This window comes from Triticum urartu, chromosome 3A (genome assembly GCF_056163025.1).
Source record: "Triticum urartu cultivar PI428250 chromosome 3A, HENAU_Tu73, whole genome shotgun sequence".
NCBI lineage: Eukaryota > Viridiplantae > Streptophyta > Magnoliopsida > Poales > Poaceae > Triticum > Triticum urartu.
In genome coordinates, this window is record NC_141875.1 from 314,928,164 (window position 1) to 315,072,342 (window position 144,179).

Consider the following 144,179-nt stretch of genomic DNA (forward strand, 5'->3'; position numbering starts at 1 on the left):
CACGCGAACAGAACGTTCCTTCACAACTCCCTTTGTATGGAACAAATTATGCCTCTGATTTTGCTCAGCTTGTGTAACCTGCACACTCAAAACACGTTGAGCAACTAAACATTCATACCTGTCAGCATCTTCAGGAGCCATGTATTGCGTCTCATGATCAGAATCGTCTCCACCGTGTTCGTCACGTGTAATAAGAGCCAAAGTCTCCTCATCATAGTCACTAGCGGACTCATACCCACCATCCTCAGTAACAATCATCACACGCTTAGATGGGCATTCTCTCGCACAATGACCTCCACCCTTGCAACGTCGACAAATAATATCATGTGTTTGCCCTGTTGATGCCATGGATGAAGAAGAGCTCTTTGCAGGCCCAGAAGGTGTGCTCTTGGCAGATAGTGGTGATTGTGCCTGCTTTATTGTATCACGGTTGGAGGTGGCAGCCGACGGAGGCGCCGGTGTAGTAGAACGTGTGGAAGTAGATGATGCATGTGGTGTCCATGAAGAAGGTCGACCTGCAGAAAAGTTAGTCCGCGCCAATGCCTGTCGATGCTGCACTTCACGTTCAGCTTTACAAGCAAGATGGAATAAACGAGTGATATTAGTATACTCCTTATACTCTAGAATCGTCTGAATCTCTCTATTTAATCCACCCATAAAACGTGCAAGCATAGCTTCATTCTCCTCAACAATACCACATCTAATCATGCCAGTTTGTAATTCCTGATAATATTCTTCTACAGAATTTTTTCCCTGTCTTAAGCGCTGCAATTTTTGAAGTAATTCACGTTGATAATATGGTGGAACCCAACGAGTACGCATAGCAGTTTTCAAAGCAGCCCAAGTAGCAGGAATGGGATATAATCTACAATGCTCAGACCACCAAACACATGCAAAACTAGTGAATGCACAAACAGCAGCAGGAACACGTCTCTCCTCGGGATATTGTAAACATGTAAATCGTTGTTCAGTTTCTAACTCCCAAGTAAGATATATATCAGGAACATATCTACCCTCAAATGGTGGAATATTCAATTTTAGTTTAGGGAGATGGTCATGATCTCGTACCTGAGGGTGAGCCCTACCATTGCCATTATTTGCATGTGGACGACCTGATGGTTGCTGTGCTGGTGGTGGCACGTAGTTCTGATTTTGATCAACCTCATCCTCGTAATCGCCAGCAAAATCATCCTCCTCCGCATCAGCAGCAGGAGCCACAGAAGTAGCAACAGCAGCACCAACAGTTTGGCCAGGTGCAAGAGGGAGACGGCTCGCTCGGCGGAGGGCTGTTTCACGATGTGTAGGTAGTCGTCGTTGTTGTTGTTGTAGAGGTGCGTTAGGTGCAGCCGGTGGTGGTGGTGGAAGACGCGCGAGCAATTCATTAAACCTGTGATCGAGGTTTGTTTCGAACGTCTTCTCCATGTCATCTATCTTCTCCATGGCCTCTTCAAATCTGTTTAGCACATCCTGCACCTGTCCATTCATCATTTGCTGAAATTTATCATGCAACTCCTGATTCGTCATGTTCTCCCAGTCAGTCTCGTCGGCTTGTGATCCTGCCATGGTTAGCAACAATAGAAAACACACAAGAATATGATCCTACAGAATACTAACAAGAGGTGGTGGTGGCGGGTGTCACAAATCCGTCAAGCAAATCTCAAATTCTTACCAGTTCTTACCCAGCAGCAGGCGGTGATCGGCAACCGTTGTAGTCAAAACTCTCAAAAGCTTGGATAGAGCGATTGCCAGGGAGAGTCAAACGCACGACGTAGAGGTATGTGGAGCTGGGAAGGCTTATAGTATGGTAGCAAAAAGGGTGATAGAGGCAAAGGTGTCCCGATGTTTCGATGAGATGGTGGCTATCGTTTTCTGTGGGAGTCGACCTTGACGATCCGACTACGATCGTGCGAGACGTCGCGCCTTAGCAATCGCTAAACCAACTTCCGAGGGGTTATTGATCACGCCGGAGCACGATCAACCTGACCACAAGGGCCTGTTTCCTGCGAGCAAACGAAGAACAAGCAAGAAACTGAGATTGCAATCTGGATATTGCGAATATAAGATGAAAACTTTATTGATCAAGGTGGGGTTCTGTGACGTCTTGGTCTGGTCGTTGGACACAAACGAAGTACGTGAAGTTGCAGCTATGGCGAACTTTTAATCTAAACAAAACCCAAAGTCTAAACGACGCCCTAAGGGCTGTATATATGGAGGAAGAGAGGGGAATTTCGTGGCCCTTGAGGGTGGGGTCCGAAACCAACCCTAACTCTTGTTTCCCCACACATACAGACTCTAAAAATAGCCTATACTTAAGTATTTCGAAATTACATGGGCCTGGCCCATTAATAAGGTGACGCAGCACCTAGAATAGCCTATGGACGAATATTATGAAGTGGCATCTTGTATATTTCGTCCATGGCTTCATGCACTCCTTATGGCGGCTTCAAAGTCCTGAAATCATCACTTGTAACTCCGTTCTTGATCCCCTTGCGCATGCCATCAACTTCATGCGTGTTCTTGCTCCAATGTTCATCCTTCTCCAAGCTAGGCCCTTCATTTGAAAGCAAAACAAATGTATCCAATTTAGGCAGCATCATAATCTCATGAACATTAGAATCATTACCAAGAAACGAAAGTACCTGGTAATTTAATTGGCGTGCGCGAGCTCTAGTAATTGGTCCAGTATATGTAATAGTAGGGGCTGTGGGTGTAACAATGGTATTGATGTCCTCATCATCCTACCCTTCTTGAAATGAAGTCGTCCTCGACGAAAGCTCATCTTCCTCACCCAGATAAGGCTTCAAATCTACAATATTAAAAGTGGGACTAACCCCAAAATCTGCAGGTAGCTCAAGTTTATATGCATTATCATTTATTTTCTCTAAAACCTTAAAAGGACCATCAGCACGTGGCATTAGCTTTGATTTGCGCAGATTAGGAAATCTATCTTTACGCAAATGTAACCAAACAAGATCTCCAGGTGCAAACACAACATGTTTTCTACCCTTATCTCCAGCAAGTTTATATTTAGCATTCATACGCTCAATGTTTTCCTTAGTTAACTCATGCATTTTTAAAATCAATTCAGAACGTTCTTTAGCATCAAAATTAACCTTCTCCGAAGATGGAAGAGGCAACAAATCAATAGGTGCACGAGGTAGGAAACCATACACAATTTCAAAAGGGCACATCTTCGTAGTAGAATGCAATGAACGATTATAAGCAAATTCAATATGAGGCAAGCATTCTTCCCACATTTTCTTGTTATTCTTCAAAATAGCCCTAAGCATAGTAGACAATGTTCTATTGACTACTTCAGTTTGTCCATCAGTTTGGGGGTGACAAGTAGTACTAAAAAGCAGCTTAGTCCCCAACTTAGCCCATAAACATCTCCAAAAGTGGCTAAGAAATTTAGTATCACGATCTGAAACAATAGTATTTGGCACACCATGTAAGCGAATAATTTCACGAAAGAACAAATCAGCAACATTAACAGCATCATCGCTGTTATGACATGGTATAAAGTGTGCCATTTTCGAGAACCTATCCACGACAACAAATATGCTATCCCTCCCCTTCTTTGTTCGAGGTAAACCTAAAACAAAGTCCATAGATATATCCTCCCAAGGAACACTAGGTACAGGCAAAGGCATATATAAACCATGAGGATTGAGTCGTGACTTAGCTCTTTGACATGTAGTGCAGCGAGCAACAAAACGCTCAACATCCCGTCTCATCTTTGGCCAAAAGAAATGTGTAGCAAGTATATCCTCCGTCTTCTTGACGCCAAAGTGTCCCATTAATCCTCCTCCATGCGCCTCCTGCAACAACAAAAGACGAACGGAGCTAGCTGGAATGCATAGCTTGTTAGCACGAAACACAAATCCATCGTTAAGAACGAACTTGTTCCAAGTTCTCCCTTCCTTACAATTCTGCAATACATCTTTAAATTCAGCATCATTAACATATTGATCCTTGATGGTCTCCAAACCAAATATTTTAAAGTCAAGTTGTGAAAGCATAGTATAACGACGAGACAAGGCATCAGCAATAACATTTTCTTTACCCTTCTTGTGTTTAATCACATAAGGGAAAGTCTCAATGAATTCAACCCATTTAGCATGTCGACGGTTCAGTTTTGCTTGACTTTTAATGTGTTTCAAAGATTCATGATCAGAATGTATAACAAATTCCTTGGGCCATAAATAATGTTGCCATGTTTCTAAGGTCCGAACAAGAGCATATAATTCTTTATCATAAGTAGAATAGTTCAGACTAGGCCCACTCAATTTTTCAGAAAAGTATGCAACAGGTTTCCCATCTTGTAATAACACACCTCCTAATCCAATTCCACTAGCATCACATTCAAGCTCAAAAGTCTTATTGAAATTAGGAAGTTGGAGTAAAGGAGCATGTGTCAACTTACCTTTCAATACCGTGAAGGCTTCTTCCTGTGCGGTACCCCAAACAAAAGGTACATCCTTCTTTGTAAGCTCGTTGAGAGGTGCAGCAATGGTGCTGAAATCTCTCACAAAACGCCTATAGAAACCAGCGAGGCCAAGGAAACTCCTCACTTGTGTGACCGTTTTGGGCTGCGGCCAACTCTCAATAGCTTCAATCTTGGCTTTATCAACTTCAATTCCCTGTGGAGTAACAACATAGCCAAGAAAAGATACTCGGTCGGTGCAAAAGGTGCACTTTCCAAGGTTACCAAACAAACGTGCATCACGTAGAGCAATAAAAACAGCACGTAAATGTTCCAAATGTTCCTCCAAAGATTTGCTATAAATCAATATGTCGTCAAAGTAAACTACCACAAATCGTCCAATGAAAGCACGTAAAACTTCGTTCATTAACCTCATGAAAGTACTAGGTGCATTAGTTAACCCAAAAGGCATGACTAACCACTCATATAATCCAAACTTAGTTTTAAATGCTGTTTTCCATTCATCTCCCAATTTCATACGAATTTGATGGTAACCACTATGCAAATCAACTTTGGAGAATATTGTAGAGCCACTCAATTCATCAAGCATATCATCTAGCCTAGGAATAGGATGACGATAACGAATAGTAATATTATTAATGCCTCTACAATCAACGCACATACGCGACGTACCATCCTTTTTCGGCACTAAAATGATAGGAACAGCACAAGGACTAAGGGATTCGCGTATATAACCTTTGTCGAGCAGTTCTTGTACTTGACGCATAATCTCCTTCGTGTCCTCTGGATTGGTACGGTATGGTGCCCGGTTGGGTAATGATGCACCGGGAATTAAGTCAATTTGATGCTCAATCCCGCGAATAGGTGGTAATCCCGGTGGCACGTCTTGTGGAAAGACGTCGGCGAACTCCTGCAAAATGTTAGTGACAGCAGGAGGCAAAGAGGAAGGCATGTCCTCGAATGAAAATAATGCCTCTTTGCACACAAAAGCATAGCAAACAGATTTGCTAAAATCTAGATCATCAATATCAGATTTGGTGGCAAGTAAACATGCACTTTTCAATTTAATTTCAGAAGCAACACTAGATTGTTTATTATTATTAGGCTGCATTTGTTGCTCAAATTCTTTTGCCACAATCTGATTTTCACTCTTAGTTTTCTCCTGTTTTGCTTTATTAGCTCTATTAATATCATCTTTCAAAATGGAATCAGGAGTCATAGGAAGCAAAGTAATATTTTTATCCTTATGAACAAGAGTATACTGATTGTTTCTACCATGGTGAATAGAATTTTTATCAAATTGCCATGGTCTACCAAGTAATAAGGAACATGCTTGCATCGGTACCACATCACAATCAACATAATCAGCATATGTAGAGATACTAAAATGCACACGAATAGTACGTGTTACCTTAACCTTGCCGCTGTTGTTGAACCATTGGATGTAGTAAGGATGTGGATGTGGTCTGGTGGTGAGAGATAGCTTCTCCACCATCTCGATGCTAGCCAAGTTGTTGCAACTCCCTCCATCTATGATCACGCGAACAGAACGTTCCTTCACAACTCCCTTTGTATGGAACAAATTATGCCTCTAATTTTGCTCAGCTTGTGTAACCTGCACACTCAAAACACGTTGAGCAACTAAACATTCATACCTGTCAGCATCTTCAGGAGCCATGTATTGCGTCTCATGATCAGAATCGTCTCCACCGTGTTCGTCACGTGTAATAAGAGCCAAAGTCTCCTCATCATAGTCACTAGCGGACTCATACCCACCATCCTCAGTAACAATCATCACACGCTTAGATGGGCATTCTCTCGCATAATGACCTCCACCCTTGCAACGTCGACAAATAATATCATGTGTTTGCCCTGTTGATGCCATGGATGAAGAAGAGCTCTTTGCAGGCTCAGAAGGTGTGCTCTTGGCAGATAGTGGTGATTGTGCCTGCTTTATTGTATCACGGTTGGAGGTGGCAGCCGACGGAGGCGCCGGTGTAGTAGAACGTGTGGAAGTAGATGATGCACGTGGTGTCCATGAAGAAGGTCGACCTGCAGAAAAGTTAGTCCGCGCCAATGCCTGTCGATCCTGCACTTCACGTTCAGCTTTACAAGCAAGATGGAATAAACGAGTGATATTAGTATACTCCTTATACTCTAGAATCGTCTGAATCTCTCTATTTAATCCACCCATAAAACGTGCAAGCATAGCTTCATTCTCCTCAACAATACCACATCTAATCATGCCAGTTTGTAATTCCTGATAATATTCTTCTACAGAATTTTTTCCCTGTCTTAAGCGCTGCAATTTTTGAAGTAATTCACGTTGATAATATGGTGGAACCCAACGAGTACGCATAGCAGTTTTCAAAGCAGCCCAAGTAGCAGGAATGGGATATAATCTACAATGCTCAGACCACCAAACACATGCAAAACTAGTGAATGCACAAACAGCAGCAGGAACACGTCTCTCCTCGGGATATTGTAAACATGTAAATCGTTGTTCAGTTTCTAACTCCCAAGTAAGGTATATATCAGGAACATATCTACCCTCAAATGGTGGAATATTCAATTTTAGTTTAGGGAGATGGTCATGATCTCGTACCTGAGGGTGAGCCCTACCATTGCCATTATTTGCATGTGGACGACCTGATGGTTGCTGTGCTGGTGGTGGGACGTAGTTCTGATTTTGATCAACCTCATCCTCGTAATCGCTAGCAAAATCATCCTCCTCCGCATCAGCAGCAGGAGCCACAGAAGTAGCAACAGGAGCACCAACAGTTTTGCCAGGTGCAAGAGGGAGACGGCTCGCTCGGCGGAGGGCTGTTTCACGATGTGTAGGTAGTCGTCGTTGTTGTTGTTGTAGAGGTGCGTTAGGTGCAGCCGGTGGTGGTGGTGGAAGACGCGCGAGCAATTCATTAAACCTGTTATCGAGCTTTGTTTCGAACGTCTTCTCCATGTCATCTAGCTTCTCCATGGCCTCTTCAAATCTGTTTAGCACATCCTGCACCTGTCCATTCATCATTTGCTGAAATTTATCATGCAACTCCTGATTCCTCATGTTCTCCCAGTCAGTCTCGTCGGCTTGTGATCCTGCCATGGTTAGCAACAATAGAAAACACACAAGAATATGATCCTACAGAATACTAACAAGAGGTGGTGGTGGCGGGTGTCACAAATCCGTCAAGCAAATCTCAAATTCTTACCAGTTCTTACCCAGCAGCAGGCGGTGATCGGCAACCGTTGTAGTCAAAACTCTCAAAAGCTTGGATAGAGCGATTGCCAGGGAGAGTCAAACGCACGACGTAGAGGTATGTGGAGCTGGGAAGGCATATAGTATGGTAGCAAAAAGGGTCAGCAATAATCAATTCAGAGATGCAAAGTTGAATAAACGCTCAACGACGGTACTGTGCTGGTCCTAGGCTAGACCGTGCTAGAGACGCGAGCCTAGAACACTAACAAAATCACGGCGCTGCACGTAAATCAGGGAAAAGCACACTCTAGAACTTTTTTTTTTGCTTTTTTTTTTGCGCTCCTCTTTTTTTTTTTTGCGAAAAATTACTATAATGGCGAGTGTCTCAAAACTCTTCCCTCGTCAAACTAATAGGATGGGCACGAAATTTTTTTTTTCACTTTTTTTTTTCGGAAATCAGGGCAGCGACGACGAAAAAGTGCGACAAAAAATCACTATGATGGCACGTGGCTCAAAAGACTCAGAAAAGCCTAAAAATAGGATAGGGAAAAAATATTTTTGCCCGTGAAAATTTTGGCCTAAAAACTGCCCGGGGGTCTCCAGACTCTTTTTTTTTTCCGACACCTACGCAGGCAAGGAAACACGAATCGGAATTGAGATTGATCTCAAGAACAAACCTAATATGAGAAGAACTCGGATTGGTGGTGGTATATGGATATGGATTCAGAGCGGTGGCGGATAAGCAAAAGTGGTAGATGGGCGATGATAATGGTGCAGCGGCGGCGTGACAACTTGTGACCAGAACTCGAAACTCTAAAAGACTAGACTCTAAGACCAGCAACTTGACACGACGATGCAACCGCAAATTCAACAAAGCAAAAACCCTAAAAAGATTATGCAAAGGCTCAGATTGGTTCGGATATGATGAACTAACCCTAATTTTTTTTGTGTGTGGCTTTTTCGTGGACTGTAGGTATGAAGAACAGACTCGATCTAATCTACGAAAAACTGTAAAATCTCACCGAGCAACCTGGAAATCTGATACCACTTGATAGAGGCAAAGGTGTCCCGATGTTTCGATGAGATGGTGGCTATCGTTTTCTGTGGGAGTCGACCTTGACGATCCGACTACGATCGTGCGAGACGTCGCGCCTTAGCAATCGCTAAACCAACTTCCGAGGGGTTATTGACCACGCCGGAGCACGATCAACCTGACCACGAGGGCCTGTTTCCTGCGAGCAAACGAAGAACAAGCAAGAAACTGAGATTGCAATCTGGATATTGCGAATATAAGATGAAAGCTTTATTGATCAAGGTGGGGTTCTGTGACGTCTTGGTCTGGTCGTTGGACACAAACGAAGTACGCGAAGTTGCAGCTATGGCGAACTTTTAATCTAAACAAAACCCAAAGTCTAAACGACGCCCTAAGGGCTGTATATATGGAGGAAGAGAGGGGAATTTCGTGGCCCTTGAGGGTGGGGTCCGAAACCAACCCTAACTCTTGTTTCCCCACACATACGGACTCTAAAAATAGCCTATACTTAAGTATTTCGAAATTACATGGGCCTGGCCCATTAATAAGGTGACGCAGCACCTAGAATAGCCTATGGACGAATATTATGAAGTGGCATCTTGTATATTTCGTCCATGGCTTCATGCACTCCTTATGGCGGCTTCAAAGTCCTGAAATCATCACTTGTAACTCCGTTCTTGATCCCCTTGCGCATGCCATCAACTTCATGCGTATTCTTGCTCCAATGTTCATCCTTCTCCAAGCTAGGCCCTTCATTTGAAAGCAAAACAAATGTATCCAATTTAGGCAGCATCATAATCTCATGAACATTAGAATCATTACCAAGAAACGAAAGTACCTGGTAATTTAATTGGCGTGCGCGAGCTCTAGTAATTGGTCCAGTATATGTAATAGTAGGGGCTGTGGGTGTAACAATGGTATTGATGTCCTCATCAAAGGGTCAGCAATAATCAATTCAGAGATGCAAAGTTGAATAAACGCTCAACGACGGTACTGTGCTGGTCCTAGGCTAGACCGTGTTAGAGACGCGAGCCTAGAACACTAACAAAATCACGGCGCTGCACGTAAATAAGGGAAAAGCACACTCTGGAACTTTTTTTTTTCGCTTTTTTTTTGCGCTCCTCTTTTTTTTTTGCGCTCCTCTTTTTTTTTTTATGAAAAATCACTATAATGGCGAGTGTCTCAAAACTCTTCCCTCGTCAAACTGATAGGATGGGCACGAAATTTTTTTTTTCCACTTTTTTTTTCGGAAATCAGGGCAGCGACGACGAAAAAGTGCGACAAAAAATCACTATGATGGCACGTGGCTCAAAAGACTCAGAAAAGCCTAAAAATAGGATAGGGAAAAAATATTTTTGCCCGTGAAAATTTTGGCCTAAAAACTGCCCGGGGGTCTCCAGACTCTTTTTTTTTCCGAGACCTACGCAGGCACGGAAACACGAATCGGAATTGAGATTGATCTCAAGAACAAACCTAATATGAGAAGAACTCGGATTGGTGGTGGATATATGGTGGTGGTATATGGCAGCGGTGGTGGTATATGGTAGCGGTGGTGGTATATGGATAGAGATTGATGGTGGTATATGGATACGGATTGGTGGTGGTATATGGATATGGATTCAGAGCAGTGGTGGATAAGCAAAAGTGGTAGATGGGCGATGTTAATGGTGCGGCGGCGGCGTGACAACTTGTGACCAGAACTCGAAACTCTAAAAGACTAGACTCTAAGACCAGCAACTTGACACGACGATGCAACCGCAAATTCAACAAAGCAAAAACCCTAAAAAGATTATGCAAAGGCTCAGATTGGTTCGGATATGATGAACTAACCCTAATTTTTTTTTGTGTGGCTTTTTCGTGGACTGTAGGTATGAAGAACAGACTCGATCTAATCTACGAAAAACTGTAAAATCTCACCGAGCAACCTGGAAATCTGATACCACTTGATAGAGGCAAAGGTGTCCCGATGTTTCAATGAGATGGTGGCTATCGTTTTCTGTGGGAGTCGACCTTGACGATCCGACTACGATCGTGCGAGACGTCGCGCCTTAGCAATCGCTAAACCAACTTCCGAGGGGTTATTGACCACGCCGGAGCACGATCAACCTGACCACGAGGGCCTGTTTCCTGCGAGCAAACGAAGAACAAGCAAGAAACTGAGATTGCAATCTGGATATTGCGAATATAAGATGAAAGCTTTATTGATCAAGGTGGGGTTCTGTGACGTCTTGGTCTGGTCGTTGGACACAAACGAAGTACGCGAAGTTGCAGCTATGGCGAACTTTTAATCTAAACAAAACCCAAAGTCTAAACGACGCCCTAAGGGCTGTATATATGGAGGAAGAGAGGGGAATTTCGTGGCCCTTGAGGGTGGGGTCCGAAACCAACCCTAACTCTTGTTTCCCCACACATACGGACTCTAAAAATAGCCTATACTTAAGTATTTCGAAATTACATGGGCCTGGCCCATTAATAAGGTGACGCAGCACCTAGAATAGCCTATGGACGAATATTATGAAGTGGCATCTTGTATATTTCGTCCATGGCTTCATGCACTCCTTATGGCGGCTTCAAAGTCCTGAAATCATCACTTGTAACTCCGTTCTTGATCCCCTTGCGCATGCCATCAACTTCATGCGTGTTCTTGCTCCAATGTTCATCCTTCTCCAAGCTAGGCCCTTCATTTGAAAGCAAAACAAATGTATCCAATTTAGGCAGCATCATAATCTCATGAACATTAGAATCATTACCAAGAAACGAAAGTACCTGGTAATTTAATTGGCGTGCGCGAGCTCTAGTAATTGGTCCAGTATATGTAATAGTAGGGGCTGTGGGTGTAACAATGGTATTGATGTCCTCATCAAAGGGTCAGCAATAATCAATTCAGAGATGCAAAGTTGAATAAACGCTCAACGACGGTACTGTGCTGGTCCTAGGCTAGACCGTGTTAGAGACGCGAGCCTAGAACACTAACAAAATCACGGCGCTGCACGTAAATAAGGGAAAAGCACACTCTGGAACTTTTTTTTTTCGCTTTTTTTTTGCGCTCCTCTTTTTTTTTTGCGCTCCTCTTTTTTTTTTGCGCTCCTCTTTTTTTTTTTACGAAAAATCACTATAATGGCGAGTGTCTCAAAACTCTTCCCTCGTCAAACTGATAGGATGGACACGAAATTTTTTTTTCCACTTTTTTTTTTCGGAAATCAGGGCAGCGACGACGAAAAAGTGCGACAAAAAATCACTATGATGGCACGTGGCTCAAAAGACTCAGAAAAGCCTAAAAATAGGATAGGGAAAAAAATATTTTTGCCCGTGAAAATTTTGGCCTAAAAACTGCCCGGGGGTCTCCAGACTCTTTTTTTTTCCGAGACCTACGCAGGCACGGAAACACGAATCGGAATTGAGATTGATCTCAAGAACAAACCTAATATGAGAAGAACTCGGATTGGTGGTGGATATATGGTGGTGGTATATGGCAGCGGTGGTGGTATATGGTAGCGGTGGTGGTATATGGATAGAGATTGATGGTGGTATATGGATACGGATTGGTGGTGGTATATGGATATGGATTCAGAGCAGTGGCGGATAAGCAAAAGTGGTAGATGGGCGATGATAATGGTGCGGCGGCGGCGTGACAACTTGTGACCAGAACTCGAAACTCTAAAAGACTAGACTCTAAGACCAGCAACTTGACACGACGATGCAACCGCAAATTCAACAAAGCAAAAACCCTAAAAAGATTATGCAAAGGCTCAGATTGGTTCGGATATGATGAACTAACCCTAATTTTTTTTTGTGTGGCTTTTTCGTGGACTGTAGGTATGAAGAACAGACTCAATCTAATCTACGAAAAACTGTAAAATCTCATCGAGCAACCTGGAAATCTGATACCACTTGATAGAGGCAAAGGTGTCCCGATGTTTCGATGAGATGGTGGCTATCGTTTTCTGTGGGAGTCGACCTTGACGATCCGACTACGAACGTGCGAGACGTCGCGCCTTAGCAATCGCTAAACCAACTTCCGAGGGGTTATTGACCACGCCGGAGCACGATCAACCTGACCACGAGGGCCTGTTTCCTGCGAGCAAACGAAGAACAAGCAAGAAATTGAGATTGCAATCTGGATATTGCGAATATAAGATGAAAGCTTTATTGATCAAGGTGGGGTTCTGTGACGTCTTGGTCTGGTCGTTGGACACAAACGAAGTACGCGAAGTTGCAGCTATGGCGAACTTTTAATCTAAACAAAACCCAAAGTCTAAACGACGCCCTAAGGGCTGTATATATGGAGGAAGAGAGGGGAATTTCGTGGCCCTTGAGGGTGGGGTCCGAAACCAACCCTAACTCTTGTTTCCCCACACATACGGACTCTAAAAATAGCCTATACTTAAGTATTTCGAAATTACATGGGCCTGGCCCATTAATAAGGTGACGCAGCACCTAGAATAGCCTATGGACGAATATTATGAAGTGGCATCTTGTATATTTCGTCCATGGCTTCATGCACTCCTTATGGCGGCTTCAAAGTCCTGAAATCATCACTTGTAACTCCGTTCTTGATCCCCTTGCGCATGCCATCAACTTCATGCGTGTTCTTGCTCCAATGTTCATCCTTCTCCAAGCTAGGCCCTTCATTTGAAAGCAAAACAAATGTATCCAATTTAGGCAGCATCATAATCTCATGAACATTAGAATCATTACCAAGAAACGAAAGTACCTGGTAATTTAATTGGCGTGCGCGAGCTCTAGTAATTGGTCCAGTATATGTAACAGTAGGGGCTGTGGGTGTAACAATGGTATTGATGTCCTCATCAACCATTGGATGTAGTAAGGATGTGGATGTGGTCTTGTGGTGAGAGATAGCTTCTCCACCATCTCCATGCTAGCTAAGTTATTGCAGCTCCCTCCATCTATGATGACGCGAACAGAACGTTCCTTCACAACTCTCTTTGTATGGAACAAATTATGCCTCTGATTTTGCTCAGCTTGTGTAACCTGCACACTCAAAACACGTTGAGCAACTAAACATTCATACCTGTCAGCATCTTCAGCAGCCATGTATTGCGTCTCATGATCAGAATCCTCTCCTCCGTGTTCTTCATGTGTAATAAGAGCCAAAGTCTCCTCATCATAGTCACTAGCGGACTCATACCCGCCATCCTCAGTAAAAATCATCACACGCTGAGATTGACATTCTCTTGCAAAATGTCCTCTTCCCTTACAACGACGACAAATAATATCACTTGTGTGCCCTGTTGATGCCATGGAAGAAGAAGAGCTCTGCGCAGGTCCGGCAGGTGTGCTCTTTGCAGATAGTGGTGGTTGTGCCTGCTTTCTTGTATCACGGCTGGAGGTGGCACCTGATGGAGGTGCTGGTGGAGTGGAAGTAGAGGATGCACGTGGTGTCCATGATGAAGATCGACCTGCAGAAAAGTTAGTTCGCGCCAATGCCTGTCGATCCTGCATTTTACGTTCAGCTTTACAAGCAAGATGGAATAAACGAGTGATATTAGTATACTCCTTATACTCTAGAATGGTCTAAATCTCTCTATTTAATCCACCCATAAAACGTGCAAGCATAGCTTCATTCTCCTCGACAATACCACATCTAATCATGCCAGTTTGTAATTCCTGATAATATTCTTCTACATAATTTTTTCCTTGTCTTAAACGCTGCAATTTTTGAAGTAATTCACGTTGATAATATGGTGGAACCCAACGAGTATGCATAGCAGTTTTCAAAGCAGCCCAAGTAGCTGGAATAGGATATAATCTACAATGTTCAGACCACCAAACACATGCAAAGCTAGTGAAAGCACAAACAGCAGCAGGAACACGTCTCTCCTCAGGATATTGTAAACATGTAAATCGTTGTTCAGTTTCTAACTCCCAAGTAAGATATATATCAGGAACATATCTACCCTCAAATGTTGAAATATTCAATTTTAGTTTAGGAAGATGGTCATGTACCTCAGGTGGTGGTGCAGCCCTACCGTTGCGATGATATGCATGAGGACGACCTGGTGGTGGTGGTGCTAGTGGTTGCACGTAGTTCTTATTTTGGTCAACCTCATCCTCGTAATGGACCTCCACCTCTGCAGTAGCAGCAGGAGCGACAGAAGCACCAACAGTAGGTACAACAGCACCAGAAGTTTGACCAGGCTCTATGGGAACGCGTTGTGCTCGTCCCACTTGATTTGGAAGACGATGATGTTGTTGTTGTAGAGGTGCGACAGGTGCAGCGGGTGATGGAAGACGCGCGAGAAATTCATTAAACTTGTGATCGAGCTTTGTTTCGAACGCCTTCTCAATGCCATATATCTTCTCCATGGCCTCTTCAAATCTATTTAGCACATCTCCACCTGTCCACTCATCATTTGCTGAAACTTATCATGTAACTCTTTGTTTGTCATGTTCTCCCAGTCAGTCTCATCGGCTTGTGATCCTGCCATGGTTAGCAGCAATAGAAACACACAAGAATATGATCCTACAGACTACTAGTAAGTGGTGGACAATCAAAAATCCTTCAAGCAAATCTCAAATTCTCACCAGTTCTTACCCAGCAGCAGGCGGTGATCGGCAACCGTCGTTGTCAAAACTCTCAAAGCTTGGATACAGCGATTACCAGGGAGAGTCAAACGCACGACGTAGATGTATGTGGAGCTAGGAAGGCTTATAATATGGTAGCAAAAAGGGTCCGCAATAATCAATTCAGAGATGCAAAGTTGAATAAACGCTCAACGACGGTACTGTGCTGGTCCTAGGCTAGACCGTGCTAGAGACGCGAGCCTAGAACACCAACAAAATCACGGCGCTGCACGTAAACAAGGGAGGAGCACGCTCTGATTTTTTTTCTTTTTTTCACTTTTTTCCTCTTTTTTTTGCTCTGCAACAAATTTTTTTCCGAAAAAGTCTACAAATGGTCTAAAAACTGCCTAGCCAGATTTTTTTTTTGAGTTTGGAACTATTTTTATTTTGCGGGTAGCACGGAGTCTCAGGAGTCCTATTCTGTCACGACTTGAAGTATCGCGTGATCCGGAAATCGAAAACAATGCAACAATTACTGGACTCGGACTAGGACTGGTGGCGGAGATGAATCTGGTGGAATCTCGGACTGGTGGCGGCGATGAATCTGGTGAAAATCGGACTGGTGGCGGATATATGTTGCAGGTGGACTCGGATTGGCGTGATGGCGGCAGATATGTGGTGGCGTATATGGACTCAGATTGGTGGTGAATATGTGGTGGTGAATATGGCAGCGACGATGAAGTTGGTGTGGTGGTGGTATATGGCAGCAGCGATGATGATGATGATGCAGTGGTGATATATGGCAGCGGCGACGTGACAACCTATGAACAGAGCTCGAAACTCTAAAGGACTAGACGCTAAGACCAGCAACTTGACATGACGATGCAACCGCAAATTCAACAAAGCAAATATAGAAAAGATTATGCAAAGGCTCAGATTGGTTCGGATAGGATGAACTAACCCTAATTTTTTTTTGGCTTTTTCGTGGACTATAGGTACGAAGAACAGACTCGATCTAAACTACGAAAAACTGTAAAATCTCACCGAGCAACCTGGAAATCTGATACCACTTGATAGAGGCGAAGGTGTCCCGATGTTTCGATGAGATGGTGGCTATCATTTTTGTGGGAGTCGGCCTTGACGATCCGACTACGTACGTGCGAGACGTCGTGCCTTAGCAATCGCTAAACCAACTTCCGACGGGTTATTGACCACGCGCGGAGCACGATCAACCTGACCATGAGGGTCTGTTTCCTGCGAGCAAACGAAGAACAAGCAAGAAACTGAGATTGCAATCTGGATATTGCGAATATAAGATGAAAGCTTTATTGATCAAGGTGGGGTTCTGTGACGTCTTGGTCTGGTCGTTGGACACGAACGAAGTACGCGAAGTTGTAGCTATGGCGAACTTTTAATCTAAATAAAACCCAAAGTCTAAACGACGCCCTAAGGGCTGTATATATGGAGGAAGATGGGGGGGGGATTTCGTGGCCCTTGGAGGAGGGGTCCGAAACCAACCCTAACTCTTGTTTCCCCACACATACGGACTCTAAAAATAGCCTATACTTAAAGTATTTCGAAAATACATGGGCCTGGCCCAATAATAAGGTGACGCAGCACCTAAAATAGCCTCTGGGCGAAATTTATGAAGTGGCATCTTGTATATTTCGTCCAAGGCTTCATGCACTCCTTATGGTGACTTCAAAGTCTTGAAATCATCACTTGTAACTGCGTTCTTGATTCCCTTGCGCATGCCATCATCTCCATGCTTGATCTTGCTCCAAGGTTCATCTTTCTTGTCCAAGCTAGGCCCTTCATTTGTAAGCAAAACAAATGTGTCCAATTTAGGCAGCATCATATTCTCATGAACATTAGAATAGTTACCAAGAAACGGAAGTACCTGATAATTCAATTGGCGTGCGCGAGCTCTAGTAATTGGTCTAGTATGTATAGTAGCAGGGGCTGTGGGTGTAACAATGGTATTGATATCCTCATCAACACACATGCTGGCCTCAACTTTGAAGACGATCCCACTAACATGGCCATTTGCGGTGTGGGGGTTGGACATGGTCAGCAAGCTCACACCTTTGCCAGGAGGCTACAAATTCTTGTAGGTGGCCATCGACAAGTTTACCAAGTGGATTGAGGCTAAACCGGTGACAAACGCGGAGGCCAACATGGCGGTCAAATTCATCTCTCGCCTCATACACCGCTTCTACATCTCGCACAACATCATCACTGATAACGGGTCCAACTTCACCGCTTTGGTGTTCAAAGATTTTAGTGACCAACGGCGGATCCACATAGACTATGTGTGGGTGGCATACCCTTAGTCCAACAGATAGGTCGAAGAAGCTAACGAGCTGATTATGCAAGGCCTGAAGCCATGGATCATCACACCACTCGTTCGGGCAAATGGTAACTGGGTGGAAGAGCTCCCCTTCGTCCTTTGGAGCTTGCACACAACCCCAAACAAGTCCATCGGCTATACGCCCTTCTTCATGGTCTACGGGGCGGAGGTGCTTGTCACAGCCCCAGATTTGGCCTTGCTTGTGGATTAGTCTTGGTTGTCGCCTCATGTTTAAATTCTGCTTAAGCTTGAAATGGGGATTGATCAAACCCTAGCACCAGAAAGAATCCAAATAGGTTCAAATAAAATATTTTTCAAATAACCCAAAATGACCTTTGAAAATGTTCACGATTTCTGACAAGGTGAAAAACTCTGCCAAAAATGATGAGCATATTTCCTGGCCATTTATGGATTTTTGAATTAACCCATATTGTATTTGAATTGGGGCTTAGAAATGCTATATATAGTTTAAACAGCTCCAATAATTCTAAAACTTTTGCTGGGGCTCTGGAATTATTCAGTTAACATCCAGAAATATTTTCAGAATTTACAAAAATGGTTTAGTATTTTTACTAAATCAAAACAAAAGAGAAAAAACTAGAAAACAATGAATAAAAGAGAAAACTGAAAAGAGAGAGTAGGAGCTTACCTGGCAGCCCACTAGAGAGGCCCAACCCACCAGACCCCTCTGCCAGTCATCCTCCACCTCCTGCCAGTGGGCAGGAGGGCGCGTGCTCACCGCGCGCTGGCACACGCGCGATCACCTCCTGCTTCTGCCGACGCATGAGAGGCTTCTGAAGCCGCCACACACCCATCCTCGACCCCCTCGCCCATCGCTCATCCTCGTCCCCTCCTCTAGCCCCCTCTCTCTTGCAGCTAAGCGCCACCCGAGCGTAGCCGTCGCCGCCGCTTGCTGCCCGCGCGCCCACCGCCGTCGTTCTGCCTCGCTGTCATGTCCAGAACCTCCGCCATCCTCCGCCACATCTCCACGTCGAGTCCCACGAGCTCGGACGGCCTGTGAAGTCGCCATCATCCCCGTCTTCAACCTCGGCACCCGCTGGACACCGCTCGTCTATTCGCGCACGAGAGGTCGTCCCCGTGCCCGCCGAACGGCTCTCCGACCTCCCTGTGAGCTCCCGCGTTGAACCCCTCTTCTCCCTCTATCGTTCTCGCTCGCTAGTCTCGCTCCCAACCATGGCCGTGAGCTCATCGCCAGCATCCATGTCGTCGCCGTCGTTGTAGAGGACAAACCTCGCGTCCGAGCCCGCGTACATGCTCCCCGCGTTGCTACGAACCTAAAACGCACCCCAGCTAGCTCCCTTTCATGCTGCATCACCGTGCCCGCACAAGCCCGACCTGCCGCCGCCGCAAACCTCGTTGCCGGTGCTGCTCCCGGCCACCCCAGCCTCCGCCACCGCCACCGTTGGATGCGCCACTCCACCCTCTTCCCGTAGCTGCTCCCTGCGCGCCAAAAGAGCCCCTGTAGGTGGATCCCGACGCGCTCCGCTGCGTCCAGCCACGCCGGCAGCTAAATGCTGACAGGTTGACCGCTTTGACCCCTCTCTCTCACGGACATGCGGGCCCCGCCCGGCTAACTAAGTTAGTTAGGGCTAATCCTATTTAGGTTAGTTAGGTTAGCCGCTGACAAGTGGGCCCTGCCCCCTGTTAATTAGCTAAGTGTTAAATTAACTTAATTTTAAACCCACAGCCACTGACCTGTTGGTCCAAGGACTAATTAGCCTAGATTAACTTTTAGTTAGTGCTAATTAACCCTGTTAGTTGACTAAGTCACTGACCAGTGGATCCCACCGGTCAGGTTTGACCTGGACCGGGTTTGTTGACCTGCTAAGGTCAGCATGACATAGTGCTGACGTAGTAAATATTTTTTGGGATTTAAAATAAATCAGAAATGATTTATTTAATTCAAAAAATATCCAAAACTTCTAAAAACCATATAAAATCAACCGTAACTCCAAATGAAACAAATTATATATGAAACATTATCAGAAAAATCTGAGGAATCTGTTTATGCCATGATCATGCATGTTTGAACAAGTTAACCTCACTAAATAGGACAAATGATGATTAGGGCAATTTATGAAATAACATTTGGAGTTGGAATTAGATCTTGTTTGAGTTCCACTTCAATTAACTTGGCTAGATATTGCATTAGGTGAATTCAGTGCCTTAACATGACATGTCATTCATGTGAATGTGCATTGCATTGATTGTGTTCCTTCTTTGTTAGTCGGTGGTTCTTCCCCCTCAATAAACGTATGTTCCGACGATGAGTTCGATGACACTGATGAAGAGCCATACTATCTTCATAAGTGCCAGGCAAGCAAAACCCCCTTGTTCATTCCGATACAATCCCACTCTCTCGCTCCTGCTCTCTTTTACCGCATTAGGACAACAATGATTCAACTGTTACATGCTGCGGTAGTTGAACCCTTTTCCTCTGCATGACCTGTCATTGCCATAGTAAATAGATGAAACCCACTAGCATGAGTAGGAGTTGTTTGAGCCCTGATGTGCCTAATCAGTCATGCTTGTTTGTCATGCCTGCTATTGCTTAGAGTTGTGTCAGGTCTGATTCATCGGCGATGAATTGGAAAGTTGTGAACATGTCCTACTGTTGAGAGCTATGATGAGGACATCAATACCATTGTTACACCCACAGCCCCTACTGTTACATATACTGGACCAATTACTAGAGCTCGCGCACGCCAATTAAATTACCAGGTACTTTCGTTTCTTGGTAATGATTCTAATGTTCATGAGATTATGATGCTGCCTAAATTGGATACATTTGTTTTGCTTACAAATGAAGGTCCTAGCTTGGAGAAGGATGAACATTGGAGCAAGAACACGAATGGAGTTGATGGCATGCGCAAGGGGATCAAGAACGGAGTTACAAGTGATGATTTCAGGACTTTGAAGCCGCCATAAGGAGTGCATGAAGCCTTGGACGAAATATACAAGATGCCACTTCATAATATTCGTCCATAGGCTATTCCAGGTGCTGCGTCACCTTATTAATGGGCCAGGCCCATGTAATTTCGAAATACTTAAGTATAGGCTATTTTTAGAGTCCGTATGTGTGGGGAAACAAGAGTTAGGGTTGGTTTCGGACCCCACCCTCAAGGGCCACGAAATTCCCCTCTCTTCCTCCATATATACAGCCCTTAGGGCGTCGTTTAGACTTGGGTTTTGTTTAGATTAAAAGTTCGCCATAGCTGCAACTTCGCGTACTTCGTTTGTGTCCAACGACCAGACCAAGACGTCACAGAACCCCACCTTGATCAATAAAGCTTTCATCTTATATTCGCAATATCCAGATTGCAATCTCAGTTTCTTGCTTGTTCTTCGTTTGCTCGCAGGAAACAGGCCCTCGTGGTCAGGTTGATCGTGCTCCGGCGTGGTCAATAACCCCTCGGAAGTTGGTTTAGCGATTGCTAAGGCGCGACGTCTCGCACGTTCGTAGTCGGATCGTCAAGGTCGATTCCCACAGAAAACGATAGCCACCATCTCATCGAAACATCGGGACACCTTTGCCTCTATCAAGTGGTATCAGATTTCCAGGTTGCTCGGTGAGATTTTACAGTTTTTCGTAGATTAGATCGAGTCTGTTCTTCATACCTACAGTCCACGAAAAAGCCACAAAAAAAAAATTAGGGTTAGTTCATCATATCCGAACCAATCTGAGCCTTTGCATAATCTTTTTAGGGTTTTTGCTTTGTTGAATTTGCGGTTGCATCGTCGTGTCAAGTTGCTGGTCTTAGAGTCTAGTCTTTTAGAGTTTCGAGTTCTGGTCATAAGTTGTCACGCCGCCGCCGCACCATCATCATCGCCCATCTACCACTTTTGCTTATCCGCCACCGCTCTGAATCCTTATCCATATACCACATACCACCATCGCTACCATATACCACCACCGCTGCCATATACCACAACCATATATCCACCACCAATCCGAGTTCTTCTCATATTAGGTTTGTTCTTGAGATCAATCTCAATTCCGATTCGTGTTTCCTTGCCTGCGTAGGTCAAAAAAAAAAAAAAGAGTCTGGAGACCCCCGGGCAGTTTTTAGGCCAAAATTTTCTCGGGCAAAAATTTTTTTTCCCTATCCTATTTTTAGGCTTTTCTGAGTCTTTTGAGCCACGTGCCATCATAGTGATTTTTTGTCGCACTTTTTCGTCGTCGCTGCCCTGATTTCCGAAAAAAAAAGTGGGAAAATTTTTTCGTGCCCATCCTATCAGTTTGACGTGGGAAGAGTTTTGAGACACTCGCCATTATAGTAATTTTTCGCAAAAAAAAAAAAAAAGAGGAGCGCAAAAAAAAAAAAGAGGAGCGCAAAAAAAAAAAAAAAGAGGAGCGCAAAAAAAAAAAAGCGAAAAAAAAAAGTTCCAGAGTGTGCTTTTCCCTTATTTACGTGCAGCGCCGTGATTTTGTTAGTGTTCTAGGCTCGCGTCTCTAGCACGGTCTAGCCTAGGACCAGCACAGTACCGTCGTTGAGCGTTTATTCAACTTTGCATCTCTGAATTGATTATTGCTGACCCTTTTTGCTACCATACTATAAGCCTTCCCAGCTCCACATACCTCTACGTCGTGCGTTTGACTCTCCCTGGCAATCGCTCTATCCAAGCTTTTGAGAGTTTTGACTACAACGGTTGCCGATCACCGCCTGCTGCTGGGTAAGAACTGGTAAGAATTTGAGATTTGCTTGACGGATTTGTGACACCCGCCACCACCACCTCTTGTTAGTATTCTGTAGGATCATATTCTTGTGTGTTTTCTATTGTTGCTAACCATGGCAGGATCACAAGCCGACGAGACTGACTGGGAGAACATGACGAATCAGGAGTTGCATGATAAATTTCAGCAAATGATGAATGGACAGGTGCAGGATGTGCTAAACAGATTTGAAGAGGCCATGGAGAAGATAGATGACATGGAGAAGACGTTCGAAACAAAGCTCGATAACAGGTTTAATGAATTGCTCGCGCGTCTTCCACCACCACCACCGGCTGCACCTAACGCACCTCTACAACAACAACAACGACGACTACCTACACATCGTGAAACAGCCCTCCGCCGAGCGAGCCGTCTCCCTCTTGCACCTGGCCAAACTGTTGGTGCTCCTGTTGCTACTTCTGTGGCTCCTGCTGCTGATGCGGAGGAGGATGATTTTGCTAGCGATTACGAGGATGAGGTTGATCAAAATCAGAACTACGTGCCACCACCAGCACAGCAACCATCAGGTCGTCCACATGCAAATAATGGCAATGGTAGGGCTCACCCTCAGGTACGAGATCATGACCATCTCCCTAAACTAAAATTGAATATTCCACCATTTGAGGGTAGATATGTTCCTGATATATACCTTACTTGGGAGTTAGAAACTGAACAACGATTTACATGTTTACAATATCCCGAGGAGAGACGTGTTCCTGCTGCTGTTTGTGCATTCACTAGTTTTGCATGTGTTTGGTGGTCTGAGCATTGTAGATTATATCCCATTCCTGCTACTTGGGCTGCTTTGAAAACTGCTATGCGTACTCGTTGGGTTCCACCATATTATCAACGTGAATTACTTCAAAAATTGCAGCGCTTAAGACAGGGAAAAAATTCTGTAGAAGAATATTATCAGGAATTACAAACTGGCATGATTAGATGTGGTATTGTTGAGGAGAATGAAGCTATGCTTGCACGTTTTATGGGTGGATTAAATAGAGAGATTCAGACGATTCTAGAGTATAAGGAGTATACTAATATCACTCGATTATTCCATCTTGCTTGTAAAGCTGAACGTGAAGTGCAGGATCGATAGGCATTGGCACGGACTAACTTTTCTGCAGGTCGACCTTCTTCATGGACACCACGTGCATCATCTACTTCCACACGTTCTGCTTCACCGGCGCCTCCGTCGGCTGCCACCTCCAACCGTGATACAATAAAGCAGGCACAATCACCACTATCTGCCAAGAGCACACCTTCTGGGCCTGCAAAGAGCTCTTCTTCATCCATGGCATCAACAGGGCAGACACATGATATTATTTGTCGACGTTGCAAGGGTGGAGGTCATTATGCGAGAGAATGCCCATCTAAGCGTGTGATGATTGTTACTGAGGATGGTGGGTATGAGTCCGCTAGTGACTATGATGAGGAGACTTTGGCTCTTATTACACGTGACGAACACGGTGGAGACGATTCTGATCATGAGACGCAATACATGGCTCCTGAAGATGCTGACAGGTATGAATGTTTAGTTGCTCAACGTGTTTTGAGTGTGCAGGTTACACAAGCTGAGCAAAATCAGAGGCATAATTTGTTCCATACAAAGGGAGTTGTGAAGGAACGTTCTGTTCGCGTGATCATAGATGGAGGGAGTTGCAACAACTTGGCTAGCATCGAGATGGTGGAGAAGCTATCTCTCACCACAAGACCACATCCACATCCTTACTACATCCAATGGTTCAACAACAGCGGCAAGGTTAAGGTAACACGTACTGTTCGTGTGCATTTTAGTATCTCTACATATGCTGATTATGTTGATTGTGATGTGGTACCTATGCAAGCATGTTCCTTATTACTTGGTAGACCATGGCAATTTGATAAAAATTCTATTCACCATGGTAGAAACAATCAGTATACTCTTGTTCATAAGGATAAAAATATTACTTTGCTTCCTATGACTCCTGATTCCATTTTGAAAGATGATATTAATAGAGCTAATAAAGCAAAACAGGAGAAAACTAAGAGTGAAAATCAGATTGTGGCAAAAGAATTTGAGCAACAAATGCAGCCTAATAATAATAAACAATCTAGTGTTGCTTCTGAAATTAAATTGAAAAGTGCATGTTTACTTGCCACCAAATCTGATATTGATGATCTAGATTTTAGCAAATCTGTTTGCTATGCTTTTGTGTGCAAAGAGGCATTATTTTCATTCGAGGACGCGCCTTCCTCTTTGCCTCCTGCTGTCACTAACATTTTGCAGGAGTTCGCCGATGTCTTTCCACAAGACGTGCCACCGGGATTACCACCTATTCGCGGGATTGAGCATCAAATTGACTTAATTCCCGGTGCATCATTACCCAACCGTGCACCATACCGTACCAATCCAGAGGAGACGAAGGAGATTATGCGTCAAGTACAAGAACTGCTCGACAAAGGTTATATACGCGAATCCCTTAGTCCTTGTGCTGTTCCTATCATTTTAGTGCCGAAAAAGGATGGTACGTCGCGTATGTGCGTTGATTGTAGAGGCATTAATAATATTACTATTCGTTATCGTCATCCTATTCCTAGGCTAGATGATATGCTTGATGAATTGAGTGGCTCTACAATATTCTCCAAAGTTGATTTGCGTAGTGGTTACCATCAAATTCGTATGAAATTGGGAGATGAATGGAAAACAGCATTTAAAACTAAGTTTGGATTATATGAGTGGTTAGTCATGCCTTTTGGGTTAACTAATGCACCTAGTACTTTCATGAGGTTAATGAACGAAGTTTTACGTGCCTTCATTGGACGATTTGTGGTAGTTTACTTTGATGACATATTGATTTATAGCAAATCTTTGGAGGACCATTTGGAACATTTACGTGCTGTTTTTATTGCTCTACGTGATGCACGTTTGTTTGGTAACCTTGGAAAGTGCACCTTTTGCACCGACCGAGTATCTTTTCTTGGCTATGTTGTTACTCCACAGGGAATTGAAGTTGATAAAGCCAAGATTGAAGCTATTGAGAGTTGGCCGCAGCCCAAAACGGTCACACAAGTGAGGAGTTTCCTTGGCCTCGCTGGTTTCTATAGGCGTTTTGTGAGAGATTTCAGCACCATTGCTGCACCTCTCAACGAGCTTACAAAGAAGGATGTACCTTTTGTTTGGGGTACCGCACAGGAAGAAGCCTTCACGGTATTGAAAGATAAGTTAACACATGCTCCTTTACTCCAACTTCCTAATTTCAATAAGACTTTTGAGCTTGAATGTGATGCTAGTGGAATTGGATTAGGAGGTGTGTTATTACAAGATGGAAAACCTGTTGCATACTTTTCTGAAAAATTGAGTGGGCCTAGTCTGAACTATTCTACTTATGATAAAGAATTATATGCTCTTGTTCGGACCTTAGAAACATGGCAACATTATTTATGGCCCAAGGAATTTGTTATACATTCTGATCATGAATCTTTGAAACACATTAAAAGTCAAGCAAAACTGAACCGTAGACATGCTAAATGGGTTGAATTCATTGAGACTTTCCCTTATGTCATTAAACACAAGAAGGGTAAAGAAAATGTTATTGCTGATGCCTTGTCTCGTCGTTATACTATGCTTTCACAACTTGACTTTAAAATATTTGGTTTGGAGACCATCAAGGATCAATATGTTAATGATGCTGAATTTAAAGATGTATTGCAGAATTGTAAGGAAGGGAGAACTTGGAACAAGTTCGTTCTTAACGATGGATTTGTGTTTCGTGCTAACAAGCTATGCATTCCAGCTAGCTCCGTTCGTCTTTTGTTGTTGCAGGAGGCGCATGGAGGAGGATTAATGGGACACTTTGGCGTCAAGAAGACGGAGGATATACTTGCTACACATTTCTTTTGGCCAAAGATGAGACGGGATGTTGAGCGTTTTGTTGCTCGCTGCACTACATGTCAAAGAGCTAAGTCACGACTCAATCCTCATGGTTTATATATGCCTTTGCCTGTACCTAGTGTTCCTTGGGAGGATATATCTATGGACTTTGTTTTAGGTTTACCTCGAACAAAGAAGGGGAGGGATAGCATATTTGTTGTCGTGGATAGGTTCTCGAAAATGGCACACTTTATACCATGTCATAAAAGCGATGATGCTGTTAATGTTGCTGATTTGTTCTTTCGTGAAATTATTCGCTTACATGGTGTGCCAAATACTATTGTTTCAGATCGTGATACTAAATTTCTTAGCCACTTTTGGAGATGTTTATGGGCTAAGTTGGGGACTAAGCTGCTTTTTAGTACTACTTGTCACCCCCAAACTGATGGACAAACTGAAGTAGTCAATAGAACATTGTCTACTATGCTTAGGGCTGTTTTGAAGAATAACAAGAAAATGTGGGAAGAATGCTTGCCTCATATTGAATTTGCTTATAATCGTTCATTGCATTCTACTACTAAGATGTGCCCTTTTGAAATTGTGTATGGTTTCCTACCTCGTGCACCTATTGATTTGTTGCCTCTTCCATCTTCGGAGAAGGTTAATTTTGATGCTAAAGAACGTTCTGAATTGATTTTAAAAATGCATGAGTTAACTAAGGAAAACATTGAGCGTATGAATGCTAAATATAAACTTGCTGGAGATAAGGGTAGAAAACATGTTGTGTTTGCACCTGGCGATCTTGTTTGGTTACATTTGCGTAAAGATAGATTTCCTAATCTGCGCAAATCAAAGCTAATGCCACGTGCTGATGGTCCTTTTAAGGTTTTAGAGAAAATAAATGATAATGCATATAAACTTGAGCTACCTGCAGATTTTGGGGTTAGTCCCACTTTTAACATTGCAGATTTGAAGCCTTATTTGGGTGAGGAAGATGAGCTTCCGTCGAGGACGACTTCATTTCAAGAAGGGGAGGATGATGAGGACATCAATACCATTGTTACACCCACAGCCCCTACTGTTACATATACTGGACCAATTACTAGAGCTCGCGCACGCCAATTAAATTACCAGGTACTTTCGTTTCTTGGTAATGATTCTAATGTTCATGAGATTATGATGCTGCCTAAATTGGATACATTTGTTTTGCTTACAAATGAAGGTCCTAGCTTGGAGAAGGATGAACATTGGAGCAAGAACACGAATGGAGTTGATGGCATGCGCAAGGGGATCAAGAACGGAGTTACAAGTGATGATTTCAGGACTTTGAAGCCGCCATAAGGAGTGCATGAAGCCTTGGACGAAATATACAAGATGCCACTTCATAATATTCGTCCATAGGCTATTCCAGGTGCTGCGTCACCTTATTAATGGGCCAGGCCCATGTAATTTCGAAATACTTAAGTATAGGCTATTTTTAGAGTCCGTATGTGTGGGGAAACAAGAGTTAGGGTTGGTTTCGGACCCCACCCTCAAGGGCCACGAAATTCCCCTCTCTTCCTCCATATATACAGCCCTTAGGGCGTCGTTTAGACTTGGGTTTTGTTTAGATTAAAAGTTCGCCATAGCTGCAACTTCGCGTACTTCGTTTGTGTCCAACGACCAGACCAAGACGTCACAGAACCCCACCTTGATCAATAAAGCTTTCATCTTATATTCGCAATATCCAGATTGCAATCTCAGTTTCTTGCTTGTTCTTCGTTTGCTCGCAGGAAACAGGCCCTCGTGGTCAGGTTGATCGTGCTCCGGCGTGGTCAATAACCCCTCGGAAGTTGGTTTAGCGATTGCTAAGGCGCGACGTCTCGCACGTTCGTAGTCGGATCGTCAAGGTCGATTCCCACAGAAAACGATAGCCACCATCTCATCGAAACATCGGGACACCTTTGCCTCTATCAAGCTAAGTGTATGGACACGATTCGGTAAAGGTAGCGGTGAGAGGCCATGTAGGAGTACATGGTGGGTTGTCTCATTGAAACCGTCCTCAGGAACCGAGTTCTGTGTATGTGATCCATGAACAATTACTACCACACATTGGGCTCCGGGCACTCCAAGCTCTCTCGACTTATTAATCAACCTGATCTCTATCCAGGAGTTGCAACTAGTTTCTGGTGTTTGCAGGTAGTGTTAGTAGTCTACCAAGTGGCACGCGGTATAGGTGGTCTTGGGACAGACTAGGCACCGTGGCCGGGTATACCAAGTGTCGCCCGTTTGGTGGGCTTGGAACCTTGTACACATCGTTTGGGGCCGTGAGCGACACCCCGGCCGGATCTCCTTGCGGATGGAACCCGAATAGGCGATAAACCTGGACTAGAGACTTGGGTGGTTAGTTAGGTCGTGGCCGACTCCCTCTCCAGGCTTCCGCTTGAAGGTTGCCGAGATACACGACATGTACATGGTGGTAAGAGGCGAGAGCGTGTGTGAAGAACTACACCCCTGCAGGGTAAACATCATCTATTCGAATAGCCATGTCCGTGGTAAAGGACTTCTGGGTTGCCTGTACAGTTCATAGATAACTTGAAGTGGATACTCTAAAACTCGCAAGATAAGCGTGAGTGCTATGGATGGCCTTCTCGTAGGGAGACGGGAGCAGATCCATAGTGGTGTGTTGTTATGGTGAATATGTGGACTCGCGTGCGCCACCTCAAAAGAGTTACTTGCAGTCATAACTCAGGATAGCCACCGAGTCAAAGCTGGCTTGCTGCAGTTAAACTCCACCACCCCCCTTTGTTGATACCGATGCATATGTAGCTAGTTCTGATGTAATTCTTGCTGGGTACATTTGTACTCAAGTTTGCTTAATTTATGTTTTTGTAGAGAGACTTCAGTCTCGCTAGTAGTTCTGTGTGGACTTCAACGTTTAGCTTGTTACCTCAGCTACGATCTTGTGCCCTCGGCAGGGTCTTGTAGATAGTCAGACTTCTCAGCCTTTTTCTTTTAGTTGTCTGTACTCAGACAAGTTAAGCTTCCGCTTGTACTTGTTGCTTGTATGCTCTGTATGTTGGGTCATGAGACCCATGTTTGTAATACTTGGCTCCTCGGAGCCTAATGATAAATACTTTGAGTTGTAGAGTTTTGTTGTGATGCCATGTTGTGTTTACACATATCGGGCATATTGTGTGTATGATTGAAATGCTTGGTATGTGTGGGATCCGACAACCTAGTTTTTTATCCTTGGTAGCCTCTCTTATGGGGAAATGTAGTCTAGTGCTTCCACTAAGCCATGGTAGTCTGCTACAGCTCGGTTTACTGGAGTCCTGCTAGCCCAGTTACTAGTGCTCTGGAACACTTAGACTGTCCGGCATGTGATCCACTTTGTTCCTGTGTCTGTCCCTTCGGGGAAATGTCATGCGGTGTCTTCCGAAGTCTTGCTAGCCTGCTACAGCCCGAGTTCCTGGAGTCATGTTTGCCTAGTTGCTACAACCCGGCTTCACACGCTGATGACCGACACGTTCGGTGCTGGTTCATGTATGCCTGTCCCCATAAGTTAGCGCCACGTTGGGTTCACGACTAGTCATGTCGGCCCGGGTTCTCTATCATATGGATACTAGCGACACTATCATATACGTGAGCCAAAAGGCGCAAACGGTCTCGGGCCAGGTAAGGTGGCACCCGTGGGAATACCGTGCGTGAGGCCACAAAGTGATAGGATGTGTTACATGCTAGATCGGTGTGACTTAGAATCGGGGTCCTGACAACTTTGATATTAGAGCCTGACTGCCTGTAGGATTACCAAGCCAAGCTGGTCGAAGTTGAGTCTAGAAATGCTTTAGTTATATAAGGGAATTGATTGTGGATGGGAACGTAAGGCTCTTTTTACTTCTTTACCTTATGGCCTTCTGATCCGAGTCATCCTATCTTTTCTACGGGGTTAAAGAACTAGGCTTTCTCTTCTTTCTATCAGGATCACGTGTTACTAATCCGTTGACTTATAGGATTGTCGGTGTCAAGACCCAGTTCAGTTCCTACTACTTCTGTGTGTTGACAGTTGATCTCAGAACCTTGATATTGTGATGTTAAGTGGTTATGCCACCATTTTACAGGATGTCTCAAATCTTTTTGAGCATTTACAGCCGTTATGCTGTCCAAGTCATCCCAGGTTTCTAAATAGTCTGGTGCATTTGCAAATCCCTTCTTTCCCTTCCTGATGTCCCTTTGGCCAGTTCAACCACACTAATCGGTGAGTTGAGGTACTTTATTGCCTCGACATATATGTTGGAGCCATTATTATGACCCTAGGCATCTTAGAGAACCACCCATAATCTATCCATGCTTTATATTCCCAGTGTGATGAGTCTGGCCACCATTCTTGAGAGCATCCCCTGATGCTACTTAGTAGTAGGTATTCTACTCCTGGATTTCTGAACCTGAGATTCACCCTACTTCATGTTGATAGTGTTGCTAGTTCCTTTAGGATATTAGTAACCTTTGCGATATTCCTCGAGGTCCGTGGTATTTCCTTCTTCCAAATATCATGAACTGCTTATGGCAGAAGTTCTCTGAACCAAAAGATCACAACAAATGTGCTCTTGATGAGTTCTCCATTCTTATTGTGACTCTGCCAAATCTACCTTCTGCATGGTTTATCCGGAAGAAATATGTTGAACTTTGTTCGACATGCTAATCTATGCATCCACAACTCACAAAATCATATGTTCCTTGAGTTGTCCCTCTTTAGTTGTTTTCTAACCTCCGTCTATCATTTGATAGTCAAGAGTATGCGTGCATTCTTTCATCGATGCCTATTATTCTTGTGGTCCATCAAGCCATTCTATTCCAGAATGACTAGGAGAAACAAACTCCATTACCTCATCCATCTCTGGGATTGGGTCAAAGTAGTTGTATTCCACAGGTCAAAATGCCAATCCAGCTTTTGTTCTGTTCTACCTTGGAGTGCTACCCTCTTTTTGTCGGGAATATCATGAGAATTGCACGACCTCTTATGAATTCTTGACGCGGTGATACTTCTCGCCATCATTATTCATTCCTTGGTTCCGTGTTGTTGTAACCGGAATGCCGACAAGTGAACTGTGAGGTGTGAAATCAATACTCCTAGCAACCTCGTTGGGTGGTAGTTAATGGACAATACTCTCACTCTTAGTGTGCTGGTTATTGAATCATCATCCTAAGATTGATCGTGCTACCTAGTCCTTATTTCTGGTGCACTCTTCGATCAACGAGTTAGGATTGTGTCAATCCCTCACTCTTTTGATCATATCATCTTTCCCTAAAAAGCAAGATTGTTCTCGAGCTTAAGAACCTATCGGTGGTTCGTGATTCTCCGAATATCTTCTTGGAAGTATTACCAGGTTGTTCCCTGACCGCTATGTTGAGTTCGTGATCATGTTGGTTTTCTCTAAACCGGCCATTCTCCAAGAATCTGTGTTGGGTACCCCTAAGCTAGTTGGTCAAGCTAAACAACAACTTGGAGATTTGGAAGATAAAAGCTTTGCCTAACTTACTTCATTTCAAGGGGATATCTCTGTGTGTGTGTGTGTGTGTGTTGAAGAAAGATGATATCTTCATCGATTGGTCCTCGTGATCAGTTGTTGGACCTATTGTCTTGTCCAAACTTTGATTTGAGTGTGGGCTATTCCCAAATCAAATTAGAACCAACGAAGTTCGTAATGTTGTCTTACTCGTGGTTGTTTCCTCGAGCATACACCATTATATCTTTTGGGTCTGACCAATGCTATCACCTAGTTCACATAATTGTGGAATACCATTTATATGGAAACCTGGATGAATTGTTGTTGGGCCCATCGACAACGTCTTTATCTCCTCCATGATTCATGTTGAACATTAAGCTAGCGTTGGAGACTTTTGAAAGCATTTCTCCATGCTAGCTCATGAAGCATATGTTTGGATGAAAGAAGTGACTTCCTCTAATTCATGTGCATTCGATGCAAGTTGACGCCGTGAATTCGGGAAAGTTTATTTTTGCCTCCTTTGGAATCATCCCAAGTTAGTCATGCACGTGCGAACTGCTTTATGGTTTGATAGGTTGGCTGCCTCCACTCCAGCCACTGATTAATTTGTTCGAGGAAAAGGAGTTGCTGTGCGAATACAAGTTCATGCACAAGATTCCAATATCCTCGATGATGGTTCTCCACCTAGACCTGGTAGTGTTTTGTTGTAAGACTACTATGTGGTCATGCTTGTCTTAGACAGCGTGTTCACAGGTATGTAGCAGAACCAGTCCATGTTTTGGAGCTTGCTATCGTAGTTCATTTCCCGAGAATCTCGCAACTTCATCTCGTCGGTTTTTGTTGCAAACTTTCTTTTCCAGAAATGACGTCTGAAATATCCCGTTACCAACCAGATCTGAATCTCAGGCAGATATGATGGTTGGAACATTCCCAACATTTGCATTTTGTTCCCAGCTTGCACCCGTCTTTGTGTCATTTTACTATGGGATGCCTTCTTAGTAATTCTTATTCAGAATCATCTTCAAAAGTGGTCCTACCATGGGTCTGATCCATTTCCGATGATAAGCCAAAATCATCCATTGTGTTGTCTTCAACAAGGTAGTCCACATCATCCATTCTAGTATGAGTATGCCATTTCTTTGAACTCTTTGAAACGATCAATTGTGATTTTCCTTAGGCTGGTATAGAGAGTTTCAATGATCTTTGTATCAAAAGTAATTATTTTTGCCACTTAGGGGAATAGTTCTGTCAGTCACCTTCCGTAAGGTGCCCCATTGTGGTATTAAGGGCAATATATCTCCTCGCTACTCTGAAACTAGTGCACCATCCTATTTAAGCATGGGATTGTTTCCTACCAATTTTAACCTTTGTCATATGTTTCTCATCCATCATCTCTGATGTGTGTTTTGTGTCTCAGCTCAAGAGATGTTTCAACGTCTCATTTCGTGAGTTGATCTTGAGTGCTCGATCTTCGAGGAGATCGATTCCTGTAGAGCTTTTATTTGTCGTCATCATGTTGGATGAAGATCTCGAAAGCAAAGACGTCACGATCAATATGAAGCAATGAATCAACATCTTCGAGAAGGGTGGTGGGATCGAGAAGATTGTGATAGTTTTGTGATCCCCTTCCCTCTTACCTCACGTATTGAATCTCGAGACGAGATTCTTGTTTAGTGGGGGTGAGCTGTCACAGCCCCAGCTTTGGCCTTGCTTGTGGACTAGTCTTGGTTGTCGCATCATGTTTAAATTCCGCTTAAGCTTGAAATGGGGATTGATCAAGCCCTAGCACCAGAAAGAATCCAAATAGGTTCAAATAAAATCTTTTTCAAAGAACCCAAAATGACCTTTGAAAATGTTCATGATTTCTGATAAGGTGAAAAACTCTGCCAAAAATGATGAGCATATTTCCTGGCCATTTATGGATTTTTGAATTAACCCATATTGTATTTGAATTCGGGCTTTGAAATGCTATATAGAGTTTCAACAGCTCCAATAATTCTGAAACTTTTGCTGGGGCTCTGGAATTATTCAGTTAGCATCCAGAAATATTTTCAGAATTTACTAAAATGGTTTAGTATTTTTACTAAATCAAAGCAGAAGAGAAAAAAATATAGAAAACAATGAATAAAAGAGAAAACTGAAAAGAGAGAGTAGGAGCTTACCTGGCAGCCCACCAGAGAGGCCCAACCCACCAGGCCCCTATGCCAGTAATCCTCCACCTCCTGCCAGTGGGCAGGAGGGCGCGTGCTCGCCGTGCGCTAGCACACGCGCGGCCACCTCCTGCTTCTGCCGACGCATGAGAGCTTCGGAAGCCGCCACACACCCATCCTCGACCCCCTTTCCCGTCGCTCGTCCTCGTCCCCTCCTCTAGCCCCCTCTCTCTTGCAGCTAAGCGCCACCCGAGCGTAGCCGCCGTCGCCGCTCGCCGCCCGCGCGCCCACCACCGTCGTTCTGCCTCGCCGTCATGTCCAGAACCTCCACCAGCCTCCGCCACATCTCCACGTCGAGTCCCACGAGCTCAGACGGCCTGTGAAGTCGCCATCATCCCTGTCTTCAACCTCGGCACCCGCCGGACGCGCTCATCGATTCACGTGCGAGAGGTCGTCCCCGTGCCCGCTGAACCGCTCTCCGACCTCCCTGTGAGCTCCCGCGTCGAACCCCTCTTCTCCCTCTCTCATTCCCGCTCGCTAGCCTCACTCCCAACCATGGCCGTGAGCTCATCGCTGGCGTCCATGTCGTCGCCATCATTGCAGAGGACAAACCTCGCGTCCGAGCCCGCGTACATGCTCCCCGCATTGCTACGAACCTAAAACGCACCCCAGCCAGCTCCCTTTCGTGCTGCAGCGCCGCGCCCGCGCGAGCCCGACCTGCTACCGCCGCAAACCTCATCGCTGGCGCTGCTCCCGGCCACCCCAGCCTCCGCCACCACCACCGTAGGATGCGCCACTCCACCCTCTTCTCGTAGCTGCCCCCTGCGCGCCAAAAGAGCCCCTGTAGGTGGATCCCGACACGCTCCGCCGCGTCCGGCCACGCCGGCGGCTAAACGCCGGTAGGTTGACCGCTTTGACCGACGGGGTTTGACCCCATCTGACTAGGGGTTTGACCCCTCTCTCTCACTGACATGCGGGCCCCGCCCGACTAACTAAGTTAGTTAGGGCTGATCCTATTTAGGTTAGGTAGGTTAGCCGCTGACAAGTGGGCCCTGCCCCCTGTTAATTAGCTAAGTGTTAAATTAACTTAATTTTAAACCTACAGCCACCGACCTTTGGGTCTAGGGACTAATTAGCCTAGATTAACTTTTAGTTAGTGCTAATTAACCCTATTAGTTGACTGAGTCATTGACCAGTGGACCCCACTGGTCAGGTTTGACCTGGACCAGGTCTGTTGACCTGCTGAGGTCAGCATGACATAGTGCTGACGCAGTAAATATTTCTCTGGGATTTAAAATAAATCAGAAATGATTTATTTAATTCAAAAAATATCCAAAACTTCTAAAAATCATATAAAATCAACCGTAACTCCAAATGAAACAAATTATATATGAAAATTTATCAGAAAAATCTGAAGAATCTGTTTATGCCATGATCATGCATGTTTGAACAAGATAACCTCACTGAATAGGACAAATGATGATTAGGGCAATTTATGAAATAACATTTGGAGTTGGAATTTGATCTTGTTTGAGTTCCACTTCAATTAACTTGGCTAGATATTGCATCAGGTTAATTCAGTACCTTAACATGACATGTCATTCATGTGAATGTGCATTGCATTGATTGTGTTCCTTATTTGTTAGTCGGTGGTTGTTCCCCCTCAGTAGACGTATGTTCCGACGATGAGTTCGATGACACCGATGAAGAGCTACACTATCTTCAGAAGTGCCAGGCAAGCAGAACCCCCTTGTTCATTTCGATACAATCCCACTCTCTCGCTCCCGCTCTCTTTTACTGCATTAGGACAACAACGATTCAACTGTTACATGCTGCAGTAGTTGAACCCTTTTCCTCTGCATGACCTGTCATTGCCACAGTAAATAGATGAAACCCACTAGCATGAGTAGGAGTTGTTTGAGCCCTGATGTGCCTACTCAGTCATGCTTGTTGGTCATGCCTGCTATTTCTTAGAGTTGTGTCAGGTCTGATTCATCGGCGATGAATTGGAAAGTTGTGAACATGTCCTACTGTTGAGAGCTAAGTGTATGGACACGATTCGGTAAAGGTAGCGGTGAGAGGCCATGTAGGAGTACATGGTGGGTTGTCTCATTGAAATCGTCCTCAGGAACCGAGTTCTGTGTTGGTGATCCATTAACAGTTACTACCACACATTGGGCTCCGGGCACTCCAAGCTCTCTCGACTTATTAATCAACCTGATCTTTGTCTAGGAGTTCCAACTAGTTTCTGGTGTTTGTAGGTATTGTTAGTAGTCTACCAAGTGGCACCTGGTACAGGTGGGCTTGGGACAGACTAGGCACTGTGGCCGGGTATACCAAGCGTCGCCCGTTTGGTGGGCTTGGAACCCTGTACACATTGTTTGGGGCCGTGAGCGACACCACGGCCGGATCTCCGTATGGATGGAACCCGAATAGGCGATAAATCTGGACTAGAGACTTGTGTGGTTAGTTAGGTCGTGGCCGAATCCCTCGCCAGGCTTCCGCTTGAAGGTTGCCGAGATACACGACGTGTACATGGTGGTAAGAGGCAAGAGCATGTGTGAAGAAGTACACCCCTGCAGGGTTAACATCATCTATTCGAATAGCCGTGTCCACGGTAAAGGACTTCTGGGTTGCCTGTACAGTTCATAGATAACTTGAAGTGGATACTCTAAAACTCGCAAGATAAGCGTGAGTGCTATGGATGGCCTTATCGTAGGGAGACGAGAGCGGATCCATAGTGGTGTGTTGTTATGGTGAATATGTGGACTCGTGTGCTCCACCTCAAAAGAGTTACTTGCAGTCGTAGTTCAGGATAGCCACGATTCAAAGTTGGCTTGCTGCAGTTAAACTCCATCACCCCCCTTTGTTGATACCGATGCATATGTAGCTAGTTCTGATGTAAGTCTTGCTGGGTACATTTGTACTCACGTTTGCTTAATTTATGTTTTTGCAGAGAGACTTCACTCTCGCTAGTAGTTCCGCATGGACTTTGATGTTTAGCTTGTTACCTCAGCTACGATCTTGTGCCCTCGGCAGGGTCTTGTAGATAGTCAGGCTTCTTAGCCTTTTTCTTTTATAGTTGTCTGTACTCACACAAGTTAAGCTTCCGCTTGTGCTTGTTCCTTGTATGCTCTGTATGTTGGGTCATGAGACCCATGTTTGTAATACTTGGCTCCTCGGAGCCTAATGATAAATACTTTGAGTTGTAGAGTTTTGTTGTGATGCCATGTTGTATTTACACATATCGGGAATATTGTGTGTATGATTGAAATGCTTGGTATGTGTGGGATCCGACAACCTAGTTGTTTATCCTTGGTAGCCTCTCTTATGGGGAAATGTAGTCTAGTGCTTCCACTGAGCCATGGTAGTCTGCTACAGCCCGGTTTACCGGAGTCCTGCTAGCCCAATTACTACTGCTCCGGAACACTTAGACTGGCCGGCATGTGATGCACTTCGTTCATGTGTCTGTCCCTTCAGGGAAATGTCACGCGGTGTCTTCCGGAGTCTTGCTAGCCTGCTACAGCCCGGGTTCCCAAAGTCCCGTTAGCCCAGTTGCTACAGCCCGGCTTCACACGCTGATGAGCGACACGTTCGATGCTGGTTCATGTACGCCTGTCCCCGTAAGTTAGCGCCACTTTGGGTTCATGACTTGTCATGTCGGCCCGGGTTCTCTGTTATATGGATACTAGCGACACTATCATATACGTGAGCCAAAAGGCGCAAACGGTCCTGGGCCAGGTAAGGTGGCACCCGTGGGAATACCGTGCGTGAGGCCACAAAGTGATATGATGTGTTACATGCTAGATCGGTGTGACTTAGAATCGGGGTCCTGACAGTGCTCCTCCCATCAGATATTGATTACAACTCGCCATGAGTTTGAGCGAACGGTGAGGAGGTCGCTGAAGAAAACATGAAAGATGACGTCCCCATAGAGGAAGAAGCATACCTCCTCGCCATCAAACGCGCCGGCATGTACCCACAGAAGCCGCATCAGTATTAAGGCCGACGCATCCGGGCATGCAAGTTCAACGTTGGTGACCTCGTCCTACGCCTCAAGAAGAAACCTAGAAAGAACAAGATGTCCTCCCCATGGTAAGGCCCTTTCGTTGTTCATGTGGTCCTCAACAATGGAGCCTACTACATTCGCAACAAGAAAATAGGTTGGATCACATCACGACCCTGGAGTGCCAAGCATCTTCGCATCTTTTATGCATAGATATATAAGTATGACGTACTTTTCTGCATAAACTATTTTGCAAAATCTGCATTTTCATGTACTTTTAGCTCAAATAATATTAGTTTAGAAAATAAGGAGGTCGCGATGGACTTCTACACTTTTTCACATCCCTTCTAGTTTGCTAAATGTAACATGACACACAGCTATTCAGCAACAACACACTTTATTTAAACCCCCTGCAGCTCCACCCGAAGGTCGCATTGTACATTTCTGTTTCTTGATCCAGAACCTTGGGGTTGTTTCTTCTACCGACCTCCCATAGCCTAGTGCTCTGGGGCTACATCGAAGCCATTTTGTTAGTAGTCCTTGCTACAAGGAGAGCAACCGTCGAGGATGCCGGATGAGTGAATCAGGCATTCTTGTCACGCCGAGCCCCACGAAATATGCCTATGGCATCTACATGCACCAAAGGAGATATCTGCTCCTAACCCAGACAGAGGCACTTCACCGCCTCTACGGCATAAGAATACCACATATGCCTCATTTTTCAAGCAAACAGAAGCACGTAAAAGGGGTTGTATTAATAAGTACCGCAAAGAAAGTTGCGATTTTCTTTGTTTTCATGCTACATGATTCATGCCTCACGATGACTACAATCAGCAGCAGATGTCGCAGCCGACTCCACATATGCATAAAAGCTCTGCGCCGGCCTGACTTGCAGCTCTGTGGTAACCAAGTCACGGATGGACCAGTCCGTGCGGCATGCGTGCAGCCTCATCAGCACGTATTGAGCACCTGTTGTAGTCACGGCCTCCTGGAGATCCACCAAGCATTGGGTTGCTTCTGGCATGTGCGCAATGCGTTGAGCAAGGTCAATGGCCTCTACCTCTCCCAGCCACAAGACCCAGGCGACCTGCACCAACGCCTCAGATATCTTGTCTAGCGTTGAAGCCACAGTACCAGGGCATGCAGAGCTCGGCGGACAAATCAAATCTGGTAGCACGGCTGCACGAAGAATAGAAATCACACAACGCGGTCACGGAAAGTGCAAAAGGCCAAGCCACAAAGCGGAAAAAGGGCTTATCACTCGGGGCAGCCTCCAACTGCCTCTAGCATGAATGTTGCCCTTGGAGATCTCTTGCAGCACGCATTCCGGCCTCCGCCAACAAGGCCTCCCCTGCAGCCCTCCATATGGACCTGGGAATCCGCAACGCAACCTTTGGTGGCCCCAGCCGTCATCGCATGTCGGCCTCCGCCTCCTGGCTCTCCCTCAATTGAGCCCGGAGACCCTTGGCGATGCCCTGGTTGTCAGTTAGCAGGCCATTATCTGCATTCAACAGCTCCTGGCAGGAGCGGGCCTCCGCACCCTTGACTTATGCCACCTCCTGAGCACGCTTCAAGGCCGTGTAATCGGACTCCACTTGGGCCTGCAGCCGGTAAAGCTGCTCGAAGGCTACAATCTCGCGAAATAACAAAGAGGTCGGCAAAGAATCCTTGTGCAAATAACTAGCTACAACTAGAAAAACTTACATAAGACCTCCACCAGCGACCTCTGTGAACGAGCAATCCGCTCTTCCTCCATCGTGATCTGCTGCGTAAAGTTACACGCGGAAATTACGCTCTGCCGCACGGGTGGCCGAGGCCTGGAGAGATGATACAGGAGCCTCAAGCACATTACGACCCATAATTTTCTTAAGACACGGGGGCTACTGGGTAACACCTAAGATCCTTTTACCTTGATGCGGGTGATACGTCCATTTTGCATCATGTTTTCTTACTATTATTTATAATGTTTTTATCCATAATAATGCCTTTTGGAGTAATTCTAATGCCTTTTCTCTCATAATTTGCAAGGAACACACCAAGAGGGAGAATTCCGGCAGCTGGAAATCTGGACCTGGAAAAGCTACGTTAGGCCACCTATTCTGCACAACTCCAAATGAGCTGAAACGGCACAGAGATTTTTTATGGATTATTTAAGAAATACTGGAGCCAATAAACACCAGAGGGGGCCACTAGGTGGGCACAACCCACCTTGGCGCGCCAGGCCCCCTAGGCGCGCCCTGGTGGGTTTTGGCCTCCTCGGTCCACCTCCGGTGCCCACCTTCTGGTATATAAGTCATTTAGACCTAGAAAAAAATAAGGGGAGGACTTTCGGGATGAAGCACCGCTGCCTCGAGGCGGAACTTGGGTAGGAGCACTTTTGCCCTCCGACAGAGCGATTCCGCCGGGGGAATTCCCACCCGGAAGTGGAAATCATTGTCATCATCATCACCAACAACTCTCTCATCTTGGGGAGGGCAATCTCCATCAACATCTTCAACAGCGCCATCTCATCTGAAACCCTAGTTCATCTCTTGTGTTCAATCTTGTTACCGGAACTATAGATTGGTGCTTGTGGGTGACTAGTAGTGTTGATTACATCTTGTAGTTGATTACTATATGGTTTATTTGGTGGAATATTATATGTTCAGATCCATTATGCTAATTAATACTCCTCTGATCATGAACATGTTTTTCATTTGTGAGTAGTTACCTTTGTTCTTGAGGTCACGGGAGAAATCATGTTGCAAGTAATCATGTGAACTTGATATGTGTTTGATATTTTGATAGTATGTATGTTGTTATTCCCTTAGTGGTGTCATGCGAACGTCGATGCATTGTGGAGTAGCAATTAGATGGTGGGCTGCGAGAGTGACATAAGCTTAAACCCCAGTTTATGCGGTATTTCATAAGGGACCGGTTGGATCCAAAAGTTTAATGCTATGGTTAGAATTTATTCTTAATACTTTTCTCGTAGTTGCGGATGCTTGTGGGAGGGTTAATCATAAGTAGGAGGTTTGTTCAAGTAAGAACAACACCTAAGCACTAGTCCACCCACATATCAAATTATCAAAGTAGCGAACACAAATCAAACCAACATGATGAAAGTGACTAGATGAAATTCCCGTGTACCCTCAAGAACGCTTTTCTTATCATAAGAGACCATTTTGGCCTGTCCTTTGCATCAAAAGTATTGGGCTACCTTGCTGCACTTTCGTTACTATTATTGTTACTTGCTCATTACAAATTATCTTGCTATCAAACTACTCCGCTACTTACAATTTCAGTACTTGCAGACAATACCTTACCGGAAACTACTTGTCATTTCCTTCTGCTCCTCGTTGGGTTTGACACTCTTACTTATCGAAAATAGCTACAATTGATCCCCTATACTTGTGGGTCATCAAGGCTATTTTCTGGCGCCATTGCCGGGGAGTGAGCGCCTTTGGTAAGGAAACATTTGTATAGTGTGCTGAAATTTATTGTCACTTGTTACTATGGAAAACAATCCATTGAGGGTTTTGTTCGGGGTATCTTCACCTCGTCTGGAACCACAATTAGCAACCCCTCAACCTACCGCACCTACTGAAAATATTGAATATGCAATTCCTTCGGGTATGATAGAACAACTGCTAGCTAATCCATATGTAGGAGATGGAACCGAACATCCTGATATGCACTTGATATATGTGGAACAAATTTGTGGATTGTTTAAGCTTGCAGGTTTACCCAGGGATGAAGTGATGAAAAAGGTTTTCCCTTTATCATTGAAGGGAAAAGTATTGGCATGGTATAGGCTATGTGATGATATTGGATCATGGAATTGAAATCATTAGAAATTGGAGTTCCACCAAAAACTTTATCCTATGCATCTACTTCATCGTGATCGGAATTATATATATAATTTTTTGCCTCGTGAAGGAGAAAGTATCGCTCTAGCTTGGGGGAGGCTTAAGTCCATGTTATATTCATGCTCCAATCATGAGCTGTCAAGAGAAATTATTATCCAGAATTTTTATGCTTGGCTTTCTCATAATGATCAAACCATGCTTGATACTGACACGTCTCCATCATATCTATAATTTTTGATTGTTCCATGCCAATATTCTACAACTTTTACATACTTCTGGCAACTTTTTATACTATTTTTGGGACTAACATATTGATCCAGTGCCCAGTGCCAGTTCCTGTTTGTTGCATGTTTTTTGTTTCGCAGAAAATCCATATCAAACGGAGTCCAAACGGGATAAAACTTACGGAGATTTTTTTAGAATATATGTGAATTTTGAGAAGTGGAATCAACGCGAGACGATGCCCGAGGGGCCCACGAGGGTGAGGGGCGTGCCCCAGGGGGTAGGGCGCGCCCTGGGCCCTCGTGGCCACTCCGTAAGGCGGTTGGTGCCCTTCTTTCCCCGCAAGAAAGTCAATATCTGGATAAAAAGCATGTCAAAATTTCATCTCAATCGGAGTTACGGATCTCCGGGAATTTAAGAAACGGTGAAAGGGCAGAATCGGGGAGCGTAGAAACAGAAGGAAACAGAGAGAGAGATCCAATCTCGGAGGGGATCCCGCCCCTCCGCTGCCATGGAAGCCAAGGACCAGAGGGGAAACCCTTCTCCCATCTGATGAGGACATCAATACCATTGTTACACCCACAGCCCCTACTGTTACATATACTGGACCAATTACTAGACCTCGCGCACGCCAATTAAATTACCAGGTACTTTCGTTTCTTGGTAATGATTCTAATGTTCATGAGATTATGATGCTGCCTAAATTGGATACATTTGTTTTGCTTACAAATGAAGGTCCTAGCTTGGAGAAGGATGAACATTGGAGCAAGAACACGAATGGAGTTGATGGCATGCGCAAGGGGATCAAGAACGGAGTTACAAGTGATGATTTCAGGACTTTGAAGCCGCCATAAGGAGTGCATGAAGCCTTGGACGAAATATACAAGATGCCACTTCATAATATTCGTCCATAGGCTATTCCAGGTGCTGCGTCACCTTATTAATGGGCCAGGCCCATGTAATTTCGAAATACTTAAGTATAGGCTATTTTTAGAGTCCGTATGTGTGGGGAAACAAGAGTTAGGGTTGGTTTCGGACCCCACCCTCAAGGGCCACGAAATTCCCCTCTCTTCCTCCATATATACAGCCCTTAGGGCGTCGTTTAGACTTGGGTTTTGTTTAGATTAAAAGTTTGCCATAGCTGCAACTTCGCGTACTTTGTTTGTGTCCAACGACCAGACCAAGACGTCACAGAACCCCACCTTGATCAATAAAGCTTTCATCTTATATTCGCAATATCCAGATTGCAATCTCAGCTTCTTGCTTGTTCTTCGTTTGCTCGCAGGAAACAGGCCCTCGTGGTCAGGTTGATCGTGCTCCGGCGTGGTCAATAACCCCTCGGAAGTTGGTTTAGCGATTGCTAAGGCGCGACGTCTCGCACGTTCGTAGTCGGATCGTCAAGGTCGACTCCCACAGAAAACGATAGCCACCATCTCATCGAAACATCGGGACACCTTTGCCTCTATCAAGTGGTATCAGATTTCCAGGTTGCTCGGTGAGATTTTACAGTTTTTCGTAGATTAGATTGAGTCTGTTCTTCATACCTACAGTCCACGAAAAAGCCACAAAAAAAAATTAGGGTTAGTTCATCATATCCGAACCAATCTGAGCCTTTGCATAATCTTTTTAGGGTTTTTGCTTTGTTGAATTTGCGGTTGCATCGTCGTGTCAAGTTGCTGGTCTTAGAGTCTAGTCTTTTAGAGTTTCGAGTTCTGGTCATAAGTTGTCACGCCGCCGCCGCACCATCATCATCGCCCATCTACCACTTTTGCTTATCCGCCACCGCTTTGAATCCATATCCATATACCACCACCAATCCGTATCCATATACCACCACCAATCTGTATTCATATACCACCACCGCTATCATATACCACCACCGCTGCCATATACCACAACCATATATCCACCACCAATCCGAGTTCTTCTCATATTAGGTTTGTTCTTGAGATCAATCTCAATTCCGATCCGTGTTTCCTTGCCTGCGTAGGTCTCGGAAAAAAAAAAGTCTGGAGACCCCCGGGCAGTTTTTAGGCCAAAATTTTCTCGGGGAAATTTTTTTTTCCCTATCCTATTTTTAGGCTTTTCTGAGTCTTTTGAGCCACGTGCCATCATAGTGATTTTTTGTCGCACTTTTTCGTCGTCGCTGCCCTGATTTCCGAAAAAAAAAGTGGAAAAAAAAATTTTTCGTGCCCATACTATCAGTTTGACGAGGGAAGAGTTTTGAGACACTCGCCGTTATAGTAATTTTCCGCAAAAAAAAAGGAGCGCAAAAAAAAAAAAGAGGAGCGCAAAAAAAAAAGAGGAGCGCAAAAAAAAAGGAGCGCAAAAAAAAAGAGCGAAAAAAAAAAGTTCCAGAGTGTGCTTTTCCCTTATTTACGTGCAGCGCCGTGATTTTGTTAGTGTTCTAGGCTCGCGTCTCTAGCACGGTCTAGCCTAGGACCAGCACAGTACCGTCGTTGAGCGTTTATTCAACTTTGCATCTCTGAATTGATTATTGCTGACCCTTTTTGCTACCATACTATAAGCCTTCCCAGCTCCACATACCTCTACGTCGTGCGTTTGAATCTCCCTGGCAATCGCTCTATCCAAGCTTTTGAGAGTTTTGACTACAACGGTTGCCGATCACCGCCTGCTGCTGGGTAAGAACTGGTAAGAATTTGAGATTTGCTTGACGGATTTGTGACACCCGCCACCACCACCTCTTGTTAGTATTCTGTAGGATCATATTCTTGTGTGTTTTCTATTGTTGCTAACCATGGCAGGATCACAAGCCGACGAGACTGACTGGGAGAACATGACGAATCAGGAGTTGCATGATAAATTTCAGCAAATGATGAATGGACAGGTGCAGGATGTGCTAAACAGATTTGAAGAGGCCATGGAGAAGATAGATGACATGGAGAAGACGTTCGAAACAAAGCTCGATGACAGGTTTAATGAATTGCTCGCGCGTCTTCCACCACCACCACCGGCTGCACCTAACGCACCTCTACAACAACAACAACGACGACTACCTACACATCGTGAAACAGCCCTCCGCCGAGCGAGCCGTCTCCCTCTTGCACCTGGCCAAACTGTTGGTGCTGCTGTTGCTACTTCTGTGGCTCCTGCTGCTGATGCGGAGGAGGGTGATTTTGCTGGCGATTACGAGGATGAGGTTGATCAAAATCAGAACTACGTGCCACCACCAGCACAGCAACCATCAGGTCGTCCACATGCAAATAATGGCAATGGTAGGGCTCACGCTCAGGTACGAGATCATGACCATCTCCCTAAACTAAAATTGAATATTCCACCATTTGAGGGTAGATATGTTCCTGATATATATCTTACTTGGGAGTTAGAAACTGAACAACGATTTACATGTTTACAATATCCCGAGGAGAGACGTGTTCCTGCTGCTGTTTGTGCATTCACTAGTTTTGCATGTGTTTGGTGGTCTGAGCATTGTAGATTATATCCCATTCCTGCTACTTGGGCTGCTTTGAAAACTGCTATGCGTACTCGTTGGGTTCGACCATATTATCAACGTGAATTACTTCAAAAATTGCAGCGCTTAAGACAGGGAAAAAATTATGTAGAAGAATATTATCAGGAATTACAAACTGGCATGATTAGATGTGGTATTGTTGAGGAGAATGAAGCTATGCTTGCACGTTTTATGGGTGGATTAAATAGAGAGATTCAGACGATTCTAGAGTATAAGGAGTATACTAATATCACTCGTTTATTCCATCTTGCTTGTAAAGCTGAACGTGAAGTGCAGGATCGACAGGCATTGGCGCGGACTAACTTTTCTGCAGGTCGACCTTCTTCATGGACACCACGTGCATCATCTACTTCCACACGTTCTGCTTCACCGGCGCCTCCGTCGGCTGCCACCTCCAACCGTGATACAATAAAGCAGGCACAATCACCACTATCTGCCAAGAGCACACCTTCTGGGCCTGCAAAGAGCTCTTCTTCATCCATGGCATCAACAGGGCAGACACATGATATTATTTGTCGACGTTGCAAGGGTGGAGGTCATTATGCGAGAGAATGCCCATCTAAGCGTGTGATGATTGTTACTGAGGATGGTGGGTATGAGTCCGCTAGTGACTATGATGAGGAGACTTTGGCTCTTATTACACGTGACGAACACGGTGGAGACGATTCTGATCATGAGACGCAATACATGGCTCCTGAAGATGCTGACAGGTATGAATGTTTAGTTGCTCAACGTGTTTTGAGTGTGCAGGTTACACAAGCTGAGCAAAATCAGAGGCATAATTTGTTCCATACAAAGGGAGTTGTGAAGGAACGTTCTGTTCGCGTGATCATAGATGGAGGGAGTTGCAACAACTTGGCTAGCATCGAGATGGTGGAGAAGCTATCTCTCACCACAAGACCACATCCACATCCTTACTACATCCAATGGTTCAACAACAGCGGCAAGGTTAAGGTAACACGTACTGTTCGTGTGCATTTTAGTATCTCTACATATGCTGATTATGTTGATTGTGATGTGGTACCTATGCAAGCATGTTCCTTATTACTTGGTAGACCATGGCAATTTGATAAAAATTCTATTCACCATGGTAGAAACAATCAGTATACTCTTGTTCATAAGGATAAAAATATTACTTTGCTTCCTATGACTCCTGATTCCATTTTGAAAGATGATATTAATAGAGCTAATAAAGCAAAACAGGAGAAAACTAAGAGTGAAAATCAGATTGTGGCAAAAGAATTTGAGCAACAAATGCAGCCTAATAATAATAAACAATCTAGTGTTGCTTCTGAAATTAAATTGAAAAGTGCATGTTTACTTGCCACCAAATCTGATATTGATGATCTAGATTTTAGCAAATCTGTTTGCTATGCTTTTGTGTGCAAAGAGGCATTATTTTCATTCGAGGACGCGCCTTCCTCTTTGCCTCCTGCTGTCACTAACATTTTGCAGGAGTTCGCCGACGTCTTTCCACAAGACGTGCCACCGGGATTACCACCTATTCGCGGGATTGAGCATCAAATTGACTTAATTCCCGGTGCATCATTACCCAACCGTGCACCATACCGTACCAATCCAGAGGAGACGAAGGAGATTATGCGTCAAGTACAAGAACTGCTCGACAAAGGTTATATACGCGAATCCCTTAGTCCTTGTGCTGTTCCTATCATTTTAGTGCCGAAAAAGGATGGTACGTCGCGTATGTGCGTTGATTGTAGAGGCATTAATAATATTACTATTCGTTATCGTCATCCTATTCCTAGGCTAGATGATATGCTTGATGAATTGAGTGGCTCTACAATATTCTCCAAAGTTGATTTGCGTAGTGGTTACCATCAAATTCGTATGAAATTGGGAGATGAATGGAAAACAGCATTTAAAACTAAGTTTGGATTATATGAGTGGTTAGTCATGCCTTTTGGGTTAACTAATGCACCTAGTACTTTCATGAGGTTAATGAACGAAGTTTTACGTGCCTTCATTGGACGATTTGTGGTAGTTTACTTTGATGACATATTGATTTATAGCAAATCTTTGGAGGACCATTTGGAACATTTACGTGCTGTTTTTATTGCTCTACGTGATGCACGTTTGTTTGGTAACCTTGGAAAGTGCACCTTTTGCACCGACCGAGTATCTTTTCTTGGCTATGTTGTTACTCCACAGGGAATTGAAGTTGATAAAGCCAAGATTGAAGCTATTGAGAGTTGGCCGCAGCCCAAAACGGTCACACAAGTGAGGAGTTTCCTTGGCCTCGCTGGTTTCTATAGGCGTTTTGTGAGAGATTTCAGCACCATTGCTGCACCTCTCAACGAGCTTACAAAGAAGGATGTACCTTTTGTTTGGGGTACCGCACAGGAAGAAGCCTTCACGGTATTGAAAGATAAGTTAACACATGCTCCTTTACTCCAACTTCCTAATTTCAATAAGACTTTTGAGCTTGAATGTGATGCTAGTGGAATTGGATTAGGAGGTGTGTTATTACAAGATGGAAAACCTGTTGCATACTTTTCTGAAAAATTGAGTGGGCCTAGTCTGAACTATTCTACTTATGATAAAGAATTATATGCTCTTGTTCGGACCTTAGAAACATGGCAACATTATTTATGGCCCAAGGAATTTGTTATACATTCTGATCATGAATCTTTGAAACACATTAAAAGTCAAGCAAAACTGAACCGTAGACATGCTAAATGGGTTGAATTCATTGAGACTTTCCCTTATGTCATTAAACACAAGAAGGGTAAAGAAAATGTTATTGCTGATGCCTTGTCTCGTCGTTATACTATGCTTTCACAACTTGACTTTAAAATATTTGGTTTGGAGACCATCAAGGATCAATATGTTAATGATGCTGAATTTAAAGATGTATTGCAGAATTGTAAGGAAGGGAGAACTTGGAACAAGTTCGTTCTTAACGATGGATTTGTGTTTCGTGCTAACAAGCTATGCATTCCAGCTAGCTCCGTTCGTCTTTTGTTATTGCAGGAGGCGCATGGAGGAGGATTAATGGGACACTTTGGCGTCAAGAAGACGGAGGATATACTTGCTACACATTTCTTTTGGCCAAAGATGAGACGGGATGTTGAGCGTTTTGTTGCTCGCTGCACTACCTGTCAAAGAGCTAAGTCACGACTCAATCCTCATGGTTTATATATGCCTTTGCCTGTACCTAGTGTTCCTTGGGAGGATATATCTATGGACTTTGTTTTAGGTTTACCTCGAACAAAGAAGGGGAGGGATAGCATATTTGTTGTCGTGGATAGGTTCTCGAAAATGGCACACTTTATACCATGTCATAAAAGTGATGATGCTGTTAATGTTGCTGATTTGTTCTTTCGTGAAATTATTCGCTTACATGGTGTGCCAAATACTATTGTTTCAGATCGTGATACTAAATTTCTTAGCCACTTTTGGAGATGTTTATGGGCTAAGTTGGGGACTAAGCTACTTTTTAGTACTACTTGTCACCCCCAAACTGATGGACAAACTGAAGTAGTCAATAGAACATTGTCTACTATGCTTAGGGCTGTTTTGAAGAATAACAAGAAAATGTGGGAAGAATGCTTGCCTCATATTGAATTTGCTTATAATCGTTCATTGCATTCTACTACTAAGATGTGCCCTTTTGAAATTGTGTATGGTTTCCTACCTCGTGCACCTATTGATTTGTTGCCTCTTCCATCTTCGGAGAAGGTTAATTTTGATGCTAAAGAACGTTCTGAATTGATTTTAAAAATGCATGAGTTAACTAAGGAAAACATTGAGCGTATGAATGCTAAATATAAACTTGCTGGAGATAAGGGTAGAAAACATGTTGTGTTTGCACCTGGAGATCTTGTTTGGTTACATTTGCGTAAAGATAGATTTCCTAATCTGCGCAAATCAAAGCTAATGCCACGTGCTGATGGTCCTTTTAAGGTTTTAGAGAAAATAAATGATAATGCATATAAACTTGAGCTACCTGCAGATTTTGGGGTTAGTCCCACTTTTAACATTGCAGATTTGAAGCCTTATTTGGGTGAGGAAGATGAGCTTCCGTCGAGGACGACTTCATTTCAAGAAGGGGAGGATGATGAGGACATCAATACCATTGTTACACCCACAGCCCCTACTGTTACATATACTGGACCAATTACTAGAGCTCGCGCATGCCAATTAAATTACCAGGTACTTTCGTTTCTTGGTAATGATTCTAATGTTCATGAGATTATGATGCTGCCTAAATTGGATACATTTGTTTTGCTTACAAATGAAGGTCCTAGCTTGGAGAAGGATGAACATTGGAGCAAGAACACGAATGGAGTTGATGGCATGCGCAAGGGGATCAAGAACGGAGTTACAAGTGATGATTTCAGGACTTTGAAGCCGCCATAAGGAGTGCATGAAGCCTTGGACGAAATATACAAGATGCCACTTCATAATATTCGTCCATAGGCTATTCTAGGTGCTGCGTCACCTTATTAATGGGCCAGGCCCATGTAATTTCGAAATACTTAAGTATAGGCTATTTTTAGAGTCCGTATGTGTGGGGAAACAAGAGTTAGGGTTGGTTTCGGACCCCACCCTCAAGGGCCACGAAATTCCCCTCTCTTCCTCCATATATACAGCCCTTAGGGCGTCGTTTAGACTTGGGTTTTGTTTAGATTAAAAGTTTGCCATAGCTGCAACTTCGCGTACTTTGTTTGTGTCCAACGACCAGACCAAGACGTCACAGAACCCCACCTTGATCAATAAAGCTTTCATCTTATATTCGCAATATCCAGATTGCAATCTCAGCTTCTTGCTTGTTCTTCGTTTGCTCGCAGGAAACAGGCCCTCGTGGTCAGGTTGATCGTGCTCCGGCGTGGTCAATAACCCCTCGGAAGTTGGTTTAGCGATTGCTAAGGCGCGACGTCTCGCACGTTCGTAGTCGGATCGTCAAGGTCGACTCCCACAGAAAACGATAGCCACCATCTCATCGAAACATCGGGACACCTTTGCCTCTATCACCATCTAGGGGGAAGGTCAAGGAAGAAGAAGAAGAAGGGGGGCTCTCTCCCCTCTCTCCCGGTGGCGCCGGAACGCCGCCGGGGCCATCACCGCGACAACGATCTACACCAACAACTTCACCGCCGTCATTACCAACTCTTCCCCCCTCTATGCAGCGGTGTAACCCCTCTTTTACCCGCTATAATATCTACTTAAACATTGTTCTCAACGCTATATATTATTTCCCAATGATGTATGGCTATCCTACGATGTTTGAGTAGATCCATTTTGTCCTATGGGTTCATTGATGACCGTGATTGGTTTGAGTTGCATGTTTTATTATTGGTGCTGTCCTATGGTGATCTCCATGTCGCGCAAGCGTGAGGGATCCCCGCCGTAGGGTTTGCAATATGTTCATGATTTGCTTATGGTGGGTGGCGTGAGTGACAGAAGAACAGACCCGAGTAAGTAGGTTGTTTGCGTATGGGAGTAAAGAGGACTTGATGCCTTATAATGCTATGGTTGGGTTTTACCTTAATGATCTTTAGTAGTTGCGGATGCTTGCTAGAGTTCCAATCATAAGTTCATATGATCCAAGAAGATAAAGTATGTTAGCTTATGCCTCTCCCTCAAATAAAATTGCAATAATGATTACCGATCTAGTTATCGATTGCCTAGGGACAAGTAAGTTTCTTGTGTGACAAAAAGCTCTCTACTAAAACTAACTTAGCTGTGTCTTCATCTAAACAACCCCTACTTTTTATTTACGCGCTCTTTATTATCTTGCAAACTTATCCAACAACACCTACAAAGTACTTCTAGTTTCATACTTGTTCTAGGTAAAGCGAACGTTAAGCGTGCGTAGAGTTGTATCGGTGGTCGATAGAACTTGAGGGAATATTTCTTCTACCTTTAGCTCCTCGTTGGGTTCGACACTCTTACTTATCGAAAGAGGCTACAATTGATCTCCTATACTTGTGGGTTATCAAGACCTTTTTCTGGCGCCGTTGCCGGGGAGCAATAGCGTGGGGTGAATATTCTCGTGTGTGCTTGTTTGCTTTATCACTAAGTGGATTTTATTTGTTGTTCTAAGTTTTTCTCTATCTTTAGTTATGGATATGGAACACGAAATACCAAAAAAATTAGGTTTACTTGCTACTCATGGAGATGGGGAACCTCCTAAAACCCTCGATGCTCGTCATGTGAAAGATATTATGCTCTACTTTAATAATCCTGAGAAAACCCCATTCAATTATATAATGGGAGACACGTTGGATCAACGTGAATACTTTAGGGATTATCGCTTGACTCAAAATGGGAAACTATTATGGGATCAAATTTATATGTTGCATTGGTATGCTCGGCAACTATGCTTGAGATATGATTATACTTGTTGCTCTAGGATGAAGGCTCCACACCTCCCCCTTTCATGCAAATTTAATGATAATGAAACCTTAGCTTCTTATGCTAATGGTATATATGATTATTATGATGTGGAACGAATAGAAGAATTTGTTGCTTTTAAGGGTGCTTGTGAAATTGAATCTTTGTTTAAAGAGTTTGAAGATTTTGATGATTCAGTTTATAGACCCGAAAATTTAGCTATCCTTAAATATTGCTATGAGAATTATAAATACAATTATTATATTGATGAATTTATTGAGAAAGTCTCCGTTGTCCGAGAAGAGACTAATATTTTGCAGGAGTCTATGGAAGAAGAAATTGATGAAACTGTGAGCTCATTGGATGAAAAAGATGATGAGGAGAGCGAAGAACAAAAGGAGGAAGATGGGATTAGCTACCCATGCCCACCTTCTAATGAGAGTAACTCTCCAAGTCATACATTATTTAATGTCCCTTCGTTCTTACCGAAGGATGAATGCCATGATAATTGCTATGATCCCGTTGATTCGTTTGAAATATCCCTTTTTGATGAACTTGATGCTTGCTATTCTTGTGGCCAAGATGCCAATATGAATTATGCTGATGGATATGAACTTGCTATTGTTCCTTATGTTAAACATGAAATTGTTGCTATTGCACCCACACATGATAGTCCTATTATCTTTTTGAATTCTCCAAACTACACTATATTGGAGAAGTTTGGACTTATTAAGGATTATATTGATGGGTGGCCTTTTACCGTTGCACATGCTAATTTTGATGAATATAATATGCATGTGCTTGCTGCTCCTACTTGCAATTATTATGAGAGAGGAACTACATCTCCGCCTCTCTATGTTTCCAACACGATAAAAGTGCAAGAAACTTCTTATGCTATGCACTGGCCTTTACTTGATGTGCATGAATTGTTCTTGTATGACATGCCGATGCATAGGGAGAGAGTTAGACTTCGTCATTGATTGATATATGTTGCTTTGTGCTCACTACTAAATGCCAAATCATTGCTAATTCAAATTGGCTTTGATATACCTTGGGATCCGGGTGGATTCATTACCTGAGCACCTTATGCCTAGCTTAATGGCTTTAAAGAAAGCGCTGCCAGGGAGACAAACCGGAAGTTTTAGAGAGTCATTTATTTCTGTTGAGTGCTTTTATAGAGTTTAAAAACAAAAAAAATAAAGAGGGGAACCCAAAACTTTTCAAAAAGGAAAGTGAAAGTGAGAGAGACAAGCATTGTTAAAGTGAGGGAGCTCCTTGAACTTTATTCATGCTCATGGAAACTTTGTGAATCTTGATTACATAAACCTTTCAATAAAAATAATTACCCCCTTGTACAATTCCATTGTATTATAAAAATAATGTGCTAAGATTTTCCTTTAGGATGTCTACATTGCTTGTTGGTTTGTGCGGTGCAAAACAGAAACTTGGGCTGTAGTGCACGATTTTACATTTTTACTGGAACGTCAAACGGTTCTGAAACTTTTTCACTGTCTTTCTATACAAATTGTTTATTTTTCCTATTTTTTTCAGAATTCTTGATAGAGGCAAAGGTGTCCCGATGTTTCGATGAGATGGTGACTATCGTTTTCTGTGGGAGTCGACCTTGACGATCCGACTACGAACGTGCGAGACGTCGCGCCTTAGCAATCGCTAAACCAACTTCCGAGGGTTATTGACCACGCCGGAGCATGATCAACCTGACCACGAGGGTCTGTTTCCTGCAAGCAAACGAAGAACAAGCAATAAACTAAGATTGCAATCTGGATATTGCGAATATAAGATGAAAGCTTTATTGATCAAGGTGGGGTTCTGTGACGCCTTGGTCTGGTCGTTGAACACAAACGAAGTACGCGAAGTTGCAGCTATGGCGAACTTTTAATCTAAACAAAACCCAAAGTCTAAACGATGCCCTAAGGGCTGTATATATGGAGGAGAGAGGGGGAATTTCGTGGCCCTTGGTGGAGGGGTCCGAAACCAACCCTAACTCCTGTTTCCCCACACATACGGACTCTAAAAACAGCCTATACTTAAGTACTTCGAAAATACATGGGCCTGGCCCAATAATAAGGTGACGCAGCACCTAAAATAGCCTCTGGACGAAATTTATGAAGTGACATCTTGTATATTTCGTCCCATGCTTCATGCACTCATTATGGTGGCTTCAAAGTCCTGGAATCATCACTTGTAACTCCGTTCTTGTTCCCCTTGCGCATGCCATCATCTCCATGCTTGAACTTGCTCCAAGGTTCATCTTTCTTGTCCAAGCTAGGCCCTTCATTTGTAAGCAAAACAAATGTATCCAATTTAGGCAACATCATATTCTCATGAACATTAGAATCGTTACCAAGAAACGAAAGTACCTGATAATTCAATTTGCGTGCGCGAGCTCTAGTAATCGGTCCAGTATGTATAGCAGCAGGGGCTGTGGGTGTAACAATGGTATTGATGTCCTCATCATTTGTGGAGTTCCAGAAGTATGGTGAATGTTCAAATTACTATAGACTGTCCTATTTAAGACAGATTCTATTTTTAATGCATTGTTTGTTTGTTTTGATGAAGCTATCGATTGCTATCAGTGGATTAAGCCATGGAAAATTTATATTACAGTAGCTACAATGCAAAAAATAATATGAATTGGTTTGCAACAGTACTTAGATTAGTGATTTGCTTTATTATACTAACGGATCTTATCGAACTTTCTGTTGAGTTTTGTGTGGATGAAGTGAGGAGAAGGAGGAGAGGCAAGAGCTCAAGCTTGGGGATGCCCAAGGCACCCCAAGTAAATATTCAAGGAGACTCAAGCGTCTAAGCTTGGGGATGCCCCGGAAGGCATCCCATCTTTCTTCAACAAGTATCGACATGTTTTCGGTTTCGTTTCGTTCATGTGATATGTGCAAATCTTGGAGCGTCTTTTGCATTTAGTTTTCACTTTTATTTGATGCACCATGCTGGTATGAGATAGTCCATGGTTGATTTATAGAATTCTCATTGCACTTCACTTATATCTTTTGAGTATGGCTTTATAGAATGCTTCATGTGCTTCACTTATACCATTTGAAGTATGGATTGCCTGTTTCCCCTACACATAGAAAACCACCATTTGTAGAATGCTCTTTTGCTTCACTTATATCTGTTAGAGCGTGGGCATATGTTTTTGTAGAAAAAATTAAACTCTCTTGGTTCACTTATATCTATTTAGAGAGTTTATAGGAGTTGGTCATTCACATGGTTAGTCATAAAATCCTACATAAAACTTGTAGATCACTGAATATGATATGTTTGATTCCTTGCAATAGTTTTGCGATATAAAGATGGTGATGTTAGAGTCATGCTAGTGGTTAGTTGTGTCTTGTAGAAATACTTGTTTTGAAGTTTTTGATTCCTGTAGCATGCACGTATGGTGAACCGTTATATAACGAAGTTGGAGCATGAGGTATTTATTGATTGTCTTCCTTATGAGTGGCGGTCGGGGACGAGCGATGGTCTTTTCCTACCAATCTATCCCCCTAGGACCATGCACATAGTACTTTGTTTCAATGACTAATAGATTTTTGCAATAAGTATGTGAGTTCTTTATGACTAATGTTGAGTCCATGGATTATACACACTCTCACCCTTCCATCATTGCTAGCCTCTTCGGTACCATGCATTGCCCTTTCTCACCTCGAGAGTTGGTGCAAACTTTGCCGGTGCATCCAAACCCCGTGACACGATACGCTCTATCACACATAAGCCTCCTTATACCTTCCTCAAAACAGTCACCATACCTACCTATCATGGCATTTCCATAGCCATTCCGAGATATATTGCCATGCAACTTCCATCATCATCATATACATGATTTGAGCATTTATTGTCATATTGCTTTGCATGATCGTAAGATAGCTAGCATGATTTCATTGCTACGCTAGATCATTGCACATCCCGGTACACCGCCAGAGGCATTCATATAGAGTCATATCTTTGTTCTAGTATTGAGTTGTAATATTGAGTTGTAGGTAGATAAAAGTGTGATGATCATCATTATTAGAACATTGTCCCATGTGAGGTTATCAAAATAAAAGTGGCCAAAGAAGCCCCCCCCCCCAAGAGAGAGAGGCCAAAGAAGCCTACAAAAAAGGGGGAAAAGGAAAAAAATAAAGAACAAAATGAGAGAAAAAGAGAGAAGGGACAATGTTACTATCCTTTTACCACCCTTGTGCTTCAAAGTAGCATCATGTTCTTCATATAGAGAGTCTCTTGAGTTATCACTTTCATATACTAGTGGGAATTTTCATTATAGAACTTGGCTTGTATATTCCAACGATGGGCTTCCTCAAATGCCCTAGGTCTTCATGAGCAAGCAAGTTGGATGCACACCCACTTAGTTTCAGTTTGAGCTTTCATACACTTATAGCTCTAGTGCATCTGTTGCATGGAAATCCCTACTCTTCGCATTGACATCAATTGATGGGCATCTCCATAGCCCGTTGATTAGCCACGTCGATGTGAGACTTCCTACCTTTTTTGCCTTCTCCACATAGCCTCCACCATCATATTCTATTCCACCTATAGTGCTATCCATGGCTCACGCTCATGTATTGCGTGAAAGTTGAAAAGGTTTGAGAACATCAAAAGTATGAAACAATTGCTTGGCTTGTCATCGGGGTTGTGCATGATTTGAATATTTTGTGTGGTGAAGATGGAGCATAGCCATACCATATGATTTCGTAGGGATAACTTTCTTTAGCCATGTTATTTTGAAAAGACATGATTCCTTTATTAGTATGCTTGAAGTATTATTGTCTTAATGTCAAATGATAGACTATTGCTTTGAATCACTCGTGTCTTAATATTCATGCCATGATTAGATTAGATGATCAAGATTATGCTAGGTAGCATTCCACATCAAAAATTATCTTTTTATCATTTACCTACTCGAGGACGAGCAGGAATTAAGCTTGGGGATGCTGATACGTCTCCGTCGCATCTATAATTTTTGATTGTTCCATGACAATATTCTACAACTTTTACATACTTTTGGTAACTTTTTATACTATTTTTGGGACTAACATATTGATCCAGTGCCCAGTGCCAGTTTCTGTTTGTTGCATGTTTTTTGTTTCACAGAAAATCCATATCAAACGGAGTCCAACGTGATAAAAACTTACGGAGATTTTTTTGGAATATATGTGAATTTTGGGAAGTGGAATCAACATGAGACGATGCCCGAGGGGCCCACGAGGGTGAGGGGCGCGCCCTGGGCCCTCGTGGCCACTCCGTAAGGCGGTTGGTGCCCTTCTTTCACCGCAAGAAATCCAATACCCGGATAAAAATCGTGTCAAAATTTCAGCCCAATCGGAGTTACGGAACTCTAGGAATTTAAGAAATGATGAAAGAGCAGAATCGGGGAGCGTAGAAACAGAAGGAAACACACACACACACACACACACACACACACACAGAGAGAGAGAGAGAGAGAGAGAGTAACGCCCTCGATGCGGCTATATCTCCTATGTGTCGAAGCATGACTTAGAGGCATAATCGCATTGAAAGCAATGTCGCAAGTAAGGCAATCTTCACAACATCCCATGTAATATAGATAATAAAAGGGGAAGGTACATAGTTGGCTTACACTCGCCACGTCAAACAAAGTACATAAATAGCATTACATCATCCAATCACTCATGGCCCGACTACGGTGCCAAAATAAAAGATCAACCCAACATGCGGCATGGTCCCGATCCCCCCAACTGGGCACCACTACTGATCATCAGGGAAAGACACATAGTAACGGCGTGAGTCCTCGTCGAACTCCCACTTGAGCTCAAGCGCGTCATCTGGAATGGAGTCATCAGGCCCTGCATCTGGTTTGGAAGTAATCTGTGAGCCACAGGGACTCAGCAATCTTGCACCCTCGCGATCAAGACTATTTAAGCTTATAGGTAAGGCAAGGTAAATATGTGGAGCTGCAGCAAGCGACTAGCATATCTGGTGGCTAACCTATTCGCAAAAGAGAGCGAGAAGAGAAGGCAAAGCGCGAACGAATAATTAGAGAACAACCTGCGCAAGCATTACTCCAACACCGTGTTCACTTCCCGGACTCCGCCGAGAAGAGACCATCACGGTAACACACACAGTTGATTCATTTTAATTAAGTTAAGGTTCAAGTAATCTACAACCAGACATTAACAAATCCCATCTGCCCATAACCGCGGGCACGGCTTTTGAAAGTTCAAATCCCTGTAGGGGAGTCCCAACTTAGCCCATGACAAGCTCTCACGGTCAACGAAGGATATACCTTCTCCCGAGACATTCCGATCAGACTCGGCATCCTGGTTCTACAAGACACTTCGACAAATTAAAACAAATCCAGCAACACCACCCGAATGTGCTGACAAATCCCGATAGGAGCTGCACATATCTCGTTCTTAGGGCACACTCAGATTGTCCAAACTTCCGGTAGGCCAACCCAGAGTTGCCCCTGGTGGCCACCGGCGGCTGACGAGGTGGACCAACACTCAGAGGAGCACTGGCCCGGGGGGGGGGGTTTAAATAAGATGACCCTCGGGCTCCGGAAACCCAAGGGAAAAAGAGGCTAGGTGGAAAATGGTAAAACCAAGGTTGGGCATTGCTGGAGGAGTTTTATTCAGGGCGAACTGTCAAGGGGTTCCCATTATCACCCAACCGCATAAGGAACGCAAAATCCGGGAACATAACACTGATATGACGGAAACTAGGGCGGCAAGAGTGGAACAAAACACTAGGCAAAAGGCCGAGCCTTCCACCCTTTACCAAGTATATAGATGCATTAAGATAACAAGATAATATAATGATATCCCAACAAGAAAAATAATGTTCCAACAAGGAACGGTCTCCAATCTTCACCTGCAACTAGCAACGCTATAAGAGGGGCTGAGCAAAGCGGTAACATAGCCAATCAACGGTTTGCTAGGACATGGTGGGTTAGAGGTTTGACATGGCAATTTGGGAGGCATGATAAGCAAGTGGTAGGCATCGTAGCATAGGCATAGCAAAAGAGCGAGCATCTAGCAAAGCAAAGATAGAAGTGAATTCGAGGGTATGATCATCTTGCCTGCAAAGTTGTCAGAGTTGACTGGATCTTCGAAAGCAAACTCAACGGGCTCCTCGTTAGCGAACTCGTCTCCCGGCTCTACCCAAGCAAGACAAACAAGCAACAAGAACACAATCAACCACGTGCAAAGCTCGACAACATGATGCAAACATGGTATGCTATGCGGGATGCGATATGTGATGCATATGCAAGATTTGACAAGGAATGAATGAACCTGGCCTCAACTTGGAAATACAAGTGTGCCACTGGAAAGGTGAGGTGATTTCAGTTGAAATCGATAAAAAGATCGCCAGAATCGGATGCACGGTTTGGAAATGGCAAGCAATTCAAATATGGCACCGATCTGCGATAAACAGCAAGTAGCCACCTAAATGCAACAAGACAAATATGCTACAGCACTCAAACATGGCAACAAAATACATGGCAGGGATCCATTCATGATGCTTAACAAAAGATGAACACTGAGCTACGGCCAATTCATCCATTAACAGGTTCAAACAAGCATGGCAAAAGTGCAATTGGTAAACAGGTTTCAGACTTAGTGGAATTAACACAAGTCTGGAATTTAACATCAGGTAGCACACTTTGGCGCAAGAAAACTACCTGCTACAGGAACTTAACATGGCAAAGCAAGGCATGAAATGAAGCTACTCAAAGCACTTAACAAAAGTCCCTTAGTGACCTTGAGCCAAAAGGGATTATAAAATACAATTGCAAGCATGTGAACATGGCAATAACATAATCAGTTCTCAGACTTAGTGAAAAACTAGAACATGCAATTCAGATATCAAGTAGGCATGTTTACGAGCTCGATGCACTCACTACAGAGCAAGGCATGATAATCTAAGCATGCACCCATCAAGAATACACATTATACAAGCTAGACATGGCAAGAACAACAACATAGCATGCACGGATCAACTACAACATCCTCGGCAAAATCGCTAACAAGTAGACAATCTGCCCAGATTCACGAAATAGCAAAAGTAGAGCTCGATTGACTCAAGCTAGGGTGCTCCATAATTGCAAACAAAGACATGGATGGATAGAGCACTACAAGATTAACAAATCATCCTTACTGATCATCCTCACAAGTGGCACGGATCACTAGGAAACAACATGAACATATGGCATATTGATAAAAACAGTCCAAGGACTTAGTGGAATTGCCAAGTCCCTGAAATCAGCGTTAACAAATGCACCACTTTGCAAGCTTGGGCTAGTCACCACACACATGATGAGGACATCAATACCATTGTTACACCCACAGCCCCTACTGTTACATATACTGGACCAATTACTAGAGCTCGCGCACGCCAATTAAATTACCAGGTACTTTCGTTTCTTGGTAATGATTCTAATGTTCATGAGATTATGATGCTGCCTAAATTGGATACATTTGTTTTGCTTACAAATGAAGGTCCTAGCTTGGAGAAGGATGAACATTGGAGCAAGAACACGAATGGAGTTGATGGCATGCGCAAGGGGATCAAGAACGGAGTTACAAGTGATGATTTCAGGACTTTGAAGCCGCCATAAGGAGTGCATGAAGCCTTGGACGAAATATACAAGATGCCACTTCATAATATTCGTCCATAGGCTATTCCAGGTGCTGCGTCACCTTATTAATGGGCCAGGCCCATGTAATTTCGAAATACTTAAGTATAGGCTATTTTTAGAGTCCGTATGTGTGGGGAAACAAGAGTTAGGGTTGGTTTCGGACCCCACCCTCAAGGGCCACGAAATTCCCCTCTCTTCCTCCATATATACAGCCCTTAGGGCGTCGTTTAGACTTGGGTTTTGTTTAGATTAAAAGTTCGCCATAGCTGCAACTTCGCGTACTTCGTTTGTGTCCAACGACCAGACCAAGACGTCACAGAACCCCACCTTGATCAATAAAGCTTTCATCTTATATTCGCAATATCCAAATTGCAATCTCAGTTTCTTGCTTGTTCTTCGTTTGCTCGCAGGAAACAGGCCCTCGTGGTCAGGTTGATCGTGCTCCGGCGTGGTCAATAACCCCTCGGAAGTTGGTTTAGCGATTGCTAAGGCGCGACGTCTCGCACGTTCGTAGTCGGATCGTCAAGGTCGACTCCCACAGAAAACGATAGCCACCATCTCATCGAAACATCGGGACACCTTTGCCTCTATCAAGTGGTATCAGATTTCCAGGTTGCTCGGTGAGATTTTACAGTTTTTCGTAGATTAGATCGAGTCTGTTCTTCATACCTACAGTCCACGAAAAAGCCACACAAAAAAAATTAGGGTTAGTTCATCATATCCGAACCAATCTGAGCCTTTGCATAATCTTTTTAGGGTTTTTGCTTTGTTGAATTTGCGGTTGCATCGTCGTGTCAAGTTGCTGGTCTTAGAGTCTAGTCTTTTAGAGTTTCGAGTTCTGGTCATAAGTTGTCACGCCGCCGCCGCACCATCATCATCGCCCATCTACCACTTTTGCTTATCCGCCACCGCTCTGAATCCTTATCCATATACCACATACCACCACCGCTACCATATACCACCACCGCTGCCATATACCACCACCATATATCCACCACCAATCCGAGTTCTTCTCATATTAGGTTTGTTCTTGAGATCAATCTCAATTCCGATTCGTGTTTCCTTGCCTGCGTAGGTCTCGAAAAAAAAAAAAAAAGAGTCTGGAGACCCCCGGGCAGTTTTTAGGCCAAAATTTTCTCGGGCAAAATTTTTTTTTCCCTATCCTATTTTTAGGCTTTTCTGAGTCTTTTGAGCCACGTGCCATCATAGTGATTTTTTGTCGCACTTTTTCGTCGTCGCTGCCCTGATTTCCGAAAAAAAAAAGTGGAAAAAAAATTTTCGTGCCCATCCTATCAGTTTGACGTGGGAAGAGTTTTGAGACACTCGCCATTATAGTAATTTTTCGCAAAAAAAAAAAAAAAAAAAAGAGGAGCGCAAAAAAAAAAAGAGGAGCGCAAAAAAAAAAAGAGGAGCGCAAAAAAAAAAAAAAAAAAAAGAGGAGCGCAAAAAAAAAAAAAGCGAAAAAAAAAGTTCCAGAGTGTGCTTTTCCCTTATTTACGTGCAGCGCCGTGATTTTGTTAGTGCTCTAGGCTCGCGTCTCTAGCACGGTCTAGCCTAGGACCAGCACAGTACCGTCGTTGAGCGTTTATTCAACTTTGCATCTCTGAATTGATTATTGCTGACCCTTTTTGCTACCATACTATAAGCCTTCCCAGCTCCACATACCTCTACGTCGTGCGTTTGACTCTCCCTGGCAATCGCTCTATCCAAGCTTTTGAGAGTTTTGACTACAACGGTTGCCGATCACCGCCTGCTGCTGGGTAAGAACTGGTAAGAATTTGCGATTTGCTTGACGGATTTGTGACACCCGCCACCACCACCTCTTGTTAGTATTCTGTAGGATCATATTCTTGTGTGTTTTCTATTGTTGCTAACCATGGCAGGATCACAAGCCGACGAGACTGACTGGGAGAACATGACGAATCAGGAGTTGCATGATAAATTTCAGCAAATGATGAATGGACAGGTGCAGGATGTGCTAAACAGATTTGAAGAGGCCATGGAGAAGATAGATGACATGGAGAAGACGTTCGAAACAAAGCTCGATGACAGGTTTAATGAATTGCTCGCGCGTCTTCCACCACCACCACCGGCTGCACCTAACGCACCTCTACAACAACAACAACGACGACTACCTACACATCGTGAAACAGCCCTCCGCCGAGCGAGCCGTCTCCCTCTTGCACCTGGCCAAACTGTTGGTGCTGCTGTTGCTACTTCTGTGGCTCCTGCTGCTGATGCGGAGGAGGATGATTTTGCTGGCGATTACGAGGATGAGGTTGATCAAAATCAGAACTACGTGCCACCACCAGCACAGCAACCATCAGGTCGTCAACATGCAAATAATGGCAATGGTAGGGCTCACCCTCAGGTACGAGATCATGACCATCTCCCTAAACTAAAATTGAATATTCCACCATTTGAGGGTAGATATGTTCCTGATATATATCTTACTTGGGAGTTAGAAACTGAACAACGATTTACATGTTTACAATATCCCGAGGAGAGACGTGTTCCTGCTGCTGTTTGTGCATTCACTAGTTTTGCATGTGTTTGGTGGTCTGAGCATTGTAGATTATATCCCATTCCTGCTACTTGGGCTGCTTTGAAAACTGCTATGCGTACTCGTTGGGTTCCACCATATTATCAACGTGAATTACTTCAAAAATTGCAGCGCTTAAGACAGGGAAAAAATTCTGTAGAAGAATATTATCAGGAATTACAAACTGGCATGATTAGATGTGCTATTGTTGAGGAGAATGAAGCTATGCTTGCACGTTTTATGGGTGGATTAAATAGAGAGATTCAGACGATTCTAGAGTATAAGGAGTATACTAATATCACTCGTTTATTCCATCTTGCTTGTAAAGCTGAACGTGAAGTGCAGGATCGACAGGCATTGGCGCGGACTAACTTTTCTGCAGGTCGACCTTCTTCATGGACACCACGTGCATCATCTACTTCCACACGTTCTGCTTCACCGGCGCCTCCGTCGGCTGCCACCTCCAACCGTGATACAATAAAGCAGGCACAATCACCACTATCTGCCAAGAGCACACCTTCTGGGCCTGCAAAGAGCTCTTCTTCATCCATGGCATCAACAGGGCAGACACATGATATTATTTGTCGACGTTGCAAGGGTGGAGGTCATTATGCGAGAGAATGCCCATCTAAGCGTGTGATGATTGTTACTGAGGATGGTGGGTATGAGTCCGCTAGTGACTATGATGAGGAGACTTTGGCTCTTATTACACGTGACGAACACGGTGGAGACGATTCTGATCATGAGACGCAATACATGGCTCCTGAAGATGCTGACAGGTATGAATGTTTAGTTGCTCAACGTGTTTTGAGTGTGCAGGTTACACAAGCTGAGCAAAATCAGAGGCATAATTTGTTCCATACAAAGGGAGTTGTGAAGGAACGTTCTGTTCGCGTGATCATAGATGGAGGGAGTTGCAACAACTTGGCTAGCATCGAGATGGTGGAGAAGCTATCTCTCACCACAAGACCACATCCACATCCTTACTACATCCAATGGTTCAACAACAGCGGCAAGGTTAAGGTAACACGTACTGTTCGTGTGCATTTTAGTATCTCTACATATGCTGATTATGTTGATTGTGATGTGGTACCTATGCAAGCATGTTCCTTATTACTTGGTAGACCATGGCAATTTGATAAAAATTCTATTCACCATGGTAGAAACAATCAGTATACTCTTGTTCATAAGGATAAAAATATTACTTTGCTTCCTATGACTCCTGATTCCATTTTGAAAGATGATATTAATAGAGCTAATAAAGCAAAACAGGAGAAAACTAAGAGTGAAAATCAGATTGTGGCAAAAGAATTTGAGCAACAAATGCAGCCTAATAATAATAAACAATCTAGTGTTGCTTCTGAAATTAAATTGAAAAGTGCATGTTTACTTGCCACCAAATCTGATATTGATGATCTAGATTTTAGCAAATCTGTTTGCTATGCTTTTGTGTGCAAAGAGGCATTATTTTCATTCGAGGACGCGCCTTCCTCTTTGCCTCCTGCTGTCACTAACATTTTGCAGGAGTTCGCCGACGTCTTTCCACAAGACGTGCCACCGGGATTACCACCTATTCGCGGGATTGAGCATCAAATTGACTTAATTCCCGGTGCATCATTACCCAACCGTGCACCATACCGTACCAATCCAGAGGAGACGAAGGAGATTATGCGTCAAGTACAAGAACTGCTCGACAAAGGTTATATACGCGAATCCCTTAGTCCTTGTGCTGTTCCTATCATTTTAGTGCCGAAAAAGGATGGTACGTCGCGTATGTGCGTTGATTGTAGAGGCATTAATAATATTACTATTCGTTATCGTCATCCTATTCCTAGGCTAGATGATATGCTTGATGAATTGAGTGGCTCTACAATATTCTCCAAAGTTGATTTGCGTAGTGGTTACCATCAAATTCGTATGAAATTGGGAGATGAATGGAAAACAGCATTTAAAACTAAGTTTGGATTATATGAGTGGTTAGTCATGCCTTTTGGGTTAACTAATGCACCTAGTACTTTCATGAGGTTAATGAACGAAGTTTTACGTGCCTTCATTGGACGATTTGTGGTAGTTTACTTTGATGACATATTGATTTATAGCAAATCTTTGGAGGACCATTTGGAACATTTACGTGCTGTTTTTATTGCTCTACGTGATGCACGTTTGTTTGGTAACCTTGGAAAGTGCACCTTTTGCACCGACCAAGTATCTTTTCTTGGCTATGTTGTTACTCCACAGGGAATTGAAGTTGATAAAGCCAAGATTGAAGCTATTGAGAGTTGGCCGCAGCCCAAAACGGTCACACAAGTGAGGAGTTTCCTTGGCCTCGCTGGTTTCTATAGGCGTTTTGTGAGAGATTTCAGCACCATTGCTGCACCTCTCAACGAGCTTACAAAGAAGGATGTACCTTTTGTTTGGGGTACCGCACAGGAAGAAGCCTTCACGGTATTGAAAGATAAGTTAACACATGCTCCTTTACTCCAACTTCCTAATTTCAATAAGACTTTTGAGCTTGAATGTGATGCTAGTGGAATTGGATTAGGAGGTGTGTTATTACAAGATGGAAAACCTGTTGCATACTTTTCTGAAAAATTGAGTGGGCCTAGTCTGAACTATTCTACTTATGATAAAGAATTATATGCTCTTGTTCGGACCTTAGAAACATGGCAACATTATTTATGGCCCAAGGAATTTGTTATACATTCTGATCATGAATCTTTGAAACACATTAAAAGTCAAGCAAAACTGAACCATAGACATGCTAAATGGGTTGAATTCATTGAGACTTTCCCTTATGTCATTAAACACAAGAAGGGTAAAGAAAATGTTATTGCTGATGCCTTGTCTCGTTGTTATACTATGCTTTCACAACTTGACTTTAAAATATTTGGTTTGGAGACCATCAAGGATCAATATGTTAATGATGCTGAATTTAAAGATGTATTGCAGAATTGTAAGGAAGGGAGAACTTGGAACAAGTTCGTTCTTAACGATGGATTTGTGTTTCGTGCTAACAAGCTATGCATTCCAGCTAGCTCCGTTCGTCTTTTGTTATTGCAGGAGGCGCATGGAGTAGGATTAATGGGACACTTTGGCGTCAAGAAGACGAAGGATATACTTGCTACACATTTCTTTTGGCCAAAGATGAGACGGGATGTTGAGCGTTTTGTTGCTCGCTGCACTACATGTCAAAGAGCTAAGTCACGACTCAATCCTCATGGTTTATATATGCCTTTGCCTGTACCTAGTGTTCCTTGGGAGGATATATCTATGGACTTTGTTTTAGGTTTACCTCGAACAAAGAAGGGGAGGGATAGCATATTTGTTGTCGTGGATAGGTTCTCGAAAATGGCACACTTTATACCATGTCATAAAAGCGATGATGCTGTTAATGTTGCTGATTTGTTCTTTCGTGAAATTATTCGCTTACATGGTGTGCCAAATACTATTGTTTCAGATCGTGATACTAAATTTCTTAGCCACTTTTGGAGATGTTTATGGGCTAAGTTGGGGACTAAGCTGCTTTTTAGTACTACTTGTCACCCCCAAACTGATGGACAAACTGAAGTAGTCAATAGAACATTGTCTACTATGCTTAGGGCTGTTTTGAAGAATAACAAGAAAATGTGGGAAGAATGCTTGCCTCATATTGAATTTGCTTATAATCGTTCATTGCATTCTACTACTAAGATGTGCCCTTTTGAAATTGTGTATGGTTTCCTACCTCGTGCACCTATTGATTTGTTGCCTCTTCCATCTTCGGAGAAGGTTAATTTTGATGCTAAAGAACGTTCTGAATTGATTTTAAAAATGCATGAGTTAACTAAGGAAAACATTGAGCGTATGAATGCTAAATATAAACTTGCTGGAGATAAGGGTAGAAAACATGTTGTGTTTGCACCTGGCGATCTTGTTTGGTTACATTTGCGTAAAGATAGATTTCCTAATCTGCGCAAATCAAAGCTAATGCCACGTGCTGATGGTCCTTTTAAGGTTTTAGAGAAAATAAATGATAATGCATATAAACTTGAGCTACCTGCAGATTTTGGGGTTAGTCCCACTTTTAACATTGCAGATTTGAAGCCTTATTTGGGTGAGGAAGATGAGCTTCCGTCGAGGACGACTTCATTTCAAGAAGGGGAGGATGATGAGGACATCAATACCATTGTTACACCCACAGCCCCTACTGTTACATATACTGGACCAATTACTAGAGCTCGCGCACGCCAATTAAATTACCAGGTACTTTCATTTCTTGGTAATGATTCTAATGTTCATGAGATTATGATGCTGCCTAAATTGGATACATTTGTTTTGCTTACAAATGAAGGTCCTAGCTTGGAGAAGGATGAACATTGGAGCAAGAACACGAATGGAGTTGATGGCATGCGCAAGGGGATCAAGAACGGAGTTACAAGTGATGATTTCAGGACTTTGAAGCCGCCATAAGGAGTGCATGAAGCCTTGGACGAAATATACAAGATGCCACTTCATAATATTCGTCCATAGGCTATTCCAGGTGCTGCGTCACCTTATTAATGGGCCAGGCCCATGTAATTTCGAAATACTTAAGTATAGGCTATTTTTAGAGTCCGTATGTGTGGGGAAACAAGAGTTAGGGTTGGTTTCGGACCCCACCCTCAAGGGCCACGAAATTCCCCTCTCTTCCTCCATATATACAGCCCTTAGGGCGTCGTTTAGACTTGGGTTTTGTTTAGATTAAAAGTTCGCCATAGCTGCAACTTCGCGTACTTCGTTTGTGTCCAACGACCAGACCAAGACGTCACAGAACCCCACCTTGATCAATAAAGCTTTCATCTTATATTCGCAATATCCAGATTGCAATCTCAGTTTCTTGCTTGTTCTTCGTTTGCTCGCAGGAAACAGGCCCTCGTGGTCAGGTTGATCGTGCTCCGGCGTGGTCAATAACCCCTCGGAAGTTGGTTTAGCGATTGCTAAGGCGCGACGTCTCGCACGTTCGTAGTCGGATCGTCAAGGTCGACTCCCACAGAAAACGATAGCCACCATCTCATCGAAACATCGGGACACCTTTGCCTCTATCAACACATCACAAAAATACATGGATAGCACCTCTGTAAAGATGGCAAAGCATATGACAAAACACATGTAGAGCTCATGGGCATATCATGCACACATTAATCATGGCAAAAATAACAAATAGCTATTTGGAGCAGCAAATCTGGCAATTAACTCAAATAGCACTCTTCCAATAGCATTTCGGGCATCAAGATGAACTCAAATGAAAATGATGCAATGAGGTGAAATGATGTACTCTCTGAGGCGAACATTTTGATATGCTACACGCCCAAAACGGATCTACGGATGCAAAGTTACGGCACGATGAACAGGGCTAGACAAAGTTGCACGAAAAAGACTTAGATGAAAAATTGGACCTCCAGATCTAGGGTTCTCACGCGAACCGAGGATGACCGGAACGCAGGCGGCCTTGTCCGGCGATGTGGACGCGGGGCGGCGCCGGAGAGTGGTCGCGGAGGCGGATCCGGCTCTCCCGCGGCCGGATCCCGACAGCGGCGAGGACGGCGACCAAGGCGGCGGGGTCCGGCGCCGAGCCGGCCCAGGCGGCGGTGCACGGCGAGCAAGGTGGCGGCAGCCGCCGGTGAAAGGCGCGGGCGTGGCGGCGGAGGCGGGCGGCACGAGGCGCGGTTGCGGGTGACAGGCGGCGGCGGGCGCGCGGACCGGGGAGGGCCCCGCGCGGGCCTGGCGGGCCGGCGGCGGAGGGGGCGGCGGCGCGACACGTGGCACGAGCGGGTTGGCGCGGAGGCGGCGGCGGACGCATCCGGCACCATCCGGACGTGTCCGGTGGCGGCGAAGATGATTTTTAGGGTTTAGGAAGGAGGGGATCCAGGAATTTCGGAGGGGGGGGTCTATTTATAGGCATAGGGGGAGCTAGGAGAGTCCAAATGAGGTGCGGTTTTCGGCCATGCGATCGTTATTGAACGCTCTAGATGATGGAGAGGGTTTTTGGTGGGTTTTGGGCCAAATTGGAGGGGTGTTGGGCTGTGATAGAGGCAAAGGTGTCCCGATGTTTCGATGAGATGGTGGCTATCGTTTTCTGTGGGAGTCGACCTTGACGATCCGACTACGAACGTGCGAGACGTCGCGCCTTAGCAATCGCTAAACCAACTTCCGAGGGGTTATTGACCACGCCGTTGCACGATCAACCTGACCACGAGGGCCTGTTTCCTGCGAGCAAACGAAGAACAAGCAAGAAACTGAGATTGCAATCTGGATATTGCGAATATAAGATGAAAGCTTTATTGATCAAGGTGGGGTTCTGTGACGTCTTGGTCTGGTCGTTGGACACAAACGAAGTACGCGAAGTTGCAGCTATGGCGAACTTTTAATCTAAACAAAACCCAAAGTCTAAACGACGCCCTAAGGGCTGTATATATGGAGGAAGAGAGGGGAATTTCGTGGCCCTTGAGGGTGGGGTCCGAAACCAACCCTAACTCTTGTTTCCCCACACATACGGACTCTAAAAATAGCCTATACTTAAGTATTTCGAAATTACATGGGCCTGGCCCATTAATAAGGTGACGCAGCACCTAGAATAGCCTATGGACGAATATTATGAAGTGGCATCTTGTATATTTCGTCCATGGCTTCATGCACTCCTTATGGCGGCTTCAAAGTCCTGAAATCATCACTTGTAACTCCGTTCTTGATCCCCTCGCGCATGCCATCAACTCCATGCGTGTTCTTGCTCCATTGTTCATCCTTCTCCAAGCTAGGCCCTTCATTTGAAAGCAAAACAAATGTATCCAATTTAGGCAGCATCATAATCTCATGAACATTAGAATCATTACCAAGAAACGAAAGTACCTGGTAATTTAATTGGCGTGCGCGAGCTCTAGTAACTGGTCCAGTATATGTAACAGTAGGGGCTGTGGGTGTAACAATGGTATTGATGTCCTCATCATCCTCCCCTTCTTGAAATGAAGTCGTCCTCGACGGAAACTCATCTTCCTCACCCAAATAAGGCTTCAAATCTGCAATGTTAAAAGTGGGACTAACCCCAAAATCTGCAGGTAGCTCAAGTGATGAGGACATCGATACCATTGTTACACCCACAGCCCCTACTGTTACATATACTGGACCAATTACTAGAGCTCGCGCACGCCAATTAAATTACCAGGTACTTTCGTTTCTTGGTAATGATTCTAATGTTCATGAGATTATGATGCTGCCTAAATTGGATACATTTGTTTTGCTTACAAATGAAGGTCCTAGCTTGGAGAAGGATGAACATTGGAGCAAGAACACGAATGGAGTTGATGGTATGCGCAAGGGGATCAAGAACGGAGTTACAAGTGATGATTTCAGGACTTTGAAGCCGCCATAAGGAGTGCATGGAGCCTTGGACGAAATATACAAGATGCCACTTCATAATATTCGTCCATAGGCTATTCTAGGTGCTGCGTCACCTTATTAATGGGCCAGACCCATGTAATTTCGAAATACTTAAGTATAGGCTATTTTTAGAGTCCGTATGTGTGGGGAAACAAGAGTTAGGGTTGGTTTCGGACCCCACCCTCAAGGGCCACGAAATTCCCCTCTCTTCCTCCATATATACAGCCCTTAGGGCGTCGTTTAGACTTGGGTTTTGTTTAGATTAAAAGTTCGCCATAGCTGCAACTTCGCGTACTTCGTTTGTGTCCAACGACCAGACCAAGACGTCACAGAACCCCACCTTGATCAATAAAGCTTTCATCTTATAATCGCAATATCCAGATTGCAATCTCAGCTTCTTGCTTGTTCTTCGTTTGCTCGCAGGAAACAGGCCCGCGTGGTCAGGTTGATCGTGCTCCGGCGTGGTCAATAACCCCTCGGAAGTTGGTTTAGCGATTGCTAAGGCGCGACGTCTCGCACGTTCGTAGTCGGATCGTCAAGGTCGACTCCCACAGAAAACGATAGCCACCATCTCATCAAAACATCGGGACACCTTTGCCTCTATCAAGTGGTATCAGATTTCCAGGTTGCTCGGTGAGATTTTACAGTTTTTCGTAGATTAGATCGAGTCTGTTCTTCATACCTACAGTCCACGAAAAAGCCACAAAAAAAAATTAGGGTTAGTTCATCATATCCGAACCAATCTGAGCCTTTGCATAATCTTTTTAGGGTTTTTGCTTTGTTGAATTTGCGGTTGCATCGTCGTGTCAAGTTGCTGGTCTTAGAGTCTAGTCTTTTAGAGTTTCGAGTTCTGGTCATAAGTTGTCACGCCGCCGCTGCACCATCATCGCCCATCTACCACTTTTGCTTATCCGCCACCGCTCTGAATCCTTATCCATATACCACATACCACCACCGCTACCATATACCACCACCGTTGCCATATACCACAACCATATATCCACCACCAATCCGAGTTATTCTCATATTAGGATTGTTCTTGAGATCAATCTCAATTCCGATTCGTGTTTCCTTGCCTGCGTAGGTCTCGGAAAAAAAAGAGTCTGGAGACCCCCGGGCAGTTTTTAGGCCAAAATTTTCTCGGGCAAAATTTTTTTTTCCCTATCCTATTTTTAGGCTTTTCTGAGTCTTTTGAGCCACGTGCCATCATAGTGATTTTTTGTCGCACTTTTTCGTCGTCGCTGCCCTGATTTCCGAAAAAAAAAGTGGAAAAAAAATTTTCGTGGCCATACTATCAGTTTGACGAGGGAAGAGTTTTGAGTCACTCGCCATTTTAGTAATTTTTCGCAAAAAAAAAGAGGAGCGCAAAAAAAAAAAGAGGAGCGCAAAAAAAAAAAGAGGAGCGCAAAAAAAAAAGCGAAAAAAAAAAGTTCCAGAGTGTGCTTTTCCCTTATTTACGTGCAGCGCGGTGATTTTGTTAGTGTTCTAGGCTCGCGTCTCTAGCACGGTCTAGCCTAGGACCAGCACAGTACCGTCGTTGAGCGTTTATTCAACTTTGCATCTCTGAATTGATTATTGCTGACCCTTTTTGCTACCATACTATAAGCCTTCCCAGCTCCACATACCTCTACGTCGTGCGTTTGACTCTCCCTGGCAATCGCTCTATCCAAGCTTTTTGAGAGTTTTGACTACAACGGTTGCCGATCACCGCCTGCTGCTGGGTAAGAACTGGTAAGAATTTGAGATTTGCTTGACGGATTTGTGACACCCGCCACCACCACCTCTTGTTAGTATTCTGTAGGATCATATTCTTGTGTGTTTTCTATTGTTGCTAACCATGGCAGGATCACAAGCCGACGAGACTGACTGGGAGAACATGACGAATCAGGAGTTGCATGATAAATTTCAGCAAATGATGAATGGACAGGTGCAGGATGTGCTAAACAGATTTGAAGAGGCCATGGAGAAGATAGATGACATGGAGAAGACGTTCGAAACAAAGCTCGATGACAGGTTTAATGAATTGCTCGCGCGTCTTCCACCACCACCACCGGCTGCACCTAACGCACCTCTACAACAACAACAACGACGACTACCTACACATCGTGAAACAGCCCTCCGCCGAGCGAGCCGTCTCCCTCTTGCACCTGGCCAAACTGTTGGTGCTGCTGTTGCTACTTCTGTGGCTCCTGCTGCTGATGCGGAGGAGGATGATTTTGCTGGCGATTACGAGGATGAGGTTGATCAAAATCAGAACTACGTGCCACCACCAGCACAGCAACCATCAGGTCGTCCACATGCAAATAATGGCAATGGTAGGGCTCACCCTCAGGTACGAGATCATGACCATCTCCCTAAACTAAAATTGAATATTCCACCATTTGAGGGTAGATATGTTCCTGATATATATCTTACTTGGGAGTTAGAAACTGAACAACGATTTACATGTTTACAATATCCCGAGGAGAGACGTGTTCCTGCTGCTGTTTGTGCATTCACTAGTTTTGCATGTGTTTGGTGGTCTGAGCATTGTAGATTATATCCCATTCCTGCTACTTGGGCTGCTTTGAAAACTGCTATGCGTACTCGTTGGGTTCCACCATATTATCAACGTGAATTACTTCAAAAATTGCAGCGCTTAAGACAGGGAAAAAATTCTGTAGAAGAATATTATCAGGAATTACAAACTGGCATGATTAGATGTGCTATTGTTGAGGAGAATGAAGCTATGCTTGCACGTTTTATGGGTGGATTAAATAGAGAGATTCAGACGATTCTAGAGTATAAGGAGTATACTAATATCACTCGTTTATTCCATCTTGCATGTAAAGCTGAACGTGAAGTGCAGGATCGACAGGCATTGGCGCGGACTAACTTTTCTGCAGGTCGACCTTCTTCATGGACACCACGTGCATCATCTACTTCCACACGTTCTGCTTCACCGGCGCCTCCGTCGGCTGCCACCTCCAACCGTGATACAATAAAGCAGGCACAATCACCACTATCTGCCAAGAGCACACCTTCTGGGCCTGCAAAGAGCTCTTCTTCATCCATGGCATCAATAGGGCAGACACATGATATTATTTGTCGACGTTGCAAGGGTGGAGGTCATTATGCGAGAGAATGCCCATCTAAGCGTGTGATGATTGTTACTGAGGATGGTGGGTATGAGTCCGCTAGTGACTATGATGAGGAGACTTTGGCACTTATTACACGTGACGAACACGGTGGAGACGATTCTGATCATGAGACGCAATACATGGCTCCTGAAGATGCTGACAGGTATGAATGTTTAGTTGCTCAACGTGTTTTGAGTGTGCAGGTTACACAAGCTGAGCAAAATCAGAGGCATAATTTGTTCCATACAAAGGGAGTTGTGAAGGAACGTTCTGTTCGCGTGATCATAGATGGAGGGAGTTGCAACAACTTGGCTAGCATCGAGATGGTGGAGAAGCTATCTCTCACCACAAGACCACATCCACATCCTTACTACATCCAATGGTTCAACAACAGCGGCAAGGTTAAGGTAACACGTACTGTTCGTGTGCATTTTAGTATCTCTACATATGCTGATTATGTTGATTGTGATGTGGTACCTATGCAAGCATGTTCCTTATTACTTGGTAGACCATGGCAATTTGATAAAAATTCTATTCACCATGGTAGAAACAATCAGTATACTCTTGTTCATAAGGATAAAAATATTACTTTGCTTCCTATGACTCCTGATTCCATTTTGAAAGATGATATTAATAGAGCTAATAAAGCAAAACAGGAGAAAACTAAGAGTGAAAATCAGATTGTGGCAAAAGAATTTGAGCAACAAATGCAGCCTAATAATAATAAACAATCTAGTGTTGCTTCTGAAATTAAATTGAAAAGTGCATGTTTACTTGCCACCAAATCTGATATTGATGATCTAGATTTTAGCAAATCTGTTTGCTATGCTTTTGTGTGCAAAGAGGCATTATTTTCATTCGAGGACGCGCCTTCCTCTTTGCCTCCTGCTGTCACTAACATTTTGCAGGAGTTCGCCGACGTCTTTCCACAAGACGTGCCACCGGGATTACCACCTATTCGCGGGATTGAGCATCAAATTGACTTAATTCCCGGTGCATCATTACCCAACCGTGCACCATACCGTACCAATCCAGAGGAGACGAAGGAGATTATGCGTCAAGTACAAGAACTGCTCGACAAAGGTTATATACGCGAATCCCTTAGTCCTTGTGCTGTTCCTATCATTTTAGTGCCGAAAAAGGATGGTACGTCGCGTATGTGCGTTGATTGTAGAGGCATTAATAATATTACTATTCGTTATCGTCATCCTATTCCTAGGCTAGATGATATGCTTGATGAATTGAGTGGCTCTACAATATTCTCCAAAGTTGATTTGCGTAGTGGTTACCATCAAATTCGTATGAAATTGGGAGATGAATGGAAAACAGCATTTAAAACTAAGTTTGGATTATATGAGTGGTTAGTCATGCCTTTTGGGTTAACTAATGCACCTAGTACTTTCATGAGGTTAATGAACGAAGTTTTACGTGCTTTCATTGGACGATTTGTGGTAGTTTACTTTGATGACATATTGATTTATAGCAAATCTTTGGAGGAACATTTGGAACATTTACGTGCTGTTTTTATTGCTCTACGTGATGCACGTTTGTTTGGTAACCTTGGAAAGTGCACCTTTTGCACCGACCGAGTATCTTTTCTTGGCTATGTTGTTACTCCACAGGGAATTGAAGTTGATAAAGCCAAGATTGAAGCTATTGAGAGTTGGCCACAGCCCAAAACGGTCACACAAGTGAGGAGTTTCCTTGGCCTCGCTGGTTTCTATAGGCGTTTTGTGAGAGATTTCAGCACCATTGCTGCACCTCTCAACGAGCTTACAAAGAAGGATGTACCTTTTGTTTGGGGTACCGCACAGGAAGAAGCCTTCACGGTATTGAAAGATAAGTTAACACATGCTCCTTTACTCCAACTTCCTAATTTCAATAAGACTTTTGAGCTTGAATGTGATGCTAGTGGAATTGGATTAGGAGGTGTGTTATTACAAGATGGAAAACCTGTTGCATACTTTTCTGAAAAATTGAGTGGGCCTAGTCTGAACTATTCTACTTATGATAAAGAATTATATGCTCTTGTTCGGACCTTAGAAACATGGCAACATTATTTATGGCCCAAGGAATTTGTTATACATTCTGATCATGAATCTTTGAAACACATTAAAAGTCAAGCAAAACTGAACCGTAGACATGCTAAATGGGTTGAATTCATTGAGACTTTCCCTTATGTCATTAAACACAAGAAGGGTAAAGAAAATGTTATTGCTGATGCCTTGTCTCGTCGTTATACTATGCTTTCACAACTTGACTTTAAAATATTTGGTTTGGAGACCATCAAGGATCAATATGTTAATGATGCTGAATTTAAAGATGTATTGCAGAATTGTAAGGAAGGGAGAACTTGGAACAAGTTCGTTCTTAACGATGGATTTGTGTTTCGTGCTAACAAGCTATGCATTCCAGCTAGCTCCGTTCGTCTTTTGTTATTGCAGGAGGCGCATGGAGTAGGATTAATGGGACACTTTGGCGTCAAGAAGACGAAGGATATACTTGCTACACATTTCTTTTGGCCAAAGATGAGACGGGATGTTGAGCGTTTTGTTGCTCGCTGCACTACATGTCAAAGAGCTAAGTCACGACTCAATCCTCATGGTTTATATATGCCTTTGCCTGTACCTAGTGTTCCTTGGGAGGATATATCTATGGACTTTGTTTTAGGTTTACCTCGAACAAAGAAGGGGAGGGATAGCATATTTGTTGTCGTGGATAGGTTCTCGAAAATGGCACACTTTATACCATGTCATAAAAGCGATGATGCTGTTAATGTTGCTGATTTGTTCTTTCGTGAAATTATTCGCTTACATGGTGTGCCAAATACTATTGTTTCAGATCGTGATACTAAATTTCTTAGCCACTTTTGGAGATGTTTATGGGCTAAGTTGGGGACTAAGCTGCTTTTTAGTACTACTTGTCACCCCCAAACTGATAGACAAACTGAAGTAGTCAATAGAACATTGTCTACTATGCTTAGGGCTGTTTTGAAGAATAACAAGAAAATGTGGGAAGAATGCTTGCCTCATATTGAATTTGCTTATAATCGTTCATTGCATTCTACTACTAAGATGTGCCCTTTTGAAATTGTGTATGGTTTCCTACCTCGTGCACCTATTGATTTGTTGCCTCTTCCATCTTCGGAGAAGGTTAATTTTGATGCTAAAGAACGTTCTGAATTGATTTTAAAAATGCATGAGTTAACTAAGGAAAACATTGAGCGTATGAATGCTAAATATAAACTTGCTGGAGATAAGGGTAGAAAACATGTTGTGTTTGCACCTGGAGATCTTGTTTGGTTACATTTGCGTAAAGATAGATTTCCTAATCTGCGCAAATCAAAGCTAATGCCACGTGCTAATGGTCCTTTTAAGGTTTTAGAGAAAATAAATGATAATGCATATAAACTTGAGCTACCCGCAGATTTTGGGGTTAGTCCCACTTTTAACATTGCAGATTTGAAGCCATATTTGGGTGAGGAAGATGAGCTTCCGTCGAGGACGACTTCATTTCAAGAAGGGGAGGATGATGAGGACATCAATACCATTGTTACACCCACAGCCCCTACTGTTACATATACTGGACCAATTACTAGAGCTCGCGCACGCCAATTAAATTACCAGGTACTTTCGTTTCTTGGTAATGATTCTAATGTTCATGAGATTATGATGCTGCCTAAATTGGATACATTTGTTTTGCTTACAAATGAAGGTCCTAGCTTGGAGAAGGATGAACATTGGAGCAAGAACACGAATGGAGTTGATGGTATGCGCAAGGGGATCAAGAACGGAGTTACAAGTGATGATTTCAGGACTTTGAAGCCGCCATAAGGAGTGCATGGAGCCTTGGACGAAATATACAAGATGCCACTTCATAATATTCGTCCATAGGCTATTCTAGGTGCTGCGTCACCTTATTAATGGGCCAGGCCCATGTAATTTCGAAATACTTAAGTATAGGCTATTTTTAGAGTCCGTATGTGTGGGGAAACAAGAGTTAGGGTTGGTTTCGGACCCCACCCTCAAGGGCCACGAAATTCCCCTCTCTTCCTCCATATATACAGCCCTTAGGGCGTCGTTTAGACTTGGGTTTTGTTTAGATTAAAAGTTCGCCATAGCTGCAACTTCGCGTACTTCGTTTGTGTCCAACGACCAGACCAAGACGTCACAGAACCCCACCTTGATCAATAAAGCTTTCATCTTATATTCGCAATATCCAGATTGCAATCTCAGCTTCTTGCTTGTTCTTCGTTTGCTCGCAGGAAACAGGCCCTCGTGGTCAGGTTGATCGTGCTCCGGCGTGGTCAATAACCCCTCGGAAGTTGGTTTAGCGATTGCTAAGGCGCGACGTCTCGCACGTTCGTAGTCGGATCGTCAAGGTCGACTCCCACAGAAAACGATAGCCACCATCTCATCGAAACATCGGGACACCTTTGCCTCTATCATCAAGTTTATATGCATTATCATTTATTTTCTCTAAAACCTTAAAAGGACCATCAGCACGTGGCATTAGCTTTGATTTGCGCAGATTAGGAAATCTATCTTTACGCAAATGTAACCAAACAAGATCTCCAGGTGCAAACACAACATGTTTTCTACCCTTATCTCCAGCAAGTTTATATTTAGCATTCATACGCTCAATGTTTTCCTTAGTTAACTCATGCATTTTTAAAATCAATTCAGAACGTTCTTTAGCATCAAAATTAACCTTCTCCGAAGATGGAAGAGGCAACAAATCAATAGGTGCACGAGGTAGGAAACCATACACAATTTCAAAAGGGCACATCTTAGTAGTAGAATGCAATGAACGATTATAAGCAAATTCAATATGAGGCAAGCATTCTTCCCACATTTTCTTGTTATTCTTCAAAACAGCCCTAAGCATAGTAGACAATGTTCTATTGACTACTTCAGTTTGTCCATCAGTTTGGGGGTGACAAGTAGTACTAAAAAGCAGCTTAGTCCCCAACTTAGCCCATAAACATCTCCAAAAGTGGCTAAGAAATTTAGTATCACGATCTGAAACAATAGTATTTGGCACACCATGTAAGCGAATAATTTCACGAAAGAACAAATCAGCAACATTAACAGCATCATCGCTTTTATGACATGGTATAAAGTGTGCCATTTTCGAGAACCTATCCACGACAACAAATATGCTATTCCTCCCCTTCTTTGTTCTAGGTAAACCTAAAACAAAGTCCATAGATATATCCTCCCAAGGAACACTAGGTACAGGCAAAGGCATATATAAACCATGAGGATTGAGTTGTGACTTAGCTCTTTGACATGTAGTGCAGCGAGCAACAAAACGCTCAACATCCCGTCTCATCTTTGGCCAAAAGAAATGTGTAGCAAGTATATCCTCCGTCTTCTTGACGCCAAAGTGTCCCATTAATCCTCCTCCATGCGCCTCCTGCAACAACAAAAGACGAACGGAGCTAGCTGGAATGCATAGCTTGTTAGCACGAAACACAAATCCATCGTTAAGAACGAACTTGTTCCAAGTTCTCCCTTCCTTACAATTCTGCAATACATCTTTAAATTCAGCATCATTAACATATTGATCTTTGATGGTCTCCAAACCAAATATTTTAAAGTCAAGTTGTGAAAGCATAGTATAACGACGAGACAAGGCATCAGCAATAACATTTTCTTTACCCTTCTTGTGTTTAATCACATAAGGGAAAGTCTCAATGAATTCAACCCATTTAGCATGTCGACGGTTCAGTTTTGCTTGACTTTTAATGTGTTTCAAAGATTCATGATCAGAATGTATAACAAATTCCTTGGGCCATAAATAATGTTGCCATGTTTCTAAGGTCTGAACAAGAGCATATAATTCTTTATCATAAGTAGAATAGTTCAGACTAGGCCCACTCAATTTTTCAGAAAAGTATGCAACAGGTTTTCCATCTTGTAATAACACACCTCCTAATCCAATTCCACTAGCATCACATTCAAGCTCAAAAGTCTTATTGAAATTAGGAAGTTGGAGTAAAGGAGCATGTGTCAACTTATCTTTCAATACCGTGAAGGCTTCTTCCTGTGCGGTACCCCAAACAAAAGGTACATCCTTCTTTGTAAGCTCGTTGAGAGGTGCAGCAATGGTGCTGAAATCTCTCACAAAACGCCTATAGAAACCAGCGAGGCCAAGGAAACTCCTCACTTGTGTGACCGTTTTGGGCTGCGGCCAACTCTCAATAGCTTCAATCTTGGCTTTATCAACTTCAATTCCCTGTGGAGTAACAACATAGCCAAGAAAAGATACGCGGTCGGTGCAAAAGATGCACTTTCCAAGGATACCAAACAAACGTGCATCACGTAGAGCAATAAAAACATCACGTAAATGTTCCAAATGTTCCTCCAAAGATTTGCTATAAATCAATATGTCATCAAAGTAAACTACCACAAATCGTCCAATGAAAGCACGTAAAACTTCGTTCATTAACCTCATGAAAGTACTAGGTGCATTAGTTAACCCAAAAGGCATGACTAACCACTCATATAATCCAAACTTAGTTTTAAATGCTGTTTTCCATTCATCTCCCAATTTCATACGAATTTGATGGTAACCACTACGCAAATCAACTTTGGAGAATATTGTATAGCCACTCAATTCATCAAGCATATCATCTAGCCTAGGAATAGGATGACGATAACGAATAGTAATATTATTAATGCCTCTACAATCAACGCACATACGCGACGTACCATCCTTTTTCGGCACTAAAATGATAGGAACAGCACAAGGACTAAGGGATTCGCGTATATAACCTTTGTCGAGCAGTTCTTGTACTTGACGCATAATCTCCTTCGTCTCCTCTGGATTGGTACGGTATGGTGCACGGTTGGGTAATGATGCACCGGGAATTAAGTCAATTTGATGCTCAATCCCGCGAATAGGTGGTAATCCCGGTGGCACGTCTTGTGGAAAGACGTCGGCGAACTCCTGCAAAATGTTAGTGACAGCAGGAGGCAAAGAGGAAGGCACGTCCTCGAATGAAAATAATGCCTCTTTGCACACAAAAGCATAGCAAACAGATTTGCTAAAATCTAGATCGTCAATATCAGATTTGGTGGCAAGTAAACATGCACTTTTCAACTTAATTTCAGAAGCAACACTAGATTGTTTATGATTATTAGGCTGCATTTGTTGCTCAAATTCTTTTGCCACAATCTGATTTTCACTCTTAGTTTTCTCCTGTTTTGCTTTATTAGCTCTATTAATATCATCTTTCAAAATGGAATCAGGAGTCATAGGAAGCAAAGTAATATTTTTATCCTTATGAACAAGAGTATACTGATTGTTTCTACCATGCTGAATAGAATTTTTATCAAATTGCCATGGTCTACCAAGTAATAAGGAACATGCTTGCATCGGTACCACATCACAATCAACATAATCAGCATATGTAGATTTTTAGGCCTAAATTTTCATGTGGACGACCTGATGGTTGCCAAAAAATCACTATGATGGCACGTGGCTCAAAAGACTCAGAAAAGCCTAAAAATAGGATAGGGAAAAAATATTTTTGCCCGTGAAAATTTAGGCCTAAAAACTGTCCGGGAAGCATGTTCCTTATTACTTGGTGATTATGTTGATTGTGATGTGGTACCTATGCAAGCATGTTCCTTATTACTTGGTAGACCATGGCAATTTGATAAAAATTCTATTCACCATGGTAGAAACAATCAGTATACTCTTGTTCATAAGGATAAAAATATTACATTGCTTCCTATGACTCCTGATTCCATTTTGAAAGATGATATTAATAGAGCTAATAAAGCAAAACAGGAGAAAACTAAGAGTGAAAATCAGATTGTGGCAAAATAATTTGAGCAACAAATGCAGCCTAATAATAATAAACAATCTAGTGTTGCTTCTGAAATTAAATTGAAAAGTGCATGTTTACTTGCCACCAAATCTGATATTGATGATCTAGATTTTAGCAAATCTGTTTGCTATGCTTTTGTGTGCAAAGAGGCATTATTTTCATTCGAGGACGCGCCTTCCTCTTTGCCTCCTGCTGTCACTAACATTTTGCAGGAGTTCGCCGACGTTTTTCCACAAGACGTGCCACCGGGATTACCACCTATTCGCGGGATTGAGCATCAAATTGACTTAATTCCTGGTGCATCATTACCCAACCGTGCACCATACCGTACCAATCCAGAGGAGACGAAGGAGATTATGCGTCAAGTACAAGAACTGCTCGACAAAGGTTATATACGCGAATCCCTTAGTCCTTGTGCTGTTCCTATCATTTTAGTGCCGAAAAAGGATGGTACGTCGCGTATGTGCGTTGATTGTAGAGGCATTAATAATATTACTATTCGTTATCGTCATCCTATTCCTAGGCTAGATGATATGCTTGATGAATTGAGTGGCTCTACAATATTCTCCAAAGTTGATTTGCGTAGTGGTTACCATCAAATTCGTATGAAATTGGGAGATGAATGGAAAACAGCATTTAAAACTAAGTTTGGATTATATGAGTGGTTAGTCATGCCTTTTGGGTTAACTAATGCACCTAGTACTTTCATGAGATTAATGAACGAAGTTTTACGTGCCTTCATTGGACGATTTGTGGTAGTTTACTTTGATGACATATTGATTTATAGCAAATCTTTGGAGGAACATTTGGAACATTTACGTGCTGTTTTTATTGCTCTACGTGATGCACGTTTGTTTGGTAACCTTGGAAAGTGCATCTTTTGCACCGACCGCGTATCTTTTCTTGGCTATGTTGTTACTCCACAGGGAATTGAAGTTGATAAAGCCAAGATTGAAGCTATTGAGAGTTGGCCGCAGCCCAAAACGGTCACACAAGTGAGGAGTTTCCTTGGCCTCGCTGGTTTCTATAGGCGTTTTGTGAGAGATTTCAGCACCATTGCTGCACCTCTCAACGAGCTTACAAAGAAGGATGTACCTTTTGTTTGGGGTACCGCACAGGAAGAAGCCTTCACGGTATTGAAAGATAAGTTGACACATGCTCCTTTACTCCAACTTCCTAATTTCAATAAGACTTTTGAGCTTGAATGTGATGCTAGTGGAATTGGATTAGGAGGTGTGTTATTACAAGATGGAAAACCTGTTGCATACTTTTCTGAAAAATTGAGTGGGCCTAGTCTGAACTATTCTACTTATGATAAAGAATTATATGCTCTTGTTCGGACCTTAGAAACATGGCAACATTATTTATGGCCCAAGGAATTTGTTATACATTCTGATCATGAATCTTTGAAACACATTAAAAGTCAAGCAAAACTGAACCGTCGACATGCTAAATGGGTTGAATTCATTGAGACTTTCCCTTATGTGATTAAACACAAGAAGGGTAAAGAAAATGTTATTGCTGATGCCTTGTCTCGTCGTTATACTATGCTTTCACAACTTGACTTTAAAATATTTGGTTTGGAGACCATCAAGGATCAATATGTTAATGATGCTGAATTTAAAGATGTATTGCAGAATTGTAAGGAAGGGAGAACTTGGAACAAGTTCGTTCTTAACGATGGATTTGTGTTTCGTGCTAACAAGCTATGCATTCCAGCTAGCTCCGTTCGTCTTTTGTTGTTGCAGGAGGCGCATGGAGGAGGATTAATGGGACACTTTGGCGTCAAGATGACGGAGGATATACTTGCTACACATTTCTTTTGGCCAAAGATGAGACGGGATGTTGAGCGTTTTGTTGCTCGCTGCACTACATGTCAAAGAGCTAAGTCACGACTCAATCCTCATGGTTTATATATGCCTTTGCCTGTACCTAGTGTTCCTTGGGAGGATATATCTATGGACTTTGTTTTAGGTTTACCTCGAACAAAGAAGGGGAGGGATAGCATATTTGTTGTCGTGGATAGGTTCTCGAAAATGGCACACTTTATACCATGTCATAAAAGCGATGATGCTGTTAATGTTGCTGATTTGTTCTTTCGTGAAATTATTCGCTTACATGGTGTGCCAAATACTATTGTTTCAGATCGTGATACTAAATTTCTTAGCCACTTTTGGAGATGTTTATGGGCTAAGTTGGGGACTAAGCTGCTTTTTAGTACTACTTGTCACCCCCAAACTGATGGACAAACTGAAGTAGTCAATAGAACATTGTCTACTATGCTTAGGGCTGTTTTGAAGAATAACAAGAAAATGTGGGAAGAATGCTTGCCTCATATTGAATTTGCTTATAATCGTTCATTGCATTCTACTACGAAGATGTGCCCTTTTGAAATTGTGTATGGTTTCCTACCTCGTGCACCTATTGATTTGTTGCCTCTTCCATCTTCGGAGAAGGTTAATTTTGATGCTAAAGAACGTTCTGAATTGATTTTAAAAATGCATGAGTTAACTAAGGAAAACATTGAGCGTATGAATGCTAAATATAAACTTGCTGGAGATAAGGGTAGAAAACATGTTGTGTTTGCACCTGGAGATCTTGTTTGGTTACATTTGCGTAAAGATAGATTTCCTAATCTGCGCAAATCAAAGCTAATGCCACGTGCTGATGGTCCTTTTAAGGTTTTAGAGAAAATAAATGATAATGCATATAAACTTGAGCTACCTGCAGATTTTGGGGTTAGTCCCACTTTTAATATTGCAGATTTGAAGCCTTATCTGGGTGAGGAAGATGAGCTTTCGTCGAGGACGACTTCATTTCAAGAAGGGGAGGATGATGAGGACATCAATACCATTGTTACACCCACAGCCCCTACTGTTACATATACTGGACCAATTACTAGAGCTCGCGCACGCCAATTAAATTACCAGGTACTTTCGTTTCTTGGTAATGATTCTAATGTTCATGAGATTATGATGCTGCCTAAATTGGATACATTTGTTTTGCTTTCAAATGAAGGGCCTAGCTTGGAGAAGGATGAACATTGGAGCAAGAACACGCATGAAGTTGATGGCATGCGCAAGGGGATCAAGAACGGAGTTACAAGTGATGATTTCAGGACTTTGAAGCCGCCATAAGGAGTGCATGAAGCCATGGACGAAATATACAAGATGCCACTTCATAATATTCGTCCATAGGCTATTCTAGGTGCTGCGTCACCTTATTAATGGGCCAGGCCCATGTAATTTCGAAATACTTAAGTATAGGCTATTTTTAGAGTCCGTATGTGTGGGGAAACAAGAGTTAGGGTTGGTTTCGGACCCCACCCTCAAGGGCCACGAAATTCCCCTCTATTCCTCCATATATACAGCCCTTAGGGCGTCGTTTAGACTTTGGGTTTTGTTTAGATTAAAAGTTCGCCATAGCTGCAACTTCGCGTACTTCGTTTGTGTCCAACGACCAGACCAAGACGTCACAGAACCCCACCTTGATCAATAAAGCTTTCATCTTATATTCGCAATATCCAGATTGCAATCTCAGCTTCTTGCTTGTTCTTCGTTTGCTCGCAGGAAACAGGCCCTCGTGGTCAGGTTGATCGTGCTCCGGCGTGGTCAATAACCCCTCGGAAGTTGGTTTAGCGATTGCTAAGGCGCGACGTCTCGCACGTTCGTAGTCGGATCGTCAAGGTCGACTCCCACAGAAAACGATAGCCACCATCTCATCGAAACATCGGGACACCTTTGCCTCTATCAGAAGTTGGTTTAGCGATTGCTAAGGCGCGACGTCTCGCACGTTCGTAGTCGGATCGTCAAGGTCGACTCCCACAGAAAATGATAGCCACCATCTCATCGAAACATCGGGACACCTTTGCCTCTATCAAGTGGTATCAGATTTCCAGGTTGCTCGGTGAGATTTTACAGTTTTTCGTAGATTAGATCGAGTCTGTTCTTCATACCTACAGTCCACGAAAAAGCCACACAAAAAAAAATTAGGGTTAGTTCATCATATCCGAACCAATCTGAGCCTTTGCATAATCTTTTTAGGGTTTTTGCTTTGTTGAATTTGCGGTTGCATCGTCGTGTCAAGTTGCTGGTCTTAGAGTCTAGTCTTTTAGAGTTTCGAGTTCTGGTCATAAGTTGTCACGCCGCCGCCGCACCATCATCATCGCCCATCTACCACCATTGCTTATCCGCCACCGCTCTGAATCCGTATCCATATACCACCACCAATCCATATCCATATACCACCACCAATCTATATCCATATACCACCACCGCTGCCATATACCACAACCATATATCCACCACCAATCCGAGTTCTTCTCATATTAGGTTTGTTCTTGAGATCAATCTCAATTCCGATTCGTGTTTCCTTGCCTGCGTAGGTCTCGGAAAAAAAAAGAGTCTGGAGACCCCCGGGCAGTTTTTAGGCCAAAATTTTCTCGGGCAAAATTTTTTTTTCCCTATCCTATTTTTAGGCTTTTCTGAGTCTTTTGAGCCACGTGCCATCATAGTGATTTTTTGTCGCACTTTTTCGTCGTCGCTGCCCTGATTTCCGAAAAAAAAAGTGGAAAAAAAATTTTCGTGCCCATCCTATCAGTTTGACGAGGGAAGAGTTTTGAGACACTCGCCATTATAGTAATTTTTCGCAAAAAAAAAAGGAGCGCAAAAAAAAGAGGAGCGCAAAAAAAAAAAGAGGAGCGCAAAAAAAAAAAAAGAGGAGCGCAAAAAAAAAAGCGAAAAAAAAAGTTCCAGAGTGTGCTTTTCCCTTATTTACGTGCAGCGCGGTGATTTTGTTAGTGTTCTAGGCTCGCGTCTCTAGCACGGTCTAGCCTAGGACCAGCACAGTACCGTCGTTGAGCGTTTATTCAACTTTGCATCTCTGAATTGATTATTGCTGACCCTTTTTGCTACCATACTATAAGCCTTCCCAGCTCCACATACCTCTACGTCGTGCGTTTGACTCTCCCTGGCAATCGCTCTATCCAAGCTTTTGAGAGTTTTGACTACAACGGTTGCCGATCACCGCCTGCTGCTGGGTAAGAACTGGTAAGAATTTGAGATTTGCTTGACGGATTTGTGACACCCGCCACCACCACCTCTTGTTAGTATTCTGTAGGATCATATTCTTGTGTGTTTTCTATTGTTGCTAACCATGGCAGGATCACAAGCCGACGAGACTGACTGGGAGAACATGACGAATCAGGAGTTGCATGATAAATTTCAGCAAATGATGAATGGACAGGTGCAGGATGTGCTAAACAGATTTGAAGAGGCCATGGAGAAGATAGATGACATGGAGAAGACGTTCGAATCAAAGCTCGATGACAGGTTTAATGAATTGCTCGCGCGTCTTCCACCACCACCACCGGCTGCACCTAACGCACCTCTACAACAACAACAACGACGACTACCTACACATCGTGAAACAGCCCTCCGCCGAGCGAGCCGTCTCCCTCTTGCACCTGGCCAAACTGTTGGTGCTGCTGTTGCTACTTCTGTGGCTCCTGCTGCTGATGCGGAGGAGGATGATTTTGCTGGCGATTACGAGGATGAGGTTGATCAAACTCAGAACTACGTGCCACCACCAGCACAGCAACCATCAGGTCGTCCACATGCAAATAATGGCAATGGTAGGGCTCACCCTCAGGTACGAGATCATGACCATCTCCCTAAACTAAAATTGAATATTCCACCATTTGAGGGTAGATATGTTCCTGATATATATATCTTACTTGGGAGTTAGAAACTGAACAACGATTTACATGTTTACAATATCCCGAGGAGAGACGTGTTCCTGCTGCTGTTTGTGCATTCACTAGTTTTGCATGTGTTTGGTGGTCTGAGCATTGTAGATTATATCCCATTCCTGCTACTTGGGCTGCTTTGAAAACTGCTATGCGTACTCGTTGGGTTCCACCATATTATCAACGTGAATTACTTCAAAAATTGCAGCGCTTAAGACAGGGAAAAAATTCTGTAGAAGAATATTATCAGGAATTACAAATTGGCATGATTAGATGTGGTATTGTTGAGGAGAATGAAGCTATGCTTGCACGTTTTATGGGTGGATTAAATAGAGAGATTCAGACGATTCTAGAGTATAAGGAGTATACTAATATCACTCGTTTATTCCATCTTGCTTGTAAAGCTGAACGTGAAGTGCAGGATCGACAGGCATTGGCGCGGACTAACTTTTCTGCAGGTCGACCTTCTTCATGGACACCACGTGCATCATCTACTTCCACACGTTCTGCTTCACCGGCGCCTCCGTCGGCTGCCACCTCCAACCGTGATACAATAAAGCAGGCACAATCACCACTATCTGCCAAGAGCACACCTTCTGGGCCTGCAAAGAGCTCTTCTTCATCCATGGCATCAACAGGGCAGACACATGATATTATTTGTCGACGTTGCAAGGGTGGAGGTCATTATGCGAGAGAATGCCCATCTAAGCGTGTGATGATTGTTACTGAGGATGGTGGGTATGAGTCCGCTAGTGACTATGATGAGGAGACTTTGGCTCTTATTACACGTGACGAACACGGTGGAGACGATTCTGATCATGAGACGCAATACATGGCTCCTGAAGATGCTGACAGGTATGAATGTTTAGTTGCTCAACGTGTTTTGAGTGTGCAGGTTACACAAGCTGAGCAAAATCAGAGGCATAATTTGTTCCATACAAAGGGAGTTGTGAAGGAACGTTCTGTTCGCGTGATCATAGATGGAGGGAGTTGCAACAACTTGGCTAGCATCGAGATGGTGGAGAAGCTATCTCTCACCACAAGACCACATCCACATCCTTACTACATCCAATGGTTCAACAACAGCGGCAAGGTTAAGGTAACACGTACTGTTCGTGTGCATTTTAGTATCTCTACATATGCTGATTATGTTGATTGTGATGTGGTACCGATGCAAGCATGTTCCTTATTACTTGGTAGACCATGGCAATTTGATAAAAATTCTATTCACCATGGTAGAAACAATCAGTATACTCTTGTTCATAAGGATAAAAATATTACTTTGCTTCCTATGACTCCTGATTCCATTTTGAAAGATGATATTAATAGAGCTAATAAAGCAAAACAGGAGAAAACTAAGAGTGAAAATCAGATTGTGGCAAAAGAATTTGAGCAACAAATGCAGCCTAATAATAATAAACAATCTAGTGTTGCTTCTGAAATTAAATTGAAAAGTGCATGTTTACTTGCCACCAAATCTGATATTGATGATCTAGATTTTAGCAAATCTGTTTGCTATGCTTTTGTGTGCAAAGAGGCATTATTTTCATTCGAGGACGCGCCTTCCTCTTTGCCTCCTGCTGTCACTAACATTTTGCAGGAGTTCGCCGACGTCTTTCCACAAGACGTGCCACCGGGATTACCACCTATTCGCGGGATTGAGCATCAAATTGACTTAATTCCCGGTGCATCATTACCCAACCGTGCACCATACCGTACCAATCCAGAGGAGACGAAGGAGATTATGCGTCAAGTACAAGAACTGCTCGACAAAGGTTATATACGCGAATCCCTTAGTCCTTGTGCTGTTCCTATCATTTTAGTGCCGAAAAAGGATGGTACGTCGCGTATGTGCGTTGATTGTAGAGGCATTAATAATATTACTATTCGTTATCGTCATCCTATTCCTAGGCTAGATGATATGCTTGATGAATTGAGTGGCTCTACAATATTCTCCAAAGTTGATTTGCGTAGTGGTTACCATCAAATTCGTATGAAATTGGGAGATGAATGGAAAACAGCATTTAAAACTAAGTTTGGATTATATGAGTGGTTAGTCATGCCTTTTGGGTTAACTAATGCACCTAGTACTTTCATGAGGTTAATGAACGAAGTTTTACGTGCCTTCATTGGACGATTTGTGGTAGTTTACTTTGATGACATATTGATTTATAGCAAATCTTTGGAGGACCATTTGGAACATTTACGTGCTGTTTTTATTGCTCTACGTGATGCACGTTTGTTTGGTAACCTTGGAAAGTGCACCTTTTGCACCGACCGAGTATCTTTTCTTGGCTATGTTGTTACTCCACAGGGAATTGAAGTTGATAAAGCCAAGATTGAAGCTATTGAGAGTTGGCCGCAGCCCAAAACGGTCACACAAGTGAGGAGTTTCCTTGGCCTCGCTGGTTTCTATAGGCGTTTTGTGAGAGATTTCAGCACCATTGCTGCACCTCTCAACGAGCTTACAAAGAAGGATGTACCTTTTGTTTGGGGTACCGCACAGGAAGAAGCCTTCACGGTTTTGAAAGATAAGTTAACACATGCTCCTTTACTCCAACTTCCTAATTTCAATAAGACTTTTGAGCTTGAATGTGATGCTAGTGGAATTGGATTAGGAGGTGTGTTATTACAAGATGGAAAACCTGTTGCATACTTTTCTGAAAAATTGAGTGGGCCTAGTCAGAACTATTCTACTTATGATAAAGAATTATATGCTCTTGTTCGGACCTTAGAAACATGGCAACATTATTTATGGCCCAAGGAATTTGTTATACATTCTGATCATGAATCTTTGAAACACATTAAAAGTCAAGCAAAACTGAACCATAGACATGCTAAATGGGTTGAATTCATTGAGACTTTCCCTTATGTCATTAAACACAAGAAGGGTAAAGAAAATGTTATTGCTGATGCCTTGTCTGATCGTTATACTATGCTTTCACAACTTGACTTTAAAATATTTGGTTTGGAGACCATCAAAGATCAATATGTTCATGATGCTGAATTTAAAGATGTATTGCAGAATTGTAAGGAAGGGAGAACTTGGAACAAGTTCGTTCTTAACGATGGATTTGTGTTTCGTGCTAACAAGCTATGCATTCCAGCTAGCTCCGTTCGTCTTTTGTTATTGCAGGAGGCGCATGGAGGAGGATTAATGGGACACTTTGGCGTCAAGAAGACGGAGGATATACTTGCTACACATTTCTTTTGGCCAAAGATGAGACGGGATGTTGAGCGTTTTGTTGCTCGCTGCACTACATGTCAAAGAGCTAAGTCACGACTCAATCCTCATGGTTTATATATGCCTTTGCCTGTACCTAGTGTTCCTTGGGAGGATATATCTATGGACTTTGTTTTAGGTTTACCTCGAACAAAGAAGGGGAGGGATAGCATATTTGTTGTCGTGGATAGGTTCTCAAAAATGGCACACTTTATACCATGTCATAAAAGCGATGATGCTGTTAATGTTGCTGATTTGTTCTTTCGTGAAATTATTCGCTTACATGGTGTGCCAAATACTATTGTTTCAGATCGTGATACTAAATTTCTTAGCCACTTTTGGAGATGTTTATGGGCTAAGTTGGGGACTAAGCTGCTTTTTAGTACTACTTGTCACCCCCAAACTGATGGACAAACTGAAGTAGTCAATAGAACATTGTCTACTATGCTTAGGGCTGTTTTGAAGAATAACAAGAAAATGTGGGAAGAATGCTTGCCTCATATTGAATTTGCTTATAATCGTTCATTGCATTCTACTACTAAGATGTGCCCTTTTGAAATTGTGTATGGTTTCTTACCTCGTGCACCTATTGATTTGTTGCCTCTTCCATCTTCGGAGAAGGTTAATTTTGATGCTAAAGAACGTTCTGAATTGATTTTAAAAATGCATGAGTTAACTAAGGAAAACATTGAGCGTATGAATGCTAAATATAAACTTGCTGGAGATAAGGGTAGAAAACATGTTGTGTTTGCACCTGGAGATCTTGTTTGGTTACATTTGCGTAAAGATAGATTTCCTACTCTGCGCAAATCAAAGCTAATGCCACGTGCTGATGGTCCTTTTAAGGTTTTAGAGAAAATAAATGATAATGCATATAAACTTGAGCTACCTGCAGATTTTGGGGTTAGTCCCACTTTTAACATTGCAGATTTGAAGCCTTATTTGGGTGAGGAAGATGAGCTTCCGTCGAGGACGACTTCATTTCAAGAAGGGGAGGATGATGAGGACATCAATACCATTGTTACACCCACAGCCCCTACTGTTACATATACTGGACCAATTACTAGAGCTCGCGCACGCCAATTAAATTACCAGGTACTTTCGTTTCTTGGTAATGATTCTAATGTTCATGAGATTATGATGCTGCCTAAATTGGATACATTTGTTTTGCTTTCAAATGAAGGGCCTAGCTTGGAGAAGGATGAACATTGGAGCAAGAACACGAATGGAGTGGATGGCATGCGCAAGGGGATCAAGAACGGAGTTACAAGTGATGATTTCAGGACTTTGAAGCCGCCATAAGGAGTGCATGAAGCCTTGGACGAAATATACAAGATGCCACTTCATAATATTCGTCCATAGGCTATTCTAGGTGCTGCATCACCTTATTAATGGGCCAGGCCCATGTAATTTCGCAATACTTAAGTATAGGCTATTTTTAGAGTCCGTATGTGTGGGGAAACAAGAGTTAGGGTTGGTTTCGGACCCCACCCTCAAGGGCTACGAAATTCCCCTCTCTTCCTCCATATATACAGCCCTTAGGGCGTCGTTTAGACTTTGGGTTTTGTTTAGATTAAAAGTTCGCCATAGCTGCAACTTCGCGTACTTCGTTTGTGTCCAACGACCAGACCAAGACGTCACAGAACCCCACCTTGATCAATAAACCTTTCATCTTATATTCGCAATATCCAGATTGCAATCTCAGTTTCTTGCTTGTTCTTCGTTTGCTCGCAGGAAACAGGCCCTCGTGGTCAGGTTGATCGTGCTCCGGCGTGGTCAATAACCCCTCGGAAGTTGGTTTAGCGATTGCTAAGGCGCGACGTCTCGCACGTTCGTAGTCGGATCGTCAAGGTCGACTCCCACAGAAAACGATAGCCACCATCTCATCGAAACATCGGGACACCTTTGCCTCTATCATAATCTCTACTTAAACATGGTGCTCAACGCTATATATCATTTCCCAATGATGTATGGCTATCCTATGATGTTTGAGTAGATCTGTTTTGTCCTATGGGTTCATTGATGATCGTGATTGGTTTGAGTTGCATGTTTTATTATTGGTGTTGTCCTATGGTGCTCTCCGTGTCGCGCAAGTGTGAGGGATCCCCGTTGTAGGGTTTGCAATATGTTCATGATTTGCTTATGGTGGGTGGCGTGAGTGATAGAAGAACAGACCCGAGTAAGTAGGTTGTTTGCGTATGGGAGTAAAGAGGACTTGATGCCTTATAATGCTATGGTTGGGTTTTACCTTAATGATCTTTAGTAGTTGCGGATGCTTTCTAGAGTTCCAATCATAAGTGCATATGATCCAAGAAGAGAAAGTATGTTAGCTTATGCCTCTCCCTCAAATAAAATTGCAATAATGATTACCGGTCTAGTTATCGATTGCCTAGGGACAAATAACTTTCTTGTGTGACAAAAAGCTCTCTACTAAAACTAACTTAGTTGTGTCTTCATCTAAACAGCCCTACTTTTTATTTACGTGCTCTTTATTATCTTGCAAACCTATCCAACAACACCTACAAAGTACTTCTAGTTTCATACTTGTTCTAGGTAAAGCGAACGTTAAGCGTGTGTAGAGTTGTATCGGTGGTCGATAGAACTTGAGGGAATATTTGTTCTACTTTTAGCTCCTCGCTGGGTTCGACACTCTTACTTATCGGAAGAGGCTACAATTGGTCCCCTATACTTGTGGGTTATCAGATACTTCCTGTGCTGGTAAGAAGACTATTGAATTACGGTGGGATCTTTTGGAAAGAATTAAACTTAACTCTGAAGATTGGGAACTCGACGAAGGTAAAGAGTCAGGTATTAAACTTAAGTATGATTGTGTTAAGTCTTTTATGGATACCGATGCTTTTCAAAAGTTTAGCACTAAATATGGACTTGACTCTGAGATAGTAGCCTCCTTTTGTGAATCATTTGCTACTCATGTTGACCCCCCTAAAGAGAAGTGGCTTAAATATCACCCACCTATTAAAGAAGAAATTAAAGCACCAGTACCAGTTAAAGAAGAAACTATACTTTATAATGGTGATCTAGTTGTTCCTTCTGCTTATATTGAGAAACCACCTTTCGCTGTTAGGATTAAGGAACATGCTAAAGTTTCAAATGTGGTTAACAAAAGCTATATTAGAACACCTAAACCTAATGAACAAATTAAAGTTGAACCTAGTATTGCTATGGTTAAAGATCTCCTGGAAGAAGATATGGATGGGCATGTTATTTACTTCTGTGAAGAAGCTGCTAGAATTGCTAAACCTGATAAAAAGAGATAAACATAGACATGTGGTTGGCATGCCTGTTATTTTAGTTAAATTAGGAGATCACCGTTATCATGGTTTATGTGACATGGGTGCTAGTGTGAGTGCTATTCCTTACACTTTATATAAAGAAACCATGAAATACATAACACCCGCTGAGATAGAAGAACTAGATGTTACTATTAAACTTGCTAATAGAGACACCATATCACCAATTGGGATTGTTAGAGATGTTGAAGTCTTGTGTGGAAAAATAAAATACCCTATTCATTTTGTTGTTCTCGGTTCCCCACAAGATGACTTTTGTCTCATTATCTTTGGTAGACCTTTCTTGAATACAGTTAATGCTAAGATAGATTGTAAGAAACAAACTGTTGGTGTTAGCTTTGGTGATGAGTCTCATGAGTTTAATTTTTCCAAGTTTAGTAGAAATCATCATGAAAAAGAATTGCCTAGTAAGGATGAATTCATTGGTCTTGCTTCTATTGATGTTCCACCTACTGATCCTTTAGAACAATATTTGCTAGACCATGAAAATGATTTACATATGGATTAAAGAAATGAAATAGATAAGGTTTTCTTTGAACAACGTCCTTTGCTTAAACACAATTTGCCTATTGAAACTCTGGGAGGTCCTACTCCACCTAAAGGTGATCCTGTGTTTGAATTGAAAAAATTACCAGACACTTTGAAATATGCTTATCTCGATGAAAAGAAGATATATCCTGTTATTATTAGTGCTAACCTTTCAAAACATGAAGAAGAAATATTATTGGAAGTTCTAAGGAAGCACTGGGCTGCTATTAGATATACTCTTGATGATTTAAAGGGCATTAGTCCCACTCTATGTCAGCATAAAATTAATATGGAACCTGATGCTAAACCCGTTGTTGATCACCAACGTCGGTTGAATCCAAAAATGAAGGAAGTGGTAAGAACAGAAATCTTAAAACTTCTGGAAGCAGGTATAATCTATCCTATAGCTGATAGTAGATGGGTAAGTCCTGTTCATTGTGTCCCTAAGAAAGGAGGTATTACTGTTGTTCCTAATGATAAGAATGAACATATTCCACAAAGAATTGTTACAGGCTATAGAATGGTAATTGATTACAGAAAATTAAACAAAACAACTAGAAAAGATCATTACCCCTTGCCTTTTATTGATCAAATGCTTGAAAGATTATCTAAGCACACACATTTTTGCTTCCTAGATGGATATTCTGGTTTTTCACAAATACCTGTTTCTCAACCTGGTCAAGAAAAGATTACTTTTACTTGTCCCATTGGAACTTATGCTTATAGACGTATGCCTTTTGGTTTATGTAATGCACCTGCTACCTTTCAAATATGTATGACTGCTATATTCTATGACTTTTGTGAAAAGATTGTTGAGGTTTTCATGGATGACTTTTCCGTTTATGGGAAGTCTTTTGATGATTGTTTAAGCAATCTTGAGCGAGTTTTGCAGAGATGTGAACAAACAAATCTTGTCTTGAATTGGGAGAAGTGCCACTTTATGGTTAATGAAGGCATTGTCTTGGGTCATAAAATATCTGAAAGAGGTATTGAAGTAGACCAAGCTAAGGTTGATGCAATTGAGAAAATGCCATGTCCTAAGGACATCAAAGGTATTCATAGTTTCCTAGGTCATGCTGATTTCTATAGGAGATTTATCAAATACTTTTCTAAAATTTCTAGGGCTCTTACTAATCTTTTTCAAAAGGGCATTCCTTTTGTTTTTGATGATGATTGTTTAGAGGCCTTTGAAACACTCAAGAAAGCCTTAATATCTGCACCTATTGTTCAACCACCTGATTGGAACTTGCCTTTTGAAATTATGTGTGATGCTAGTGATTATGCTGTTGGTGTTGTTCTAGGACAAAGAGTTGATAAGAAACTTAATGTTATTCATTATGTTAGTAAAACTCTAGACAGTGCTCAAAGAAATTATGCTACTACTAAAAAGAATTCATAGCAGTGGTGTTTGCTTGTGATAAATTTAGATCTTATATTGTTGATTCCAAAGTAACTGTTCACACAGACCATGCTACTATTAAATATCTTATGGAAAAGAAAGATGCTAAACCTAGACTTATTCATTGGGTTCTCTTGTTACAAGAATTTGATTTACATATCATTGATAGAAAAGGAGCTCAGAACCCCATAGCTGATAAAATGTCTAGGCTTGAAAATGTGCTTGATGACCCACTACCTATTGATGATAGTTTTCCTGATGAGCAGTTAGCTGCAATAAATGTTGCTAATAGTACTCCTTGGTATGCTAACTATGCTAATTACATTGTTGCTAAATATTTACCACCTAGCTTTACATACCAGCTATAACATCCCAAATTTTCAATTTGGAATGTTATACACTAGATCATCGTTGCATATCATATTTATTGCATTTTGGTTTATCCTAGAATTTTTTCGCAACTCAAGGACCCTCGGAGAGAGTTGGGGATCTCGTTATTTTCATATTTGAGATTTGTCTCAAATTATGAAAATAGGATCATTTGATTTTATTTATTTTATCTACAATAATTTCTATTGCAAAAATATGAGAGAGGGAATAAAATGACTTTCCCAAAATAAAGAAATATTGAGGATTTAATAAAAAATCAAATAAGATTTTATTTGGTTTTATTTGAATTTAGGAAAAATGCATGTTTTTCAAAATTGCACTTAGGCCGCAAATAAATGTTCATCCTGTGCGGCTTGATTTTAGAAGCCGGGGAAAATTTATTTCGAGATTTTTGGAGTCCGTTTAGTATTTATTTCATTAGTTTTTCTATGCGGAATTATTAAAAAAAATGTCTGAACCGACCTTTATAAACCGCTGGCCCACCCGGGCCAAAACCCTAGCCGCCAGCGTCCGAAACCCTAGCCCCGCCCGACGCCGCCGCCCGCCGCCGCCACCGCCGCCGCCTTGCCGGACCCCGCCGCCGCTGTCCCGCCGCCCGAGGTTTACCTCGATCCCGCCGCCGGTTTTCCTGGAAAAACCGTTCGGTTTTCGTCGGTTTTTTTAGATCCGTTTTTTTATTTGAACGATTTTTTTACGCTTTAGGCTAATTAGTGAGCATTCGCTCGTTCGTTTGTTTTAACGAACGTGTTCGTCGTTTAGATCCAGTTAACGAACGTTCGTTTGTTAAACTGTTCATCGTTTTTCTTTTTCTCGGATTAAATCCGCGATTTTCTGATCGAGATTTCTGATCTGATTTTCGTTTTAGTATAACTTCCCGCTCGTTTATTGGAATCAGGCGATTCAAGCGCCTAGAGTTTCGTCTCGAAACCCTCTTTACGTTTAACCAACTTAAACAAGTTTTTGCTTCTGTAAAAATTGCCTCAGATCCAGAATAGTAAACGAAGCCTGTTTCTTTTGCTGTTTGTCTTTCGTTGCTTCGTTCGATTTGATTCTTTTTGTCAACCGGAGTTCTTAAGTTGAACTTTCTGGTTAGATCTCTTATTTGAGTTTTACCTGTGCATTAGTTGAGTACTTATTGTATGGTTGTTTGTTTGCGATAGAGTACCTGGAGTGCGCCGCTTGCTACTTCGAATCTTTAGGTTTCTCGGATCATCAGCAAGGCAAGTAACACTTTGATCATACCTTCTACTACCCAGTTTTATTGCATTAGATCAATCCTTACACATTGCATGATTAGGATCTAATTAAATTGTGGGTTTGGGAAGTAGTTGAGGTAGTACCTATTACCTGTTTATTATTATCAAACCTTTGGGAGTTACTTCTACGTTTGCTTATTATTGCTATGCTATGCTAGTAGACGTGGATTGGGTGAGTGATATCCATGACAGATGTGAGATTTTTAAATCAATGGTTTATCTAAGGTGGCAACTTAAATACACATCTGGGTGGATTGAGGTACCTGGGTATTCCAGGATTGCCTGTTTTCTTTTGGACCGCCACCCAGGCTCAAAGGGATCATGAGATTATTCATGCTAGAAACTTCCATGTGCAGCCACAAGCTATTATGGGCTCTAGCATAGTTGACTAAGTCGTGCGAACTCTTACAGTGGTAGACTAGCAGATGTAGGGGATGTAGGTGATACGGTCTACCCATCGTAAGGTGCTAGCGCTTCTGAAAGACCATGTCTCGGTCATCCATTTCTCAAACACCAGGTAGTGCGAGAAATCCAATGGAGGAGATCGAGTCTTGTGGGGAAAAGTGCGCAAACCTCTACAGAGTGTATAAACTAATCATGGTTAGCCGTGTCCCCAGTTATGGACATCTTGAGTATCTAGTACCTGGATTATCATGTGAATCTCAGCATGTTACTATAAAATTTAATTTGATGGGTTTTTTAATGATGTTACTTAATTGGGATTGAGAATGCTGTCAACCATTCTCAATGTTCAACAACCACCATAATAGTTAAATAAATTTATTCCTTTGCAGCAGGGAAAAATTGGCTTGACGCAAAACTGTAACCATAGAGCTTACCACCAGCCAAATATGCATATAGTATAGCTGTTTCATTCCATTATTCTCTATGTGTTACATTGCCAGCATATTCCATGTGCTGACCCGTTTTCGGGCTGCAACGTTAATGTTGCAGACTTTTCAGATGATGATTAAGGAGTTTTAGGTCGTGGTTCTATACTCAGTGATGCCGTTGGAGTTGATGGACTCACTTATCTTCCAAGCCTTCCGCTGTTATCATTATTAGATGGCCTTAAGCCACATTTATTGTAATAAGATCTCTATTGAGACACTCGATGTACTAAGTGTGTGATTGCTACTCTGTTATAAATCCTTCAAGTATTGTGTGGTGTCAGCATTACTGATCCAGGGATGACACCGGAGCACAGAGATTGGACCGTTTGAGGTCTGGTCGCTACAAGATGGTATCAGAGCACACGCTGACTGTAGGACACGACCACTAAGCTAAAGACCTAGATCACTACTCACTCTCTTCTCTTCTGACCTCTCATCTTTTCTACTCTTTAGGATGGCGGATGCAAGGAACAAGTTCACGCAACCGGATGAAGATACACCCTTTGGACGTCACTTGAAGGAAGTCACTAGATATCTAAACATAAGAGTACCAAGCTTCACCGGAACCTACAACGCTACTTTACCTGAAGAAGAGCGTTGGATGATTCAAGTTCAAGTTCCAGGAAGGACGTTCATGCCAGTCACTGAGCCCATAGAGTTTTCTTTTGATGCACCAACTTGGAGTCTAGGAAAGAGCATGGCAGCTCACATCGCCATGGGACGCATTGGAGAAGTCTACCGAAATGATCTCAGGGATACTATCTACCAGATTTGTGGGCGCCGAGATGAGCACTGGGAGATGATCAACACCATAAAGGATAGATCAATTGCAGCTTTTATCCAGGAGTTAAACCAGCACATTCAACGTCAGGAGAACCAGATGTGCGCCGACATGATAGACCTGAAGAAGGCAAAGACAAGAATCAAGGAACTGGAGGAAGAACTCAAGGCTACACGTGAAGATTATGAAGAGGAAATCGAAGTATTAGTGGGGAAGAATGACGATCTGATCAAGAAGATTGGAATATTTATGGGAGGCCCTACACCAGTAGAAGAAGACAAAGAACCCAAGGAGATTCGCCTGGAAGACTACATCATCATCGATGACACCGACTCGGATCCAGATGATAGCGATGATGACTATGTTGATGAAGCTGGAGCAGATATCATGGAGTCTGCAACCGAAGAATATTTCTAGCAGACCACCTCATCAGTAGTAATAGTCCACCATATAAATATAGTAGTCCGAGCACTTTTGCGATAGTTAGATCGATTGTATGCCCTTGTTTGACTGAATGAGTGAATTGTTTGCTTTGCCTCATGTGCATATGGCTAGTGTTTTCTCTTTAGACCCCCTCTATTCTTAAATCTCATCTTTTCTAAACCCTCAGATGCCTCCAAGACGTGAACCCGGATTTACCTTTCCACCAGAGCTCACACAGTTGATCTAGCAGCAGAACACATTGATGCAGTTGCTAGTCCAGAATCAGAATCAGGGGAATAACAACAACAACCCACCACCACCACCACCACCTGTTGATCACTTAGCCCGTTTTCTTAGGCTGAATCCGCCGGTGTTTTCCAGTAGCACCGAGCCGATGGTAGCAGATGATTGGCTCCGCAAGACAGCTAGAGAGTTGACCACAGCAGGATGCACTGATGCGGAGAAGGTGAAGTTTGCCGCACATCAGCTTGAAGGACCCGCAGCATCATGGTGGGAGAATTTCACAGCCACTTTCCCTGTCGATACTGTCACATGGGACCAGTTCCAGCAGGCTTTCCGTACTGCCCATGTTTCAGCAGGAGCTATGGCCATGAAGAAGCAAGAGTTTCGCAACTTGCGCCAAGGAGGACGGACAATTGGCCAGTATGTGGAGGACTTTAGTAAGTTAGCACGTTATGCCCCGGATGACGTTGCTACGGATGCCGCTAAGCAGGAGAAGTTTCTGGAAGGACTGAATGATGAGTTGAGCATGCAGTTGATGGTAGCAACCTTCAACAACTACTAGGAGTTGGTAGATCGTGCTCTTATGATTGAAGGGAAGCAGCAGCAAATTGAAAATCGCAAGAGGAAGTATACACAAGGAAAGTACAATTCAGGAGCTCAGCAGAAGCCACAATTTACCCCTAGACCGGGAGGACATTTTCAGCATACCCATGGAGGAGGTAGCTCGCACAATCACAATGGCCCCAGGAATGGTAATGGGAATGGAGGAAGCAACGGCCAGAACCGCACCAACCCATCAACCCCAGCCAAGAAAGACCTGAGCCAAGTCACTTGCTTTAAGTGCCAGAAGATCGGACATTATGCCAATGAATGTCCTTAATCACAGAATGGAAATGGCAATGGAAGCTCTAGGAAGAAGTCGAACCCTTTCAACAGGGGACAGGTGAACCACGTTAGTGTGGAGGAGGTTGAGGAGCAGCCGGATGCAGTAATCGGTAAGTTTTTGGTTAAGTCATTTACTGCACTCGTTCTTTTCGATACTGGTGCATCGCATTCATACATATCAAGGGGATTTGTGGATAAGTATAAACTGCCAACCCAAGCCCTTAGGTTACCCATATTAGTAACCTCGCCTGGAGCAGAATATATGGCTAGTCTATGGTGTGATCGGTTACCATTAAGGATTGGTAACTATGTTTTTCCCTCGGACCTAATAGTATTGGAATCCCAAGGATTGGATGTGATATTAGGCATGGATTGGTTATCAAAGTATGAAGGGAATATCGAATGTGCTAGTAAGTCAATTTTGCTTACCACCCCAGAAGGGAGAAGGATCAAGTATGGACATGTGCCAAAGAGGACTCAAATAAATTGTTTAACCAGAGTTGTGCAGGAGGAAGTACCAGTAGTGAAGGATTTCCCCGAAGTATTTCCAGAAGAGTTGCCAGGCATGCCACCGGATAGAGATATTGCGTTTTTGATTGAGCTATTTCCAGGCACAGGGCCAATATAAAAGAGACCATATAGGATGCCTGCAAAGGATTTGGTGGAAATTAAGAAGCAAATTAAGGAGTTACTGGATAAAGGATATATTCGCCCAAGTTCTTCACCTTGGGGATCGCCAGTACTTCTAGTAGAAAAGAAGGATGGATCGTTAAGGATGGTTGTCGATTATCGAGGATTGAATGAAGTAACCATCAAGAACAAGTACCCACTACCGATGATCACTGATCTGTTTGATCGATTGCAAGGAGCTAAGGTATTTTCCAAGATTGATCTGCGATCAGGATACCACTAGTTGAAGATTCGGGAATAGGATATACCCAAGACGGCTTTTACCACCAGGTATGGGCTGTACGAGTATACCGTTATGTCATTTGGTCTGACTAACGCACCTGCATATTTTATGAACATGATGAACAAAGTGTTTATGGAGTTCTTGGATAAGTTCGTCGTAGTGTTCATTGATGATATCCTGGTTTACTCAAAGAATGAAGAGGAGCATAAGGAACATTTGCATTTGGTTCTTGGAAAGCTCAGAGAACATCAATTATATGCCAAGTTTAGCAAATGTGAGTTTTGGTTGAAGGAAGTTGGATTTCTCGGACACGTTATATCCGGAGAAGGTATAGCAGTAGATCCCACTAAAGTTGATATCGTGACCAAGTGGGAAGCACCAACCACCGTGGGAGAGATCCGGAGTTTTCTTGGACTCGCAGGATACTACCGGAGGTTTATTGAGAATTTCTCAAAGATTGCGAAGCCTATGACGGAGTTGTTGAAGAAGGATACCAAGTTCATATGGACGGAGGAATGCGAGGCTAGTTTTCAAGAATTGAAGAAACGTTTGGTTACCTCACCAGTGTTGATTTTGCCAGACCAGACCAAGGATTATGAGGTGTATTGCGACGCTTCACGTCGAGGACTTGGAGCAGTGCTTATGCAGGAAGGGAGAGTTGTTTCATATGCCTCACGACAGCTTAAGCCTCATGAGTTGAATTATGCTACGCATGATTTGGAGTTAGCAGCCGTAGTGCATGCATTGAAGACTTGGAGACATTTTTTGATTGGAAACCATTGCGAAGTGTATACGGATCATAAGAGTTTGAAGTATATTTTCACACAGAAGGAGTTGAATCTCAGACAAAGGAGATGGTTGGAGCTCATCAAGGATTATGATATGAAATTGCATTATCACCCTGGAAAGGCTAATGTAGTAGCTGACACATTAAGCCGTAAGAGCCACATCAACACCTTAATGACGGGAGATTTACCAAGGGAGTTAGCCGAAAATCTTCGAGAGTTATGTTTAGAAATAGTCCCGAGAGGCTATGTAGCAGCATTGGAGATTTAGTCTACATTGATGGATAAAATCAGAGAAGCCCAAAGGACTGACAAGGAGATTGCTTCTATTAAGGAGAAAATTAGCAAAGGAAAAGCTAAGGGATTTCGTGAGGATGAGCACGATACCCTATGGTTTGAAGACCGTGTTTATGTGCCAAATGATCCGGAGATTAGGAAGCAAATTCTGCAAGAGGCCCATGATTCACCATATTCGATTCACCCAGGAAATACCAAGATGTATTTGGATTTGAAGGATATTTTCTGGTGGACCGGAATGAAGAAGGATATTGCGGAGTACGTAGCAGTTTGTGATGTATGTCAGATTGTGAAGGAAGAGCATCAGAAGCCAGCAGGATTGCTACAACCATTGCCAATACTTGAATGGAAGTGGGATAAGCTAGGCATGGATTTTATTACAGGATTTCCCAGAACTCGTTCAGGCTATGACTCGATATGGGTTGTAGTCGATCGTTCGACAAAGGTAGCTCATTTCATTCAAGTGAAGACTACCTATACCAGTGCAAAGTTGGCAAAGATATACATGACCAGGATCGTATGTCTGCATGGAGTTCCAAGGAGCATTGTATCGGATAGAGGAACCCACTTTACTTCAAAGTTCTAGAATCAGTTGCATGAGACTTTGGGAACCAGACTAGAGTTTAGTACAGCTTTCCACCCGCAGACAGATGGACAGACTGAGAGAGTCAACCAGATCTTGGAGGATATGCTAAGAGCTTATGCGCTAGATTACGGATCTAGTTGGGACGAGAATTTGCTGTATGCAGAATTCTCTTACAACAACAGCTATCAATCCAGTTTGAAGATGGCCCCTTTCGAAGCCTTGTACGGAAGGAGGTGCAGGACCCCATTGTCCTGGGATGAAGTTGGAGATCGCCAGTTGTTTGGACCGGATCTGATAAAGGAATCTGAACAGAAAGTGAAATTAATTCGTGACAGGCTGAAGGTAGCTCAATCCAGGCAGAAGAGTTATGCAGATTCTAAACGCAAGGAGACAGTTTACAAAGTCGGAGACCGAGTCTATCTTCGAGTATCACCACTTCGAGGAGTTAAGCGCTTTGGAGTTAAGGGAAAGTTAGCGCCACGTTTTGTAGGCCCATACAAAGTGTTGGAACGTATGGGAGAAGTTGCCTACAAGTTGGAATTGCCCAAAGGATTGTCAGGAGTTCACAACGTGTTCCATGTATCCCAGTTGAAGAAGTGCCACGCAGAGATGGCCGACATACCGCTGAGAGATACGGTACCACTGGAAGCAATTCAGTTGGACAGTGAATTGACCTATGAGGAGAAACCAGTTAAGATTCTAGAGTATGCCAGTCGAGTCACCCGCAGCAAGGTTATCAAGTTTTGCAAGGTTCAGTGGAGCCACCACACAGAGGATGAAGCCACCTGGGAACGAGAGGAAGATTTGCTGAAGGACCACCCTCACCTATTTTCTAGCCAACCCGAATCTCGAGGGCGAGATTCATCTTAAGGGGGGTAGGTTTGTAACATCCCAAATTTTCAATTTGGAATGTTATACACTAGATCATCGTTGCATATCATATTTATTGCATTTTGGTTGATCCTAGAAATTTTTCGCAACTCAAGGACCCTCGGAGAGAGTTGGTGATCTCGTTGTTTTCATATTTGAGATTTGTCTCAAATTTTGAAAATAGGATCATTTGATTTTATTTATTTTATCTACAATAATTTCTATTGCAAAAATATGAGAGAGGGAATAAAAATGACTTTCCCAAAATAAAGAAATATTGAGGATTTAATGAAAAAATCAAATAAGATTTTATTTGCTATTTTATTTGAATTTAGGAAAAATGCGCGTTTTTCAAAATTGCACTTAGGCCCCAAATAAATGTTCATCCTGTGCGGCTTGATTTTAGAAGCCGGGAAAAATTTATTTCAGTATTTTTGGAGTCCGTTTAGTATTTCTTTTCTTAGTTTTTCTGCGTGGAATTATTAAAAAAAATGTCCGAACCGACCTACGGGCCGTGCTAGGCCCGCACTCCCCGGACCCAACCTTTATAAACCGCCGGCCCACCCGGGCCGAAACCCTAGCCGCCAGCGCCCGAATCCCTAGCCCCGCCCGCCGTCGCCGCCGCCTTGCCGGACCCCACCGCCGCCATCCCGCCGCCCGAGGTTTACCTCGATCCCGCCGCCGGTTTTCCTGGAAAAACCGTTCGGTTTTCGTCGGTTTTTTTAGATCCGTTTTTTTATTTGAACGATTTTTTTACGCTTTAGGCTAATTAGCGAGCGTTCGCTCGTTCGTTTGTTTTAACGAACGTGTTCGTCATTTAGATCCAGTTAACGAACGTTCGTTCGTTAAACTGTTCGTCGTTTTTCTTTTTCTCGGATTAAATCCGTGATTTTCTGATCGCGATTTCTGATCTGATTTTCGTTTTAGTATAACTTCCCGCTCGTTTATTGGAATCAGGCGATTCAAGCGCCTGGAGTTTCGTCTCGAAACCCTCTTTCCGTTTAACCAACTTAAACAAGTTTTTGCTTCTGTAAAAATTGCCTCAGATCCAGAATAGTAAACGAAGCCTGTTTCTTTTGCCGTTTGTCTTTTGTTGCTTCGTTCGATTTGATTCTTTTTGTCAACCGGAGTTCTTAAGTTGAACTTTCTGGTTAGATCTCTTATTTGAGTTTTACCTGTGCATTAGTTGAGTACTTATTGTATGGTTGTTTGTTTGCGATAGAGTACCTGGAGTGCGCCGCTTGCTACTTCGAATCTTTAGGTTTCCCGGATCATCAGCAAGGCAAGTAACACTTTGATCATACCTTCTACTACCCCGTTTTATTGCATTAGATCAATCCTTACACATTGCATGATTAGGATCTAATTAAATTGTGGGTTTGGGAAGTAGTTGAGGTAGTACCTATTACCTGTTTATTATCAAACCTTTGGGAGTTACTTCTACGTTTGCTTATTATTGCTATGCTATGCTAGTAGACGTGGATTGGGTGAGTGATATCCATGACAGATGTGAGATTTTTAAATCAATGGTTTATCTAAGGTGGCAACTTAAATACACATCTAGGTGGATTGAGGTACCTGGGTATTCCAGGATTGCCTGTTTTCTTTTGGACCGCCACCCAGGCTCAAAGGGATCATGAGATTATTCATGCTAGAAACTTCCGTGTGCAGCCACAAGCTATTATGGGCTCTAGCATAGTTGACTAAGTCGTGCGAACTCTTACAGTGGTAGACTAGCAGATGTAGGGGATGTAGGTGGTACGGTCTACCCATCGTAAGGTGCTAGCGCTTCTGAAAGACTATGTCTCGGTCATCCGTTTCTCAAACACCAGGTAGTGCGAGAAATCCAACGGAGGAGATCGAGTCTTGTGGGGAAAAGTGCGCAAACCTCTACAGAGTGTATAAACTAATCATGGTTAGCCGTGTCCCCGGTTATGGACATCTTGAGTATCTAGTACCTGGATTATCATGTGAATCTCAGCATGTTACTATAAAATTTAATTTGATGGGTTTGTTTAATGATGTTACTTAATTGGGATTGAGAATGCTGTCAACCATTCTCAATGTTCAACAACCACCATAATAGTTAAATAAATTTATTCCTTTGAAGTAGGGAAAAATTGGCTTTACACAAAACTGTAACCATAGAGCTTACCACCAGCCAAATATGCATATAGTATAGTTGTTTCATTCCATTATTCTCTATGTGTTACATTGCCAGCATATTCCATGTGCTGACCCGTTTTCGGGCTGCAACGTTAATGTTGCAGACTTTTCAGATGATGATTAAGGAGTTTTAGGTCGTGGTTCTATACTCAGTGATGCCGTTGGAGTTGATGGACTCACTTATCTTCCAAGCCTTCCGCTGTTATCATTATTAGATGGCCTTAAGCCACATTTATTGTAATAAGATCTCTATTGAGACACTCGATGTACTAAGTGTGTGATTGCTACTCTGTTATAAATCCTTCAAGTATTGTGTGCTGTCAGCATTACTGATCCAGGGATGACACCGGAGCACAGAGATTGGACCGTTCGAGGTCTGGTCGCTACACCAGCAAAAGAAAAAATTCTTCTATGATTTGAGACATTACTTTTGGCATGACCCACATCTTTATAAAGAAGGAGTAGTGATGAGGACATCAATACCATTGTTACACCCACAGCCCCTACTGTTACATATACTGGACCAATTACTAGAGCTCGCGCACGCCAATTAAATTACCAGGTACTTTCGTTTCTTGGTAATGATTCTAATGTTCATGAGATTATGATGCTGCCTAAATTGGATTTGCTTACAAATGAAGGGCCTAGCTTGGAGAAGGATGAACATTGGAGCAAGAACACGAATGGAGTTGATGTCATGCGCAAGGGGATCAAGAACGGAGTTACAAGTGATGATTTCAGGACTTTGAAGCCGCCATAAGGAGTGCATGAAGCCTTGGACGAAATATACAAGATGCCACTTCATAATATTCGTCCATAGGCTATTCTAGGTGCTGCGTCACCTTATTAATGGGCCAGGCCCATGTAATTTCGAAATACTTAAGTATAGGCTATTTTTAGAGTCCGTATGTGTGGGGAAACAAGAGTTAGGGTTGGTTTCGGACCCCACCCTCAAGGGCCACGAAATTCCCCTCTCTTCCTCCATATATACAGCCCTTAGGGCGTCGTTTAGACTTGGGTTTTGTTTAGATTAAAAGTTCGCCATAGCTGCAACTTCGCGTACTTCGTTTGTGTCCAACGACCAGACCAAGACGTCACAGAACCCCACCTTGATCAATAAAGCTTTCATCTTATATTCGCAATATCCAGATTGCAATCTCAGTTTCTTGCTTGTTCTTCGTTTGCTCGCAGGAAACAGGCCCTCGTGGTCAGGTTGATCGTGCTCCGGCGTGGTCAATAACCCCTCGGAAGTTGGTTTAGCGATTGCTAAGGCGCGACGTCTCGCACGTTCGTAGTCGGATCGTCAAGGTCGACTCCCACAGAAAACGATAGCCACCATCTCATCGAAACATCGGGACACCTTTGCCTCTATCAAGTAGATGGTAGTATTAGACGTTGTGTACCTGAGAATGAACAAGGACAAATCCTACGGAAATGTTACTCCGAGGCTTATGGAGGGCATCATGCTGGAGATAGAACTACTCACAAGGTATTGCAATATGGATTTATTGGCCTACTCTCTTCAAGGATGCCCATAAGTTTGTCTCTTCTTGTGATGAATGTCAAAGAATAGGTAATATCGGTAAGCGTCAAGAAATGACTATGAATTATTCACTTGCCGTTGAACCATTTGATGTTTGGGGATTTGATTACATGGGACCTTTTCCTTCCTCTTATGGCTATACACATATTTTGGTTGCTGTTGATTATGTTACTAAATGGGTAAAAGCTATTCCAACTAGTAGTGCTGATCACAACACCTCTATTAAAATGCTTAAGGAAGTTATTTTCCCAAGGTTTGGAGTCCCTAGATATTTAATGACTGATGGTGGCTCACACTTTATTCATGGTGCTTTCCGTAATATGCTTGCTAAGTATGATGTTAACCACTGAATTGCATCACCCTATCATCCTCAGTCTAGCAGACAAGTTCTACTTAGCAATAGAGAAATAAAATTAATTTTGCAAAAGACTATTAATAGGTCCAGGAATGATGAGGACATGACTACCTTGGATACGACCAAAAATATTGCATACATGCATATTTGTCAGGTGATTTCTAATGCAAACTATTCAATAATCTATTTATGTTATCCAGAACAAAAATACTTCACACACTTTTGTGTTTTGTCTAATTGCATGTGTATGGGACATTTGTACAATCAACATATGAAGACAAGGGAAAAGGAGAAGTTTAGGTTGTGTTCAAAAAGTCCTCTCACGTCACTTTTGGGCCAAGAGAAGATAGAGTCCAAGTCTCTCACGTTCTGGATTCAGATTCGGACTGCACAGACATACCTGACTCAAAACGCCAACAAATTTTTCATACGGACTCCGAATTGGGTGATTCTTTTTTGTTGGAAACTAGATTTCGTGCTCTTTCCAACCCAATTGGATTCACCTTCAAATTCATCGAGAGCGTTGAGTTACGGACGAAACAATCTAACGTTGCAGCAGAATCCGAGTCAAACTACAAGCCCAAAGGTGTTGCATCACCTCCACTTGGGTCCATGAGCCTTGTACGACCTAGGGTTAGTTTTAGGCTGCCTTGGGACGTCCTCCCACCTCCTTGGCCGCCACCCCTTGCTCCTATATAAGTAGATCCATCTAGTAGCTTTTTCCTTGGGATTTGTTTAGTTAAAAGTTAGCCATTGCAACTTCGTGTACTTCGTTTGTGTCCAACGACCAGACCAAGACCGCTTACGGATCCCCACCATTATCAATACCTCATATATATTTGCAATATTCAGATTGCTTTATCATATTCTTGCTCGTTCTTCGATTGCATGCAGGAATAGACCTTCGTGGTCAGGCTGGCCGTGCTTCCGGCATCGTCAGTAACCTCAGGAGATTGGTTTAGCAATTGCTAAGGCGCAACGTCGTGCACGTTTGTAGTCGGATCGTCAAAGTCGTCTCCACCAAATCGATAGTTATCATCTCATCGAAAGATCGGGACACCCTCGCCTCTACCAAGTGGTATCAGTTTTCAGGTTGCTCGGTGAGAATTTCCAGTTTTCCTAGATTAGATTTATTTTCTTACCTATTGTCCAAGAAAAAGCCACAAAAAAGAGTTAGATCTATTCATCCTTGGTCCAAGCCAGTCTGAGCCTTTGCAATTTTCTTTTCATTGCTTGCATAGTTGAATTATCGGTTGCATCATCGTGTCGAGTTGCTGGTCTTAGTGTCTAGTTCGTTTAGAGTTTCGAGTTCTGTTCACATTAGTCACGCCACCGCTGCATCATTATCTCTTTCGCTGTCCACCACCCATCCATCAATTTCCATCACGTGCTACCCACCATTCATTGTCATAATAATAGTTGAGATCGTTCACATCTTCACTTGATCCAATCTGCATCTTATCTAGTTTGTTTTGGAAAGAGGGAGAAAAAAGAGAGAAAAAAAACGAGAGAAAAAAAAGAGAAAAAAAAAGTCAAAGAAAAAAGGAGAGAAAGAAAAAAAAGTGTGAGGAAAAAAAAGAGAAAAAAAACAAAATTCGGATCTTTTTAGACTCAATCTCGTAGTTGAATTCGGATTGGAATCTGTTTTGTGCACTGTTCAGTAAAACAGCTTGGCTGTTGTTTCACATCATTATCTTTACTGCCGTTGTGATCTTCACTTATGTCTTGCTGTCCAGAGCTACTTAGTATCCTTCATTGATGCTGGTTGTGCTACGACGTGACCTCATTAGTGTTCTAGGCTCGTGTCTCTAGTTCGGTCTAGCCTAGGACCAGCACAGTACCGTCGTTGAGCGTTTATTCAACATTGCATCTCTGAATTGATTATTGCTAATCTTTTGCTACCATATATAGCCAACCCAGCTCCACATATTTCTACACCGTGTATACGCACGTTCCCCTGGCAATCGCTTTACACAATCTTCGGAGTTATTTGACACCGCTGGTTGCCTGTCACCACCTGCCGCATGGTAAGAACTTGTAAGATATTGATATTTGCTTTACTGTGAGCACTTTACAACCACATCCTAGTAGTTCATAGGAACATTATTCTCGAATTTTGGTTCTTGTTTCTACTAATCATGACAGGTTCCAGAGATAGAAGTTCTTGGACGACGGACACATCTTCACCATCACGAGAGTTGGGACAACACACACAAGCATATGGTCAGGTTATCTCTTTACCATCATTTGAGGGTAGATTTAATCCTGCTATTTATCTAGCTTGGGAGCTTGAAGTAGAACAAGTTTTTAGTCACCATGATTTTTCTGAACTTGAGAGAGTACGAGCTACCATTAGAGCATTTACTGGTTTTGCTTCTGTTTGGTGGAGTGTACATTGTAAGAAAAACATTGATAACCACCCCACAACTTGGAAAGTTTTGAAAGCTGTAATGAGACAACAATTTTTTCCTCCTTACTATCGTCGTGAATTGCGTTGCAAATTGGAGCAATTAAAACAAGGCAGTAACAATGTTCATGCTTACTACCAAGAGTTCAAATCTTATATGCATCATTGTGACATAGAAGAATCTGAGGATGATACAATGAATAGATTTTTTGGTGGTTTGAACCATGATATTCAGGCAAGATTTCGGTATATTCCTCGTTGCATTACTGGTATGTATGTCCGTGCTTGTACCTTTGAGAGACAGATACAGGAGGATGCATTGGGTGACTACAACAACTACTATTCCAGTTCATGCTCACCATCGCCGGTTGGTTACTCCACTATTGCACCTACTAGAGCAGCCCCACCTCGGATTGTGAGCGCAATATCATCTCAAGAGTATGGTACATTGTCAACGTCCGTACCTACATCAGCTACATCTTTGCGAGGTAACAGCAAAGGTATTGATGATATAACTTCACATGAGAATGAAGCATGCCTAGTTAACTTGAATGCATCATGTGTTGAGTTACCTGTTGATTTGAGCACACCACCTATTTTAGAGACTCTTGTTACTGTCATGAATGCGTCATGTGATCAAACAACTGAAATATCAACAATTTTGAGTGCACCCATTGAATTAACTGTTGATGCAAAAGAACCAATGTTTAATCATTTTGATATGACCTCTAATCTTGATGATGATTCTGTGTCCAATGACTTATTGCATGTTTGCTTATTTAAGCATGTTGTAGCATGTAAATTTGATGCAAGTAAGGTTTATTCATCGAAGTTAGGATGGTTTAATGATGAACATTGCCAATCTTTTGAAGAGAATAAGAGCTTCACTTATATGTGCAAACTGAGTTCCAATATTTTCATGCCTTCTACTTCCTGTGATAATTTTTTGGCTTTAGATTTTATGAACAATGAAAGTTACTCATGTATACATGTGACATATGTGCAAAAATCAAGGGAAGTTAAAATGGATGACATATACATATACAACATGTACACCTTGTCTCTTTTGTTAGCCACATTTCAGATTAAGCAATGCCGAGGACGGCCTTATTTTCAAAAAGGGGAGGATGATGAGGACATGACTACCTTGGATACGACCAAAAATATTGCATACATGCATATTTGTCAGGTGATTTCTAATGCAAACTATTCAATAATCTATTTATGTTATCCAGAACAAAAATACTTCACACACTTTTGTGTTTTGTCTAATTGCATGTGTATGGGACATTTGTACAATCCACATATGAAGACAAGGGAAAAGGAGAAGTTTAGGTTGTGTTCAAAAAGTCCTCTCACGTCACTTTTGGGCCAAGAGAAGATAGAGTCCAAGTCTCTCACGTTCTGGATTCAGATTCGGACTGCACAGACATACCTTACTCAAAACGCCAACAACTTTTTCATACGGACTCCGAATTGGGTGATTCTTTTTTGTTGGAAACTAGATTTCGTGCTCTTTCCAACCCAATTGGATTCACCTTCAAATTCATCGAGAGCGTTGAGTTACGGACGAAACAATCTAACGTTGCAGCAGAATCCGAGTCAAACTACAAGCCCAAAGGTGTTGCATCACCTCCACTTGGGTCCATGAGCCTTGTACGACCTAGGGTTAGTTTTAGGCTGCCTTGGGACGTCCTCCCACCTCCTTGGCCGCCACCCCTTGCTCCTATATAAGTAGATCCATCTAGTAGCTTTTTCCTTGGGATTTGTTTAGTTAAAAGTTAGCCATTGCAACTTCGTGTACTTCGTTTGTGTCCAACGACCAGACCAAGACCGCTTACGGATCCCCACCATTATCAATACCTCATATATATTTGCAATATTCAGATTGCTTTATCATATTCTTGCTTGTTCTTCGATTGCATGCAGGAATAGACCTTCGTGGTCAGGCTGGCCGTGCTTCCGGCATCGTCAGTAACCTCAGGAGATTGGTTTAGCAATTGCTAAGGCGCAACGTCGTGCACGTTTGTAGTCGGATCGTCAAAGTCGTCTCCACCAAATCGATAGTTATCATCTCATCGAAAGATCGGGACACCCTCGCCTCTACCAAGGAAGAATTGGTCTAAGAAATTAGATGATGCACTTTGGGCTTATAGAACAACATATAAAAATCATATGGGTATGTCTCCTTATAAAATGGTTTATGGAAAAGCTTGTCATTTGCCTCTTGAGTTAGATCATAAAGTATATTGGGTAGTTAAAGAACTCAACTACGATTTCAAACTTGCTAGTGAAAAGAAGTTATTTGATATAAGCTCCTTAGATGAATGGAGAACCCAAGCTTATGAGAATGCAAAGTTATTCAAAGAAAAGGTTAAAAGATGGCATGACAAAAGAATTCAAAAGTGTGAGTTTAAAGTTGGAGAATATGTTCTTTTGTACAACTATCGTTTTAGATTTTTTGCAGGAATGCTCGTCTCGAAATGGGAAGGCCCATACATCATCGAGGAGATTTACCGGTCTGGAGCCATCAAAATAAATAACTCCGAAGGTACTAACCCGAAGGTTGTCAATAGGCAACGAATAAAGCATTATATCTCATGTACGCCTATCAATGTTGAAAGTAATATTATCCAAACTTTGACACTGGAAGAACACATAAAAGAGTCCTTCTGGAACACTCCAGAATCATGAAAATAAAGAGGTACGTGATACGGTAAGTAAACAGACTCCGAATCATCCGTAAAAATATTTTTTATCAGTTGTGGAATATTTTAAAATTTTGGAAATAAAGAAACTTCCAGGAAGCGTCCCCTGGTGGGCACAAGACACCAGGGCGCGCCAGGCTTGCCCGGCGCGCCCAGGTGGGTTGTGCCCACCTGAGACACCCTCTGTACTCCGTTTTTCTACCATATACTTGTCCTCCAAGATAAAAAATCTATATATACTTCCCGAACCTGTTGATCACCATATCGTGAGAAATCCTCTGTTCTCTTTTCTTGCTGTTTCCGGCGTAGTTTTGAAAATATGTCATCCCAAGACTCCGACGGTGAGAGCTATGTCTCACATATCATTGCTGACTTAAAGACCTATGGGGACCTATCTCCTTGGGGTCAAACTACGGATGATGAGGAGGATACTCACTTGATGAGGATCAATGATTCAAGCTCGGAGGAGGAAGATGTTCCTCTACCTCAACCTGGGGATATGCACATAAAATTCAAGAAGCCAGTCTCCCTAAGAGAGCTAACCGGTCTAATAACCGATCTATTCCTTCTCGTTTTCGGCAGAAAACCAAAGGAGATTTATGTGACAAGATCTTGAAGCTGGACTTGGAGGTCAATGATTTAAAAGAGGAAATTGCTCTCCTCAACTACAATATGAAAAAGTTGGAGGCACAGTTGTCCTCACCACCACCATCTTCTTCACCACCAAAGAAGAGTATCGGGTAAGGGCACTCCCCTTGGCTTCCGCCAAGCTTGGGGGAGGTGCCCTGGTGATGAGGACATCAATACCATTGTTACACCCACAGCCCCTACTGTTACATATACTGGACCAATTACTAGAGCTCGCGCACGCCAATTAAATTACCAGGTACTTTCGTTTCTTGGTAATGATTCTAATGTTCATGAGATTATGATGCTGCCTAAATTGGATACATTTGTTTTGCTTACAAATGAAGGGCCTAGCTTGGAGAAGGATGAACATTGGAGCAAGAACACGCATGGAGTTGATGGCATGCGCAAGGGGATCAAGAACGGAGTTACAAGTGATGATTTCAGGACTTTGAAGCCGCCATAAGGAGTGCATGAAGCCTTGGACGAAATATACAAGATGCCACTTCATAATATTCGTCCATAGGCTATTCTAGGTGCTGCGTCACCTTATTAATGGGCCAGGCCCATGTAATTTCGAAATACTTAAGTATAGGCTATTTTTAAAGTCCGTATGTGTGGGGAAACAAGAGTTAGGGTTGGTTTCGGACCCCACCCTCAAGGGCCACGAAATTCCCCCCTCTTCCTCCATATATACAGCCCTTAGGGCGTCGTTTAGACTTTGGGTTTTGTTTAGATTAAAAGTTTGCCATAGCTGCAACTTCGCGTACTTCGTTTGTGTCCAACGACCAGACCAAGACGTCACAGAACCCCACCTTGATCAATAAAGCTTTCATCTTATATTCGCAATATCCCGATTGCAATCTCAGTTTCTTGCTTGTTCTTCGTTTGCTCGCAGGAAACAGACCCTCGTGGTCAGGTTGATCGTGCTCCGGCGTGGTCAATAACCCTCAGAAGTTGGTTTAGCGATTGCTAAGGCGCGACGTCTCGCACGTTCGTAGTCGGATCGTCAAGGTCGACTTCCACAGAAAACGGTAGCCACCATCTCATCGAAACATCGGGACACCTTAGCCTCTATCAAGTGGTAACAGATTTCCAGGTTGCTCGGTGAGATTTTTACAGTTTTTCGTAGATTAGATCGAGTCTGTTCTTCATACCTACAGTCCACGAAAAAAAAGCCACACAAAAAAAATTAGGGTTAGTTCATCATATCAGAACCAATCTGAGCCTTTGCATAATCTTTTTAGGGTTTTTGCTTTGTTGAATTTGCAGTTCCATCGTCGTGTCAAGTTGCTGGTCTTAGAGTCTAGTCTTTTAGAGTTTCGAGTTCTGGTCATAAGTTGTCACGCCGCCGCCGCACCATCATCATCGCCCATCTACCACTTTTGCTTGTCCGCCACCGCTCTGAATCCGTATCCATATACCACCACCAATCCGTATCCATATACCACCACCAATCTCTATCCATATACCACCACCGCTACCATATACCACCACCGCTGCCATATACCACAACCATATATCCACCACCAATCCGAGTTCTTCCTCATATTAGGTTTGTTCTTGAGATCAATCTAAATTCCGAGTCGTGTTTCCTTGCCTGCGTAGGTCTCGGAAAAAAAAAGTCTGGAGACCCCCGGGCAGTTTTTAGGCCAAAATTTTCACGGGCAAATTTTTTTCCCTATCCTATTTTTAGGCTTTTCTGAGTCTTTTGAGCCACGTGCCATCATAGTGATTTTTTGTCGCACTTTTTTTGTCGTCCTGCCTTGATTTCCGAAAAAAAAGTGAAAAAAAAATTTCGTGCCCATCCTATCAGTTTGACGAGGGAAGAGTTTTGAGACACTCGCCATTATAGTGATTTTTCGCAAAAAAAAGGAGCGAAAAAAAAAGTTCCAGAGTGTGCTTTTCCCTTATTTACGTGCAGCGCCGTGATTTTGTTAGTGTTCTAGGCTCGCGTCTCTAGCACGGTCTAGCCTAGGACCAGCACAGTACCGTCGTTGAGCGTTTATTCAACTTTGCATCTCTGAATTGATTATTGCTGACCTTTTTGCTACCATACTATAAGCCTTCCCAGCTCCACATACATCTACGTCGTGCGTTTGACCCTCCCTGGCAATCGCTCTATCCAAGCTTTTGAGAGTTTTTGACTACAACGGTTGCCGATCACCGCCTGCTGTTGGGTAAGAACTGGTAAGAATTTGAGATTTGCTTGACGGATTTGTGACACCCGCCACCACCACCACTTGTTAGTAGTCTGTAGGATCATATTCTTGTGTGTTTCTATTGCTGCTAACCATGCCAGGATCACAAGCCGACGAGACTGACTGGGAGAACTTGACGAACAAGGAGCTTCATGATACGTTTCAGCAAATGATGAATGGACAGGTGCAAGATGTGATAAACAGATTTGAAGAGGCCATGGAGAAGATAGATGGCATGGAGAAGACGTTTGAAACAAAGCTCGATAACAAGTTTGCTGAATTGCTTTCGCGTTTTCCACCACCACCACCGGCTGCTCCTGCCGCACCTCTGCAACAACAGCAACAACACCGACTACCTCCACGTCGGGAAACAGCCCTCCGCCGAGCGAGCCGTGTCCCTCTTCAGTCGGGCCAAACTGCTGGTGCTGCTGTTGATACTTCTGTGGCTCCTACTGCTGATGTGGAGGAGGATGCTTATGTGGGAGATTATGAGGATGAGGTTGATCAATATCAGAACTACGTGCCACCAACAGCACAGCAACCACCAGGTCGTCCACATGCAAATAATGGCAATGGTAGGGCTCACCCTCAGGTACGAGATCATGACCATCTCCCTAAACTAAAATTGAATATTCCACCATTTGAGGGAAGATATGTTCCTGATATATATCTTACTTGGGAGTTAGAAACTGAACAACGATTTACATGTTTACAATATCCCGAGGAGAGACGTGTTCCTGCTGCTGTTTGTGCTTTTACTAGTTTTGCATGTGTTTGGTGGTCTGAGCATTGTAGATTATATCCTATTCCGGCTACTTGGGCTGCTTTGAAAACTGCTATGCGTACTCGTTGGGTTCCACCATATTATCAACGTGAATTACTTCAAAAATTGCAGCGCTTAAGACAAGAAAAAAATTCTGTAGAAGAATATTATCAGGAATTACAAACTAGCATGATTAGATGTGGTATTGTTGAGGAGAATGAAGCTATGCTTGCACGTTTTATGGGTGGATTAAATAGAGAGATTCAGACGATTCTAGAGTATAAGGAGTATACTAATATCACTCGTTTATTCCATCTTGCTTGTAAAGCTGAACGTGAAGTGCAGGATCGACAGGCATTGGCGCGGACTAACTTTTCTGCAGGTCGACCTTCATCATGGACACCACGTGCATCATCTACTTCCACACGTTCTGCTACACCGGCGCCTCCGTCGGCTACCACCTCCAACCGTGATACAATAAAGCAGGCACAATCACCACTATCTGCCAAGAGCACACCTTCTGGGCCTGCAAAGAGCTCTTCTTCATCCATGGCATCAACAGGGCAAACACATGATATTATTTGTCGACGTTGCAAGGGTGGAGGTCATTATGCGAGAGAATGCCCATCTAAGCGCGTGATGATTGTTACTGAGGATGGTGGGTATGAGTCCGCTAGTGACTATGATGAGGAGACTTTGGCTCTTATTACACGTGACGAACACGGTGGAGACGATTCTGATCATGAGACGCAATACATGGCTCCTGAAGATGCTGACAGGTATGAAAGTTTAGTTCCTCAACGTGTTTTGAGTGTGTAGGTTACACAAGCTGAGCAAAATCAGAGGCATAATTTGTTCCATACAAAGGGAGTTGTGAAGGAACGTTCTATTCGCGTGATCATAGATGGAGGGAGCTGCAATAACTTGGCTAGCATGGAGATGGTGGAGAAGCTATCTCTCACCACAAGACCACATCCACATCCTTACTACATCCAATGGTTCAACAACAGCGGCAAGGTTAAGGTAACACGTACTGTTCGTGTGCATTTTAGTATCTCTACATATGTTGATTATGTTGATTGTGATGTGGTACCGATGCAAGCATGTTCCTTATTACTTGGTAGACCATGGCAATTTGATAAAAATTCTGTACACCATGGTAGAAACAATCAGTATACTCTTGTTCATAACGATAAAAATATTACTTTGCTTCCTATGACTCCTGATTCCATTTTGAAAGATGATATTAATAGAGCTAATAAAGCAAAACAGGAGACAAATAAGAGTGAAAATCAGATTGTGGCAAAAGAATTTGAGCACCAAATGAAGCCTAATAATAAACCATCTACTGTTGTTTCTGAAATTAAATTGAAAAGTGCATACTTACTTGCCACCAAATCTGATATTGATGAGCTAGATTTCAGCAAATCTGTTTGCTATGCTTTTGTGTGCAAAGAGGCATTATTTTCATTCGAGGACGTGCCTTCCTCTTTGCCCCCTGCTATCACTAACATTTTGCAGGAGTTTGCTGACGTCTTTCCACAAGACGTGCCACCGGGATTACCACCTCTTCGAGGGATTGAGCATCAAATTGACTTAATTCCCGGTGCTTCGCTACCCAACCGTGCACCATACCGTACCAATCCAGAGGAGACGAAGGAGATTATGCGTCAAGTACAAGAACTGCTCGACAAAGGTTATATACGCGAATCCCTTAGTCCTTGTGCTGTTCCTATCATTTTAGTGCCGAAAAAGGATGGTACGTCGCGTATGTGCGTTGATTGTAGAGGCATTAATAATATTACTATTTGTTATCGTCATCCTATTCCTAGGCTAGATGATATGCTTGATGAATTGAGTGGCTCTACAATATTCTCCAAAGTTGATTTGCGTAGTGGATACCATCAAATTCGTATGAAATTGGGTGATGAATGGAAAACAGCATTTAAAACTAAGTTTGGATTATATGAGTGGTTAGTCATGCCTTTTGGGTTAACTAATGCACCTAGTACTTTCATGAGGTTAATGAACGAAGTTTTACGTGCTTTCATTGGACGATTTGTGGTAGTTTACTTTGATGACATATTGATTTATAGCAAATCTTTGGAGGAACATTTGGAACATTTACGTGCTGTTTTTATTGCTCTACGTGATGCACGTTTGTTTGGAAACCTTGGAAAGTGCACCTTTTGCACCGACCGAGTATCTTTTCTTGGCTATGTTGTTACTCCACAGGGAATTGAAGTTGATAAAGCCAAGATTGAAGCTATTGAGAGTTGGCCGCAGCCCAAAACGGTCACACAAGTGAGGAGTTTCCTTGGCCTCGCTGGTTTCTATAGGCGTTTTGTGAGAGATTTCAGCACCATTGCTGCACCTCTCAACGAGCTTACAAAGAAGGATGTGCCTTTTGTTTGGGGTACCGCACAGGAAGAAGCCTTCATGGTTTTGAAAGATAAGTTGACACATGCTCCTTTACTCCAACTTCCTAATTTCAATAAGACTTTTGAGCTTGAATGTGATGCTCGTGGAATTGGATTAGGAGGTGTGTTATTACAAGATGGAAAACCTGTTGCATACTTTTCTGAAAAATTGAGTGGGCCTAGTCTGAACTATTCTACTTATGATAAAGAATTATATGCTCTTGTTCGGACCTCAATACCACTTGATAGAGGCTAAGGTGTCCCGATGTTGCGATGAGATGGTGGCTATCGTTTTCTGTGGGAGTCGACCTTGACGATCCGACTACGAACGTGCGAGACGTCGCGCCTTAGCAATCGCTAAACCAACTTCCGAGGGTTATTGACCACGCCGGAGCACGATCAACCTGACCACGAGGGTCTGTTTCTTGCGAGCAAACGAAGAACAAGCAAGAAACTGAGATTGCAATCGGGATATTGCGAATATAAGATGAAAGCTTTATTGATCAAGGTGACATCAATACCATTGTTACACCCACAGCCCCTACTGTTACATATACTGGACCAATTACTAGAGCTCGCGCACGCCAATTAAATTACCAGGTACTTTCGTTTCTTGGTAATGATTCTAATGTTCATGAGATTATGATGCTGCCTAAATTGGATACATTTGTTTTGCTTACAAATGAAGGGCCTAGCTTGGAGAAGGATGAACATTGGAGCAAGAACACGCATGGAGTTGATGGCATGCGCAAGGGGATCAAGAACGGAGTTACAAGTGATGATTTCAGGACTTTGAAGCCGCCATAAGGAGTGCATGAAGCCTTGGACGAAATATACAAGATGCCACTTCATAATATTCGTCCATAGGCTATTCTAGGTGCTGCATCACCTTATTAATGGGCCAGGCCCATGTAATTTCGAAATACTTAAGTATAGGCTATTTTTAAAGTCCGTATGTGTGGGGAAACAAGAGTTAGGGTTGGTTTCGGACCCCACCCTCAAGGGCCACGAAATTCCCCCCTCTTCCTCCATATATACAGCCCTTAGGGCGTCGTTTAGACTTTGGGTTTTGTTTAGATTAAAAGTTCGCCATAGCTGCAACTTCGCGTACTTCGTTTGTGTCCAACGACCAGACCAAGACGTCACAGAACCCCACCTTGATCAATAAAGCTTTCATCTTATATTCGCAATATCCCGATTGCAATCTCAGTTTCTTGCTTGTTCTTCATTTGCTCGCAGGAAACAGACCCTCGTGGTCAGGTTGATCGTGCTCCGGCGTGGTCAATAACCCTCGGAAGTTGGTTTAGCGATTGCTAAGGCGCGACGTCTCACACGTTCTTAGTCGGATCGTCAAAGTCGACTCCCACAGAAAACGATAGCCACCATCTCATCGAAACATCGGGACACCTTAGCCTCTATCACCTGGTATCGTATCGTCCCACTATATTTTTGCTTTTACTTATCCTAGTTTGATCATTTGCTTTTAGATGAAATAAAGTTTATGTTCAATCCTTTCTTCTTTGAGAGTTTCCTTAGTGATCTATCCTTGTAATCATCTGCAAGTTATATAATAAAGTTAGTTTGAGCTTTTGCTTTCTTTACTTTCATGTTGCAAATAAAGAAAAGATATAAAGAAAGAAAAAGAGGAAGGAAATAAATGAAGAAAGAAAATAAATCAATAAGATTATATACTAATCCTATGGTTGGTGATGGCACCACATAAGGAAAAGTATAAATAGAAAATTTTATTAGAGATTGACAAACATAGCATTAATCAATGATGCAACTCATGAAAGAAATAATAAGGGAAGAGAAGATTCTCATAGAGATATACTATCCCAGAAATCTTTTGTGATTGTGAGCCCTCATCAAAATATTATATGCCAAAATTGTTGACGTTGGACAAGGAAGACAACTTAATGATTTATGTTTGTTTATATTCACATAGAAGTCATATTGTCATAGATCCTTTAACATGTGATGCTTGCCCCTGAGGGAGTCATGGATTAAGGGGTCCTCGGGCGTCCGGCCTGTGTAACATGGGCCGGACTATTGGGCCATGAAGATACAAGATAGAAGACTTCCTCCCGTGTCCGGATGGGACTCTCCTTTGCGTGGAAGGCAAGCTAGGCATCCGGATGTATTATTTCATTTCTCTGTAACCGACTTTGTATAACCCTAGGCCCCTCCGGTGTGTATATAAACTGGAGGGTTTAGTCCTTATGGACAATCACAATCATACAGGCTAGACATCTAGGGTTTAGCCATTACGATCTCGTGGTAGATCAACTCTTGTAATCCTCATATTCATCAAGACCAATCAGGACGTAGGGTATTACCTTCATCAAGAGGGCCCGAACCTGGGTAAAACATCGTGTCCCCTGTCTCCTGTTACCATCGACCTTAGACTTACAGTTCGGGACCCCCTACTCGAGATCCGCCGGTTTTGACAACGATAGCCCCTATCATTGCTAGCCAAAAATTCCGCACTAAGTAGAGATACTACTTGTGCATCCAAAAAACCTTAAACTCAAATCTTTTTCAAGTGTCCACCATACCTACCTAGGGATTGAGCAAGATCTCTCAAGTAAGTTGTCATCGGTGCAAAAAGGCAATAAAAATTGCTTCTGAAAGCATGAGATCATTTAGTGTAAGAGAAAATTGACCATTGTACGAACTTGGATGACAAAAAATAAAAGCGACAGACTGCATAATAAAGGTTTTCATCTTAAGGGGCAATACAACGTGACGTTCTCTTGCACTAAGGGATTGAGCATACAAACAAATAAGCGCAGGGCAACCTCTGCTTCCCTCTACGAAGGGTCTATCCTTTATTTTTATGCACTCACTTTTATGCAAAGAGTCAAAATTTTCCTTCTATTCCTTTTATTTTTCTCCTTTGGCAAGCATCATGTGGTGAGGAAAGATCTAGGCACATATGTCCAATTGAATATAGATGGCATGAGTTATTATCATTGACACCACCCTTGAGGTCAGTATGTTGGGAGGCGAAACTATAAGCCCCTATCTTTCAATGTGTCAGGTTGAAACATTTTGCTCATGGGTACGAGGTGAGTGTTAGCAATCATAGAAGACTATATGATGGTTGAGTATGTGGACTTGCCTAAAGGCTCCGACACGTGACCCTTCCTGAAAAGATGATGAATTGTAGTTGCAAAGTTGACTGAGAACATAGTTTGTCGGTTTCTAATAGAGTTTTTGCTTTATACGTTGTGTGATGAACTATTACTTATTCATGAGAAGTATATGATAAAAGTTCTTTGATAAAAGTCCTATGTTTAATGTTGTAATAATCAACATGATGCTTCTATGCCCGTATTTTGTTTTATCGACACCTCTCTCTCAAAGCATGTGGACATGTTTTTCGATTTCGGTTTTCGCTTGAGGACAAGAGAGGTCTAAGCTTGGAGGAGTTGATACGTCCATTTTGCATCATCTTTTCTTACTATTATTTATAATGTTTTTATCCATAATAATGCTTTTTGGAGTAATTCTAATGCCTTTTCTCTCATAATTTGCAAGGAACACACCAAGAGGGAGAATTCCGGCAGCTGGAAATCTGGACCCAGAAAAGCTACGTCACGCCACCTATTCTGCACAACTCCAAATGAGCTGAAACTTCATGAAGATTTTTTATGGATTATTTAAGAAATACTGGAGCCTTTAGGCAAGCTAGGCGTCCGGATGTATTATTTCTTTTCTCTGTAACCGACTTTGTATAACCCTCGGCCCCCCCGGTGTCTATTTAAACCGGGGGGTTTAGTCCTTAGGGACAATCACAATCATACATGCTAGACATCTAGGGTTTAGCCATTACGATCTCGTGGTAGATCAACTCTTGTAACCCTCAAATTCATAAAGATCAATCAAGCAGGACGTAGGGTATTACCTCCATCAAGTGGGCCCGAACTTGGGTAAAACATCGTGTCCCCTGTCTCTTGTTACCATTGACCTTAGACGTACAGTTTGGGACCCATACCCGAGATCCGCCGGTTTTTACACTGACATTGGTGCTTTCATTGAGAGTTCCACTGTGACGTCGAAGTTAGGGTTGATGGCTTGCCTTGTTATCAAAGAAAGTATCATCGCCGGAGGAGCTCTGGCCTCAGGCCAAACCCTCCAGTTGGGCGGCTTTACCATGACCGCCCGTTCGGCCGTTAAGCCGATGATGACTTCTCGGGTCATCGAAAATCGCCTCCGCATTGACTCTGAATACTCCAGATGGATGGATCCAGCGGAGTGGCCGTCTTTAAATGAACTCCTGGATCGCATCGCCGCCATGGGGTTGCTATTGACTATGATCAGATTGGGCTTAAACCCGATTAGAGAGAAATCAAATCTCCGCCGATCACCCATCAGATAGCGGTTGTAAAAGAGCAAAACAACAATTCTTCCCCCATGATGAAGACGAACTATGTTTGGATTTCTGAGCTCGAACAGCCGGATACCCGTCTGCGGAACGACACTCCCAGTCCCCCGAACTTGGATTCGGGCATTGGGCCCGAAAAATCGTTCGACATCCCGGAGCCCGAACTAATGAGCTCGGAAGTTTTTCAGGCTCCGGACTCCAAATCGGGTCAGGGTTCGGATTTAAAACCACCCACCCACCAGAAGAAATATTCGCCAAGCAATTCCGGCCGATATATGCGACCTCATGTACGTACGACAACAGCCTCAGGAAACAGTCCATCACTTTTGGGCCAGATTCCTCCTTGTGAAAGACAAGATTAAGGACTGCCACGACGAGGACGCGATTTCAGTATTCTGCAATAATTGCACAGACGAAGGAATCCTCAATGCCATCAACCGCCGTCGCGTATTACACATCGCTGACTTGGTAACCATGGTGCAGAAGTACTGCACAATGGAAACCCCTCGGGCGAGCAAAATGGATGCACCCTCACGGGGCACCCGAACCCATAGTAAAGAAAACTAAACCCATTACGGGACGCAAAACCGTTCTAGAGGGATGGCTCGATAGCCCGTGCAAAATACAAACGACACCGGATACCGTACCAACCCACAGCTTAGAGCATGTTGGATACTCCAGCAAGTGGCCAAGAGCGGTGAGGATATACTCACCAAAAACACCGCGGCGCAACTCCCCCCGGAAGACGACAACCTCGGAGTATTGACAGTCTTCGAGACTTTTGCTTCAAACAATCGGCACAAGAGGGCACTCCGCGACCTCGCCAAAGTCTGCCAAGTCGCAACAATAAATCCTTGGAACGACACGACCATAACTTTCAACGCCAGTGACGAACCAAAAATCCGGTCAGTCCGGGCACCAGCCGCCTTGGTCCTCAACCCAATTGTGGATGGCTTTCGGCTCACTAAAGTGCTCATGGACGGCGGTAGCGGACTAAACCTCATCTATGAGGACACACTGAATAAAATGGAAATATATAGGAGCCACATCGACCATAGTAATACGACCTTCTGAGGGATCATTCCCAGTTGGGAGGCATGATGCGCGGGGAAAATTACACTCGACATGGTATTCGGCACGCTGGAGAACTATCGGTCCGCAGAGATAACCTTCCAAATGGCCCCTTTCAACAGTGGATATCATGCCCTGTTGGGGCGAGATGCATTCACACGCTTTCAAGCTATACCTCATTATGGGTATATGAAGCTCAAGATGCCCGGGCCCAACGGTATTATCACCCTTGCTAGTGATCCGGACATAGCCCTCCGCGCTGAAAACAAAACAGCATCCCTGGCCCTCGAGGCATTGTCTGAGGCCCTCGCGGCCGAAGAGTTAACTGCACTATGCTCTACGGTGGATAGGGACGACGTAATCCTTGATAAGCGTCCCAAATCCACCTCCTTCAAACCAGCAGACAAAATAGTCAAATTTCAAGTCCACCCGACGGACCCCAAGAAGACAGCTTCCATCGGGGCACAGCTGGACCCAACGGTAGACGCCGCACTACGAATGTGTAACGCCCCGAGACTGTTGCGCCAGTTATCTTCCAGTTATGCGCGTTGTTGCCTTGTCATTCACTTGCGTGTTGCATCTTGCCATGTCATCATGTGCATTGCATCATCATGTTTTCAAAACTTGCATCCATCCCAGTCTCCTCATTCTTTCCGTTGTCTGTTCTGAGCCCAGACACACTTGCACGCGCTCGTGGCATGTCCAAAATATTATTTTATAAGTGGCCGGAAGATGTTCTCGGAATGGGTTGAAAGTTGGCATGCGGTCTTTTTATAGTGCAAGTAGACCGCATGTCAAGTTTCATCGCATTCGGAGTCCGTTTGACCCCCAACAGATAACTATAGCGACATTATAGTCGGTCAAATCGTCAGACGTTTCCGGTCTCCGGAAACGGTTGCCGGGTTGCATTCCCCCTCTCTCTTCTCAGCCCAACCACACACTTGACCTCGTTCGCCTAACCCCTCTTTGCACAATGCATCGACTCCTCGCGTGAGCGTCCGAAACTGCCCCGAACCCGAACTGCTCAGTCATCACCGTTGCATTCAGATCATCCCCTAACATCTATAAGACATCTTCATTTTATTTATTGGACTCCCTAGCCTATTTTTCTCGACCGCCCGATTACGATCGGACGGGCTGAATATCCCTTCCCAAAATGATGAGGACATGACTACCTTGGATACGACCAAAAATATTGCATACATGCATATTTGTCAGGTGATTTCTAATGCAAACTATTCAATAATCTATTTATGTTATCCAGAACAAAAATACTTCACACACTTTTGTGTTTTGTCTAATTGCAGGTGTATGGGACATTTGTACAATCCACATATGAAGATAAGGGAAAAGGAGAAGTTTATGTTGTGTTCAAAAAGTCCTCTCACGTCACTTTTGGGCCAAGAGAAGATAGAGTCCAAGTCTTTCACGTTCTGGATTCAGATTCGGACTGCACAGACATACCTGACTCAAAATGTCAACAACTTTTTCATACGAACTCCGAATTGGGTGATTCTTTTTTTGTTGGAAACTATATTTCGTGCTCTTTCCAACCAAATTGGATTCACCTTCAAATTCGTCCGGAGCGTTGAGTTACGGACGAAACAATCTGACGTTGCAGCAGAATCCGAGTCAAACTACAAGCCCAAAGGTGTTGCATCACCTCCACTTGGGCCCATGAGCCTTGTACGACCTAGGGTTAGTTTTAGGCTGCCTTGGGACGTCCTCCCACCTCCTTGGCCGCCACCCCTTGCTCCTATATAAGTAGATCCATCTAGTAGCTTTTTCCTTGGGATTTGTTTAGTTAAAAGTTAGCCATTGCAACTTCGTGTACTTCGTTTGTGTCCAACGACCAGACCAAGACCACTTACGGATCCCCACCATTATCAATACCTCATATATATTTGCAATATTCAGATTGCTTTATCATATTCTTGCTCGTTCTTCGATTGCTTGCAGGAATAGACCTTCGTGGTCAGGCTGGCCGTGCTTCCGGCATCGTCAGTAACCTCAGGAGATTGGTTTAGCAATTGCTAAGGCGCAATGTCGTGCACGTTTGTAGTCGGATCGTCAAAGTCGTCTCCACCAAATCGATAGTTATCATCTCATCGAAAGATCGGGACACCCTCGCCTCTATCAAGTGGTATCAGTTTTCAGGTTGCTCGGTGAGAATTTCCTGTTTTCCTAGATTAGATTTATTTTCTTACCTATTGTCCAAGAAAAAGCCACAAAAAAGAGTTAGATCTATTCATCCTTGGTCCAAGCCAGTCTGAGCCTTTGCAATTTTCTTTTCATTGCTTGCATAGTTGAATTATCGGTTGCATCGTCGTGTCGAGTTGCTGGTCTTAGTGTCTAGTTCGTTTAGAGTTTCGAGTTCTGTTCACATTAGTCACGCCACCGCTGCATCATTATCTCTTCCGCTGTCCACCACCCATCCATCAATTTCCACCACGTGCTACCCACCATTCATTGTCATAATAATAGTTGAGATCGTTCACATCTTCGCTTGATCCAATCTGCGTCTTATCTAGTTTGTTTTGGAAAGAGGGAGAAAAAAAGAGAGAGAAAAAACGAGAAAAAAAAGAGAAAAAAAGTCAGAGAAAAAAAGGAGAAAAAAAATCAAAAAAATCGGCACAAACTTTTTCAGAGGAAAGTTGGAGACAAAGTTGTTGATATATCCTGCTTGGCTGTTGTTTCACATCATTATCTTTACTGCCGTTGTGATCTTCACTTATATCTTGCTGTCCAGAGCTACTTAGTATCCTTCATTGATGCTAGTTGTGCTACGACGTGACCTCATTAGTGTTCTAGGCTCGCGTCTCTAGTTCGGTCTAGCCTAGGACCAGCACAGTACCGTCGTTGAGCGTTTATTCAACATTGCATCTCTGAATTGATTATTGCTAATCTTTTGCTACCATATATAGCCAACCCAGCTCCACATATTTCTACACCGTGTATACGTACGTTCCCCTGGCAATCGCTTTACACAATCTTCAGAGTTATTTGACCCTGCTAGTTGCCTGTCACCACCTGCTGCTTGGTAAGAACTTGTAAGATATTGATATTTGCTTTACTGTGAGCGCTTTACCACCACACCCTAGTAGTTCATAGGAACATTATTCTTGAATTTTGTTTCTTGTTTCTACTAATCATGACAGGATCCGAAGATAGAAGTTCTTGGATGACGGACACATCTTCACCATCACGAGAGTTGGGACAACACACACAAGCACATGGTCAGGTTATCTTTTTACCGTCATTTGAGGGTAGATTTAATCCTACTACATATCTAGCTTGGGAGCTTGAAGTAGAACAAGTTTTTAGTCACCATGACTTTTCTGAACTTGAGCGAGTGCGAGCAGCCACTAGAGCATTTACTAATTTTGCTTCTGTTTGGTGGAGTGTACATTGTAAGAAAAACATTGATAACCAACCCACAACTTGGAAAGTTTTGAAAGCTGTAATGAGACAACAATTTTTCCCTCCTTATTATCGTCGTGAATTGCTTCGCAAATTTGAACAATTTAAACAAGGCAACAACACTGTTCATGCTTACTACCAAGAGTTCAAATCTTATATGCATCATTGTGACATAGAAGAATCTGAGAATGATACAATGAATAGATTTTTTGGTGGTTTGAACCATGATATTCAGGCAAGATTTCAGTATATTCCTCGTTGCATTACTGGTATGTATGTCCGTGCTTGTACCTTTGAGAGACAGATAAAGGAGGATGCATTAGGTGACTACAACAACTACTATTCCAGTTCATGCTCGCCACCGCCGGTGGGTTCCTCCATCATTGCACCTCGGATTATGAGCGCGGCATCATCTCAAGGGTATGGTACATTGTCAACGTCCGTACCTACATCAGCTACATCTTTGCCACAAGGTAACAGTAAAGGTATTGATGATATAACTTCACATGAGAATGATGCATGCCTAGTTAACTTGAATGCGTCATGTATTGAGTTACCTGTTGATTTGAGCACACCACCTATTTTAGAGAATCTTGTTACTGTCATGAATGCGTCATGTGATCAAACAACTGAAATATCAATAATTTTGAGTGCACCCACTGAATTAACTGTTGATGCAAAAGAACTAATGTTTAATCATTTTGATATGGCCTCCAATCTTGGTGATGATTCTGTGTCCAATGACTTATTGCATGTTTGCTTATTTAAGCATGTTGTAGCATGTAAATTTGATGCAAGTAAGGTTTATTCACCAAAGTTGAGATGGTTTAATGATGAACATTGCGAATCTTTTGAAATGAATAAGAGCTTCACTTATATGTGCAAACTGAGTTCTAATATTTTCATGCCTTCTACTTCTTGTGATAATTTTTTGGCTTTAGTTTTTATGAACTATGAAAGTTACTCATGTATACATGTGTCATACGTGCAAAAATCAAGGGAAGTTAAACTGGATGACATATACATATACAACATGTACACCTTGTCTCTTTTGTTAGCCACATTTCAGATTAAGCAACGCCGAGGACGACTTTGTTTTCAAAAATGGGAGGATGATGAGGACATGACTACCTTGGATACGACCAAAAATATTGCATACATGCATATTTGTCAGGTGATTTCTAATGCAAACTATTCAATAATCTATTTATGTTATCCAGAACAAAAATACTTCACACACTTTTGTGTTTTGTCTAATTGCAGGTGTATGGGACATTTGTACAATCCACATATGAAGATAAGGGAAAAGGAGAAGTTTATGTTGTGTTCAAAAAGTCCTCTCACATCACTTTTGGGCCAAGAGAAGATAGAGTCCAAGTCTTCCACGTTCTGGATTCAGATTCGGACTGCACAGACATACCTGACTCAAAACGCCAACAACTTTTTCATACAACTCCGAATTGGGTGATTCTTTTTTTGTTGGAAACTATATTTCGTGCTCTTTCCAACCCAATTGGATTCACCTTCAAATTCGTCCGGAGCGTTGAGTTACGGACGAAACAATCTGACGTTGCAGCAGAATCCGAGTCAAACTACAAGCCCAAAGGTGTTGCATCACCTCCACTTGGGCCCATGAGCCTTGTACGACCTAGGGTTAGTTTTAGGCTGCCTTGGGACGTCCTCCCACCTCCTTGGCCGCCACCCCTTGCTCCTATATAAGTAGATCCATCTAGTAGCTTTTTCCTTGGGATTTGTTTAGTTAAAAGTTAGCCATTGCAACTTCGTGTACTTCGTTTGTGTCCAACGACCAGACCAAGACCACTTACGGATCCCCACCATTATCAATACCTCATATATATTTGCAATATTCAGATTGCTTTATCATATTCTTGCTCGTTCTTCGATTGCTTGCAGGAATAGACCTTCGTGGTCAGGCTGACCGTGCTTCCGGCATCGTCAGTAACCTCAGGAGATTGGTTTAGCGATTGCTAAGGCGCAATGTCGTGCACGTTTGTAGTCGGATCGTCAAAGTCGTCTCCACCAAATCGATAGTTATCATCTCATCGAAAGATCGAGACACCCTCGCCTCTATCAAGTGGTATCAGTTTTCAGGTTGCTCGGTGAGAATTTCCTGTTTTCCTAGAATAGATTTATTTTCTTACCTATTGTCCAAGAAAAAGCCACAAAAAAGAGTTAGATCTATTCATCCTTGGTCCAAGACAGTCTGAGCCTTTGCAATTTTCTTTTCATTGCTTGCATAGTTGAATTATCGGTTGCATCGTCGTGTCGAGTTGCTGGTCTTAGTGTCTAGTTCGTTTAGAGTTTCGAGTTCTGTTCACATTAGTACGCCACTGCTGCATCATTATCTCTTCCGCTGTCCACCACCCATCCATCAATTTCCACCACGTGCTACCCACCATTCATTGTCATAATAATAGTTGAGATCGTTCACATCTTCGCTTGATCCAATCTGCGTCTTATCTAGTTTGTTTTGGAAAGAGGGAGAAAAAAAGAGAGAGAAAAAACGAGAAAAAAAGAGAAAAAAAGTCAGAGAAAAAAAGGAGAAAAAAAAATCAAAAAAATCGGCACAAACTTTTTCAGAGGAAAGTTGGAGACGAAGTTGTTGATATATCCTGCTTGGCTGTTGTTTCACATCATTATCTTTACTGCCGTTGTGATCTTCACTTATATCTTGCTGTCCAGAGCTACTTAGTATCCTTCATTGATGCTAGTTGTGCTACGACGTGACCTCATTAGTGTTCTAGGCTCGCGTCTCTAGTTCGGTCTAGCCTAGGACCAGCACAGTACCGTCGTTGAGCGTTTATTCAACATTGCATCTCTGAATTGATTATTGCTATTCTTTTGCTACCATATATAGCCAACCCAGCTCCACATATTTCTACACCGTGTATACGTACGTTCCCCTGGCAATCGCTTTACACAATCTTCAGAGTTATTTGACCCTGCTAGTTGCCTGTCACCACCTGCTGCTTGGTAAGAACTTGTAAGATATTGATATTTGCTTTACTGTGAGCGCTTTACCACCACACCCTAGTAGTTCATAGGAACATTATTCTTGAATTTTGTTTCTTGTTTCTACTAATCATGACAGGATCCGAAGATAGAAGTTCTTGGACGACGGACACATCTTCACCATCACGAGAGTTGGGACAACACACACAAGCACATGGTCAGCTTATCTTTTTACCGTCATTTGAGGGTAGATTTAATCCTACTACATATCTAGCTTGGGAGCTTGAAGTAGAACAAGTTTTTAGTCACCATGACTTTTCTAAACTTGAGCGAGTGCGAGCAGCCACTAGAGCATTTACTAATTTTGCTTCTGTTTGGTGGAGTGTAGATTGTAAGAAAAACATTGATAACCAACCCACAACTTGGAAAGTTTTGAAAGCTGTAATGAGACAACAATTTTTCCCTCCTTATTATCATCGTGAATTGCTTCGCAAATTTGAACAATTTAAACAAGGCAACAACACTGTTCATGCTTACTACCAAGAGTTCAAATCTTATATGCATCATTGTGACATAGAAGAATCTGAGAATGATACAATGAATAGATTTTTTTGGTGGTTTGAACCATGATATTCAGGCAAGATTTCAGTATATTCCTCGTTGCATTACTGGTATGTATGTCCGTGCTTGTACCTTTGAGAGACAGATAAAGGAGGATGCATTAGGTGACTACAACAACTACTATTCCAGTTCATGCTCGCCACCGCCGGTGGGTTCCTCCATCATTGCACCTCGGATTATGAGCGCGGCATCATCTCAAGGGTATGGTACATTGTCAACATCTGTACCTACATCAGCTACATCTTTGCCACAAGGTAACAGTAAAGGTATTGATGATATAACTTCACATGAGAATGATGCATGCCTAGTTAACTTGAATGCGTCATGTATTGAGTTACCTGTTGATTTGAGCACACCACCTATTTTAGAGAATCTTGTTACTGTCATGAATGCGTCATGTGATCAAACAACTGAAATATCAATAATTTTGAGTGCACCCATTGAATTAACTGTTGATGCAAAAGAACTAATGTTTAATCATTTTGATATGGCCTCCAATCTTGGTGATGATTCTGTGTCCAATGACTTATTGCATGTTTGCTTATTTAAGCATGTTGTAGCATGTAAATTTGATGCAAGTAAGGTTTATTCACCAAAGTTGAGATGGTTTAATGATGAACATTGCGAATCTTTTGAAATGAATAAGAGCTTCACTTATATGTGCAAACTGAGTTCTAATATTTTCATGCCTTCTACTTCTTGTGATAATTTTTTGGCTTTAGTTTTTATGAACTATGAAAGTTACTCATGTATACATGTGTCATACGTGCAAAAATCAAGGGAAGTTAAACTGGATGACATATACATATACAACATGTACACCTTGTCTCTTTTGTTAGCCACATTTCAGATTAAGCAACGCCGAGGACGGCTTTGTTTTCAAAAAGGGCAGGATGATGAGGACATGACTACCTTGGATACGACCAAAAATATTGCATACATGCATATTTGTCAGGTGATTTCTAATGCAAACTATTCAATAATCTATTTATGTTATCCAGAACAAAAATACTTCACACACTTTTGTGTTTTGTCTAATTGCAGGTGATAGAGGCAAAGGTGTCCCGATGTTTCGATGAGATGGTGGCTATCGTTTTCTGTGGGAGTCGACCTTGACGATCCGACTACGAATGTGCGAGACGTCGCGCCTTAGCAATCGCTAAACCAACTTCCGAGGGGTTATTGACCACGCCGGAGCACGATCAACCTGACCACGAGGGCCTGTTTCCTGCGAGCAAACGAAGAACAAGCAAGAAGCTGAGATTGCAATCTGGATATTGCGAATATAAGATGAAAGCTTTATTGATCAAGGTGGGGTTCTGTGACGTCTTGGTCTGGTCGTTGGACACAAACGAAGTACGCGAAGTTGCAGCTATGGCGAACTTTTAATCTAAACAAAACCCCAGTCTAAATGACGCCCTAAGGGCTGTATATATGGAGGAAGAGAGGGGAATTTCGTGGCCCTTGAGGGTGGGGTCCGAAACCAACCCTAACTCTTGTTTCCCCACACATACGGACTCTAAAAATAGCCTATACTTAAGTATTTCGAAATTACATGGGCCTGGCCCATTAATAAGGTGACGCAGCACCTAGAATAGCCTATGGACGAATATTATGAAGTGGCATCTTGTATATTTCGTCCAAGGCTTCATGCACTCCTTATGGCGGCTTCAAAGTCCTGAAATCATCACTTGTAACTCCGTTCTTGATTCCCTTGCGCATGCCATCAACTCCATGCGTGTTCTTGCTCCAATGTTCATCCTTCTCCAAGCTAGGCCCTTCATTTGTAAGCAAAACAAATGTATCCAATTTAGGCAGCATCATAATCTCATGAACATTAGAATCATTACCAAGAAACGAAAGTACCTGGTAATTTAATTGGCGTGCGCGAGCTCTAGTAATTGGTCCAGTATATGTAATAGTAGGGGCTGTGGGTGTAACAATGGTATTGATGTCCTCATCATCCACCCCTTCTTGAAATGAAGTCGTCCTCGACGGAAGCGCATCTTCCTCACCCAAATAAGGCTTCAAATCTGCAATGTTAAAAGTGGGACTAACCCCAAAATCTACAGGTAGCTCAAATTTATATGCATTATCATTTATTTTCTCTAACACCTTAAAAGGACCATCAGCACGTGGCATTAGCTTTGATTTGCGCAGATTAGGAAATCTATCTTTACGCAAATGTAACCAAACAAGATCTCCAGGCGCAAACACAACATGTTTTCTACCCTTATCTCCAGCAAGTTTATATTTAGCATTCATACGCTCAATGTTTTCCTTAGTTAACTCATGCATTTTTAAAATCAATTCAGAATGTTCTTTAGCATCAAAATTAACCTTCTCTGAAGATGGAAGAGGCAACAAATCAATAGGTGCACGAGGTAGGAAACCATACACAATTTCAAAAGGGCACATCTTAGTAGTAGAATGCAATGAGCGATTATAAGCAAATTCAATATGAGGCAAGCATTCTTCCCACATTTTCTTGTTATTCTTCAAAACATCCCTAAGCATAGTAGACAATGTTCTATTGACTACTTCAGTTTGTCCATCAGTTTGGGGGTGACAAGTAGTACTAAAAAGCAGCTTAGTCCCCAACTTAGCCCATAAACATCTCCAAAAGTGGCTAAGAAACTTAGTATCACGATCTGAAACAATAGTATTTGGCACACCATGTAAGCGAATAATTTCACGAAAGAACAAATCAGCAACATTAACAGCATCATCGCTTTTATGACATGGTATAAAGTGTGCCATTTTCGAGAACCTATCCACGACAACAAATATGCTATCCCTCCCCTTCTTTGTTCCAGGTAAACCTAAAACAAAGTCCATATATATATCCTCCCAAGGAACACTAGGTACAGGCAAAGGCATATATAAACCATGAGGATTGAGTCATGTAGTGCAGCGAGCAACAAAACGCTCAACATCCCGTCTCATCTTTGGCCAAAAGAAATGTGTAGCAAGTATATCCTCCGTCTTCTTGACGCCAAAGTGTCCCATTAATCCTCCTCCATGCGCCTCCTGCAACAACAAAAGACGAACGGAGCTAGCTGGAATGCATAGCTTGTTAGCACGAAACACAAATCCATCGTTAAGAACGAACTTGTTCCAAGTTCTCCCTTCCTTACAATTCTGCAATACATCTTTAAATTCAGCATCATGAACATATTGATCTTTGATGGTCTCCAAACCAAATATTTTAAAGTCAAGTTGTGAAAGCATAGTATAATGACGAGACAAGGCATCAGCAATAACATTTTCTTTACCCTTCTTGTGTTTAATGACATAAGGGAAAGTCTCAATGAATTCAACCCATTTAGCATGTCTACGGTTCAGTTTTGCTTGACTTTTAATGTGTTTCAAAGATTCATGATCAGAATGTATAACAAATTCCTTGGGCCATAAATAATGTTGCCATGTTTCTAAGGTCCGAACAAGAGCATATAATTCTTTATCATAAGTAGAATAGTTTAGACTAGGCCCACTCAATTTTTCAGAAAAGTATGCAACAGGTTTTCCATCTTGTAATAACACACCTCCTAATCCAATTCCACTAGCATCACATTCAAGCTCAAAAGTCTTATTGAAATTAGGAAGTTGGAGTAAAGGAGCATGTGTCAACTTATCTTTCAATACTGTGAAGGCTTCTTCCTGTGCGGTACCCCAAACAAAAGGCACATCCTTCTTTGTAAGCTCGTTGAGAGGTGCAGCAATGGTGCTGAAATCTCTCACAAAACGCCTATAGAAACCAGCGAGGCCAAGGAAACTCCTCACTTGTGTGACCGTTTTGGGCTGCGGCCAGCTCTCAATAGCTTCAATCTTGGCTTTATCAACTTCAATTCCCTGTGGAGTAACAACATAGCCAAGAAAAGATACTCGGTCGGTGCAAAAGGTGCACTTTCCAAGGTTTCCAAACAAACGTGCATCACGTAGAGCAATAAAAACAGCACGTAAATGTTCCAAATGTTCCTCCAAAGATTTGCTATAAATCAATATGTCATCAAAGTAAACTACCACAAATCATCCAATGAAAGCACGTAAAACTTCGTTCATTAACCTCATGAAAGTACTAGGTGCATTAGTTAACCCAAAAGGCATGACTAACCACTCATATAATCCAAACTTAGTTTTAAATGCTGTTTTCCATTCATCTCCCAATTTCATACGAATTTGATGGTATCCACTACGCAAATCAACTTTGGAGAATATTGTAGAGCCACTCAATTCATCAAGCATATCATCTAACCTAGGAATAGGATGACGATAACGAATAGTAATATTATTAATGCCTCTACAATCAACGCACATACGCGACGTACCATCCTTTTTCGGCACTAAAATGATAGGAACAGCACAAGGACTAAGGGATTCACGTATATAACCTTTGTCGAGCAGTTCTTGTACTTGACGCATAATCTCCTTCGTCTCCTCTGGATTGGTACGGTATGGTGCACGGTTGGGTAGCGAAGCACCGGGAATTAAGTCAATTTGATGCTCAATCCCTCGAATAGGTGGTAATCCCGGTGGCACGTCTTGTGGAAAGACGTCAGCGAACTCCTGCAAAATGTTAGTGACAGCAGGGGGCAAAGAGGAAGGCACGTCCTCGAATGAAAATAATGCCTCTTTGCACACAAAAGCATAGCAAACAGATTTGCTAAAATCTAGCTCATCAATATCAGATTTGGTGGCAAGTAAACATGCACTTTTCAATTTAATTTCAGAAACAACAGTAGATGGTTTATTATTAGGCTTCATTAGGTGCTCAAATTCTTTTGCCACAATCTGATTTTCACTCTTATTTGTCTCCTGTTTTGCTTTAGTAGCTCTATTAATATCATCCTTCAAAATGGAATCAGGAGTCATAGGAAGCAAAGTAATATTTTTATCGTTATGAACAAGAGTATACTGATTGTTTCTACCATGGTGTACATAATTTTTATCAAATTGCCATGGTCTACCAAGTAATAAGGAACATGCTTGCATAGGTACCACATCACAATCAACATAATCAGCATATGTAGAGATACTAAAATGCACACGAACAATACGTGTTACCTTAATCTTGCCGCTGTTGTTGAACCATTGGATGTAGTAAGGATGTGGATGTGGTCTTGTGGTGAGAGATAGCTTCTCCACCATCTCCATGCTAGCCAAGTTATTGCAGCTCCCTCCATCTATGATCACGCGGACAGAACGTTCCTTCACAACTCCCTTTGTATGGAACAAATTATGCCTCTGATTTTGCTCAGCTTGTGTAACCTGCACACTCAAAACACGTTGAGCAACTAAACTTTCATACCTGTCAGCATCTTCAGGAGCCATGTATTGCGTCTCATGATCAGAATCGTCTCCACCGTGTTTGTCACGTGTAATAAGAGCCAAAGTCTCCTCATCATAGTCACTAGCGGACTCATACCCACCATCCTCAGTAACAATCATCACACGCTTAGATGGGCATTCTCTCGCATAATGACATCCACCCTTGCAACGTCGACAAATAATATCATGTGTTTGCCCTGTTGATGCCATGGATGAAGAAGAGCTCTTTGCAGGCCCAGAAGGTGTGCTCTTGGCAGATAGTGGTGATTGTGCCTGCTTTATTGTATCACGGTTGGAGGTGGCAGCCGACGGAGGCACCGGTGTAGCAGAACGTGTGGAAGTAGATGATGCACGTGGTGTCCATGATGAAGGTCGACCTGCAGAAAAGTTAGTCCGCGCCAATGCCTGTCGATCCTGCACTTCACGTTCAGCTTTACAAGCAAGATGGAATAAACGAGTGATATTAGTATACTCCTTATACTCCAGAATCGTTTGAATCTCTCTATTTAATCCACCCATAAAACGTGCAAGCATAGCTTCATTCTCCTCAACAATACCACATCTAATCATGCAAGTTTGTAATTCCTGATAATATTCTTCTACAGAATTTTTTCCCTGTCTTAAGCGCTGCAATTTTTGAAGTAATTCACGTTGATAATATGGTGGAACCCATCGAGTACGCATAGCAGTTTTCAAAGCAGCCCAAGTAGCCGGAATAGGATATAATCTACAATGCTCAGACCACCAAACACATGCAAAACTAGTAAAAGCACAAACAGCAGCAGGAACACGTCTCTCCTCGGGATATTGTAAACATGTAAATCGTTGTTCAGTTTCTAACTCCCAAGTAAGATATATATCAGGAACATATCTACCCTCAAATGGTGGAATATTCAATTTTAGTTTAGGGAGATGGTCATGATCTCGTACCTGAGGGTGAGCCCTACCATTGCCATTATTTGCATGTGGACGACCTGGTGGTTGTTGTGCTGTTGGTGGCACGTAGTTCTGATTTTGATCAACCTCATCCTCATAATCTCCCACATAAGCATCCTCCTCCACATCAGCAGTAGGAGCCACAGAAGTATCAACAGCAGCACCAGCAGTTTGGCCCGACTGAAGAGGGACAGGGCTCGCTCGGCGGAGGGCTGTTTCCCGACGTGGAGGTAGTCGGTGTTGTTGTTGTTGTTGCAGAGGTGCGGCAGGAGAAGCCGGTGGTGGTGGTGGAAAACGCGACAGCAATTCAGCAAACTTGTTATCGAGCTTTGTTTCAAACGTCTTCTCCATGCCATCTATCTTCTCCATGGCCTCTTCAAATCTATTTATCACATCTTGCACCTGTCCATTCATCATTTGCGAAACGTATCATGAAGCTCCTTGTTCGTCAAGTTCTCCCAGTCAGTCTCGTCGGCTTGTGATCCTGGCATGGTTAGCAGCAATAGAAACACACAAGAATATGATCCTACAGACTACTAACAAGTGGTGGTGGTGGCGGGTGTCACAAATCCGTCAAGCAAATCTCAAATTCTTACCAGTTCTTACCCAGCAGCAGGCGGTGATCGGCAACCGTTGTAGTCAAAAACTCTCAAAAGCTTCGATAGAGCGATTGCCAGGGAGAGTCAAACGCACGACGTAGATGTATGTGGAGCTGGGAAGGCTTATAGTATGGTAGCAAAAAGGGTCAGCAATAATCAATTCAGAGATGCAAAGTTGAATAAACGCTCAACGACGGTACTGTGCTGGTCCTAGGCTAGACCGTGCTAGAGACGCGAGCCTAGAACACTAACAAAATCACGGCACTGCACGTAAATAAGGGAAAATCACACTCTGGAACTCTCTCTTTTATTTTCGCTCTCTTTTTTTTGCGCTCCTTTTTTTGCGCTCCTTTTTTTTTGCGTTCCTCTTTTTTTTTGCGAAAAATCACTATAATGGCGAGTGTCTCAAAACTCTTCCCTCGTCAAACTGATAGGATGGGCACGAAATTTTTTTTTTCACTTTTTTTTTTGGAAATCAGGGGAGCGACGACGAAAAAGTGCGACAAAAAATCACTATGATGGCACGTGGCTCAAAAGACTCAGAAAGATCTAAAAATAGGATAGGGAAAAAAAATTTTGCCCGTGAAAATTTTGGCCTAAAAACTGCCCGGGGGTCTCCAGACTCTTTTTTTTCGAGACCTACGCAGGCAAGGAAACACGAATCGGAATTTAGATTGATCTCAAGAACAAACCTAATATGAGAAGAACTCGGATTGGTGGTGGATATATGGTTGTGGTATATGGCAGCGGTGGTGGTATATGGTAGCGGTGGTGGTATATGGATAGAGATTGATGGTGGTATATGGATACGGATTGGTGGTGGTATATGGATATGGATTCAGAGCGGTGGCGGATAAGCAAAAGTGGTAGATGGGCGATGATGATGGTGCGGCGGCGGCATGACAACTTGTGACCAGAACTCGAAACTCTAAAAGACTAGACTCTAAGACCAGCAACTTGACACGACGATGCAACCGCAAATTCAACAAAGCAAAAACCCTAAAAAGATTATGCAAAGGCTCAGAGTGGTTCGGATATGATGAACTAACCCTAATTTTTTTTTCTGGCTTTTTCGTGGACTGTAGGTATGAAGAACAGTCTCGATCTAATCTACGAAAAACTGTAAAATCTCACCGAGCAACCTGGAAATCTGATACCACTTGATAGAGGCTAAGGTGTCCCGATGTTTCGATGAGATGGTGGCTATCGTTTTCTGTGGGAGTTGACCTTGACGATCCGACTACGAACGTGCGAGACGTCGCGCCTTAGCAATCGCTAAACCAACTTCCGAGGGTTATTGACCACGCCGGAGCACGATCAACCTGACGACGAGGGTCTGTTTCCTGCGAGCAAGCGAAGAACAAGCAAGAAACTGAGATTGCAATCTGGATATTGCGAATATAAGATGAAAGCTTTATTGATCAAGGTGGGGTTCTGTGACGTCTTGGTCTGGTCGTTGGACACAAACGAAGTACGCGAAGTTGCAGCTATGGCGAACTTTTAATCTAAACAAAACCCAAAGTCTAAACGACGCCCTAAGGGCTGTATATATGGAGGAAGAGGGGGGAATTTCGTGGCCCTTGAGGGTGGGGTCCGAAACCAACCCTAACTCTTGTTTCCCCACACATACGGACTCTAAAAATAGCCTATACTTAAGTATTTCGAAATTACATGGGCCTGGCCCATTAATAAGGTGACGCAGCACCTAGAATAGCCTATGGACGAATATTATGAAGTGGCATCTTGTATATTTCGTCCAAGGCTTCATGCACTCCTTATGGCGGCTTCAAAGTCCTGAAATCATCACTTGTAACTCCGTTCTTGATCCCCTTGCGCATGCCATCAACTCCATGCGTGTTCTTGCTCCAATGTTCATCCTTCTCCAAGCTAGGCCCTTCATTTGTAAGCAAAACAAATGTATCCAATTTAGGCAGCATCATAATCTCATGAACATTAGAATCATTACCAAGAAACGAAAGTACCTGGTAATTTAATTGGCGTGCGCGAGCTCTAGTAATTGGTCCAGTATATGTAACAGTAGGGGCTGTGGGTGTAACAATGGTATTGATGTCCTCATCAGGAGATTGGTTTAGCGATTGCTAAGGCGCAATGTCGTGCACGTTTGTAGTCGGATCGTCAAAGTCGTCTCCACCAAATCGATAGTTATCATCTCATCGAAAGATCGGGACACCCTCGCCTCTATCACAAAACCCACTTAATATATATACAGGTCCAACCCTAGGATGTAGGTGGCTTGTCCCATCCTTCCCACTCCGCCGCCATCATCTCCCTCGGGATCTCACCCGAGCCAACCAGCGCCCTCCACCGATCTACCAACCGAAGCAGCCTCCTCCTTCCTCATTTTCCCATCGGGCCAACCATCTCCTCTCCCTCGATCCACCCATTCCTGCAACTCCTCCCCACGGTTTCCAGGCCGAGCGAGCTCGATCTCCAGCAGCAGCACCATGGCGCCCGGAGCATCCCACACCGCCGTCTATAAGCAGCAACTCGTCGCCGGCCTCCCCTGCCTCGGCCACTTGTGGATTCAGCGCGTCACCGCCCGGATCCGTCCGTCTTCGCGTCGTCCGCGCCACAAATTGCCCTCTTGGCCTGCCTCCAGCGCACCGCCGTCCAGGACCCTGCGGGCTGCTCCACTCGCCGGAGTTGGAGTCCCGCAGGTCACGACTCCTCGACCTCCTCCTCGCTAGAGTCCCGCACAAGCCGCCGCTGCGGGTCGTCCCAACGCCTTCCCCATCTCCGGTCGCTCTCTGCCGGCGGCCTCGTTCCACTCCTCTCCTCCCCTGCTGCTCCCTTCCTCCCCGTGCTTCCCTTTCTTTCTCACATCTCTCTCACACACAGGGAACCACCATGGCCGCCGCCCGTTCATCGCCCCGCTGCCGGATCCACCTAGCTCTGGCCCGTCCCCGGCGGATTCGCTCTGTCGTCTCCATACAAGCCCTGCCGCACCGGAGTCCCGCGGTTTCCATCGCCTGCTCGCTGCCGTTCTGCTTCACGTCGTGCTGCCATGCCCGCTGCGCACATGTCGAGCTGCTCTACTTCGCCCGCTTGTCCCCGTTGACCCGGTTCAAGCGCTAGCGTGGCCAGCCTCCTGGGCCGCAAGCTAGCGCCAGGCCTCCTCTAATTCCGACCGGGCCTCGACCCATGGTGAGCAGCACCCGAGCCCCATGCACTGTTGGGCCAGTTAGATTTGGCCTACTTCTATTTTTTCCTATCAGCGAATTTCTTATTTTTCCAGAGTTACCAGTTTTGTAGAAACCCCCCTAAGTTTCATGCATATCCTAACTCACCAACCGTGCATCGGTTTAAAATAAGTTATATATGAAAAATGCTTAGAATTTTGTCTAGTTCCATAATATCCAACTTTCATGCATGTTTAAAATGCTGTTTGCTTAAATTTTCTCAAATGCCATCCTGAAATGCTTTATTTTATAACTAAATAACCGTAGCTCGGTTTTAAATAATCTTTATATGTAATTGGGGTAGAAAAATGCATAGATTATCATGGTGCACTCATCTTTCATGTTTAACAACTCTAAAATATGGTTTAGGGCAGAACAATACCAAATCCATAATTTGCATATGAGGATTTTCCGGATTTGTTGTTTGTTATATCCGGCCTCATTTAAACTTGCCTTGATAGGTAGTTTTCACATACTTCACCTCTTGCCATGTTTAACAACATTTAATATTGTTGAGTACATAAATGGGAGAGAACTAAATAAGTCATGTGGTGTTCCGTCAATATGCAACTCGTTGCATATTGAGCTCCACTTAATTTGTAGTGTTGTTTGTTGCACTTTGCCATGACATGCATATTTAAACCGGACATGCATCATACTTGATTGTGCATCATGCCATGTTATGTGATGGTTGTTTACTATGTTGTTTGCTCCTTTCCGGTGTTACTTCTTCTTGTTAGTTCCGGTAATGTCGCGTTTGTGAGGATCCGTTCGACTACGTCCGTTTGTCTTCTTCATGGACTCGTTCATCTTCCTTGCGGGATTTCAGGCAAGATGACCATACCCTCGAAATCACTTCTATCTTTGGTTGCTAGTTGTTCGCTCTATCGCTATGTCACGCTACCTACCACTTGTTATATCAAGCCTCCCATATTGCCATGTCAAGCCTCTAACCCACCTTCCTAGCAAACCGTTGTTTGGCTATGTTACCGCTTTTGCTCAGCCCCTCTTATAGCGTTGCTAGTTGCAGGTGAAGCTGAAGTTTGTTCCACGTTGGAACATGGATATGTTGGGATATCACAATATCTATTATTTTAATTAATGCATCTATATACTTGGTAAAGGATGGAAGGCTCGACCTTATTGCTGGTGTTTTGTTCCACTCTTGCCGCCCTAGTTTCCGTCATACCGGTGTTATGTTCCTTGATTTTGCGTTCCTAACGCGGTTGGGTGTTATGGGAACCCCTTGACAGTTTTCTTTGAATAAAACTCCTCCAGCAAGGCCCAACCTTGGTTTTACATTTTCCTAACAACCTATCACCCTTCCCTTGGGTCGGCCAACCCGAGGGTCATCTTTTTTTAACCCCCCGGGCCAGTGCTTCTCTAAGTGTTGGTCCGAACTGAGTAGACTGTGGGGCCACCTCGGGGAAACTTGAGGTTTGGTTTTACTCGTAGGATGTCTCATCCGGTGTTGCCCTGAGAATGAGATATGTGCAGCTCCTATCAGGATTGTCGGCACATTGGGCGGCTTTGCTGGTCTTGTTTTACCATTGTCGAAATGTCTTGTAACCGGGATTCCGAGACTGATCGGGTCTTCCCGGGAGAAGGAATATCCTTCGTTGACCATGAGAGCTTGTGATGGGCTAAGTTGGGACACCCCTGCAGGGTTTGAACTTTCGAAAGCCGTGCCCGCGGTTATGTGGCAGATGGGAATTTGTTAATGTCCGGTTGTAGAGAACTTGACACTTGACTTAATTAAAATGCATCAACCGCGTGTGTAGCCGTGATGGTCTCTTTTCGGCGGTGTTTGGGAAGTGAACACAGTTCTTGTGTTATGCTTGAACGTAAGTAGTTTCAGGATCACTTCTTGATCACTTCTAGCTTCTCGACCGTTGCGTTGCTTCTGTTCTCACTCTTATTTGCGTATGTTAGCCACCACATATGCTTAGTGCTTGCTGCAGCTCCACCTCACTACCTTCTCCTACCCATAAGCTTAAATAGTCTTGATCGCGCGGGTGTGAGATTGCTGAGTCCTCGTGACTCACGGATACTTCCAAACAGTTGCAGGTGCCGATGATACCAGTGCAGGTGACGCACCCAGATCAAGTGGGAGCTCGATGAAGATCTTGGTCGTTGTTTTTGTTTTGTTTCCTTTTGATCAGTAGTGGAGCCCAATTAGGACGATCTGGGATATGGCATTTGGGGTTGTCTTCTTTTATTTTGGTTCCGTAGTCGGACCATGTTTGTATTTTGGATGATGTATGTTTAACTTGTTATTTGTGTGAAGTGGCGATTGTAAGCCAACTCTTTATCCCATTATTATTCAGTACATGGGATTGTGTGAAGATTACCCCACTTGCGACTGAACTTTCCTGCGCGAGATCTGGGACATATTCGCCTGGCACCCTTCTGATATGCCAGGAATCCCACGCAGGCTGGCCGAACACAGCCTCAATATATGGAAGGGATATAAGCCGGTCAAGCAAACACTGCAGCACTTTTCCGAACCTAAACAACAAGCTATGGGGGAGGAGCTAGCGAAGTTAATTGAGGCCAGATTCATTAGAGAAATAAAACGCCCGGACTGGCTAGCAAACCTGGTGATGGTGCCAAAGAAGGACAAATCCTAGCGCCTGTGCGTCGATTTAAAAGACCTCAATAAGGCTTGCCCTAAGGAT